The 119,722-nt window shown below is 32.3% G+C and overlaps 14 protein-coding genes and 1 long non-coding RNA gene across 28 annotated transcripts; 12 read left to right on the top strand and 3 right to left on the bottom strand.

The window, feature by feature from the left end:
* The first annotated feature begins 9,950 nt into the window (after nt 1–9,950).
* On the top strand, nt 9,951–16,142 carry LOC112747531 (probable polyamine transporter At1g31830). 3 transcript variants are annotated; one of them, XM_025795577.3, is made up of 3 exons: nt 9,951–10,138; nt 10,246–10,400; nt 14,592–16,142. In XM_025795577.3, the coding sequence occupies exon 3, from the start codon at nt 14,631–14,633 to the stop codon at nt 16,047–16,049; it is 1,419 nt and encodes a 472-aa protein (XP_025651362.1). In that variant the 5' UTR covers nt 9,951–10,138; nt 10,246–10,400; nt 14,592–14,630; the 3' UTR covers nt 16,050–16,142. The 3 variants fall into 3 exon arrangements, with proteins under 3 accessions (XP_025651362.1, XP_025651360.1, XP_025651361.1); XM_025795575.2 differs by having other exon boundaries at nt 10,086–10,400; XM_025795576.2 differs by lacking the exons at nt 9,951–10,138; nt 10,246–10,400 and adding an exon at nt 13,754–14,154.
* Nucleotides 16,143–17,588: 1,446 nt separating this feature from the next.
* Nucleotides 17,589–20,063, top strand: LOC112746840 (uncharacterized). Its single transcript, XM_025794975.3, has 5 exons — nt 17,589–17,965; nt 18,358–18,453; nt 18,533–18,581; nt 18,834–18,953; nt 19,763–20,063. The coding sequence occupies exons 1-4, from the start codon at nt 17,639–17,641 to the stop codon at nt 18,920–18,922; spliced, it is 561 nt and encodes a 186-aa protein (XP_025650760.1). The 5' UTR covers nt 17,589–17,638; the 3' UTR covers nt 18,923–18,953; nt 19,763–20,063.
* A 1,482-nt stretch (nt 20,064–21,545) lies between these two features.
* On the top strand, nt 21,546–23,357 carry LOC112747530 (uncharacterized). The gene is made up of 2 exons (XM_025795574.2): nt 21,546–21,915; nt 22,533–23,357. The coding sequence occupies exons 1-2, from the start codon at nt 21,773–21,775 to the stop codon at nt 23,185–23,187; spliced, it is 798 nt and encodes a 265-aa protein (XP_025651359.1). The 5' UTR covers nt 21,546–21,772; the 3' UTR covers nt 23,188–23,357.
* Nucleotides 23,358–26,207: 2,850 nt separating this feature from the next.
* On the top strand, nt 26,208–30,327 carry LOC112747528 (ATP-dependent Clp protease proteolytic subunit 4, chloroplastic-like). The gene is made up of 2 exons (XM_025795573.3): nt 26,208–26,806; nt 29,629–30,327. The coding sequence occupies exons 1-2, from the start codon at nt 26,358–26,360 to the stop codon at nt 30,110–30,112; spliced, it is 933 nt and encodes a 310-aa protein (XP_025651358.1). The 5' UTR covers nt 26,208–26,357; the 3' UTR covers nt 30,113–30,327.
* Nucleotides 30,328–36,647: 6,320 nt separating this feature from the next.
* LOC112747525 (protein CYCLOPS-like) lies at nt 36,648–41,448 on the top strand. Its single transcript, XM_025795570.3, has 10 exons — nt 36,648–37,589; nt 38,290–38,336; nt 38,522–38,662; nt 38,774–38,822; nt 38,911–39,646; nt 40,003–40,046; nt 40,152–40,197; nt 40,576–40,624; nt 40,728–40,856; nt 41,024–41,448. Exons 1-10 carry the CDS (start codon nt 37,398–37,400, stop codon nt 41,145–41,147), a joined length of 1,557 nt encoding a protein of 518 aa, XP_025651355.1. The 5' UTR covers nt 36,648–37,397; the 3' UTR covers nt 41,148–41,448.
* A 266-nt stretch (nt 41,449–41,714) lies between these two features.
* LOC112747526 (uncharacterized) lies at nt 41,715–44,698 on the bottom strand. Its single transcript, XM_025795571.3, has 5 exons — nt 44,259–44,698; nt 43,385–43,515; nt 43,022–43,147; nt 42,742–42,869; nt 41,715–42,368 (listed from the first exon to the last, which is right to left on the bottom strand). The coding sequence occupies exons 1-5, from the start codon at nt 44,464–44,466 to the stop codon at nt 42,056–42,058; spliced, it is 906 nt and encodes a 301-aa protein (XP_025651356.1). The 5' UTR covers nt 44,467–44,698; the 3' UTR covers nt 41,715–42,055.
* A 13-nt stretch (nt 44,699–44,711) lies between these two features.
* Nucleotides 44,712–48,096, top strand: LOC112747524 (replication protein A 70 kDa DNA-binding subunit E-like). Its single transcript, XM_025795569.3, has 4 exons — nt 44,712–46,191; nt 46,973–47,167; nt 47,266–47,391; nt 47,759–48,096. Exons 1-4 carry the CDS (start codon nt 45,923–45,925, stop codon nt 47,880–47,882), a joined length of 714 nt encoding a protein of 237 aa, XP_025651354.1. The 5' UTR covers nt 44,712–45,922; the 3' UTR covers nt 47,883–48,096.
* A 2,352-nt stretch (nt 48,097–50,448) lies between these two features.
* Nucleotides 50,449–54,147, top strand: LOC112747523 (replication protein A 70 kDa DNA-binding subunit A-like). Its single transcript, XM_025795567.3, has 2 exons — nt 50,449–51,123; nt 51,668–54,147. Exons 1-2 carry the CDS (start codon nt 50,846–50,848, stop codon nt 54,000–54,002), a joined length of 2,613 nt encoding a protein of 870 aa, XP_025651352.1. The 5' UTR covers nt 50,449–50,845; the 3' UTR covers nt 54,003–54,147.
* A 780-nt stretch (nt 54,148–54,927) lies between these two features.
* Nucleotides 54,928–60,549, top strand: LOC112747522 (uncharacterized). 3 transcript variants are annotated; one of them, XR_011872683.1, is made up of 6 exons: nt 55,016–55,220; nt 56,042–56,214; nt 56,335–56,622; nt 57,236–57,836; nt 58,306–58,410; nt 60,259–60,549. XR_011872683.1 is itself a non-coding variant. In XM_025795562.2 (4 exons), the coding sequence occupies exons 2-4, from the start codon at nt 56,068–56,070 to the stop codon at nt 57,878–57,880; spliced, it is 1,080 nt and encodes a 359-aa protein (XP_025651347.1). In that variant the 5' UTR covers nt 54,928–55,220; nt 56,042–56,067; the 3' UTR covers nt 57,881–58,097. The 3 variants fall into 3 exon arrangements, 1 of the variants encoding a protein (XP_025651347.1); XR_011872682.1 differs by having other exon boundaries at nt 58,306–58,465; XM_025795562.2 differs by lacking the exons at nt 58,306–58,410; nt 60,259–60,549 and having other exon boundaries at nt 54,928–55,220; nt 57,236–58,097.
* Nucleotides 60,550–69,418: 8,869 nt separating this feature from the next.
* Nucleotides 69,419–74,510, top strand: LOC112747520 (probable methyltransferase PMT20). 3 transcript variants are annotated; one of them, XM_025795559.2, is made up of 8 exons: nt 69,419–69,844; nt 71,248–71,531; nt 71,622–71,770; nt 71,889–72,084; nt 72,278–72,488; nt 72,880–73,552; nt 73,675–73,752; nt 73,839–74,510. In XM_025795559.2, the coding sequence occupies exons 2-8, from the start codon at nt 71,268–71,270 to the stop codon at nt 74,053–74,055; spliced, it is 1,788 nt and encodes a 595-aa protein (XP_025651344.1). In that variant the 5' UTR covers nt 69,419–69,844; nt 71,248–71,267; the 3' UTR covers nt 74,056–74,510. The 3 variants fall into 3 exon arrangements, with proteins under 3 accessions (XP_025651344.1, XP_025651345.1, XP_025651346.1); XM_025795560.3 differs by having other exon boundaries at nt 69,647–70,755; XM_025795561.2 differs by lacking the exon at nt 69,419–69,844 and adding an exon at nt 70,775–70,943.
* A 1,063-nt stretch (nt 74,511–75,573) lies between these two features.
* On the top strand, nt 75,574–76,807 carry LOC140179056 (uncharacterized). The gene is made up of 3 exons (XR_011872681.1): nt 75,574–75,827; nt 76,185–76,339; nt 76,567–76,807. It is a non-coding gene; the product is annotated as an uncharacterized lncRNA (long non-coding RNA).
* A 383-nt stretch (nt 76,808–77,190) lies between these two features.
* On the bottom strand, nt 77,191–81,240 carry LOC112747519 (disease resistance protein RGA2-like). The gene is made up of 2 exons (XM_025795558.3): nt 77,635–81,240; nt 77,191–77,536 (listed from the first exon to the last, which is right to left on the bottom strand). Exon 1 carries the CDS (start codon nt 80,954–80,956, stop codon nt 78,992–78,994), a length of 1,965 nt encoding a protein of 654 aa, XP_025651343.2. The 5' UTR covers nt 80,957–81,240; the 3' UTR covers nt 77,191–77,536; nt 77,635–78,991.
* A 2,328-nt stretch (nt 81,241–83,568) lies between these two features.
* Nucleotides 83,569–84,126, top strand: LOC140179043 (serine/threonine-protein phosphatase 7 long form homolog). Its single transcript, XM_072217372.1, has 2 exons — nt 83,569–84,008; nt 84,105–84,126. The coding sequence occupies exons 1-2, from the start codon at nt 83,569–83,571 to the stop codon at nt 84,124–84,126; spliced, it is 462 nt and encodes a 153-aa protein (XP_072073473.1).
* A 19,350-nt stretch (nt 84,127–103,476) lies between these two features.
* Nucleotides 103,477–108,361, bottom strand: LOC112747512 (disease resistance protein RGA2-like). 2 transcript variants are annotated; one of them, XM_025795553.3, is made up of 5 exons: nt 108,163–108,361; nt 104,637–107,877; nt 104,380–104,554; nt 104,168–104,293; nt 103,477–103,817 (listed from the first exon to the last, which is right to left on the bottom strand). In XM_025795553.3, the coding sequence occupies exons 2-3, from the start codon at nt 107,758–107,760 to the stop codon at nt 104,445–104,447; spliced, it is 3,234 nt and encodes a 1,077-aa protein (XP_025651338.1). In that variant the 5' UTR covers nt 107,761–107,877; nt 108,163–108,361; the 3' UTR covers nt 103,477–103,817; nt 104,168–104,293; nt 104,380–104,444. The 2 variants fall into 2 exon arrangements, with proteins under 2 accessions (XP_025651338.1, XP_025651337.1); XM_025795552.3 differs by lacking the exon at nt 108,163–108,361 and having other exon boundaries at nt 104,637–108,065.
* Nucleotides 108,362–109,738: 1,377 nt separating this feature from the next.
* On the top strand, nt 109,739–119,505 carry LOC112747516 (disease resistance protein RGA2-like). 7 transcript variants are annotated; one of them, XR_011872679.1, is made up of 7 exons: nt 113,215–116,710; nt 116,809–116,961; nt 117,174–117,270; nt 118,336–118,548; nt 118,651–118,830; nt 118,944–119,024; nt 119,159–119,505. XR_011872679.1 is itself a non-coding variant. In XM_072217456.1 (3 exons), exons 1-2 carry the CDS (start codon nt 113,431–113,433, stop codon nt 116,928–116,930), a joined length of 3,402 nt encoding a protein of 1,133 aa, XP_072073557.1. In that variant the 5' UTR covers nt 113,215–113,430; the 3' UTR covers nt 116,931–116,961; nt 117,174–117,545. The 7 variants fall into 7 exon arrangements, 1 of the variants encoding a protein (XP_072073557.1); XR_011872676.1 differs by having other exon boundaries at nt 113,216–116,710; nt 116,809–116,983; XR_011872680.1 differs by lacking the exons at nt 118,336–118,548; nt 118,651–118,830; nt 118,944–119,024; nt 119,159–119,505 and adding exons at nt 109,739–111,923; nt 112,024–112,202; nt 112,315–112,504 and having other exon boundaries at nt 113,485–116,710; nt 116,809–116,983; nt 117,174–117,545.
* Nucleotides 119,506–119,722: the final 217 nt, after the last annotated feature.

Here is a 119,722-nt window from a genome sequence, read left to right as displayed (position 1 = left end):
TTATTATTAGGAAAAACAACCATTTATACCCATGAAATTTATACCCATGAACTTTACAAACGCTGACGAAAGTATTCATTAAAGAAGGAAACTAACGTAGTATCTATCAAAGATGGATTCCGTACGACAAAAGTACCCAAATCCAAAATTTATGTTAATTTTTTAATAAAATTCCAAAATTACCTCCATCATTATCTTCAACCCCTCATCTCTTCTTTCCCAAAAACAACTGCCTATATGTTCTACATCCGCAATTGTGAAAAATATTAGAAGAGATAACTTGAAGGCAAAAACAGGTTGAGAGTACCAAAGCTTATGTTATCATGATTCATGACCATTACTCAAAGCAAATATAATAAAAACGCAACATGATAACAAAAGCTTGGATTTGACTAGTGCTGGCAATGGTTAGGGTTTGAACTTTACCCTAATTTTATCCGTCGGTTGAAATTTTTTTTAAAATTCTACCTTACTCTACTTGCGAGTTGAGAATCTCTCAATCCTAACTCTATCCACACCTTAAAGTTCTAAACTCTACCCGACCCTATCCGCAGAAAAATAAAAAATTTTCAAACAAACATAAAATTTAACCATTCCAAATTTCATACATATTAATAAAATATAACTCTACTCACACCTTAAAGTTCTAAACCCTACTCAGAAAAATAAAAAATTTTCAAGCAAACATAAATTTTAACCATTTCAAATTTCTTACATATTAATAAAATAAAAAAATTAAATTCAAATTAAAATTAAAAACAATAAAATCTTAAAAAAATCTAACATAAATTGCCAGCCCTAGATTTGAGTCCTATATCATGAGCATGTTGATAGTAAGAAAGTTATGGTAACAACCATTTGGATCATTTCTTGGATTCTAGTGTTCCCTTCCCCAAATAATGGAAATTATTCATCCAAGTGTGGTAATCTCTCACTTCTGACTCTACAATCATTCCCGATTTAGAAGAGTTATATTCCTTCACCAACAACTTCACAAAAGCCCAACAATATAGGTTGTAAGTTTGTAACTTGCATCAAATAATTTAGAATGTTAAATCCACAATAGTTTACAATTTAGTCTTTAGCCTCAATCACTATATAGTCAACTCTCGTTTTAACGACCTACAAATGGTACTATACTCATTAAATTGGAACTGTTTCCGTCTAACTTGCTATTCATATTTCAAAATTTTCAAAATTCAAGAAAGTGGAAACTCAGATGAAGTTGACTTCACGTGAAGTTGATACCTGAGAGCCGTTAGATGATTTGACTAAATTTTCATCCAACGGCTTTCAGATATCAACTTCACATAAAGTCAACTTCACTTGAGTTTTTACCATTCAAGAAGCAACTCCAAAAATGAAAAATGTGCAAACTCCTACTTAGCACATTCTAGATTTTAGTTTTACTTTATATAACAATAAGAAGCTCTTCAGTCGACTTCAGTAATCTTCTATTGACTACTGAATATTCTATTCTATATCTTCAATCAAAAGGGAACAGCAGATAACATACTAAACCAAACTAATATCATATAAAAATTATTTTCTTGGCAGAAACAATTCGAAGAAAGAATAGAAGAGAAAAATCACAGGAAACTTATAGTTTTTTCTAATAATACGAGCACAATACATCCCATGAATAGCACAATAATACCACCAAACTACCAGAGTGACAATTAAGGTAGCGTTTGGTGGAGAGACAGAAACAGAAAGATTGAGATTGAGAGATAGAGATTAAGAGATACAGATTAAAATAAATTTTAGTATTCTGTTTGGTGCAAAGTAAGAGATAGAAATTGAAACAAAAATGAAACTCTAATTTAATTTGCACAAAGGCTAAAATTTGAATTAATTAATTGAAATGAATATATTTTAGGTATAAAATGTTATTAAAGTTTTAGTCTTTATCTCTAAAAATTTTAGTCTCCTGTGTCCTTACTTTTTAAAAGTACTAAAATTTTTGAACAGAGACAGAAATTTTAGTACCAATCTCTGAACCAATAAACATAATACTGAATCTCAGTCTCTCAATCTCTGTCTTAGTACCTCAAAACAAACCCTACTTACTGACTCCTTTAGAAGGCAATTTTTGACAACATGATGAAGACCAAAACCAAAATAAAAACGTGTTGATAAAAACTAAAAAGCACATGGTGTGCTTGTCCTCTTTTTCAACAACTGCAAAAAAGCTACATATGTTAAGGGAAATAAACAGATCATCCTTATTTTCTACGCATCAAAATCACATGAATATATATTTATTCAGAAAAAAGGAGAAAGGTAGTATCATCGATAAAAGGGAAGAAAATTACAAAAATGCTTATTTAATATTTAATATATGTTTTGTATTTAATATTCACACCATATTTTTGGTCGGTAAATTCAAACTTTTTGAAATTTACATAATTGTATACTCATATGACTCTATTAACCAAAGATTATGTTAAAGATAAGGTCATCTAAAAATTCTATAAGTAAATTTTGTTAGTGTGTTCTTTTTTTAGAGTATTATTGGTCATCTTAAAGGAGGATTTAGGCTGGACAAGAGTACATCCTATAATGTTTTAGTTGTTAAAGAGTTGCTATATTTTATGAATAAGATAAAATCCAAAAAAAGAGTTATGACTTTCAAAATTAATTTAAAAAAAATCTATGATATGGTGGATAGGAATTTTTTTTAGAGCAAACATTAAGATTTTTTTGGGTTTTTTCTGGTTACAGTAACACTCATCATGTCATGTATTCAGTCTTTTTTTATTGTTTTTATTTTAGCAAAAAAATTTGTGTTGTGTAGGCAAATTATTTTTTATATTTGGATTGAAACGGTATTTTTTAAAATCATGGATTATAAAGGTGTTATTCTCAAAAATATAAATTTTTTTATTTAAAATTGTAAAAATCAAATCTTTTGATTGTTTTAAAATAAAAATTAGACCATTAGATTTGTTATGAAGAAAAATTGAACCCTAAATTTATGACTTTTTTTAATCACAATAAACAAATAAGATTCTCCGATTTGATATTAAAAAATTTTTAAAAATCATCTTGCAAATATAATCGGTAGGTCCGATTACTGATTCTCATATCAAAATAAAAATACATACACAACCAATAAAATTTAATTGTACACATTTCTTTTCCATAATGAAAAATTTTAGCTGTGTTGTGTATGGAACGACCAAGATATTTTATACATGTTTTAACATTTGTGACATGAAGAAATCAAATATTTTTTAAAAGTTATTAGTTTATTCTGATATATTTTTATTCTTGTTTATTTAGTTAATAGATTGAATTTTATGTTCGTGGGTTTTAGGATTTTCTTTGTTTTAATTTTTTGGTTTCGTGATAAAATCATGGTATGAAAAGTGAGATTGAGTGAGTCCATCTCTTATTGCATGAGAAATTGGGTAGAAAGTTGAAGAGTCATTTCGATTTAATTCTCAAACTATAGTGTGAATAAGTTAGGTTGAAAAGACTCTTTCTTGTTTGCATCAAAAAATTAGATAAAAAATAAAGTAATTCTCTATATATTCAATTTCAATCTATTCCTTTTATTTTTTATTTCAATTTTAACATCTTGAGAAGCTAGTTTAAACTTTTTTTCGGTAGCCAAACAAGTTATGAGTCCAATTGTTGGATGGCAAATATCAATCATCTCTATATGATTATTTTGGTTGTCCTGAGAACAAGGACTCTCCCATTTAGAGGAGTCTTTGCAAAGTTTAGGAAGTGTTGAAGGATGAATTTGCTTGGTGTATTAAAAATTTGAACCGGAATTTTTTGTTTCTAGCTAGAGGGGAGAATGGTAGTTATCTAATGAGATGAATTAAATTCACATTTCTGATTCTAACCTCCAGATACACGATATCTGGTTGGTTGGTAGGTGGTATTTGGATACTATTTATTCTCCTTTATCTCAAAATCTGATAGTATTCTTTCTTACAATCCAGATGTGCAAATAAGTTCGAAAGTGGGTTGGTATTGGTTTGGGTCTGCGGCCAAAGTCTATGACTCACGCAATGGTTACTTGTGGTTGTGTAAGTAGCTGTTTGGTTTGGAGGAGCGGGAGAATTGGCTTTGGTTTTGACGCTAGCTTGTTCCGAAAAACACAAATTTTTTGCTTGGTTGTGTCTTATGGAGGCTCTTCCTATTGCAAGTTTTCGCTTCAGAAGAGAGATGTCGTCATTGGATAAGTGCCCACCAATATGTCTTTCTAGCCAAGAATCGGTTTTACATTGTATTTGGGATTGTCCAAAAGCTCAACTTGTATGGTATAGATTGGATATTTCTTGTCATCCTCTGTACTTGACGAACTGCTTCTTGTATCCTAGCAGAGAGCATCTGTTTAGGTTCTTTTCAAAACTTTGGTGGATATGGCGAATAAGGAATAATGACATATTTAATCCTCATGCGACTTGGCCTCCGAAAAAAATGATTTGTCTGGCATTAACTTCAAAAACAGAGCTTAGCAATATTTTTGAATTACGACGTATGTCCATTCTCTCTATTCTAAATAATTTTTGGAATTTCCCATTCATTGGTGTTTTTAAGATTAATTGTGATGCTAGTTATCCTGATTCGGGTAATAGTGTTGATTTTACTTGCGTTATTAGATATTATAATGGGAGTTGACAAATGAGGTGTTTGGGAATTATTAGAAGTAATAGTATTCTTTAAGGGGAATTGTTTGCTATTTGGAGAGGATATCTCTTAATCTGAGATGTGGGTCAACGAGATATTATTTGTGAGACGAATTGTGTGGAAGTGTTTAATCTTGTTACTAATCACCAAGATAGTTTTAGATTGATTGATCCGTTCGCACTCAAAATAAGGGATATCATGCGTTAGAATTGTCATATTAATTTTTGTTTAATTATGAGAGATGCAAACACAATGGCAGACACCATAATAAAAATGACAATGAGATTACAATTTTATCATGTGGTGTTCCTTTCTTCTTAAAAAGAATTTAAGAATAATCTTAAAAAGACCGTCCTTCTATTTAAATAATTTTTTTATTTTTTATTTTACTTTTTTTTATTTAATTTATTTAAATAAAAAAAATTAATGTCATTTTGTTATTTTTGTATCAGCTAATGTGTGGTTTGATTGCAATCGGTTGTCCTTTGGTGGTAAATTGCTGGTTGGAGTCTGATCTTTGGCTGTTCGTGTTCGAATCTCCGCACCTGATTTTGGTGACTTTAACCTTTTTTTTGAACCCTGACTTGTCCAAAATACGATTTTATTATGCTAAATTGTGATGGTTGTGTCTTTAATAGTATTAGCAAGACTGACTTTGAGTGTTTCGGTGGATGGCTGTGGGAATGTTTCGATGTAGTGCTAAAAACTAACATGATTTAATCGATTATATATGTTAAATTTTAATTATTAAAAAATATCTTTAAAATAATACGTTTTAAAGATCTTTATTTAAGTACTTCTCTATCTGAATGCTTATTCTTTTATTATGCATGCGAAGTTGCCAAAATGTCGTGTTAAAATAGACATTTTTAGTAAAATCGTAAAAAGATTTGACAATCTCAATCACACTAATTTAACATGAATTTGTGTTTGTCGCCAGCTGTATGTTCTAATTCGATAAGTCAATGACCAATTTATTACGGATTAAAATTTATTTAAGAGTCTATCATTGGCTACTAGATTATTATATATATACAAGTGTAATTATTCGTGCCATGCACGTGATAAGATTGAAATTATAATTTTAAATTATTTTTTAAAATTAATTTAAATTATAATAATTTAACTAATAAAAAATTAATATGTTATGCATTATTTGTTTTTTTAATTTAGTATTAATTAGATTAATTCTAAAATAGTTATTAATCGATTTTAATAATCTACTTTTTTCAATAAATCAGACATATATAATGAATGTGATCATAAATAATATAATAATACATAAATCTACCCACAAACATATTGGCTATTATCACACTCTAAAACAAATTAAATATAAAGGCTATTAGCACGCACTTATAAATCTATAAAATCGCACTGTCTTTAATTCGTGTAAGAGTTTATTTATCAAATAAACTTAAAATATAAACAAAAAATATTTATAAAATAGACCTAGCATCACTTGAAAAAATCATGAAAAATAATCAACTTACCTTATCATCCATAAAAATCATTTCTATGTAAGTCGTGTTGTTCTTGTCAAATTTGGATAAGACTTTTCATAACCATATAATTCTTGCCTTTATTTTTCAAACTTTTTCATTACATAATCTATCATAGGTAATACTGTTGATAGAATCGTAGTTAGTATCCTTTAGGTATGAAAAATAATAAACAGAAAAAGTTCTATGTCTGAGGTACGAATTTTCTAGATGATAAATAATTGTAACAATTCACTATTAATCCTTATATATATATACACACACTAATTATACACGGTAATAGTTAACAATATTTTAAATGGAGATACTTACTCAATATATATGTTATCGACATTAATTATATGCCAATATTTTTAGGAAAGAGCTAAAAAAGGAGATATATAAATATATATAATATTATTGCTATATAGGAAGCATTCATAAATTGCTATATTTTTTATTATGTTATACAACTTAAAATTATACTATCATATTATTATTAATCTTAGATACTTGCTATAATTATATCAAATTTAATTATGAATCTAAATAAATAAAATAGATAACATTCAATATTATTTTTTCTTTTTTACATTCAATATTACTGTAAATATAAAAAGTAAAATAATTAATGAAAAAATATGAGCAGAAAATAAAACATATTAATTAAAATTCAATTTGTTATCTAATTAATTTTGTGTCCATACGATATAACTTTACAAAAATGTTATGAATCACAACCTTTTTTATTCTACAAAAAAAAAAACACTATATGTAGCCTTTAGTAGTACAAAAAATAATTATAAAAATTAATTATTGATATTGATATTAATCATAATTGATTATTAATACTCTAATTTTTTAAAATATATTTTACCTTTTTAAAATATAATACATGTACCGTGTAGACTTTATTATTATTATTATTATTGTTGTTGTTGTTGTTGTTGTTGTCAAATTAAATAGGTCACTATTAATGTGTGCATCAATTATCTCCTAATAAAATTATTGCACTTGAATTAGAATTAAAACTATATTAATTAATATAATTAGAATGATTAAAAATATCGATGATTTATAAATAGTTTAATAATGCATTAAATATTAATTTAATATAATTATAATAAAAATATTTTCTTAAATTAATATAATCATGTATTATTCATGAGCTAATTGTAATATAATTAAAATAAATTTATTTGAGAAAAAAATTTATGTATAATTTTCAGAAATTATAATAATTTTTTATTTATATATACGTATATATTAATTTTGTTAAATAATTATATATATATATAATTATATACATATACAAAAATAAAAAATATATGAATTATATTTTGTTAAACTCCATGTTACCAACTATTAAAAATATTTAAATCACATGTATTAATTTTTTTGTGATATATATGTGATTATTTTTTATTCTACAATTGTGCAATAATATTTTTTATAATATTATTGCTATATATGAAGCAGCTTTATATTACTATAATTATATCAAATTTAATTATGACTGTAAATAAATAAAATAGGAAACAATCAAAACTAATTTTTTATAGTCAAAATTTACTGTAAATATTAAAAATAAAATCACTAATAATTAAAAATTTGAGTAGAAAATAAAAATCTATAAACTAAATTCAATTTGTTAACTAATTAATTTTATATTCATATATTATTATTATTATTATTATTATATATTGATTAAAACTATGAATACATATTAATAAAATTATTACATACAAATAAGAATTAGAGCTATATCTGGCACCACTTCATTTTTGTCAAATATAATGAAAATACAAATAAAGAAATAAAGGATAAAAATAAACTTAAATAATATATCTGGCACCACTTCATTTTATTAATTATTAAATTATTTAAAAATAGTACATCCACAAAAAATACTCATAATATATAAATTGAGGCAATAATTTAAAATTTTCTAATTATAATTTAATCAAATACTAATATTAAAACCAAATTACTTAAACAATATTGAATCTATTCTAGTTCTTAGTCACGTATAATATAGAGTCATTCTCGTAACGATAACCAACTGAAATAACATCGTAAATATCAACATTTAGAATTCGTGCAAATTCAAACCATCCTCTTGTTAAATAAGCTTCATCATCCGCTATCCATACAATGCGACAAGGTATAGAATTGCCACACCGAGAAATTAAACTAACACTTATTTCTCTCAATGGCATTGCATGAATGCAAAAGAAAGCCGGTAATTTCTGAAAAAATCACCATATGCTATAAAATTATTCTAATAATGAACAACTTAAAATAAGAAAATTTAAATATATTACCAATCGTTGAAATTGCATATCCGAGTTTGTCACGAATTTAGCAAAACTGAACTTAAACCGAGAGAATTCAATCTCATTATGTGCTCCACTTTGAAGATTTTCGGACAGACGTAAAAAGTATGGAGGGGATGGAACTTGAACTTGCCCTATAAAATTTTGTGGATGTAATTCCTCAATCAAAAATCGAGCTCTTCCTAAGAAAGCTAACTTTAATCACATTCCATTAGGTTGGTCATAATAGGTGAGTAAATCCAACCATCATTCGATAAAGTAGAGATTATTGCCCATTTTTTTGAACGCTTACATCCATATAGTTGGAACCTGAATCAGTGAAGACAACTCGATGAGGTATTTCATGGATGTGATGCATTGTAAACGATTGTGGTAAAAGACAATCGAACTGGAACATTAGACGATAAGAATAACTTAGAGTAACAACAATTAATAAATTATTAAAAGCATAATATAATAGAATGAGTATATGAAAAATATTATAAAAAATTATAAATTGTACCTTAAAAGGATCAACTTCAATAAAAAACGAGGAATACATTCTTATTCTATGAAGTAGTAAAAAAATACTAAATATAAAATTATGAGCTGACTCTCAAATTTAGATTCATGTACCATAGAAAAATACTATTTATAGACCCTAGTAAAACAAAAATAAATATGTAAATTACTTATTATTAAGGTAATTTTTTATTATGTACAGTAATTACGCATTATAATTGATAAGTAGTTTAATAGTGCTTAAATATTGATTTGATATAATTATAATGAAGATAGGTTCCTAAATTAGTATAATTATATATTATTCATTAAATATTAATTATAATATAATTATAATAAAAGTATTTTTTATAAAATAATTTAGAATAGATAAAAAATTTTATTCGTTTTGGAGGAAAAATAGACTCACGAGATATCAACACGTCACTCTTATTAACTCACTCTTATTAACTGGGAAAAAATTCAATTTTAATATATTAAGTAGATAGATAAAATAAAATTCGAACCCTCAGTGAATGAGTGAATTTACCACCCCAACACTTATTAAATCAACGAGTGAATTTACCACTCAATGTGTCAATCAACACAAGTTGATTTAATTCAACATGAATCTAATTTAGTGGCTGATCTACTTAAACGAGAAGAAGCTTGGTCTCAATTTACTTATACGAGTTTCATTAAGAACCAACTAAAAATGTAACCAAATAAAACCAACTAATTGAAAAACAAATTCGTTACTAAAAATAATAAAAAATAACCCCGTTATTTTAATTTAGAATTTTAAAGTTAGAAATAAAATGAAATTCTTGAATTAAGTTATATTATAGTTAATTTCCTAGATTTTTTCCACTTATCTTGATTTATATTGATTGATTATCTGGTGGTAAAGATTTATTTCCCTTATGCAAAGGAATCTAGCTAGTTCCTTTTTATTTAAAAAAAATTGCTAGTGTTATAATCCGGTAAAAAGATTTTTGGGACTTTTTGGTAGAGACACTTAAGAAAGTAAGAAAGTAAGAATCACGTTTTATTTTGTTCCCCTTTATGGTCTTATATTATTCCGCGTAAATATTTTCCCCGAGCTTTAATTATTGAAGTTGAAGGTGAAGGTGCAGTAGTTGTACTCCACCCTCACATGTTATTTTCATTCCCCCAATATTCCCCATTCCACAGGTTTCACTCTATATAACTAAAACCCTTGCACAATAATATCTCTTCATATCTTTTATTGTCTTGTAAGTTATTATAATAACTCCACATGGTGATGATGACACAATCAGAGAAAGTGAAGAACGATGAGGGAGTAGCGGCAAAGCAAGAAAGAACCACCGTTGACTCTGTGGAAGAGACTACTGTTGCTGCCGACAGGTCTTCTCCACAGCCACAAGAAACTACCCATCAGGCGCCACACGATAATGATTCCCAGAACCAAGAGGTTAGGATATTGCAACTTGCTCCTTCATTATGTGCTTTTTTCTACCTACTAATTTTTATATTTTTATTTTCATTTCCACGATTGAAGAGGATTTAGGCTATTTTTTTATTTTTTTTAAAATTAAGAATAAAATTTTTATGCGAAGATAGAAAAATTATGTTATTTGAGTTATATCTAGTTGACATACTATTCTTTAGTTTACAGATAATATTTTTATTTTTTTTTTCTGAGATTTAAGTCGCAAGACTCCTTAGTCCTGCCAGAGTAGATTCGACTCATAATCTTGCAAACAAATCCACTTAAATTTAATTAATTTCTATTAAAAAGAACTCCTATTGAATTTCTCTGTTTAATTAGTTACTGCGTGTTTGTCAAGTTTATTGCGACTATTTAAGAGATTCTCAAGTTATAATATACCGGCTTTGTTTGGAGAGTGGGGATAGGATATGATGGTCCCCAACGTTTGGATCATATTATATATATATAATTTATATGATATAAAATTAATAAACAAGTATTGTATTGTGGAAGTTTCACAATATTATTAAAGTTAAATTTCTAAACTAACCATTTCAAAATTATTTACACTTAATACTTTTTTTTTGGGTTACATTACACTCAACTTAATTGATTTGACCCAGATTGATCTAATCATTATAGTATGTTAGATAGGAAAAATGTCAAGTGTATTAGAACACTGGTATTTTAGTTATTTTAATGGTTAATCTAAATTATAAAAAATATATATTAATTAAAATTAACAGTTAAAATAATTAGAATATCAGTATTTTTGATACATTTAAAATTTTTCCTATTAGATATATTGATTTATAGAATACACCAAAATATAAAAAAATAAATAAAAAATAACAGATACAAAATTCAACCCATATTATATATTCACGTATAAAAAATAAATTAAATGATTTACACGAAAATATTCTTAGTATGAATTTTAGGCTTTTAGCCTCCCTCGTCCCCTATATATATATATATATATATTGTTCAGCTCCACTTAACGAGAAAAGTACATTTGACCACCCAATTTTAATATTAAAAATGTTAGTTTTATATTAAAATCAGTTATTAAAATTAATTATTAATGTATTTATATTTAAATATATATAAAATTTATTTTATTTTTAATATATATTTATATTTTATATTAATAACTAATGTATAATTAGCATAACTTTTAAGATATACTTTTTTTTATTTGGTGTATGTAGGCAATCAGCGTTATTTCCTTTTTTTCCGTAGAAATTAGATAAAAAATAAAATATATTTTTATTTTAAATTTTTTTAAAATTTATTTTAATTTTATTTTAAAATTTGTTTATTTATATCAAATATATTTTTGAGAGTTAAATTTTTAAAAAATTTAAGATCAATCTAATAATAATACAAAAAAATTATATCTAATTTATTTGTGTTAAAAATTATTTTTGTAAAATTATTATTAAATTATTTTTAAATTTTAAAAATTAACTATAAATGGTATATTTGATGTAAATAAAAATGTATATGATAAAGTTAAAATAAAATAAAATTTTAAAATAATTTTAAAATTTTTAATAAAAAATATATTTTACTCTTAAATAAAAGTGTCTAAAGATATTTTTTGATACTTTAAAATGCCTAAATATAAAATATGAACTTTATATGAATGCACATAATTGTTTATTTTCTTAACATTCATTGTGGATTGAATTAGTAGAGTTTATGGAAGTTTTCTTTAATTTGTATTGGACAAGGTACAACCCATGGGACATGTCAAAAGGAAGAAAAAAATATATTAAAATAAAAAAGTTGATAAAACAATAAATAATATATTTATTTAAAAAATTATAATTTTTATTACCCGAAAAATTCACTATTTTATTTAAAAACAATTTAAATACTTTATTAATATTCTTTTTTAGAAGAATTTAATTAAAAAAATAATCTAATTCAGATAATGATATACACGATATTAATTATTTTAAATTATAGAATTTAGATAAATTTATTAATTAAAAAATTTATAAAAAATATTTTTTAATGTATTTATCATATATTAATTAAAATAAAATATTTAAACAGCTCCTATATTAACTAAATCCTAAATTGTATGTGGTCCAGAGTTCAAGTTTTTCCATACCAAATTAGATACTTGTGTCTATGTCAAAGTTGTTATTATAGATATGACAAAGCAGAAAAATATTTGACATTTTGATTTTGACGATGATGATCATTATTATTACTATTATTTAAAACCAAACGTTAAATTTGTTACAGAAAGATATAGTAAGTATCTTTTGTCATTAATAAAATGAACCACGTGGTAAAAATGACGTGGTGTGAATGCAGCCGATATTTGAGATGGTGATATTAATGAAAAAAATAAATATTAAGAGGACCAAATAGAAAAAAAGGAAATGAGAGGTAGGCATAGAAAGATAAATGATAAAGGTCATCTTCAGTGCAAAAGGAAAAAAAAAATTTAAATTTTATCCATTCTTGGAAAAATGATACCGTAAATAATAATAAGTAAAAGAATAATTATAGAATACTAATTTTTAATTAGTTAATATTGAGTAATTTATTATAAATCTATTTTTTAAAATGGTCACTTTTTAAAATTTTAAAATTAGAATTTAGAATATAAAATGTAAAACTAGAAATTAAAAAAATACAATATTAAAAAATTAACTAGTATTAATTAAAATAGGATTAATTTCTTAATTCAATTTAGATTTAATTACATAATGATACATTAGTACTTTTAATTTTTACTATTTATTATTAGTAAATACTAATGGTTTTGGAAAAAAAACTTTAAATTTTAAATTTTAAATTTAAATTATTGATATAAAATATAATAAATAAAGAGTTGTAATTTATTTAATTGACAAAGAATATAGTGTTTCTTCTTTATCTAAGGATGAGTATTTACAATTACGATAAAATTTAAGTTCAGTTTGAGTAAATAGTTTAATTAATTTTTTTAAAAGAAATAATTTAAATAATAAATGTTTATATTAAAAATAATTTATAAATGTATTATTTTATTTTTAGTTTTTTAATTTTAAAAGTATTTATTTAAAAAAATATGATAAAAAAATTTTCATTACGAGAAAAGTATTTTTTTATTTTTTATAAGTATTTAAATAATTTTTTAAAAAATTATAATTTAATTTTAAAAATTATACCAAATATTAATATTACTGGTTTCTATAAATCAAAAATTCAAAAAAAAATAACTTTTAAACTTTCCAAACATGCCCTTATTCATGTGAAGTTGATAAAATTTTTACTAAAAAATTATATATGTCACCAAAAAATAAAAGAAAACTTCTACTTGCACATGCATTCATTCATTGTTCAGAAATCCAAATCACACAAATAATACTCACATGAATAATTGTTGGCTTAGTTAATGAATAATTTAGTGGACAACAAAATCTCTCAGCATAATTTAGTTACCAAACCTGATGAGGAATTTTGGTTTCTTGGGAATTGGGAACACATGAAAAACCCTTGCTTGTTGCACGTGTTTGCATTAAAAAACCGAAGCTTTTGTGCACGTGCCACGGTGTTCTTCTTCAGGTTTTGTTCTTCACCTTTTATTCTCTTTCCGTTCTGCGCTCGGTGTGAAGAAGCAGCCATTTTTTTTAATTGAAATCACACCGCGCACACCGTAGTGTTCATCGCAATCCACAATGGATGATGCTGCTATCTTCTCAACCCTGAAACAATATGTGAATCATTCATGGTTCGTTTTTTCAATTCTGCCTCTCGATTTTCTTCTTTTTCAATGTCCTTGTTTTGTTATATCGGTGACTCTGTTTTCTTGAGTCACAGTTTCTGCTTAGTTTTTAAGTTGTTCTTCGTTGATTGTTTTGTTGCTGTAAGTGAATAGCTTGTTCTAATTATCCAGTGGTCAACTTAGATCTATGTCCGAGATCTCCTTTCTTTTGTGGGTTGATCGAACTTCCTTGAATTTTATTATCTGGTTGTTGTTTCTGTGAATGAATATGCGAAATTTTGCTGGTGAAATTTCCAAAGTTGCATTCTTTTTAATGAAACAAGTTGAAACCGTGTGATGTAAAATAAAAAAAAATATCTCTTTTCTTTTTTAGTTTAATTGCTTTTGCTTTTGATGTTTGTTAAATTGAGAAAAACAACCTTCTTGACTTTTTCTGAGTGCAGAAATTGAGGGCTGCAGCTACTACTAGACAAGCTTCAAGAATGGGAGAGTTCAACAGCAATGTTGAGTATGTCACCGTTGTAGATTTACCTTCCCCAAGGAGAACTCACACCATGAAGAAAGTTTCAATTCTCCCTCTTGTATTCCTAATCTTCTATGAGGTTTCAGGTGGTCCCTTTGGTGTTGAGGACACTGTTCATGCAGCAGGTCCACTCTTGGCCCTTCTTGGTTTTGTAGTTTTCCCATTCATATGGAGCATCCCTGAAGCTTTGATCACTGCTGAGATGGGCACAATGTTCCCGGAAAACAGCGGTTATGTCGTTTGGGTCTCGACTGCGCTGGGTCCCTTTTGGGGGTTTCAGCAGGGTTGGATGAAGTGGCTGAGTGGTGTGATAGACAATGCTTTATATCCTGTTCTGTTTCTTGATTATCTGAAATCTGGAGTCCCTGCATTAGGGGGTGGATTACCTAGAATCCTTGCAACTTGGGGTTTGACAATTGTTCTCACTTTCTTGAACTACAGGGGTTTAACAATTGTAGGATATGTTGCTGTTTTCTTAGGGGTTTTCTCGCTCCTCCCTTTTGTGGTTATGGGGTTTTTGGCAATTCCGGACTTGAAACCTTCGAGATGGACTGTGGTAAACACTAAAGATGTTGATTGGAATTTGTATTTGAATACTTTGTTCTGGAATCTCAATTATTGGGATTCTATAAGTACTCTTTCTGGGGAAGTGCAGAATCCGAAGAAAACTCTTCCAAAAGCTTTGTTTTTCGCCTTGATCCTAGTGGTTCTGGGGTATTTCTTCCCACTTCTGATTGGCACGGGCGCTGTTCCCCTTAATCGAGAGCTGTGGACTGATGGTTACTTCTCGGATATTGCTATGATTCTTGGAGGAGCGTGGTTGAGATGGTGGCTTCAGGCTGCTGCCGCGATGTCAAATATGGGAATGTTTGTTGCTGAAATGAGCAGCGACTCTTTCCAGCTTCTAGGGATGGCCGAGAGAGGAATGTTGCCCGAGTTCTTCAGCAAGAGATCTCGTCATGGAACCCCTCTTGTAGGTATACTTTTCTCTGCCTCTGGTGTAATTCTACTGTCATGGATGAGCTTTCAAGAGATCGTAGCGGCAGAAAACTTCCTGTACTGTTTCGGAATGATTTTGGAGTTTATTGCATTTATATTGTTGAAGATCAAGCACCCCAATGCGTCTCGGCCTTACAAGGTGCCAGGAGGAGCAGCCGGGGCGATCCTCATGTGCATCCCTCCGACCGCATTGATCTGTGTCGTGTTGTATTTTTCCACCCTGAAAGTAATGGTTGTAAGCCTCATTGCTGTGTCAATTGGCCTTGTCTTGCAGCCTTGTATCAAATATGTAGAGAAAAAGAGGTGGTTGAAGTTCTCCCATAGTGCTGATCTCCCAGATCTTGAACATGAGGAGAGCACTCACTCTTTGGTGAATTAATTAACTTATCATGTTTCTAGATTTTTTATTTTTTGACAGTGTTGAGGTTATTTTTTTGAGGTGTTAATGCATTATAGCTTATGCTTTTGGTTCTTTAGCTGTTTAATATGCCACTCCACTAAGAAACTTGTAATTTGATTTGGTTCCCCCCCCCCGCGGGTCATGTTTAGACAAACTGCATGATTGGGTTTGCTTTAGTGTTTGGGAAGAATTTTTTTAGAATAGATAAAAGAAAAATTGTAAGTTATTTTCTTTTACACAAAATAAGGTAATTTAAGTAATACATGTGAATGAGCAAGACAGAAAATTCAACTTATCAGTCCTGTCATTTTAGGGTTTGGTTGATTGGAGGTTGCAAAATTTGGGTGAAAATTCACATGTGATTTTTATGGATAATTTTATTCATCAAATTTATTTATTTATAAAAAATTAGTTCATTTTTATGCTTCAAGGCTCAAGCTAGGGCTGGAAGTGAGTCGAGCTGAGTCGAGCTAGACTAAACTCAAGCTCGGCTCACGAAAATTGAGCTTGGCTCACGGCTCGACTCATTAACAATCGAGCCTATTTCTTAAGCTCAAGCTCGGCTCACCGAAAGCTTACGAGCTGGTTCGAACTCACGAGCTGGCTCAAATAAAAAATAAATAAATACATAATCTATAATTCTATATCAGTAAATTATAACTTATATATTTTAAAAAATATTTGAAAAGATCAATTTTATATATTATTTATGTATTAATAAATTATAATTTTTTATTTATGTCCTATATTAAAATTATATGTAAAAAATAAATATAAATATTAAATAATTAAGATTGTTATAATATATATATATAAATAAAATCGAGCCAGCTCACGAGCTAATAAGCTGAGCTTATCTAAGCTCAAGCTCGACTCATTTAATTTATGAGTTCAATTTCAGGCTCAAGCTTGGCTCACCAACTCACGAACTTAGCTTATCGAGCTGCTAACGACTCGAGTTCGAGCTGGCTCATGAGCTGACTTGACGCCCTAGCTCAAGCAAACTATGCAGGGTTAGAGAATAAAATAGAATTGAAATGGTCATAAATATAATTGTGATGCGTATAAAATTTATCTATTTTTAAAAATAATTATGCTATATAAGTATATATACACTAAAATGAGCTATCAAAATAGAATATATATTAAATTGAGTTAAACTACGTATGTATTTTATACATAAATATATAATAATTCATTTTGATATATAATTAATATTTTTATTTTAAAAAATATAAGTGTTTATAATAATATAACATCTATTGGCTACCTTTCTTTTATAAAATAAATTAATATAACATCTATTTTTTTTTTTAGAATTAGGAGTAAAACTCGAACCGAGATATAACATTTATTTGATCTTTCTCCTTCACAGGTTCACATCAAAATTTAAAAAGAAAAAGAAAAATATTATTCCTATTTATTTTATATTTTTTAACAGTTCAGTAATAAAATAAAATTTCAAATTTTCGCGTGAAGATTTGAAAAGCCCGCCACATATATAGATACCGACAGCGAGCAGAGTTAAAACCTCACAATCTGAAATTCGAAAATTCAGTGAGAGAAATATGAAGAAGGGAAAGAAGACGAAGCTGAGGATGGCCGATTTTCTGAAAACGCCGTCGCCGGTGGCTTCTCCGACGAACGATTCTCCAAAATCGGCGATTTTCAGCAGGCCAACAGCTACTACTTCCAAGGCCGCAGCTAAGAGAGCTGCCGTCGATCTCACCGGCGCTTCTCCGCCTCTCAGCCACAGGCCTCTGAGCAGCATCGCCGACCTCAAGGCCATGGCGTCCGCAGGCGTGGACGATCTCCGGCGCCAAAGCGATCGTTCTCACTCCGAGATCCTCAAGGATCTTGAAGCTTCTCATTCGCGTCTGCACAAGCGCTTGAAGGTTTTACCGTTTTACTTATTTAATTTCGCGCGCTTTTCTCTAATGATCTCACTCTCTTTAATACTGTATAATCATGTTGATGAGATCAATTTATAACATAACAGCTGAAAATTGTTCGAGAACCTGACCATGTGAAATATGAACGAAATTGAAAATCTGTGATGTTATTCACATATTCTTAGAAGTTAAACAGATTAATATGGAATTAGAATGCTTACATTGGTGCCTAGCTAGAACATTCGGAACTAGTATAAGCAGAAATTGAGAGAACAGTTAGATACTCTGGTATATTTGATCAAAGAATGGTAAACCTGTGACAAATTTCTGTGAGTTTGTGATAGATCTTTAGACTAATTATTAATCACATTGCTGTTTTTATTTTGAAATTTTAGATGCAGACTCAAGCATGCCACCAAGTGATGGATGAAGCAGAAAAGGAGTACAAGAAGTTATCCGAACGGATCACTGAAAGCCGTGAGGCAATGAAGGTTTTCACCTCTTTGACTAACGTTATTTGATCTGTGATTTGGAAAAAACTGTTAGAATCGTAACGAGGTCTATGTCCAGGCATCTTATGATGAGTTCATGGCAGAGGCACAGGCCAGCGCATCTCGTGGTATGCGTAGTAAAATTCAATTGCATGTGCTTATATTCTGATTCATGAAAATCTTTTGTACTTTGGTTTATCTACTGCATCATTTTTTTTCTTGGAGCAATTGGTAATTGAATTTAAACTGCAGTTGGAGTTAATTACCTGCCTCATTGTCTATGGTTTAACATATTCGTATTCAGATGTCAATTATTCACACATACACATACATATACTGCTTACATATATCAGATAGTAATTCTCATTCGAAAATTGCAGCATGCAAAACTTCAATCACTGAGCTTTCGCAGTCGTTTGAGAAGGCTATTGACTCTCTTCGAAATCGTTATGGGATTTCGTCAAATTAACAGTCATTTTATAGATTCTGAGTTCTCTAAGGTGAGTATCAATTTCTGATCATGGTTTCTGAGACTATGCCTGGTTGCTATATATCCATTTCATTCTGCCTTCTGATTTGAAACATATAATTGCATTTTGCCTTGAATAATTGTGTGCATATTCAATTGATAGGCTAGCAAGCATCATAAGTATTTTTAACTTGATAATTTGCCTAGTTAATTAAGATCAATAGTGATAATCTTATTATCTGCTTTTTGTTTTTTTTGAGTTTAGTGATTAGCATTTAAAGGTAATGATAATAGAAGAAAAAGTAAAGATGAAGCTGCTAAAAAGGAAAAGGACAAATATATATAGTTACTTTTTTATATTAGAGAGCAAACAGGAAAAATAAAAACCCAACAAGGTTACAGCAAATAAGGGGAAAGGGAAGGATTCCGCAAACAGTCAAACTTATATTTTGCACTTGCAGTAAGAGAAAGATACTGGCGTGTTGCAATAGAATTAGCAACAAAACAACATGCATCCAATGCAGCAATAACACAGTTAAAACTTAGTAGAGTTTTCAATGTGAATGGGTTATTTTCTGACAAAAATATGTGTAATTGTCTCATTTTTGTGTTTTTGGTATAATATACTGTATATAACTATTTAAAGAATTTTACTTCAAGTTATCCTACTAATAATAATGGAGATGTCTCATTGGGAGCAAAAATGATGCACTCCCATGATTTTTAGATTATTGAACGTTCCCACTGTTCTTTCAAGTCTTTGTTCTGGGAGATATTTCTGCATAGCTGTCCGTCCGTTCATATCTAACTTGATCAAACTGCCTAAATTTTGATGCTTAGGAGAGGAACATAAAGCAGCAATCTGGATTATGGTGGCGGCTAGAAGGATACGCCTTGGTTTTCGTTTTGTCAGGCTCACTACTCCTTACTCCTTTGGGCTTAGTCTGTTTTTTTTTTTTTCGACGGGCATGACTCCTTAGTCCTTAGTCCTTATGTATGTGTTATATTTTTCTCTTTAAAAAAAAAAAGAAAATACTCCATTCTCTGTTGAAGCAAAAAATGAGTAAATAATACTGAGATATTTTTATCTGAATGAATTTTGTGAGTAAGTGGCTGCAATTTCTAAATAAGTCGCTTGAAGCGGAATCTTAATACTAAAATTAAGTGACTTCCATTTAGGGTTCCAATTGTCTAGATTGAGTAACCTTTTTCCTTCCACAATTTATTAAAATTTTTATTTGAATTAATATACCACTTACAAGTTAATAATGGACCTATATATGCATGCAGCCATGCAGGAGAGTTTTGGGTAAATGACATGAATAAAACAAATTCATAACAATATTACATAAATATTTTAAAACATAAATAATTATTTTTGTTCTAAATAAATTACATAAATCGTGATAGTTAACAACGAATTAGGTTTTTATATTAAATTGTGGGACGTCATCAAGATTTATCTTAGTGAAAAATACATTAGTAAATCATTTGAGACTTTAGCTATTTAACTTAATTCAAAAAGTTTACATAAATCGTTGAAAGTCATTATCATTTAACTTGACTAAAATGATGTATTTAAATTGTTGAGAAACACAATAATTTAACTTAGTTGAAGTGAGCAGAATGTTTTAATTATGTTTTAGAATGATAATGATGGTGCCAATTGTAAAAAGAAGAAGTAAAATTATTCTTTTTTATTTGAAATGAACAAAATAATTAGAGATTATAAGTGATACAAGTGAAGTAAGTTAAAGTTTAAAAAAAACTAAAGAACATTATAAAATTGACTAAAGTCTAAGTATAATGTTATCAATTACCACTTGATCAACTTAAAAATGATATATATATATATATATATATATATATATATATATATATATATATATATATATATATATAGCATATGAAAGTTTAGAATATCTACTGATAATCTTCGATTAAGGTCAAAATTGAATAAACTAGCTTACTTGTCATCTTTAACTTAGTCAAATAATGAATTGTTATTTAATCATGTGTTAAAAATAAGTTATACATGTTGATAAGATTAAGTTAATATCATATAACTTGATAAAGTTGTATAAGATGAGAGCTTGACAAAATTAAGTTAATCAACTTGGTATTATAATAACTTGAATAAGTGGTGATTTATTTGTTTCTCATATGATTACTTTTAGAAAACTATATATAGATAGTTAAGATATTTATTAATGTATGTCATATTTTGCATAAAATTAATAAGTAAAAATTAGAAAAAAAATTAGTATAATCTTTTATATGTATAATTTATTTGCATAAACTTTTATAATATATAAAAAATATTATAATTTTTTTATATATTTTAAAAGATTATAATTTTACCACTTAATTATATTATTTTTACTAATATCTAAATTTTCGTTCAATTTCATTCATTTTTTATTCACAAATTTTAATTACATTATTTTATTCCTATTAATTTTAGTACCTAACATCAATAAGAGTTAATTATTTCAGATAAGAGTCATACGACTAGATTAAAATGTGTGTATACATTGTTATCATCCTTTTAAGATTTGGTAGATACGACTTTAAAAATTTTGTTGCTTCCATATTTAGATTCTGTGTCAAATAAAAATTATTTGTTGTACATGTTTTTTTTAGTTAAACAATACCTTGTCACTAAGTATTTTTTTATTTGTGTAATTAAACAATTATATAATTACATATTTTTAATTAAATAAACGTATAACATAAATTATATAATTTAATTACACAATATAATCAATTACACAACTTTAAAAGAATACAAAACAAAACCAAAACGAAACAGTGTGTGTGAAGTGAAGCAGCAGAGAGGAACGCGTGGAGATGGGTAAAGGCAACCCACAGAGAGGAAGCACCGGCGACGAGCTTCATACGGCGGCAAGGTCCGGTGATCTCGTCGCTGTTCAGATGATTTTGACTTCAAACCCTTTGGCTGTTAATTCCAGAGACAAGCATTCCAGAACACCGTATCCTCCTCTCATTTATTATCACTACTACTAATAATTGCTAACGGAACCCTAACAATCTGTTCGGTTCCCATGGTAAATTCTCCATTCAATTCGCTTGCTTTGAAGTTTAACTTGTTCTTTCCTGATGATAATTGAATCCATTGCACCATGATTTTCATCCCTTTCCTTTTTGACCTATCTGCATCGAATCGTGGATTAGCTTCCCTAATACCATTGTATTGGAATCTCTGTGGACTTATTGTTTATGCTTTTTATCTTTTTGTTGCAAGAACAGAGTTGTGCTGCATGTTTTATCTGAAAATGATTTGGTACTTTGTTATGTGCTTAATGTGTAATGCCCTATGAACTTGTTATTATGAGGTTAGGGTTGTTTTATTGGCGAGTAAAAATGGGTTGAAATTTTTCATGGAGGTGTTTGATGACTAAAATTACACATGGACTCATGAAGCTCATCAAAGAAAACTTTCACCCAATTTTTTTTCTCTAATTAAAGATACCCTGGGAAGAATTGGAAATAAGTAAGGATGTTTTATATAGGGTAAAATGAATTTGGTTTGTCTTGGAAATCATAGCATTTCCACTTTGTTCCTTTGACAATTAGCTTTGGACCATAGACTTCATTTAGCAGCATTTGCTGGACATTCAGAGATAGTAAGTTATCTGTGCAAGAATAAGGCTGATGTTGGTGCTTCTGCTATGGATGACATGGCTGCAATACACTTTGCTGCTCAGAAGGGGCATTTGGAAGTTGTTAAGGCTCTAGTTGCAGCTGGTGCATCCATCAAGGCTTGTACTCGCAAAGGCATGAATTCATTACACTACGCAGCTCAAGGTTCCCATCTGGAGCTTGTTAGGTACTTGGCCAAGAAAGGGGCGAGTCTTACTGCCAAGACAAGGGCGGGAAAGACCCCTTTGGATCTTGCTAACAATGAAGAAGTCCGCTCGTTTCTGGAGGAATTCGAAAGATCAGCCAAGAACAGAGCATCTAGCAACAAAGATAAAGCTGAACAGTCTGATCCAAAAGCATCCACGTTGGAATCAGAAGATAATTCAAGTGCCAAACAGCCTGCAGTGGCTGTTGATGAAGAAAACAGTGACAGAGAGAAGACAGAGACTAATGAGGATGACGAAAATAGTGATAGAGAGAAGAGGAAGGCTAACGAAGAGGATGCAAGAGAAGACTCATCACAATCAAAGAGGGCAAAAGTTAAGTTGAGCCATCTCCAAAGTTCAGATGATATCCAAGAAGAAGAAGAAGAAGACATGTAGGTTGGCAGAGGCATAGTGTAGTAGAAAGGAAGTTTTATTATATTAGTCTGTAATAGTATCTGACATAGAATCTCTTTTTTTTTTTTTAAATTAGACAGACTTAGACCTTCTATTGACTGTTTATTAATATACTATTAATACAATTATATATCATCTTGAGAATTTTTTCACATTTTGAGTTGCTGCTTTTGCTTTCTACCATATGCTTCGGGTGTCTGTATCCTAGGAATCTCATGTCCATACACTATTGTAAGATATAAGTCTTAGAAAACATTCATAGGATCAACATACCGGAAATAAGAACAGATATTTTAGACATATTTCGTGAGTCTCTAATATAGCTGATCTCATCTAGTGGGATAAAACTTTGTTGTTCTTGATTATATTATGAGCCTATAATGAGTTCAAACCTTGAGGTTCAGAACGAAGGGTGAATTGAGTTAAGGCCAAAAGTTGAGAACTTAAGCGCCTTGATTATATTTCTATAAGCTTGTGCAGAGTTTATGAGGTGGAGAATGACCTCATATTTCAATTGTGTCTTGTGAGTCTCCATTGAATTCAGACTAAGAACTTTAGAATTTAGGATGAAAAAGTGATGTTTTAGAGATTTTAGAAGCTGCCTTCTCTAGTAGCTACACTCTGCACAGCTTTGGAGTGAAGATGAGACCTCACAAAGTCAGAGAAAGCAACAATAAAAGGTGCATGTTAACATTTCTTTATTAATCAGCTGTAGTTCAAGAAAACGAAGATTGCAATTCAAGACTTCCTTACTAATTATTATAATCCTTTCTTGTCTTGAGCATATTCATCTGAATAAAATAAAAGATTACTATTATGTAAAGTTGGTTTATTAATTATTATGACTGGATAAATCTAACGAATGACGAAGAATTTGCATAATTTGATACATACATACGTAGAACATTGCAATTTTGAATTTTCAAGTAAATAAAAGTTCACAAACTCAGCTTCACTATTATAGTATTATCTAATGCATGATTCATCAACACACAGGTAGACAACTCCTTTATTTGTAGATTCAAATCCAATTCATTCACACTTATATGGAATATATTTAGTTATTTACCCCCTAGTCGTTGAAGATGTTGAAAATGACAAATTGCTCCACAAAGTTTAGATAGAGAGTAAGGTTTTATTACAAATTAAATTACTTAATTTTTTTTAATAATAATCTTAGTCTTAATTTTTAATTAGTATATTTTGAGAAGTATATTTAAAGCTGGTGAAAATAAAAAAACCCCCTCCTATTTGTCACTGTTTTTTAAGTAAAATTATGGAAGTTTTTTTATAAGTAATATCTCAAATAAATTTCAAGGAATTTTTCGTAGTTCAACAAATTTTAGTTTTTACTTTTTACATCAAATTTTGATAAAAAAATTTTTTTTTTGATAAATTAGTCTCTATTATTTAATAAACACATATAACAGAGAATATAATTAATTGATCTTTTCTATGTATAATATTAATGTACGGATTTTGAGTATAATTAAAAGATATTTATACAATGTGTATAATTGACTGCTTATTTGGCCCAATATGAATTAAAAATAAAAATTATCCACGAAATAATAAATTTAAAAACTCTTCAATTATTTTACATCAAATTTCAAATTTTAAATTTTTAAAAAATTCAGTTAGTTATTTAAAAAAAATAACCATATGAAATTCTCCAATACTCTCTTCTTTTTCAACCGGCGGCCATCCCACCTTCATCAATAATCATCCCATTTCACCGTCACTACTTGGCTTGCCACACGCCACTGACCTTTAATAAAAATAACCATACACTTATGAATAAAAATAATCATCCGCATACTTAATGAATTGAACATCTAACATATTTTAATTATATATAACTAAACTCAATCTAATCAAAATATACCTACTAAAATGACTATCCTAAATTGACCATTAAAATAGAAGAAGATGAATAAAGAGAAGAAACTATTATTGTGGTGAAACATAATTTTGAATGACTAATCATGACAAAAGCGGCATTGTTGTGAAGCATATGGCTCAAATCATGAAAGAAGCTAACCATGCTTGAATCCAAAAAAGAAGAAGAGCATGGTGGTATCATCGGTGAGAAGAGGCTTGAAGGAATAAGAGAAAGCGAAGCCGGTTCGGAAAAGAGGCACGAAAACAGCGGCAGTAACTGAGCGTCGGAGGGCGAGGCGCATCGGGCTGATCGGCGGAGGTGAGGACGGTGTCGGTGGGAGGATAGGCGGCCTCGGTATGGCCGGCGAGAAATTCAGTGATGCGAGGTGAAAACGGAGAAGATGACGGTGAGTTTTGGACGTGTATCGGAAGTTACGGTAAGATTAGAAATAACCATACATAGTAGGGTGTTATCGGTTCGGTTTGGTTCGGTTTTGGACCAAAAACCAACCGAACCGATATGTTCGGTTCCTACAAACACACAATCGTTCGGTTTGTTATTTTTTCAATAATCGAACCGAACCGAACCAACAGCGGTTTGGTTCGGTCGGTTTTTTTGGTTTTTAATTTTAATGAGCAAAATATGAATCACAATAATTAGAGGTTCAAAATAGTTAATAAACTGAAATAATAAGAGTAAAACATTGAAATGGTTAGGGGTTGGAGATTTTTGTTGTTAGGTTAAAGGTTAAAATGGTTAAAATATTGAAATAGATGCATATCTTCGGTTCGGTTTGGTTCGGTTCGATTTCTATCGAGCCAACCGAACTGATCGGTTTTAAAAAAAACCAAAAAAAATCGATTTTTTTTCGGTTTTCAAATTAGTTGTTGTAATTTTCAGTTCGGTTTACGATAATTTTCGATCCGGTTCGGTAACTTACACTCTTAGTACATAGTGTGAAACCGTGAATGAATTTTTTTTGTAACTAACTGTGAATGAATTTAAATACTAATCTTAATTTTCAAATTTTAAAATTTAAAATTAAATAATTAATTAATGATCTAATTTTTAATTTTAATTTTATTTTTTTAATTCATTGTACACAATTAATATTGGTTCATTCCAATACTTTCCCTTAAAAAAAATAACAAAATTTAAAAATAAGCCAGAAAAACAAAAGTGCCTGACAGAATTATCCTTGAATATCAGGGCTTCAAAGCTTTCCCCCTTCACTTTCTTCTCGCACTCTCTCTCTCTCAGACACTTCACCATGGATTTGCTCTCACTTTCAGCTTCTAACCCTTCAACTTCTTCTCTCTCGCTCTCTCGTTCTCCCTTCCGTACCCTCTTTCCAAAGCCACCCATTTCTTCGTTTAACCCCAAAACCCATTTTCCCCAATCTTCAACCACCGTAACCCCACTCCGTTGCCACCTCACCGCCGCTTCCCCTGCACCGTCCAAAGCTGCAAACTTTGGGTCCCAAACGCGAAAACCTGGTATCACTTTTCAGCTCTCGTCGCCCCAAACGCCGGCCACGGCCTTGAGAGGTGCCGAGAGCGACGTGATGGGTCTGTTGTTGAGAGAGAGGATCGTGTTCTTGGGCAGCAGCATCGATGACTTCGTTGCTGACGCCGTTATGAGTCAGTTGTTGCTGTTGGATGCTCAGGACCCAACCAAAGATATTAGGCTCTTCATCAATTCCCCTGGTGGTTCTCTCAGGTGATTTTTTTAAACTTCTCTTACTTTCAAATTGCATAAAGAAGTTTTGCAATGAGTTTCAGTTCATGTGGTCACCGTTTATATGGTTTAGCTGAGTTGAGTTAAGAGTGTTTGATGGTGGTTTTGAATTTAGAATTATTGTTCTTATGATGTACATTAGAGTAATGCTGTTCCAACTTTGGGGTTGATTTATAGTTCCAATGAAATTCACAGTCATATAGTTTCATTGACTAGATTAGCTGTGTTCTGATGCTCAATGTTTGATGATTTCGAATCAAGGATTATACTTCATGAAGGTCTAGGTTATTGCAATTTGTTTGAAGTGAATTTGTCTTAAGTATTAACTATTTCAGTAATGTCAAGCTGCATTTAGGTTCATGGGTTGTAGTATGTAAAAGACTTGGACAGAGAGTTTTTGTTTTCGTGATTTATGCTGCGAAATGGCAATGTGCAAGTCATTTACAGGAATTACAATTTGTATGCATATTATTCTGATTATAGCATTGGAGGCATAATTGCAATGTTGCTAATTTAGAATTTGAAGATAGAACCCCCCACCTCCTTCTTTTTTCCTTGTCTACTGTTTTGCATTAATAGTTTAGAGCCTTTTGCAGTTTTGCTTCTGGTTCGACTGAAGCTTTCTGGGGTTTAGAATAACTCTATTACATCCGCTACTTGCATTTATCAGCCCTCTCACCCAGATGACACTTTCCCTAGGCATGTAACAACCCATCTTGCTATATCATTTTTTTAGGGTTGAGTGCTCCACAGTAGCTGGCATTAAAAGTTAAAACTATGACTTGGAAATAAACACAGGTATAAACAAATAACATGATAATCAATGGACGGCTTTGGTTTTTTTTCCCCTCAAAGGTTCCTTTGGCTTGCAAAATTTTTAAACTGTTTAAATAGGTGCATTTGGAGGTTCAAATGGAAATTGTACCAAACAATTGAGGAAAATAACAAGGGAAAGACAACTACAGCCACTTGAAGTTTGTATCTTTCTTATGTGGATTTGACATAGACATTGGAAAAGAGTTGTGTTCCATATGGATAAAGAGAGACAGGTTAGAGATTTTAGACAATTGAGCAGGCTTTAGCTATAAATTTGGCCTTGAACAATTTAGTTTCAAGAATCAATAGTGATTTGTTGATACTCCTTCATTAGTCCAAGTTTCCTCTCATTTCCATCATATTAATATCTATTATCTAGTTTGTGATTTTTAGTAACTTAGTATACAACTTTACATCAGGGCCTTCAAACTCGTTTTCTAGTTTTTGGTCAAAAAACTTGTTACCCATTTTTTGCATTGCCTCCTTGTGGTTTGAAGGAAAGGTGTAACTTTGAGCTCCTGCGTTAGTATATTCGTTAATCATTATGACTATATCACCATGCTTTCTAATGGAATTAGCTCACAATCAAATCAGCCCCTGATTGCACCTTGAATTCTCCATATGTTTTGTAAAAGATGCGAGTCCATTATTGCCCAAAATAGGCCAAATTCTCTGAGTACTTCCCCCTACAAGATATCTTTAACATCTCAAACTTCGGCTTTAGTCAATTTTAAGACTAGAGATTTGGATTCTTTGTTGCAGAGAGATAGGAGGCCTCCACTCAGATGAAGTGTTTCTTTTTCTTCCCTTCTTAGGTTTGGTTTGGTAAAGTTTTTACTTTTTGAAAGTAGCTCATGAAAGCTGTCTTTTAAAAGACAACTTTTTAAAAGCTGCAGCACTTACGTTTTGGTAAAATCAAATTAAAGATGACTTTTAATAAGTATAAGCACCACAATTGTGTTTGGTAAAACAGTTTTTAAAACTTAAAAAATTATAATAAACATGTTTATAATTATAACGAAGAATAATTTCTTTTTTCAAATTTTTTAAAATTTTATATAATATTTTAAAATAAAATAATTTTAAAATAAAAAATTATTTATATATTGGCTCACCTTTATAGATCACAAAAAATGGGACACATATCTCAAATAAATTACTCTTATAATTGTATATCTATATTTACATATGTATATACATGTTGTTATTATAATTTTGATTAATATTCATGCAAGGAAAATTTTATGATTGGTTTTCATAAACCAAGTCAACCTCTTCACAATTCAAAGAACAGATAAAAAACAAATAAACATCATAGATCTACTGAAAAAATATAAAAACAATGCACAAAAAAATAATATAAATAGATAGAAGTTCATACCTAATATGTGATCGAGATGTATTTGTGTTGAAATTTGTGAAGATTATGTTGAAAAATAAAAAATATATGAAGACTGTGTTAGAATTTGTGAAGGTTAGGATGAGAAGTTAGAAATAAGGATTTCAATGGCAATATAATAGCGGGAAATATGTGTAGAAAAATAAATAAAATTTGATAAGCACAAGCCAGCTTTAAAAAGCTCCCGCATAGGTGCTTTCAAAAGCACTCCTAACTTTTAAAAGCCGCAAGTATAAGCACTTGAACTTTTTAAGAGCACAAGCACCTCTTGAAAAAGTTTTACCAAACCAAGCCTTAGTTAACATGTCTTTTACTTTTTTGAAACACAATGATTTTTTTGATTTCAGAAGATCATGGCTGTCATTCTTTGACTTTCCCTTTTGTATTGTATAGTTTGACGCTGATTAAACCAAGATGTACATGTTCTCGCCCATGTTGTTTCTAAGTAGTGACAACATATTGGTTATGCGTGCTGTTGGGAAATTAGGAAATGAGGAATCAGTGTTTAATTGTTTTTCAATGCAATATTTTGTTGAGTTTGATGTCATTTTCCACCGCTAATTTGGTTTTCATGATATCATTTATTTAGTGCTACGATGGCTATCTATGATGCCGTACAGCTTGTGAGGGCTGATGTTTCCACAGTTGCACTCGGAATCGCAGCATCAACTGCGTCCATCATCCTCGGTGGCGGCACCAAAGGCAAGCGCCTTGCTATGCCAAACACACGAATTATGATTCATCAGCCTCTTGGAGGTGCCAGCGGACAAGCTATAGATGTAGAGATTCAGGCAAAAGAAGTTATGCACAACAAGAACAACGTCACAAGAATTATTTCAAGCTTCACCGGTCGCTCATTCGAACAAGTCCAGAAAGACATTGATAGGGATAGGTACATGTCTCCAATTGAAGCAGTTGAGTATGGAATCATTGATGGTGTAATAGATAGAGATAGAATTATTCCTCTGATGCCAGTTCCAGAAAGGGTGAAATCAACACTGAATTATGAAGAAATAAGTAAAGACCCTAAGAAATTCCTGAACCCAGACATCCCTGATGATGAGATATACTAAGGTTTATCATGTTACAATTACTGGTACATCATTACATCTTCAAAACTTAAAAAGTTTCTCTTTTGGTTATAGCAGTTTACAACATTTTGGCTTAACGATTAGGATTGTTATGATTGCCACTTTTTGGTTGTTAAGAATTGTAATCTAATTATTGGGAAATTTGTTATTTGATGTTTATTCATCTTGTTTATTGTTATAAAGCTCTTATTGTTCAATTCTCATTTTATTTTATTTACTTTTTACTCTCTTGGTTCTTATTTATTTGTTACCGTCAATTTTTATTGCATCATTGAATCAATATATCTAAGTATAATCATATTTAGATACATCGATTTAAGAATGTACTAAAGAGGACCAGTGAGAGATAGATAAGAACAAATAGAGGAATGAGCTTTCAATGTTGAGGATTGGATTTGTTGGTACCATTGCATAACTATGATTAGGAAGTTTGTTGTTTGTTTAAAACTAAGAATTTTGTAATGTGAACCTATTTCTATACTAATAAAATGAGAGACTTATTTTCAAAGTTGGTGTAGAATTTAATAAGAATAATGTTATATATCCAAGTCTTTTCGTTAATCAAGTCTAACTAAGTTGGTCTAAAACAAGTTATATTAAGGGGAAAAAACGATATTTGATTCTGCCTATAATTTAGGTGATTTGAATTAAGCAAAAACGTGAGATCAGCTAAGACCGGCTACCCCTTTGTCTTGTTTGGTAAGGTCTTGCTGCATAAATCTAGGCTTTTTTGGGTTTATTGTCAATATTAATATGAAATTCAAAATTATTATGTGTATATTATATATTTGTATATAAATAGATGTGTTATTTAATTTATTTTCAATGTGTATTTTATATTTTAATATATGTTATATTAGCGATTGATTTTGATATACACTTTACATAATTGTATTAAATTTAATTAGTTAAGGGGAAAGGGCTTGGAATATTTTAGTAATTTTACTTATTTAAATCTCCATTTCTATTTTAAACCAAATAAGATACTAGAACGTAACTCAGTTTTATACACTTTACACCAAATATAATAAAAAATTAATTTTCTATCTTTCAATTTTTATCTTTGAGTTATGTCTTTCAATCTTCCATCCAAACACTACATAAACATTCATGTGCCAAGGGATTTAGTAGTCTGCCAATAGTTGTGGGTACCCTGAAAGAAAAAAGAATTTAGAAAATACAATTTGGGTTATTAAAAAGATATTAGTATTATACTGATATCTGTAATAAAGGGTATAGCATAAGAAAATTGTTATAAATATAGAATATTCTATTAACTTATAGTACATGGTTAGATGAATTATGAATTTTATTTAAAACAAATTCATATGTTACCCAAAAATAAATAAAATATCACATCAATTGTCTATACTTAATATAGAAATATTTTACTGTAAATAAACTAATGATGAAGCATGAACTTTCTATGATAATGATAGACACTGTTTCATAAGTCACCAATCAAACAAAATATGCTGCCGACTAATTAGCAACACTATTGAATTTTGATTAGTGAACTAATAATTAAATAATTAAAACCGTGTTATTGACTCTCAGTGCTTCTAATTTTAAATGCTAAAAAGAGCAACATTGTCTTCTCTGCTGTTGAAAATAAATTGGCCAAGCATGAGGAATGTACCATAATATTCCCTCTAATTATGCCGTTTCATAATTTGACTCTTAATTTTCAAAGTTCAAAGTTCAAACCAACATTTTTAAAAAATAATATAAGTCAATTTGTTTCTTGCTCTATTTAATTTTATGTCTGAATGATGTGTAACATATTACATACTCCCTTATATGATTCATTCTATTTTCCTCGATCCTCTCTCATCAAAGTAAGTTTCATAAACAGTTGACTCATAACGAAGATTTCAAAGGTTAAGTTTGACAGGAATCCACAAGATTGAATATTGTCTTAAGATACAAAAATGTATTTGGAACTGAAAATATGTACAAAATATAATATAATTTTGCAACGTATACACACACAAAAAAATTATGAATTGGTAATCATATAGAAATATATAGTTATAATAATAACAATAATAATAATAATAATAAAGTCTTATCTCATTAGATAGAATTAATTAACTATATGAATCAAACAATATCATTGAATTCTATATATATATATATATATATATATTATGTTCTTCGTACATGATTTTTATAGATTTTCTTCTATCTTTCACCATATATATGTCTATTTTTTATCAACTATTCTAACCAGATGTTTTATTGATCTCCTGTTAAATTTCAAACCATCTCAGAAGAAATTCTATTTTTTTTTTCAATAATAAACGCAGCTCCAAGTTTTTCTCTTGTATCCTCCTTACTTATTTTGTCCAACATATTTGATATTTCCAAAAAAAATATTTTGTTCTTGTAAACAATTTTGATTATCCGTCTTGTACATTTGATTATTTTATTATGGTATATTTGATTATTCTTGTGACTGATTATGGACTTGTTTGAGTGAGCTTTTAAGAAAAGATTTTTTTTCGAGTTATCTTTTTTTAAAAGATTTTATAGAGAAGTAAAAGTAATTTTATATTTGGATATCTCATGTAAAAAGGTCTTTTTATCTATCAATTATGTTGGGTATAATAATATAGAAGTACTTTTTTGTTTATTTATTACATAAAAAATATATTTTTTTTAAGAAAAAAAGATCTTTTAAAAAAAGATGTAAATTACAGCTTCTCAAAAAAGATCTTTTTTTATTTTACTAGTGCTTTTACTTTTACTATTAAAAATTTGCCAAACACATTAAAAAATAAAAAAAAGATCTTTTTTCATTGAAAAAAGATCTTTTTTTTAAGAAAAATACGTGAATTAATATGTATAATCAATTATACTATGTGTATACTAAGACTCAGTCACCAAATTAATTATCTTAATAAAATATATATTAAAATATAAAATATATATTAAAAATAAGTTAAACAATACATATATTTATACACAAATATATGATGATTGATTTAAAAATTTATATATATTAATGTGCATATAATATTTTTTATGTAAAATTAAACTCAAAATAAAATAATTGATTTTATAACTAATTTTAGTGTATAAAAAGCATTTTTTTTATTCTTATATTGTATATCTTTCTTGTGTTTACTACACAAATTTTGTGCATTTTGTATACTTCCCTCAAGTGGTGATGATAGACGACAAAAGAAAAGCAATAATAAGAGAGTAAGATAGAAAGTTTTTTCTCTGTATTATTTTCATTTCTTTTATTATCTCTCTATATTTTGTGTCATTTTGTAAGACTACCAAATATTATTTTATGTTAGATTTCCTTTTCTTAAATTAATGTACTGGATCTATTTTTTTTTTAATTAAGAAATGTGCTAAAAACTAACAGTATCAGATTTGCCAATGGTAAAATATATACTAAAGGGGTATATAGATAGAAAATGTTGCAATTGCTATCAAGGTTGAAATAGTATATTGATTAGTTTGCCTGCAAAAATTGCATGATTAGGTGATGTGGTGTGCATAACCATGTCTTCTTCTTCTTGTTCCAACTAATTATAATTATATGTAACCAAATAGTTAGTTGTTTAGTTGTTTTAAACCTTTAATATGATTCCACAAGTGTTGATGCATTACACTACTATATATTTTAATTAATATTTTTAATAATAATGTTGATGCAGGAGGAACTGATCCCAGAAGAGGTAACTAGCTATAGCTTTACTAGGACTATTTGGAAGAGGTTGGTTCCGCCTAAAATGGAACTGTTTGTCTGGTTCGTTCTAATAGAAAGAGTGAATACAAAAGACAGGTTGAGCCGGTTTATAATCATAAGTCAGGACGATACTACTTGTATTCTTTGTAACAATGAGGTGGAAGATGTACATCGCTTGTTTCTAGGATGTGTATTTACTTGGCAGGTGTGGAGTGTGTGGATTTCAGCCTTTGGCCGACGATGGTCTTTTCCGGAATCGATGAAAGAACACTTTTTTAGTTGGACAGAAGAACCGAAGAGGTTGGAAGAACGTAATCACCGATTGAGGTGCTTCTGCGCGATCGAGTGGAGCGGTGGAGATCCCTTCAGTTGTTGATGGCTATGCCGGAGATGACATGGGACGGATTTGTTGTTTGTTTCTAGTTTGGATGACTTTGGTTGCTCCACTACTATTGTATTGAGCTGATTGTTTTCAAAAAAAAAATTTTTTATCAAAAATAAGAGATTCAAACTCGTAACCTCTTAAATGAGTATGAGAAGACTATGTCATTTGAGCTATTATTCATTGACTTAATAATCTAATAATAATCTAATAATAATCTTTCGACAGTAGTATTATGTATGTTTTAATTAACTACTCGTCAGTATCTAATATTCAATTATATTTCTATTATATGAAAAATTGAGAATGAAAAAAAAATCACTTCATAAGGATATGTATATAAATTTAATTCAAAATTTTAAGATAATAAATTAATAAATTTTTTATCTTATAAATTTTTTATTTTTTATTTTTTTTTAATGTAAGACCAATTTTATATATTCCTCGCACTTACACATTAACCAATTCAGTAATATATACTTAATCCGTTTAATTTCTATTGCAAAACCAATGCTGTTAGAAACATAGAATAGAATAGGAACTTTGATCCACATACAATATTAGTGCTTGTTTTCTCACTTTCCAATTTTGATTTAGGGAAATTGGATAGTAACGAAAAAAGGAATGATGTACAAATTATGGGTGTAATAATAAGTAATAATAACATACATGCCTCTTGAGTTAAATAAAAAATTTATTTTTTAACTAAAAGCTAATAACAAAAGAATGTAATTTGTTCAAGAATAATAATGTAGCCTGCACCGATGTCTTCGTATTGAATATTGGATAATAATAATGCTTGAGAAAAAAAAAATCAGTTAAAATAGTTTAAATTTCTCTTATTCAGTATTTATTAATTATTATAATTAATAAATATTAAATAAAATAAATTTATTTTTTTCTCTAATATTATTCTAAAAATGCATCTTGAGATACCCAAATAATTTTTCTAAGGTCTCTCTCCCTCTCTCTCTATCTAATCCTATCACCAAAGTAATGATAATTGCATTTCCATGGCACGTATATGCGTTGTTGTGGGCAACAAATCACCATTCATTACTTTATTATTGTTATGTAGTCAGCACTTGCGCTATAAATTAAGGAAACTACATAGTAATGTTTAACAAGTGTTTTATGCTTTTTTAAAGTATAAGTTCATTTTTCTTTAAAAGGCGTTTAAAAGTTAGGAGTATTTCTAAAAAAAATATTTATAAAGATGTTTTTCGAAGTTATAATTAAAAGTCTAATATGTGTTTATACGTAATGATTGCTTGAAATTCAAACTATGACTTCTTTAAGATTCACGTGATTACTCATTTTAGTTTCTAAAATTTAAAATTATCTATATTGGTCTTTTAGATTCAAGTTCGGACACCAATGTGATCTCTCGACTATTTTCGACGATGATAAGACAAACGAAGTACTAAGATAACACCCTTCCTATCACGCTGGATACTGCAACGGCTAACTGACGTGGCGAGAGTTGAATTTGTATCCAATTTAGTCCTTGAAACCCTAATTATCTTATTATTTATCTGAGTTATAATGACAAAGTTTTAACAAAGAGGGACTAAATTGGATACAAATACAACCCTCGCCATATCAACTAGCCGTTAGAGCGTCCAACGTGATAGGAAGAGGGTCATCTCAGCACTCTATTTGCTAATCATCACTGGAAAGAGTCGAAGAACCATATTGGTGCCCAAATTTAAATCTGGAGAACCAATATAGGTAATTTAAATTTCGGAGACCGAAATGAATAATCCCATGAATCTCAGGGACCAAAACGAGGATTTAGTCAAAGCATGCAATTAGAAAGTGTTGTGCACATAGTAATTTATGATAAAAACACAAGTGCAGTCGACTTCACGTGAAGTTGATAGCTGAAAGTCGTTAGATGATTTAACTGACTTGACTATATTTTTATTTAACAGCTCTCAACTATCAACTTCACGTAAAGTCGACTGCACCTGAGTTTTCACTGTAATTTATTAGTCAATAATAATTTTTAATAGAATTTCAATTCATAAAATTGAGTTTGTTTTTGAAAATAAAATAAGACAAGAAATTGAGAACAAGATTTAAAAAATAGAATATAATGAATATCTATTTCAATTTTCTATTCCTATAAATAAATAAATGTAGCCTAACAAATTAGTCCTTCATTTGTGGAGAATACACTAAAAAATTAAAAGAAAATTATGAAATTAAAGGAAGAAAAAAGCTTGATATTGAATAGAAGAGATTTGATGGAGATGAGATTAAGGAAAGTTGCTTGCAGTCCTAAGCCAACAATGAAAACGGCATCTCAACAGCTTCTTTATTATAAAATTTCAACCAATGAAGTTCTTCAATGTCACTCTCATTCTCCCATCACCCAATACCACCCACCTTAGTCACTAATTTTTGTTAATTAATTTGTTCAAATTGTCATTAAACTAATGCAACTATTCTCTTTGCTTCACCCAAAAGCTGAAATCTTTTCTCACTTTTAATCCTGCCCCTTAAAATCCCATTTTCAACGCGCCTTCTAAACCGTTGACGCACTCACATTAACCGCCGCAAGTTGTTTTATTTTTTATTTTTTATAATTTTCTGCTTTCATTGCATAGAAGAGACAAATGAATGAAACAGAATCTTATGGAGTCATTTTTTCATTGTTAGTGAAAGCATATTTATATACAGTAATGCCTGTCATTGACCAAAGTAAATACTAGATACCGAGTTCTAATGAAGTTTTTTTTTTATATAAAATATATTATTGTATTCCAAGTTGATTGAAGTTTCACTAAGACCTGTTCATGTGCTGTAACTTGTATGTTAGTTGTTATGCATGAAGGGTGTATGTAAAAATTCCTGAACTAAAACTGATCAACTCTTTTTCTTTTTTTCTCCCTTCTTTTTCTTAAAAGGGAAATTGCTAGTTTGACAAAGTTCAAAGATTGAGTTTGTGGGGTTCAATTTTATAGTGTGTGAAGTAATGTCACAAAGTTTTGAAACATACTATTCCTTCACTTGGTTTTTGGAGTTGTGTTAGTGTGATAACACAGAACTCATATAGGAATCTTTCTTTCTGAAACTTGTTAAGTGCTAATTAGACAAGCTTTGAGTTGGAAAAAAAAGTATTAAAGTAGTTACTTCAAGTGGTTGACCTTGAGGAAGAAGAAACTACCATCACCATGGAAATGGAAGGGAGGGGATTCTCTGGCTTGTACAAGAACACAAGTGATGAGTTGTTCCTCAAGACTGTGATTGAGAGCCCTATTGGAATGCCAGTTCCGACCATGGAGACGTTGGGATTCAAGAATGTTTCTCAAAGCTTTCGCGTCGACAGCGAGGAGCTCTTCAAACGCTGGCTAACTAATGGAGAGGCAAGATTGCTATATATCATCACATTTTGATCATGTTTCTTGTGTTGCTTCTGTTCTGTTTTGTCTCAGAGCAGAGCAGAAAATTTCCATGATGGCAGTTTTGTTTGACATACACATCTTTCAAAATGAATTCCTGAACTCTATATCTTTTACTTGAGTACACATGATCACACATACTACTTCATTGATCTTTGCCGCCAATACCCAAATTATTCCTACTTCCGAGTTCCGAGAGTCCGACTAATTTGGCTCGAGAGTTGTGCCTGCCGCTCCTAATACCATATTTCACACTTTTCTGGATTTCACCAGCATAGCTTAGATTTCCTGAGTTTCTACCAAGAACTCAGTTTTCTGCATTACTTAATGACATTTAGATATACAATTTGGTTCTATCTAGAACATTGTTATGTCAAGGTTGGATTAACAAGAAGCAGCAATTAAAATTAAACAACAAAGTTCCCTGTATCTCAAGAATATGTTCCTCTGAGTTGACTGCACTTTTTACTCTTTTTACTTATTATTACTGCAATATGGTCTGCAAATACACAATATTAAGGCTTGTAATTAGTTTTGTTGGCGATGATATCAATGCCATGTAGTGATCCTTTTGAGTGTGGAGTTTGTAATTGGATATTGCTTATACCTACACTTTGCTGCATTTATATTTTCTATTATTTAACACCTTTGTTTTTCTTATCAGGTTTATAATTCATCAAGCATGGGACTTAACAGGCGATTATCAAAGAGGTATGCTAATATGAAGATACACTTCCACAAAAGTATTAAGTGGTTTAGTTTCCAATAATCTCTGTATGCTGATAATTGTGACTTTCCTTCATAATATTTTCTTTTCTTTTCTTTTGTTTATTATATGAGGCATACGTCCTGATTTTATATATTGTTTTGACATTGCGACTCTCTTTTAACTGCAGGGTGTCCACAGAACTTGCCAATGTGTCTAATCAGCAGCATGTTGGTGTAATTTCAGAAGAAAGAAGCAATGACAAACCATATGTACAAACTAATAACCCTTTATCCAATGATGTTTCAGGTGACTTTAATTTTCCAGTCAGGTAATTACTTCTGTTTTCCTCAAACAACCTATACTCATTAAATCTATGCTGCAATTTGTCTTGTAACCTTTATATTAATCTGTTTGACTAAGAAATTTCAATTTTCTTCAGAGATCCTGCAGATAGAGAACTGCAACCTGGTAACTTGTTCCTGGCCAAGGTATGTTTACATCATGTATCAAAATCTCAGCTGAAGTCATTATTCAATTAATATTCTTAGCCATTTGAAGTCTCATTGTTAAATGCAGGCATGGTTTCTTAGTGATCAAAGAATGACTAGGAGCCGGTCATCCGAATTGAGGAGGAGGTATACTGAAATGCAAAATGCGCAGGCAGCACAAAGTATCGAATCTATGTGCATGATGCCTCAACATGTTGATGGTATTGACACTATGAAACAAGAAGCAGCAAATTTAAATGGTATTGATTATCACTCGATGTATGAGCTTCCAAACCAGCAGCGATCATTCATGACTCCATCCAACTCATCTTCATCTACCTTCAAGACACTTCAATTCGGTGACGCAGATAAAGTTTCATCTTCTGTCAGCATACTAAAAGACACTCTGCAACGCAAGAGAGCCGAGAAGGAAGCCGCAGATAAAAGCCTAAATGGAATCTTTTGTCCTCAAGAACCTGTTTTCCAAACTAGTTTTCTTGAAGGACAAGAAAATTGGAGTCATCAGAAGCCAGTGAATGTTCAAGCTATGTCCAATGGCCAAGTTGATCACGGAGTCCTGCAAACGCTCGAAGGATCGATGAACTTTGTTATGGATAGCTTTGCTAATCAGACAAACCAAATGTATATAGGGACAGCTTCACAAGAACCTTCTCAAAGTGAATCCTCTGCTGCTGCACCTGTTGTCTCCTCTGGTTTAGATGCTTGTGAAGGTCCCAGCAATTCAAATCAAACTCTTGGCGAAAGCTCATGGAAACAAGTGGGAGTGAGTAAAAGTTCAGAGAATACTCAAAATAAAGTCAAAGGTATAAGTTTTAACAAGGAGTATCCTAAATAATTTTTCATTCGACTTCCTTCATCATGTTCGTGTTGTTTGATATCAAAAATAAACTAAATCAGTTCATTGCGGAAGCTCTTTTATTTGAAAACTGATCCACCAAAAGAAGTGACTACAATGTACTAACTAGGAGTCCACACCATTATTATGTCCAATTTATAATTTGCATTCAAATGCTATTTTAGCTCAGAACTCGGAATATAATATTTTTTGATTATTTGGTTTTCAATCAGTATAGAATGTTTTTTACATTATTTGGTTTTTTTTTAACAAATGTCCATCTTTTTCCCCGTTAAACTACAATTGTGTTTTGTGGACGTGCAGGTTTCAGAGAACAGATAATGGATAATCTCAAAGATGATCGGAAGGTATAGCATACTCTTTCATATCGTAACTTACTTCGATAGAATTATGGTTTCAACAAGAGTTAATATTTATATCATTTTTCCTTTAAATCTTGTTAAATTGTGCAGAGGAGAAGTCTAGACAGATATGGATCTGTATCATCAGCAGTCTCAGGTAGCCATTTATTTTTAGATTACCATGTTAATGACTACTTCTTTAGATTCTACTTTCTACAATGTCATATGCATTTGGATAATTATAAATCCATGGATCTTAAATTCTTAATATAACAAAATATACTAGTTAGATGCTCGAGGTAATGTTAACGAATATTAAATATTGGAAATAAGATTTACCATGTGAAATTCTAACTTATGCTAAGACAGAGATTTTATGTCCAAACCACAACTCACACAATTGCTTAATCATTTTGACATGATTGTCTGGATCACATGATGGGAACTATAGAGAAAATGATGAAAAAATGATTGAGTTGAAATTATGGCTTTTTGTTTGACTCTCTCTTATATCTCAAACTAAATGGTTGTGCAGAGGAAAAAGTAGACACTACAAAAAAGCGCAGGGTGGAACGTTCAAGGAAGTATGTAGATCAATCCTTAGAAACACATATAATGGAGTTTCTTCCTATCTCATATTGTATTCGATACCTGTTTCATTTGTAAAGCCATGTTCTTGTGATGCAGAATGGCTGAGGCAAAGGAAAGAAACTTAACACCATCAGTTCCCTCGGACATGCAAGCTGTCTTGAAGCGGTGCGAGACCCTTGAAAAGGAAGTCCGGTCGCTAAAACTTAATCTGTCCTTCATGAATAGGTAATCAAAGAAAAACAAAGTTTAGCACCTACTAAGATAGTAAGATGAAACATACATTATAGAATCACTTGAATTTTCATTCTTTATTTTCCTACTACCTGTTAAACTTAGTAAGCAAATTGTATATACATGAATTGATATATTGATCATACGCTGCGAATTTTCAGGAAGGATTCTGAACAGACAAAACAGATAGAAGACCTTCAGAAGCAGAACGAAGAGTTGGCAGACGAAAAAGAGCGCCTCCTAGAAGAGATTGAAAGAATGTTATCAGAAAATGGAAAAATCTAATGCTTATGTATCTCATCATAGTTAAGTTATGGGGGACAGTTTAGGCCTACCCCTGATAAATAGTGAACCTCTGAAATCTATTTGCAAAATATTCCGTAAATCTCATATTGATTTTGTAACTTGTAAAATCTAACTGTTATTTGAGATTTGAGAAGTGCAGATTAGGATATCATATTGCTAATGAATTTGGTGAACTAGAACATGGATCTAATGTACTTATAAAGCTTAGCATGATTTAGGGTTGTAAGAAATGTGCAAATGCTAGTAGGCTATATATAACAAGTGTTTGGCCTTCGGATTCCATCTAGCATTGATTTTTGCTTCTTGAGTATTCTTTGCCTGAATCAGTTTTAGACTCAAAAAATACACGAATTCTTAATTGAATTGTGTTATGTTGTATATATAAAATATTAAGTATTTCATCAACTAACACCAAGCATAATTAAGAAAAACAAGGGAAATTGATCCTCACATTTAATTTTCACTTGAAAATGTTAAATATGATATTTAACTACACAATCACAAAACATGTGATACAAAGAGACTCTTATGAGAAATCACACTTAATTTTGTCGCATAAATTAAATTGAGAAGATTCATTTCTTAAAATATGGTAGCTCCATTCAGTTTTCATACAAAAATGATTCCTAACAACTTTTATCAATTCAAGCCATAAACTTGAGTGAACAAGAGTGTAATCTAATTCAACCACGAACTTAAATTTGTTATTTCCGAATACTATGGCGGAACAAGACCTTTCATTCAAATCAAACTATTACATCTTTAATTTTCACTCATACTATACATAACTATATGAAGCAGCCGCTTACTTTTCATGGGACAAGAATGTCACCTTCTACAATTATAATGTTACAATTAAAAGGCATCGCACTTGTCAAAATTAAGTGCTATGATCTATGGATGCTGAAAATATCCATTAGACCAAGCCTCTTCCCATATTCAACAGCTAACCAAGCTACAAAGGATAAGTATGCCAAAAGAAAACATGCCCGCTTGATGAAAACAGCATTGACTCGTCGAGACAATATCCATGATGTAAAACACCGATATGTTTTAGATAGTAGTAGTTGTAGGAACCTAAAAAAGGTTATAGAGATCAAAGAAGTTGAGAACCCAGCCACAAGACCGGCTATGGTTTCCCATTTCCAATACTTGTTCCTTATCCTACCGGAAAACCACGAGCGCACCATCTCCGTGGCCCTGATAGAAGATTCATGCATAACACAAATGATAACATCATAAAAATATATTTATAAATTATAGTTTTCAAAAGTACAGGTGGATACGGCTTGCTAACTCAACCATATGGTGATGCAAAAATATCTCTATGGACGGTAACTTTATCTTCAGAATTATAGACTTTACCATAAGAATTCATTTTATATGTCAAAAATTCCTATCTAAGGCAATGCCACACCTATTTATGTGATCATAAAACCTCTTGGCACAAAAATGACAACTATAATGTTATACACTCTCTACAAACACATTTTAATTATGTCTAACAATTTAGATCATAGCAAATAAGCAATAAAATATTTGGTTTGGCATAGAAATAATGTAAAGTACTCACATATTAGAATATAGTTTAATCTTCTCAAGAGCAGACTGCCCATCTGCCTGGCAACTGAAAAGGTTATCTTGATCAAAACGCACTTTAGATACACCAGATGTGTACCAACAATCATAAGTTTCGTTGACCTAAGAGGAGGAAGAGAAAATATAAATGATATTGTAATACTATAGAGCTAACCTAAATCGTGATAATTGTTAACTATTATTATTTATGACACTTCTAAGAAACGTTCACATAATCAAAAATGTTATCGAAGACCACAGGTTGGGATTCCAACCTTAAATTTGTATTGTGTCAACCATGCAGCACCAAAATTAGGCCTGCAATAAAGAGGAAGGGCCTCATTTGGAGCCTCTGCAAATGCAACTTGTATCTGACCTGAAAAGTGATCTTTATACTCCACCTGAAACAGTGTAAGGAAAATTATTTAAAACCCCCCAAAACAATTATCACTTGCTCTTTAATAATCACAATCATCAGACGATAAACCATGGATAAGCTATACATGCTGCATGTGCGCTCGAGCGTGTGCACACATGATATAAATATACTGATTATTACATCTCAAAAAACAATAATTTGTCACTGAGACGAAAATAAATAACCACCGAATGGACGATTGGCAGCAATTCATAATAACCTGGAATACTGAAGCCCAATAGTAATCAAATCTACAGCGATATTTGCTCCTTTCAAAATGATGAAATACATCTTTTGCTTTATAATTTAACAATCCAAGTTCGCAAATCTTGGATGACCTAAGATCAACACCTGTAGTAAAAAATGGTAACAGCAGACACAATGTGATGAGAACTAAAATATGCCATCAATATGACATTTCTTCACAAGGCTTCAAACTAAATCACTATTGTGAATCAAAATAATACCAGAACTGAAAAAACATAAACCAAAGCAATGATTAGCACAAAAAATATCTATAAGGTGCAACACTAGTTTAAAGCATTTAATTCACTTCCTTCGCAACCAAATTATTATATACTGAAAGAGACAACATACATGAGAACATCTTTTCCATGAAGAACACATAAATGAGTGATATTGTCTACCTAAACTGATAAGGACTATTATGCCCTGATATGCAGACCTCAAAAGTTAGAACGTCAACAGACTCAACATTTCCATGACCCAACACCAACAATAACAAATGCCTTAGTTCTTGCCTTTGCCACTAAGTAACCCAATTGTGATCAAAATGTCTACAATTCAAAACTAGCATTTCCCACAACAATTTCAGACTTTCACTTTCTTATAAAGATAAATAAATAACTAAAATGAACAAGTAGAGCAGCTAAGTGAATTCAATATTTTGTTAAATTAAGCATTCACTAAACTCCCTTTTACTTGAACAACTCCCACCTTTCAATACCTTAACCACACTACTGACTGAGCTAAATTCTACAATCCCAAAAAAGCAAGGAAATTTTTTTTTTGTTTTTCTAATTTGAGCAAATGAACGTGAGTTTGGGAAGTGATTGAATAAGAACGAAGCAAACCTCTGGAGACAATTTTGCACTGTGATGGGAGAGAAATGGGGCTAGGGATTGAGAAATCGTCGAAAACCACCAACAACAACCCTACCAGAAACGGAATCGAGAAGAGCGCCATCAAGGGGAGTGCAATTGCCAGAGCCAACCGCAGCACGGAAAGCCAAACGGGGATTTTATTGGGAACTTCATCGTGCGGCTCAGACGAAGGATCCATCAATAATTATGATGATAAAGAAATCTAAAAGAGAAGGGCTGTTAGGGGTTTAAGGCCTTAAGTGACGGATATGACGGCGGAGCCGGAGTCCGGAACCATTTATCTGGTCATCGGAGCAAAGGTGAGAAGAATAAGAAAGAGAAGATTTTTTTTTTTGGGGGTCAAGGTGTAAGAGAAGACAAAACCCCGTTGGATGAGTGTTACCACTGTTACGGTCATGGTCAAAAACTCCAACAAAGAACAGGTATTTTTTATTTTTATTTTTATTTTTAAATTTTGTAAGAATTTATTGAAAATAGAATATAAGAATATTTTTTATGGTCAACCATGAATTTTATTTGATTTTTTGTTCAATTATTAATAATAGATAAATTAATAATTTTTTAAGTTTATTTTATGATTTTAATTCAATAATTAAAAATGATTTTTAAATGTTTTAATATCTTAATTTTTAAACACTATTCTTATTCACAAATTAACAAAATGCATAATTTAAGCAAATGAGCATAAAATCTGAAGAAAAGTAACTCACTTTTAGTGCTAATTAAATTAATCATTAACATAATTATTAAGATTTAAGAATTGTATAACAGACTTTCAACTGTAAACTTGACTTTAATCTAATGAATTGCAAATGTGACGGCAGATTACATGACAAAAACTCAAAAACTGCCGTGTAAATGTAATATAATACTTCTTATACAGTGTGATTGTTACTCTAGCAAAATTTGATTGATTTTTAGCAGAAAATAATCAAAATATGTCCTTTTTTTAATTTTTTTCCTGTGTATTTCTTTTGTCTTTAATCACAAAAAAACAAAAAATTTATCATTAACATAATTGTTCGGTCTACTTTCTCATGAACCTTTGTTGCTTATCATCAGCAACGGAATTACGACGGCAAGTCTTTTGAGGGAATTTTTATTTTTAATATTAAAGTGATAGTGGTGTTTTTTTGAAAATGTGGATTGTTGGGTTGTTATATTCAAATGTGGAATTGTTTAATTAGAGGAGTAAAAATCGGACCATCTGATTTATTAGAGATACAGAAATCAGACCGCCTAATTTTTAGAGGTACATAAATCAAACCGTCCGATTTGTAGATGTACAGAAATCAGACCGTTCGATTTTTGAGAAGTACACAAATCAGACCGTCCAATTCGCGTTAAAAAAAATAAAAAAATTTAAAGTACAGACCCTCCAATTTGTGTACTTTTCACCGTTTTAAAAAACACACAAAATTATAATATTAAGCTATATCTACAGTTCTACCCTCCTACTTTGATAACAAAAAAAATTAGCCCCTTTTGAGGTTCTAATTTTTTTTTTTGTTATATATTATTTGTAACTGACTCATGGTGGCAGCACCTAGCTAGCAGCTACCTTGCCATTTTGGCGCTTCCCTTTAAATTCATGCTTCGACCCTCTCTTGTCTCCGATTTCTGACTCTGATCGAATGGCTGTTCAACTCACCCCATCGGCGATAACCACAATTTGCTCGAACCATTTCAGTTCGATTGAGAATCTGAAGCCGGTTTTGCAAGTAATCCACGTGAAGCTTTTCCCGTCGCAGGACAGGTACTGCTTGGTGCTCTCCGATGGCTCTCACTACCAGCAGTCTATACTCGCCACCAAGAAGAACCACTTGCTCACTTCCGGCACCTTGCAGACTGGTTCCATCATCGTCCTCACTTTGTTCACCACCTCCGTTATCCAGAACAGCACGTACGTACCTTTCGCTCTTCTCGCTTAATTTCCTTCCTTTTTTTTTCCTTTTCTTTATTCAGTTTTTAGGGTTTTGATTTTGTTGAACGTGCTGGTGACCTTAGCTGTGTTGCTTAATCAAATTTGAATAATTTAGGATTGCTGTATGTGTTATACTAAGGGATGAGCGGATGAATGTGATTATTTATATGATCAATTTATTTAAGCTAACATTCTTATTTGAAACGTATAAGTGAGAAAATCTCGCGGAAATTGAATCAAACAGAAGATAGACAAGTGGCGAGAGATAGGGAAAGACATGGAAAGACATACATGAGATGGTCAATTGAAGTATGAGTACAGTGTGAATGGTTTGGTATTCCTTATTTCGCTAAGGACTAATTCATCATGGATCCATGATTTAAAGCTATTTGGCTAATAGGTTGCTAGGGCGAGATCGAATTCTCGACAATTGCTTAAACTAACGAGTGAGGTGATTAGTTGTTGTCTTATTTGAAACACAAAATTGTAACATACTAACATGTTTGAAAATCAATATTTTTACCAAAAAATCAGAAGAATTAATTAAATACTTGAACGTGAAACTGTAACATATTTAAACAGTAAAATCACCAAATGCTATAAATGTTCAGAATAAACTGACTTATTCAACACTAGAAAGATTTTAAGATTTAAATCCACATTTTAGCTACCTTGAACACTAGACTGGACCTGATGGTAGCTTCTTTAGTGCTTTTGGATGTCAATATTTGTGATTGGCTGTGATTTTCACTGTAAACAGGATTATCATCATCGTTGATCTAGATGTGATACTTAAGAAATGTAATCCGATTGGAACTCCTGTGTCAGCAAATTTTGATGAATCTTATGCAAATCGAAACATGGGTTTCTGCAATCCTGAATCTCAGGCTTCAATAAGCCCCTTTCAAAATTCATATGTTCATCAACCTCAGCCCATGCATCAACAGCCAATGAAGTATGTCACTGGAAATCAATCCCTAAAAAGGAAACGTTCTACAATAGAGTTTCTTCCTATCTAGTATTCTATTGACTATTGGGTTGCTTCTGTTGCAGAATGCCCGAGGCAAAGGAAAATTTCACACCATCAGTTTGCTTGGATATTCAAGCTGTCTGGAAGCGGTGTGAAACCGTTGAAAAGGAAGTTCAATCATTAAAAGATAGTTTGTCCCTCATCAACAGGTAACAAACCATATCATAGTTTAGTTCTTGCTAACATAAATCACTTGATTTGCTAATTACTTTTGTCCACCAATAACTTATAATTTGACGACATTGAATAGTTGATGTATAAAAAATTTTAACTTATCCAAGTATATTTTATGTTTGGATACCTTAAAGTTTTAGATTTTCTGATTTTATGAACTTATGAACCAAATAATTTAGATTAAAAAGCAAACAATGGTATGTTTCATATGGCTGGTCCACAAGAACCATAACAGACGGATCTAGTAACTATTAATGCTATTTCCTACCAGCCTAATACCATATCACACGATGTATGCATGAATTGATTGATATAATAATCATTTATGTTATGAATTTTCAGGAAGGATTCAGAACAAAGAAAGCAGATAGAAGACCTTCGGAAGCAGAATGCAGAGTTGGCAGGCGAGAAACAGCGACTCCTACAAGCGATTCAAGGAATTTTGTCGGATAATCGAAGGATCTAATTTTCGGTATTACTGCATGTCAAACTCAGTATATCTGAAATCTATTGTTGGAGAAAAATAGACATATTTGTAGCATTTTTTGTTATTTTTTGTTATATTATGGTAGATGATTTAGTCATTAAATTTTGGTATGCATTTTTTTTTTAACCAAAGATAGAGAAACTATAACTCATTGGTTTGGTATACATCTATTTAATATAATTCTTTTGGTATATTTTCATAGATTTAAGATCGTCTAAAGGGAGAAAATTGGTAAAGTGGTAAAGTAAAAAATTAATTATTCTTAAATTAAGATAGTGGGGGCATACATTTCATAGAAGTTACAAAATCAATGGCGGTTATTAACCTTTCGGTTTATTACTTTACCAACTTCCTTACTTTAGAAGATTTAAATTCTTTAAGGCTGTGTTTGTTTATAGACACGGAACATTGAAATACAAAATTATATTTGGTAGATAAGACATGGATAAAAACATTATGTCCAGAGACATAAATTATTGTATTTTGTATTCAATTATGACAAGAACGATCAGAAATACGAACAAGAGACACAATATATTTTTTATATTTTCTTTCATTATTTTTATTAATTTTTCATAATTATAACTTTTATTATTTATATGTTTCTTTCTAAATTTTTGAATAAAAAAATGAGAATAAATTATAATTTTTTAATTTATTCTAGTTTATTACTTAACAAAATATAAATATTCTAATTTTTGTATTTGTATTTTTTATATCTTATTTTCAGCGTATTATTTTGTCCTGTTGCAAGGACCAAATGCAACCTAAATGTTGTGTGTCCTTTTCTTTTAGAAATAATATTTTTATTTAGTTATTTTTATCATATTCAATTATTCACTGTTATACTTAAAAATGAAAAATATACTAAAAAAGTAGTGTAAATAATGCAATTCATAAAAGTAACTCACAATAATATTATTTCATAATAAAATAATATAGTTCGACTATAAAATAGTGACATTTTGATTAATAATTAAATAAGTTTCATTAAATCCAAAATAAATATACTTGTCACTTTTTTACTGTTTTTTTTTTTTACAAAGTTTGATTAAGCCTAAAATAATTTGCATCTTTTTCTTTTTTTAATTTTAGATTAATATTACACGTCTAAGTTTTTTAATAAATCAAGTCTAACAGTTAAACAAATTTCATCTTTCACGTAGTCTTCTCTTTGGATTAATGAATAGGGTACATTTTTCTTCTATGTATAATAGAACGATAAAGAGTAAAGTATTATTTTTGTTCCTAATGTTTGAGATAAGTTCTAAAGTTGTCTCTAATATTTTAATCGTTCTATTTAAGTTTCTAACATTTTAAAACTGACTCAATGTTTGTCTTGCCGTTAGGAGTCTATTAACAGAATTGACGGCAGGACAAAATTGAGATGATTTTAAAACGTTAGGGACTTAAATAGAACGAAAACGTTGGGAACAAAAGTGATACATAGAAATAAATTTTAATTTTATCCTTCAATAATATCAATTTTTTACTATACAGAGTATTCAATTATTTTTTAATCATCTAAGTAAATTACACTTAATCATATTACTTTCATTTTAAATAAATTATTTTTTTTTATAATTTTACTCTTAAAGATTTTTAGTTATCATGAAATGTTTGTAGAATTATTAGTATATAAATTTGCAGAAAAGAAAAAATAATATATATACAATAAAATATAAATTATACTTTTTGTCTCTAATGTATTAAAATTCTTTAAAATTATAAAAAAATAAATTTATTTAAAATAAAAGTAATGTGATTAAATGTAATTTATTTAGATGTAATTAAAAAATAATTGAATACTATGTACAGTAAAAAATTAATATTATTGAAAGATAAAATTAAATTAAAATTTATTTTTATGCATCGTTTTTGTCCCTAATCTTTTCGTCCTATTTAAGTCTCTAATATTTTAAAATCGTCTCAATTTTGTCCCACCGTCAATTCTGTTAACGAATCCCTAACGGCAAGACAACATCGTTAGGAATAACTTTGGGACTTACCCAAACATTAGAGACAAAAACGATACCTTACTCGAACGATAAAAAAATAGTGCACAATCAATGTCAAAAAACGAGACAACTTATATTAAAAATAGAATAATAGATAGGAAGAGTTTCAAGTGTATCAAAAATACCGGTATTTCAGTTGTTTTAACTGTTGATTTAAATTATAAAAAATATATATAATATATATTAATTGAAATCAACTGTTAACATAATTGGAATACCGATGTTTTGATACACTTGAAATTTTTTTAATAGAAATTAAAACAAACTACAAGTCTTAACTGCCTTCATGATGAGCATGGTATTTTTTCATAAACAATAAACTCTTAAAAAATCGTTTATAATAATTTACTTTAATTATGTAACTCTACACTATACTAACATGTTTATTTTTTCCTTTTATTTTTTATCCAACTAAACCAAAAAAAAAAACTCTTACTTTCTTTTTCTTTTCCTCCTATTTTTTTATTTTATCCAACAAAAAAAAAAGCATTTTTCATTAACCTGGAACATCAAATCTAAGCACCCATGATTTCTCTTCAATCACCCCCACGTGTAAACTCCATGGCTTCTCCGAGAAGCCTTTTAGATTTCGTGATCCCAAACGTAGGGAGGACACGTTCGTAATTTCAGTAAAACCCCAATACTGTTTTTTTGCCCTTTTCAAATTAAATTCCACACACTCAATTTCGCGCTTCCTCCTCCAATTCCAAAACGTACCCCTAATTATGGCGCTTCTTTAAATTCTTCCCCCCCAACCTCTAGGGTTTCAAATTTCTCACTCTTCTTTTCTCAACTCACCACCACTCTCTCTGTCTCTCTCTCTCTCTCTCTCTCCAAAACGCTTCAACGCACCCTAACCAAACTTCGGCGTTTCGTTTTACATCACTAAACGCGGTTTCAATTTCTTGCTAGGGTTCCCAAAAAATGGAGGTGAAACTCACCGAATCGGCGATTACGAAGATGTGCGAGAATTCCAGTTCGGCTGAGGATCTGAAGCCGATTTTGCAAGTAATGGACTTCAAGCTTGTGCAGTCGCAACAGAACAATACCGAGAGGTTCCGTTTGGTTCTCTCTGATGGCTCCCATTACCAGCAAAGCATGCTCGCTACGCAGAAGAACGATTTGATCCATTCTGGCAAGTTGCAGAGAGGTTCTATCATCGTTCTCAATCAGTACACATGCAGCCTTGTCCAGGGCCGATCGTATGTGTTGTTTCTCCCTTTTTCTCTTTGTGTCTTAGCTATCAATTTTATCTTTTTAGCTTTGGAGTCAGCGGAAAGGGGATGTTGTTGCTTTGGATTGAGATGATTTTCTGGGGGTGGTGGTTTGTTAAAGGTGGTTCTTTATTGTGTTGTTCTCTTATCTTCTGGTGTGTTTGACAGCTTTAATATCTATTCTTGTTTATTCAAGTTTTGATTAAGTTCAATCTGTTTTGTGTTCTGTCCTCCGGGTTTCCAAGTTTGTGTTGTCTTTGAAATCTCATGAATTTTAATGCTTCGGAAAATGGGATCTTTGGAAGGAGGATGACTGGGTATTGTGTGATAGCTGAAGAATTAAATGAAAGGAAATTAATTTTATATTCATTTCCGAGGGCGCAGGAACAGTTTTACAGTTGAATGCTTTATTGCCCTGTTGTGTGTGTGTGTGACTGTGTCTGTAGGTTTTGGTATTGATTGCAGCTTTAGGTATTTTTGGCCTCAATACCAATAATTTGTGATGATCTGGCTTCATTTTCATTATAAACAGGATCATTATTATCATTGAACTAGATATTCTGTTGGACAAATGCGAGCTACTTGGAAAACCGGTCAGTGCAACAAAATTTGCTCCGTCACAATCTGCAACTGATCAATCAGGAATTACCTCTGGGAATAATGTGCCTGGTCCTTCTCCGGAACCCCCAAAAGTAAATCAACCTGCTAGTAGTGTTGGCTCTTCTAGTTTTGACATGGGGAGATTTGGTGCATCAAATGCCCCTCCTGCTTATCCAAAAGCAGAGCCTAGAGCTATGGGACCTAGTTCTGGCATTGCAGGTTATAGTTCAACAAATGTTCCTTTTACTTATCCTAAACCAGAGCCTGGAGCTACATTACCTAGATCAGGACAGTCTGGTGGGTCTTATGGTGATCAGAATGTGGGTTATCGCAATCCCCAATCTGAGGCATCAAGGCCCTTTCAAAATTCTTATGCTCGTCCACCTCAGCCCATGTATCGTCAGCCATCTCCGGTGTACAATAACAGAGGCCCTGCGGCAAGAAATGAAGCTCACCCTAGGATCATTCCAATAGCCGCATTGAATCCATACCAGAATAACTGGACAATTAAAGCTAGAGTAACAGCTAAGGGAGAACTCAGGCACTATAGTAGTGCCCGAGGTGATGGAAAAGTGTTTTCTTTTGATCTTCTTGATTCTGATGGTGGAGAAATCCGGGCAACTTGCTTTAATACTGTGGCTGATCAGTTTTACAATGTAATTGAAGCTGGAAATATCTATCTGCTTTCCAGGGGACATTTAAAGGCAGCAAATAAGGACTTCAATCACCTTCGTAATGATCAAGAACTGACCCTTGATATAGCCACCATTATACAACCGTGCCATGATGATGTGTCAATTCCACAGCAGACTTTTAACTTCCGTCCAATTATTGAAGTTGAAACTATTGAAAACAATACTATTTTGGATGTGATTGGTGTGGTGTCTTCTATTAGTCCTACTGCTTCAATTATGAGGAAAAATGGTACTGAAACTCAAAAGCGAACCCTCCAGTTAAAAGACATGTCTGGTCGAAGTGTTGAATTAACCATGTGGGGAAATTTTTGCAATGCAGAAGGACAAAGGCTACAAAGTCTCTGTGATGCTGGAAGATTTCCAGTTTTGGCTGCCAAAGCCGTCAGAGTAAGTGATTTCAACGGGAAGTCAGTTGGGACCATAGCCACTAGCCAGCTATTTGTAGAGCCTGATTTTGTGGATGCTTGTAGGCTGAGGGAATGGTTTGACAAGGAGGGGAGGAATGTTCCTACTATTTCTCTTTCCAGAGAAGCATCTAATTTTGGCAAGTCTGATGTGCGGAAGACCGTATCCCAGATTAAAGATGAGAAATTAGGGACATCTGAGAAGCCTGATTGGATATCTGTTTGTGCAAGTATTTCATACATGAAGGTTGATAACTTCTGCTACACAGCTTGCCCTGTCCTGATAGGTGACAGGCAATGCAACAAAAAAGTGACTAATAATGGAGATGGGAAATGGCGATGTGAAAGGTGTGATCAGACTGTTGATGCTTGTGATTATAGGTACATTCTGCAATTCCAGATTCAGGATCACACTGGCTTGACATGGGTTACTGCTTTCCAGGAGAGTGGCGAGGAGATCATGGGTATGTCTGCTAAAGAATTGTATAACCTTAAATTCGAACAAATGGATGATGAAAAATTTGCAGAAATCATGCGTAAGGTTCTCTTTGGTAAGTATATGTTCAAGTTGAAAGTAAAGGAGGAAACGTACAGTGATGAGCAGCGTGTCAAGTCGACGGTAGTAAAAGCAGAGAAAGTAAGCTTTCCATCTGAATCTAAATTTCTTCTGGATATGATTGATAAGCTTAAGTCTGAGAATGGAGAAGGTACCAATCCTAGCTCCATAGCTAATACTGCCGGACTAGTCAGCACTGGAACTGGACAATCTATGCCACCACCAGTTTACAATTCTGTGATGAGCAACAGTAGTGCCGGTATTGATTATAGAAACCAATATAGCAACTCTTTTGCTACTTCAACTGGTGCTCCTGCTCCTGCTTCATATATGTCATGTAGCATATGTGGTTGCTCTGGTCACAGCTCTGCACAATGCCCTAATAATATGATGAATATGCCTGCTCAGCCGGCAGCAAGAGGCGGTGGATTCACAAGCAGGGCATCTGCCGGATCAGGAGGAGCCTCCGGCGAATGCTTTAAATGCCATCAACCTGGCCATTGGGCAAAAGATTGCCCTGCTTACGGTGCAGCACCACCAGCTTATGGAAGCGCTAACGGAATGCAAGGTAGATATGGAATTGCCCCAAAGCAACAATATGGAGGATATTGAAATTTGGGAAAACCCCGCCGTGTTTTGTTACCTTATGATTATTACAGCAATAATTTGTTTAGGTTTAAGTCAGGTCTAGAATATGAGCAGTATCTGAACTGTGTAAATATAGTTCACGTAATTATGTGGCTTTTTGAATGCGTCATTTTTCTCGATGCCGTCATTTTGCTAAGTGCGAAAATTGTATTTTATTTTCAAGCATATCTTTTTTAATTTAATTTTATTACGTTGATAATATAAGAAGTTTTATATAGTTATCAATTTAATTTTATATATTGTTTTAATTATATAAAGTATTTTAAAATTTTTTATTTTAATAATTAATAATATAATTTTGTTAAGTAACTAAGAAGGTATTAATTAATAACAAGCAAACAAATATTTTTAAATTATATTTTATATTAATTAATTGTTATTAATTAATAATTATTTAATTCTTATTTTTTTAAAATATAAAATTAATGATTATTAATCGTAGATGTTTAAAGTTGGTTAATTAGAAGTTATTTATTTATATTTTTTCTTAATTAATAATATATATTATTTTTAAATTTATTTTAAAAATATATGTTAAGAATAAGATTAGCATATATAATAGTATTTAAGCGAATAAAATTGATATGTGTAATAATATTTAAGTGTATTTAAGTATGTTTGAAATTTTTTTTTTATTTTTTATTAAAATACGATTAAATATAAAAGATATGAATGTCAAACGAATATTAAAAAATGTGTTTAAAATATGTCTAATACGTAGATATGATAAATAAAAAAAAGTATCTGTATTTTTATAGTTAGAGAAAGACATGAAAAAAGTATAAAAAAAAGACTTAACACTAAAGAGAAATAATACGTTATTACATACTAATGCATTAGATTATTTTTTAAAATATATATTATAAGAAAAGGATTGTTGATCCAGAGAATGAAAGTATTATAAAAGAATACAACTAAAATTAAACGCATAAACATCTAAGTAAATATTAATATTAATTCTGGCAGAATCTAGCACCAGAATCAAGTATACCTGAACCGTATCAAACCAAAAGTGGGAACCGGTTAGGTGGATCAGGGAACTCCACAAAAACGAAACAGTACTTAGAAGTAAAGGCACGTGCCATTTACCGGCTAAGCAGGTTAGCTGTTGCCTCCTCTGTAAATCGTGGCCTCCGTACGCCCTTGCTTGTGGTCACCACACACCGCAGTTCTCTCCACAAGGTTTCTTCTTCCTCCTCTCTCTCCGCCAATCGCTTTCGCTTTTTCCATTCTTAGTTTCTCTGAAATTCAATCCTTTTTTCCCCTTCGATTCGGTGTTAGAAATGCATGATTTTTTTTTTTTTTTGAAATTTGTTGGTTTTCATATTGGTCCCCTTTTCATTTCTCGGTTTCTAGATTCTTTGATACTTTCATTTCGCTGCAATTTGTGCTTAATTGCATTTTTGGTTTCTTACTGTGAATTAATTGTATTTCGATTTATGGTTGAATTGTTATTATTAGTTGTTGTGTGTATGTCTTCTAGAAGCTTCTGATTGGTTCCTGATATTTTGAAATCATTGTCTAACACTGTATTTGTGGAAGGTGATAGTATGATTTCACTACAGGACTGTGCAATCTGTTATCCCCTTCTTCTTTCATGAGATGAATTGTATGTTTAATTTGTTGTGCTTATTTTGTGATTTGTCTGAATATGGGTATTTGGGGGTTGGTACTTGGTGGGGAGTGCTTTATTTTGATTATCAGACCAGGCGATTGAGAAGACAGTGATTGTGATGTGGATAGTGGATACTAGTGAATTGGGCTTTCTTCCTTTGGGGTTTTTATAAACACTTGTAATAGCTTCATTGTTTCTTTCATTTCTCACAGCATTCCTTTGATGCTTTGCAGCTTAGTTTCTTAAATTTCTATTGGACTGGTCATATACTTTATGGGTTCCTAGTTTGCATAAACCTAGTTCCTTGCAAAGTTGCAATAGAATTATCTATTTATGTTAGATGATTGGTTTCTTCTGATATGAAATGTATTTTTTTCCTTGTTTCTAGAGGAAGTTTTTTCAACAAAAGAAGCAATGGACTTTTTTCTAAACGGAATGAATGGGATTGGTGATGAATCTGAGTGCCCCTTTGATGCAATGGACATGCAAAGGTGCCCATTCTTGAGGAACATCAACAAACCTACAAACTTCTCCTTCTCTTCAGCTTATATGTCTGTTCCTGTAAGTTGTTCATCTAATGGTTGTTGTACCGTTTCCTCTGAGATTTTGTCTCAAGATGAAATTTCAAATTGGGATTAATAGTTAATTATTAGTTTGGCTAATTGTGTTCTTAATATTCAGGTCCATGGAAGAAAGGGTCCTATATTTGAAGATGGTCCTAGTTTTGACATGGCATTTAAGCTCTTCCATGGGAAAGATGGAGTTGTTCCCCTCTTTGAGAGATCTGACTTTAACAATGGCTGTAGGGAAGCCGATTCCATGCCTGTTTTTAACCCATTAGCAGGAAGAGCTGCTACCATAAGTCTGTCAGCATTTGGACCTGGTGGCCTATTTAATTTTGGGAATCTTTCTGATAAATGGAAGAAGCAGAAGTCGGAATCATCAAAGAAAAAGGAACACTCGTCGCTGGTAAAATTTTTCATTTGTGTTTCCTTTTACCATTTCTTTACCCTCTTACAAGTATGTTTACTAAACAGAACTTCCATTGTGGCATGATGTATGGGACTAAACAACTACCATTTTGATTTACAGCCTCATGATAATATGATTTACAGCTATGGTTTATGATACCTATATTATTGTATAGGACTACATGTTGGGCAGTAAAATCCAACAATAGAAGAAGCTGTGTTGTATAGATGAGGTTGGTGTGATGGATGAGTGGAAATAACACTAGACAGAATGGAGTTAAGAATGAATGTATTGAAGTTAGGGTAGCGCTTGTTGTAGAATAGATTTAAGATTCCTGAGTGGTTTGATCATGTGGGAGAAGACTTGTGAAAGTGGAAGGTAGCTTAAGAAGGAACATGGATCAAACCATTATGAAGGAATTAAACTTGGTGGCTTGTTTATAAAAATGGTTCATGATAGGATGCAACAATGGTGTTGTGTGATTCACATAACCTACTCCACCTTGTAGGATAAGGCTTTTGTTGTTGTTATTGTTGTTGTTGTTGAAGTTGCTAACTGTTTAAGAAACTTGACTTATGTTGCTTTTTCTTTCTCCTGCCAAACATTTTAGGAAGGAGATGCATCAAAGCATGAAGCACTTGGAAATGAATGGCTAGCAAATGGAAATTGCCCTATAGCCAAGTCTTATAGAGCTGTAAGCAATGTTCTCCCACTTGTTGCTACGGCTTTTCGGCCACCACCTGGAATAAAGATTAGATGCCCACCTGCTGTTGTTGCTGCAAGAGCTGCTCTTGCTCGTACAGCATTTGTGAAAAACCTGCGCCCGCAGCCCCTTCCTGCGAAAATGCTTTGTATTGCAGCAATGGGCATGGCACTTAATGTGCCCCTGGGCATGTGGAAGGAACACACCAAGAAATTCTCGCTGTCTTGGTTTGCAGCCGTGCATGCTGCTGTTCCCTTTATAGCCATGCTTCGGAAGTCGGTAGTGATGCCTAAATCAGCAATGGCATTGACCATTGCAGCTTCTATCCTCGGCCAGGTCATTGGCTCAAGAGCTGAGCGTATCCGGCTGAAAGCAGCAGCAGTAGCTGAGACCGGAAAAGTGGCAGCAGAGACGGCAAGCAGCGTGGCCAACTATAATCCCATGCAGATTGGTGATATTAGGGTTGGTTGCTGTGGTCCGGAGGGGATGGTCCTGAAGACACTTCCCGGTAAGGACACTGGTTCAACTTCAACTGCCAATGTGTGTTATTAAACCTCAAAAAAAAAAAAAAAAAAAAAAAAGAGGGGAAGTAATCGATTCAAGTTTGATTTGAACTATCTTGATGAACCAAATGTTAACAAGATGAATTACTATAAATAAAAGATTATTGTTCTGTATATGTATTATATGAACTTGAATTCAGCCATGCAATTACTATGCATGCAGAAATACTAGTATCTTGTCTAGCAATAGAACTTTCAGTTCTTTATCTTGGCCTGAAACTATCCAAATTTTCAGAGATGGCACTGAAGTAACAACATTCATTTTGGTTCCGATTGCATTTACATGTTTCATAGATTGAAAAATGGGAAAAATAAAGATAAACCCTTTTGCTATGTGAGCAGATAATTTTTTCTTTTAATCTTTTGGTCTTGAATCAAATGATGATTTGGTTGCCTCATTCTTCTTGGGCCTAGCATTCTGCTGCAACCGGTGAACGAATCCAAAGCCAAAAAATTAAATCAAATGATGCTGAGTTTTGTGTTCACACTTCACACTACAACATGATAGAAGAGGAACAGGTTTGAATTCCTATCGTTTTCACTTTGCAGCAATGCATCAAATCCATCACAACAGGTAATCGCAAATTTCGTAGTGGATAAAAAAAAATAAAATTGAAATTACCGAAAGAGAGAATAGTAACATTTTTTAATTTATAATATTTAAAAGTTGAGAAAGGAAATTAAAGATAATTCATTCTTGGAACTATTCTCGCTCTTTTATTATTTTTTGAAAGGATTGTCGCTCTTTTATTGAATGCCACTTTTTTAATTGAAGACAAGTCTATTTCTGTACTAGAAAGTGAATTTTTTTGCAATCAATAATTCAATAATGATACCGATATTACATATTGCAAAGGAAAAAGAAATTATTCTCACATGACTATTCGACAAAATCACATTTTACATTTTACATTCAATGCAAAATTTTCTCAGAAAATTAGTATTTTTTTAACTTCTCTTTAGAAGTTGTTCATTCAAGATTGAATGCATAGTTCTCTTCAAATAGTTTTCAAACATGTTTTAGTAATTACTTTGTCTATAAATTTACAAATTGTGAATCTTTATTTATCCTTAATTTAACTTTCATTAACACAATGTTGATATAAAATATTACGATACCAATATAGTATTTCTAATGGTAATTAGATAATGTAATTGAGACTTTAAAATGATCAAATAAGTATATCAAATTAGTTAATTATACTAATTTTAATCTTTACATTAATATAAAAACTAATTAACTAAAATAAGTCTAATTAATTAATTTATAGATTTTGCATTTTTCGAATAAGAAAGTTTAGAAAAGTAATTTTTAGTTAGTCAATACTAACTAATTTTAGGGTTTAAGATTTATAATTTAAAATTTAAAATTTTTAGTTTTCTCTTCAATTTAGGAATCTAAATCTATCGCTTTACCTTCAATTTCATTTTCTTTGGTACATGCTCCTTTTCTTCTTTTCTCTATTTTAACGCACGTGCGTCAAAACACACCGTTAAAAGTTAGGATTTTTGCTTTTGTCAACGACTTCAACATAACAGTTACGTTTTATTATGATAAGATTTTGATTTACTTTACTTCGTTGAGGATTGGTTCATTCCAAGGCACCAATGACAATGAAAGTGGTGATAGAAATGAAGGACGTGTTAGAAGTGATGATGATGAGAATGAGAATGGAGCGAGGAAAGATAGTGACTAAGAGTTTTGGTTTGATAAAAAAAATGAGAAGAAGAAAAATATTTGAAGAAAAAGAAGAAATTTGAATGACATTACTAACGGTGTTTTTTATAAACTAAAATTTGGTTAAAAATATCAAATGAATATAATTTTTATAGTTACAAAATTTGTTTAAATTAAGAGTAAAGTAGTGTTTTTGTCCCCAATGTTTGAGGTAAGTCCTATTTGTATTTTTAATATTTAAATTGTCATATTTGTATCCTTAACGTTTATAAAAGTAATTCAATGTTATTCTACTATCAATTATACTAACAAATCAGATTATATTTTTCAATTATTCTTACTTGGATGTGTTCGATTTTAATATTATACCACTATTTGTGTTTAGATTCAATTATGTCTCTAGAAAAGTGAATTATGTAAATGTTGTAGGAATTAGTTTCAACTTCTGATGAGCTATTTTTCGAAGTGTATCATCGATTTTATCCCAAACATTTGTATTCTAATTTTAAGAAGAGATTTTTAAAACTCAAACTAAAGTGTTCATGTGTAATTAATCATAGTCAATATTGTGAATACTTCACTTTTTTATTGGTAAAAATAACTATCTATTCTAAAAATAATTATCTAACATTACTCTTCTTTGGATAAAGTTTCTGTTGTTCTAATTTGTTTATTGTCTCTGATTTCAGCACATGAAGATTTTCTTGAGCACCGACATTTATCAACGTAGTAAATAAATAGGTATGAATTTCAATAGTTTAGAGATAGTTCTTACTCCTAGGTCCTATCTAGATAGCACCTTAGAATTTCAGCATCCATGACTAGCTAGACTGTACCAAACACATGGAATAAATTCTGAGGATGCAAATTCAGTTGGATGGGTTTTTCACATTGAATTGCGTATACAATTAATTAATATGTCTTCTATTATTTATTTCAATGCCCCCCAATAATATCTTACACATTTTTTTAATCTCAAATTGGAACATCATATTCGGTTTCTTTTAGTAAGAATTCAAAATATCAAGACTACTAATTAAAGAATCAAAGTACTCATCACTATAATATCTTTACTATTATTATTATTATTTTTTAAGAAATAAAATATATATATATATATATATATATATATATATATATATATATATATATATATATCTTACTTCTTTACGACCATATGTTATTATTTATGTATATCCGGATCAATTATATTAATATATACGAACATATAGTTGAATGTATCAGATCCAAAATAATGAGTTAAAAATTGAGACTATACGTGAAGAAAGTGCTACTTGTGATGAAGGGTCCATGGAAACTGGTCCTGAACAAGCTAAGCGACTTTAATTTCAGTGTATATCAATCAATGTCAACGTCTTCTGTTAAAAGATGTTTGATTATTTATAGATCGTAAATTTCGTAACATTATTCTGTTCGTTATACTTACAAAAAATCTTTTCAACATGAAGGATAAACGTAGTCATTAAGATTTATAAATGCATGCTATCTAGTAATAAATTTATCCATGTGATACCAAAAAAAAGCGCTCAAAACGTAAACTAATAAAACTAATCTTTAACCAATTTGAATTAGTCGAGTGATTAGATCACCCGTCAGCTTAAATAAGTATTGGATTTTGAATCCTATTTTATGCATACTATCATGTGTTACTTAGGTAGCGTTTGTTTTGAGGTATTAAGACAGAGACTGAGATTCAATATCATGTTTGTCGGCTCAGAATTTGATACTATAATTTCTGTGTCTATCCCCAAAATTTTAGTATTTCAGTATCTTTAAAAAGTGAGAATACAGGGGACTAAAATTTTTAAAAATGAAAACTGAAACTTTAATAACATTTTATACCTAAAACACCCTCATTTCAATTAATTAATTTCAATTTTATCTTTTATGCAAATTAAATTAGAATTTCATTCTTATTTCAATTACTGTCTCTCATCTTACACCAAATAAAATACTAAAATTTATTTCAATTTCTCTCTTAATCTCTGTCTTAGTCTCAGTCTTTTCTATCTATCTATCTCTTAATTACCTTAAATTGATATTCAAGGATCAAATTAAGACAAAACAATTTTTAGCATTAATCCTTTCTATTTCTCATTTATTACTTTTTTTTGTCAGAATATATATTAATTTGTTTGGTGTTGTTTTTCAACGCTTGCTATACTTTCATTTTCACACATGGATTTATTAAATAATGCACATGGAATTGCCCATAAGGATGCAATATTATTTGAAGGGAAAATGCAATTTGGAATGAAATGAAGAAAACCCAAAGAGAAGTAGTTAGTTGCTATGTCATTATTTAACAAACAGTATCTCTATCTCTAATTAAACCTTATACACGTTCCTCATGTTACGTTCTATGCCATGTTACTTTTTTTCATCACACTCTCTACTCACAAAAAAACACACTATTATCTGTTTTAATAATTAAAGATGAAATAGTGCCATTTTTGGTGCTTCTCCACCGTCATTGCATTTAGATCTTAATTTGTTTCATGGTCTCTCCTCCCCACCCATGTGACACCATTTATTTATATTCAATTTCTTTCTTTTTCCTTTTTCTTCCTTCAAAATCAATCAAAACTTTGAGAAGTGGAACCAATAATGCACAAAACAATATACACTACAGCTAGAGTGTTTCTTGTGTATTGCACCATAACAGACCTACAAATAAACAAAGATTTAGCTATCAATATATATAAATTATTCTGTTTCTCTCTGTAGTTTTATTAAATTTGTAATTAATTTTTTATATATTTTTTTAATTAGGTTTTTATATATACTATTTTTAATTTTATAATTAGATCATTTTTAGTGTAAAAAATATTAGAATTAACAAAATATTTTTTTATAAATTAAAAATATTTGTAATTAAAAATTTAGTTAAATTTTTTACCTCATATATTTTGAGAAAAATATTAAATTTAATTTAATAATTTTAACATAAAAATAAATTAATTATAAAATAAAAAATTAATTAAAAATTTAATAAAATTATAAAAATTAATAGAATAATTAAAAAAAAATAAGAAACACACGCGCGCACACACATATATTTTATATATATATATATATATATATATATATATATATATATAGGCCAGATAATGAACTTATCCATCCAAGCAGTTATGAATTGAATGTGTAATCAAAATATCTTTCTAGCTCAGGTCCTAATCATGCAGTAATAGATTGAGGACTATATATATATTCCGACATATTATTTGTATACTCTATTAATTTTGCTATTCTAATAATGAAGAAAAGTATTTTCCTACCATTATTAGCTTAAAGTTTAAATATCAAGAAATATATAATTGGTGGAGTTACAATATATATATATATATAGTTTAGCCTCTAATAAGACCTAATAAATTCAATGAGGTTGAAAAATGAACAAATTGTTGTTCATCCGAAAGATAATGTTGAATTTTGAAACACCCAATTTATCACTTCATGGCACTATTATGTAGAAAAACGTAGAGAAGAAAGTGGCAAACCAATGAAAGTTTGTTCGTTATGCACTTGATCTTAGAATTTGTTATTTTCATGGGAAGACTTGAATTTGGTGAAGTGTCATATAGTCAAATTTAAACGCGGATTATTATTCAAGATTTTATTAGGACACCCAATTTTAGATCTATAAATAAATCAACAAAAAAATATCAAACCATATAGCATATGCATTAGGGTCCTTGGTAATGGTATACTAACAAATTAAGGGTACCCCACCTTATAAGTTATAATGATATTTCCACAAAATTCCAGCTCATTTCCACTCGTTAGTCACTTCTAATTAATTATATTTTATAATTGCTTTTGTGATAGTTACACTATACTAATACCCGTGGCTAGTTTTTTTGTAATGGATTGGAGAGGTGTGTTATGGATAGTTATGGAGAGTTTGTATATTTTTTATGGATATAGAGATAATTATTTTTTTTAAAATTAAAAACTATAAATTGGAGGCTCAGATTTGGATAGGGGTAGAAAACTGAAGGTTAAATTTTAGGTAGAGTAAAAAACTGAGCCTAAGTTTTGGGTAGAGATAGAACATCGAGAGTAAATTTTGAGTAAAAATACAAAAAATAAAATAAAATTTTTTAAATTGGAGGGTCCGATTTACATGTTTCAAAAAATTTTTAACATTAAAATACAAATCTAAAGATCAGATTTGTAAATTTTAAAAAAAAATTAAGACCACATAGAGAGTCAGATTTATGAAAAAATACCAACTCTCTATATTATTTAAAAATACCACCACAATCTCAATAATAAAAATAAAAAATGAGTACCCATAGCTTTTTTTTTTGTCATTGTAACAATTATTATTATTTTTTAAGACATCAACCAAAAACAAGTTATACTGGAAATTAATGTAACATTATTAGGCAATTCTCCATTAGGCTAATTGGGGTGGTTCATTTTCAAGTGGTATATATAATCAACATCATGTGGCAAATTAGGTATATGATCATAGATTCATAGTCAAACTAAGGGAGTCAAAAGAAATTAGTATATAATTATATATACCATTTTGATTAATTAATGAAAGCAATCTCTACACAAAATACTTATCCATCATGGAAAAAGCTTATTGACCCACCCTATAATAAATAATTGACCTATATATTAGTCTATTACAAGGAAAAGGAAAATACTGATTTAGCGGATATTTTTAATTAGATGTGGCAAAATATTGATTTAGCGGCGATTATACAAGCAGTTGTTGAAAACTGTTGTAAAATCTAATTTTTGCGTCAATAATCACGGTATTTAATTTTGCGACAATTTAAAACTGTTGTTAATAATAATAAAAAAATCCTAGTAAGTAGCGTTTCTCTTGTGGTGTACCTTGGTCTTTGTACTAATTAGTCATAACATAATATTAAATACCTTCTTTTAAATTAAAAATGTTCTTTGTATCGAATATAGTAGTAATTTCATAGGATTCCAAACAACTCAGTTTTATTTGCATTTGGTTTTAGTATCTAGCATTCACACTCCGCTCTACTTTTTACCTTATTATCCTTCTCTCTAAAACTAACCTAGAATTATTGATAAGAAAAAGTGCATGTATTTTAATTTATTCATGGCAATAAAAATGACATTAACCAAAGCAAAAGGAATAAAGTAATTCCATAGTCATATGAATATGTCGGTGTGGTGGAATATTTTTTTTGCTAGACTTTGACGTTTTCCTTTTTGGTTTTGTTAGGGAAATGGCGAACCCCTTTTCCAGGTAATAGGAAATAGAAAATAATCAAGTTTACTTAATTAAGCTATATCTATTATGACTAATTAAAAATGAAAAAAAGTTATTAGTAGTGGTACTTACTTAAATAGTAATTAACAAATGTGTCGCGTGAAATTATTTGTTGTAAAAAATTATATTAATTTAATAAAAATAATTAAGTACATAAATAGTTATATATTTATTAAATTAAATAAAGCTTTTATGAAAATGGACAAAAATATGACAACTTTTGTTCATCGAGTTTACTAAGACTATGGGTTTTTTTATCTGCTTATTGAGATGAAATCATGCAAGTAGTTTTTTATTTCTTGTCAAGTAGCTTTCCATTTGGCAATGGATTAATTAATTAATTAATTAATTATATGTAGCTGTATCTTTCACGCGGTATTAGGATTTTCAAGGGAAAGAGAACATAGCATGGAGTAGTATATATATATATATAAACAAAAAAATATTTTATTTGTTAAAATAAATCATTTTTAAAAAAATTATAAAAATATGTAGCATATTTTATCTCATTTATAACATAAAAGAAATAAATTTATATATATTTCGTTTATATTGTAAATGAGATAAGACAGATAAAATAATACGTATATATAAATAAAATAAGTGATATATCTCGTTTACACGGTAAATAAAATAAGATATATTATATATTTTTGTAATTATTTTAAAAATTATTTATTTCAATAAATAAAATATTTTTTATTTATTTAAAAAATGCTTGCTTTATGTATGCTCCAATAAAAATTATTTACTAAATTACTTTTAAACTTTATACCAAGAGATAATAACAAACAAAGGAGCTAATAATTTCCTTGGGTTTTGTTTAGCCTTTCCTAAACGCGTTTAATTTCTTTACATAATTAATTAGCATGTGTCTTCCTAATTTGGACAACATACATGGCCTCACATCACATGCAATCTATTTCTTCTTTTTTCTTTTCTTATAAATTTTCTATCACGCGTTAATAGTTATTATATATTATGACAAACACTAATAATAATAAGCACTATGTAAAATTTTACATCAGTTAATTAGCACTAATTCACTGTATAATGTATATAGAGATATATCGTTATGGTGAAAATTCAGATGCAGTCAATTTTATATAAAGTTGATAGATGAAAAAAGTTAAATAATTTAACTAATTTAACTAAAATAAATATTTTTTTTTACATAAAATTGACTGCACTCGAGTTTCACCACCCTATATATATAGAATTTGAAAAACAACAAAATAAAATGTGAGTATGTTTTGAGGGACAAAACCCACAAATAAATTAAAGCGCACAAAACTAAAATAAGAAAAGAATGAAAAGAGTTGCCTAGTTTCAAGAATCCCAAGAAGAAATAATTATTAAAATAGAGTTATGTTCATGAATTTCAGTGCATTAATGATTAATTGATAGTAAAATTAAATCAAATTGAGAAAGGAGACATGATGAGGCAGCACCGTCAGGGACATGGAATATTAAAATTCATATGAGAACGTGGCTTAGGGTTCTCAATTTTTCATATTCATTAATACTTACTAGTACTTAATTAATTAGTAGTGCTGATATTGAATCTACCCACCATTGATCTTTGCGAATTCTTTTTTACTTTCCATTTATATATCATTTACTTTTATTAGTAATTACTGTGAACACATTTTAAAGTAAGTATATATTCTAATAATTAACATTTTTATTAATAATGCACAAATATTTTAATTATAATAATAATATACTATAACAAATAAAAACTATTTTACTAATAATTAATGATCAAAATTACATCTTTTGAATATCATTCAAATATATACACAATTCTATACATATATTATGTGCCACATGTAAAGAGAAAAATAAAATAAAATAATAATTTAATTTTAATACCTACCTTTATAACAGTATAAATAATTTTATATAATTATGTAATTAAATTTATATATTCATATATTTTTAAATAATAAATTTAAAAATTAATTACTACTTATATTTATGATGATGTAATAATAATAACTAATTATTTATCTAAAATTCTTTATATTGATAGTACTTGAAAATTAAATTCAAATAAAATCATATAGACGTTATATATCATATGAAATTTCTCTATATAGCAAATATATAAGTTTAGGTTTATTTCATCCAATATCCAATTTTCAATTTTGTGTCGGCAGTGAATTGAATTATTGAGACTTATCAATTTTGTCAACTTTTGTGGGCACACTACTTGCGTAGAATAGATCTAATGCAACTTTTCCTTTTGATGTATAATTATATATATATATTTTTATATATGGTTAATTTCAAATCCCCATTTTAATTTGATTTTCAAGCACCAGGTATATATACAGCAAAAGCATTGTATATATAGAAGAAATAAAGTATGAAATTTTTATTTTACTAACGGTATGTTGTAGTTTATATTTATTAAAAATTATTTTTATTTCAACTTATCAAAGTAACTATTATAATTTTTAAAATTTATATATATAATAAAACCAATTTTAATGAATTATTTTTAAAAATAATTGTTATTTATAAAAAATGTATACTAGATTACAGTGGTCGTCATCATGGCAAGCATGAAGTACGAATTAGGTTTCCTTAAGTTTATTAATATAATGAAATTAGGTCTACGAAATTAACATTAAATAAATAAAGTATATATGTAATATGTTTATTATATTACAAGTTTTATATCTTTCAAGAATAAGATTCTTAATTTAGATAATTTAGACCACATAGTAGTACTATATTATACCTAACTATATGTAGTTCTTGACCAATTTAGGATGAACATCCCGAAAATCTATATCTACTGGCTATTATACTTGCTATAAAAAAACATTTTCAAAGTTAAATTTACGAAATTTTTTTTGATACGTTTATTAGAGTAATTAGCTTTCTTATAAATATATTTTGTTATATTATTATATTAACTTATAGACGTATTTTCAGTGAAAAAAATGTGAGTATATAAAAGTGTATTTTAACTACTTACAGATGTATAATTAGATAATTATATAACTGCAATATAAGAAAATACTAAATATTAATTACACTTACAATCCAATATAAAAATCTGTATATTTATGTTTATTAAATATTTTGTTAATTTAAAAAATAATTAATTGATATAATAATAAGTAGTATATATATCTTGAAGTATGAAATAATCTAACGAAATTTGAACCAAGTGAGCAAATAATTAAACATTATTGTTAATAATGTCCTAACCTTTACAAAAGCAGTGATTGATTTAATTTGGAGCAAAATATCAACATCACTATAATTGTTTTCTTGAAGTAAAAGAAACTCATATGATATCAAATCGGAGAGAGTAGTGAAAAAAGGAAGACACATAAATAGTAAAATACATTCCTTTCAGTTTGATAAGTCGCATTCACATCATTATTGATGTTGAGAAGATAAAAGAAAGTAACTAACGATGGAAGAAGCAATAATGTTTTTAGCCAAGGAGAGAAAATTTTGTAGTCATAAAAATAAATAAAATGAACAAATCTTAAGTATTTTTGGCCAAAGTGCATGTCTTGAAAGCAGGGTACGGCCAACCAAGTTACTCAATCAGCTTCCTTCTATATAAGTACGTACTTTATAGATTGCACCCAATAGAAAAAATTGTCTAAAATAAAAATAACTAAAACCCCTTTTCTATTTTTAATTTAGACAACTCACAATTGGAAAATGACAATTCGGCTTTTATTCTTCTTTTCTATTAGACTCCTAAGTCTTTCTGTCAAAATTGTCAGTAAAAGATGACGAAAAATACTTTGTATGACCTAGCCTTCATCAATTCTATGCGAATAGTAACTATTTGATTGAGACTATTTAACACATACATAATCATTAAAATGATATTCCAATCAAATAGTTATCATCTAACTGCAACCTTGTTTTAATGACTGACGATAAACAATTCCAAATAAATGCCATATCATACAAACTAACGTCACATGTAATTATTTTTTGAGATTTTTTGTTAAATATTTTTATATAAGGGCTCATACGTCTAACAGAAAAAAAATATAATAATTAGAAGACAAATTGTCATTTTTCAATCGTTAAATTGTAAGTTATATAAATTGAAGAAGGACAAAAAAAAGAGTTTTACTTAATAAAAAAATAATGTTGTTTTATTAAATGCTAACATAGATTGTTAAATAAAGTAACAATAGGCCTAAAAAAAATTGTTTTGAACTTGTGATGAATGAATGTCACTAAAACAACGTCATATTATTCTGCTACAACTTAATTAAATATGTGATCATACTTAATATTTCAAATTGCTTGCATGTAGCTTGGACATAAAAAAAAGGATGCCAAGGATTAGGTAAATTTTAGAGAGCTAGAGTTTTATTTAAAGAATTTAATTAATTTGGAATCAATTTGAATAAAAAACTCATATAATATCATGGTTAGAAACTTCGATATTATGGAATATTCAAAATCCTGTATTATATTTAAAAAAACTAATCATAAATTCTAAATTATAAATGCTATATTTTATTAGCAATAACAAAATCAAAGTGCTAATAGGTCTACTATGATTCATGAAGAAGATTTCAACATAAAAAAATTTCAATAACCAATCTGATTTAAGCGTCAAATTTCAAGGAGTAAAATGAGCACTTAGTTGTTAGAAATAATTAATCTTTTTATTTTTAAAATATTACACGAACAATTAATCAAATTATTCTGTAATAATAATAATAATAATGGAGTACGTATATTTTGGTTATTTCAGTTAGGGAAAATATTTAGTTACCATTTATGTTAAGAATATTATTGGAGGCAAAGAGAATGAGATAAGAAGCTATGGAAGTTGAAACAGCGAAGCATATGGCGTCTTAATAGTTGTATAAATGGTTCTTCATTCTTCACTTCTTCCCTTCACACACATTCATTCTCCTTTTCTTTCCTTTTCCTTCTTCAACCTTCACGCAATTCCCACTTTCTTCAACATTAATTCTTTCAAGGTACGTGCGTGCCATTTCTTTTACTTGTTCTTCGTCTTTCACTTTCAGATCTATTTCGATTTCAAGCTTCATTCTTTAGTTTTTACTTCACAGATCTGGTTCCACCTTCGTTGCTCTTATCAATCAATGTTCTTGTTTGTTTTACTTCTATTGCTTTTCGCTGTTGCTATGTGTGTAGTGTGTTCTCCTTCAAGATTTTATCTTTTGCTCAATTTTCAACCAGACTCGTGATTGGGTCTCAGAATTGTTCAAAAAAATCATTCCTTTTTGTCTCTGAATCACAACCAGCTCCTAAAGCTGTGTGTGTTTCTTTGCTTTTGCTCAATTTGTGTAAAAACGTGCACTTGCATAGCCAATGGTTGCAATGGTTCAGAACAAGAACAGAGTTAGCTGATCAGAGATTCATCACTGACAAAAGAATGATGGGAGCTTTTCGTACATGTCAAGAAAATGATGTTCATTAATATAAGTGATTATACCATTTTTTTTCCATTTTCTTTTTTGGGTGAGATCCACCGCTTCTCCCTTTAGTATTTTGTTTTGTGTCAGTGAATGGGTTGGAAATTGGAACTCAGGAGGAAAGAGATCTAACTCACAAGGTTGGTTGTGTCTTTTGCTTCTAGTGGGACCTGTGTTCTTGGTGGGGTCCATTCCCATGTGAAAGTCATAAAGGCAAATGTGGCACTAACATGGAGTGGAAAGTGTTGTTTAGTGTCGGCAGAATCAGATTTCATGCATTTACTAACACCTTAACCTTGCCCATCTTGTTATTGAATATTGACCAGCTGGAATTAATCATTTAAAACCTTTTCTACTCTTATTTTTTTATCAAAGAATTTCTTTTTTTATTTTTCCACTTTGCCATTTTTTCTCTGTGCCAAAATTGGATCTACCTTGGGAATTTGTGTCAGGTACTAGATCTGGCTGGGGAACTGTACTACTTTGAAGTACTGTTATGTGTGTGTGTGTGTGCTTGTTCTGCTTTCAGTTAATCTAACCAGCATTGCTTCTTGTTGTCTTTTCTTGGTTATTTTCTACCTTTGCCACTGTAATTTGATCTAAAAGTGTGTTGTTGGCCCTTATCCTTCTTTGTGGGAGGGTGAGTAGTAGTAATTCTGATCAAATGGCTTTCTCAAGTTGAATAGCTTGGTTTGTAATTTGTTTCATCTGATGTTTCCACTTCTTTTCAGTGTTCAGGCATCTGCCAGATGCTGCTTCTTGTTTGGATTCTTGTTATAGGGGGTGGTTAGAGTAGCTATTGTTAGTTGCTGGTGTCCTTTTCTAGAATAATGGTTATCCATGATTACAAAATGATATCTATTTTTGTTGTTTGCTTGTATCTATCATTATATGATTTGATGGGAGGAATTGTTACTGAAGTTTTAATATGTGCACTTCTGCAGATAGTTAATTGAATATAACAATGAAGCATAAAGATGGAAAACCGATCAACCATCCAGACAAGAACAGGAATGTCAGCTTGGCAATCACAGTTATTGTTCTATGTGGAGCATCTTTCTACCTCGGTGGAGTCTTTTCTTCTGGAAAGGATCCGGTTGTCGCCATCACCGATCATAGGAACATGGATCCTTCTTCAGAAACAGCTGTTTCTCTAGTAACTAAAGCCATCAGTTTCCCAGAATGCAGCAAGGAGTATCAAGACTACACCCCATGCACAGATCCAAAGGTATTGATTATTGATAGCAGTTCATGTAGGTGCTTTTGGATTTCTACAAGAAAGTCTTGTTATTCATTAACCATGCATAATTTTTTACAGAGATGGAGAAAGTATGGGACTTATCGGCTCACCTTGTTGGAACGCCATTGCCCTCCGATATTCGAGAGGAAAGAATGCTTAGTTCCTCCTCCAAATGGATATAAGCCTCCAATTAGATGGCCAAAGAGTAGAGATGAATGTTGGTACAGGTATAATAATTATAATATACTATTTTTGAGTTGAATCACAATATTGATAATCCCTTTGTTAAGATTTTTCTTTAGTTACTTCTCTAATGTTCAAATTTTCTGTTATATCTAATGGCAGGAATGTGCCATATGACTGGATTAACAAGCAAAAATCTAATCAGCACTGGTTGAGAAAGGAAGGTGACAAATTCCAGTTTCCTGGTGGAGGTACTATGTTCCCCAATGGTGTTGGTGAGTATGTTGATTTAATGCAAGATCTGATCCCAGGAATGAAAGATGGAACTGTGAGAACTGCCATTGATACTGGTTGTGGGGTGAGTTTAGATGATTCTTTCATCTTTCATTTATTTATTTATTTTCTCTTTTCTTGGTATATGTTCTGCCAATAGCAATGGAAATTACACTTCTGAAGATTCCTTTTTTAAAATGAATTATTGTGTTGTGACCACAATGTGAATTTCACAGAGTGAAATTTCAATTAATCACCATAATTCTGATTTGCTTTAGGTTGCTAGCTGGGGAGGTGACTTGTTGGATCGAGGGATTCTAACAGTTTCTCTTGCTCCAAGAGATAACCATGAAGCTCAGGTTCAATTCGCTCTAGAGCGTGGTATCCCTGCAATTCTTGGTGTCATTTCTACACAGAGATTACCATTCCCAGCAAACTCCTTTGATATGGCTCACTGCTCCAGATGCCTTATCCCATGGACAGAATTCGGTAATTATTGAGAGGATTTTGGATTTTAGTTGTTAGACATGATTTATTTGTTTATGCAACATTGTTAAGAACTCAGCTTTACAACTAATCCCAATAAGCATCTAATTTTGTCAGATCTTACTAAGCATGTTTTTGTTTCATTGCTTTGTTCTTAAATCATGTAAATTCAGAGCTGCTTTCTTTTTTCAATTGGCCTGATAAGCATGTTCAAGTGTAGGATTGTTAACTATCCTTGATCATGTAACTAATGTAATAAAGTTTCCACATTTATTTCAGGCTGCAAAATCTCATTCTACTTTTTCTGCTTAGATGATTTGTTCACTGTTTAGAGTTTAGAAGTTTCATCTAAACTTTCATTGATTAATTGAAGTGATATTTTATCTGCTTTTAGGTGGACTTTATCTCCTCGAAATACACCGTATTCTTCGTCCCGGAGGATTCTGGGTCTTGTCCGGCCCACCAGTCAACTATGAGCGCAGGTGGCGAGGATGGAACACGACCGTGGAAGAGCAAAAATCAGACTACGATAAGTTGCAAGATTTGCTAACTTCATTGTGCTTCAAGTTGTACAACAAAAAGGATGATATTGCTGTGTGGCAGAAGGCAAAAGACAACAATTGCTATGATAAGCTTCCAAGAGAGACCTATCCTCCGAAATGTGATGACAGCCTTGATGCTAATGCAGGATGGTACACGCCACTCCGTCATTGTTTCATGGTTCCAGAACCAAAGTATAAGAAATCAGCTCTAACATACATGCCTAAGTGGCCTGAGCGATTGAACTACGCACCTGAACGGCTTATGCTCGTCCATGGTGCCAGTTCTAGTACTTTTAGTCATGATAACAGCAAGTGGAAGAAGCGCATTCAGCACTACAAGAAGTTGTTGCCTGATCTTGGAACTAGCAAGATCAGGAATGTGATGGACATGAACACAGTATATGGAGGTTTCGCTGCAGCCTTGATCAATGATCCCCTGTGGGTTATGAATGTGGTCTCATCTTATGGCAAGAATACGCTCCCTGTGGTCTATGATCGCGGCCTCATTGGAACCTTCCAGGACTGGTAACAATTTTTCTTCTTCATGAAGTCATAAATGTGAACCATAATGTTCTGTGTTTGATGCATATATGTATTTATCTCTTATCATTATATCTGGTGTTCATGTTAATCTTAATATTTGGCAGGTGTGAAGCTTTCTCCACATATCCTCGTACTTATGACCTCCTTCATCTTGATGGACTCTTCACTGCAGAAAGCCACAGGTAACTTTTAATAGTTATCTGGTTTGTGATAATCAAATGTATCAAGCACACTGTATTAACTTACTCTGAACTTTGTTACTTGGCAGATGTGAGATGAAGTATGTGTTGCTGGAGATGGACAGAATTTTGAGACCTACTGGGCACGCTATCATTAGGGAGTCTACTTATTTTGTGGATGCAATTGCAACCATTGCCAAGGGTATGAGATGGACATGCCGCATAGAGAACACAGAGTACAGCAGCGAGAAAGAGAAGGTATTGATATGCCAGAAGAAGCTATGGCAGTCATCCAGTTCAAGATGACAAGTTGGTGTGCTGAAGCAGTGATATGAGACAAGGGATGGCTAGAATCGTAATTCCTCAGAAGTAGAAGTGAAGGGAAACGAATTCAGAAGGCATTCTCAAACAAAGATTGATGATTGATGATTGATTCATTCTGTGACAAAGTTGAAAACCAAGAATCAGTCAAGTTCAAATTTATATCAAAATGAAGATTTGGTAACAATAATCTGATTTTTTTAAGTTATATAGAAAATTTTCATATACATATATTCTTTATTTGCCATCAAATGTATCGGAAACTCCTCTTTCTCCCTTTCTTCTTTTATCTTCATTTTGTTGTGTAATATTCAGGATAATTCACGTGAAGAAATCAAAGTTTTAAATCTCACAGGAACCATATGATATGCTATGTTTTACATGAATTCGAATACTTTACAAGAGAATAACACAATACTAATACTGAGTGTTACTTACTATACAGATTTTGTTCATGATAACTTGTAGATGAAGTGGATGATAGATGTATGGCATGAAATGTTATGTACTTGCAACAATATTTAGGCACATAATAATCACAAAGTATTGTCACTTTTCTTGGTCCTTAGAAACGTTGTTTGCATTCTTTCTCATAAACCCTTGTTTTCAGTCAATGCTGCATCATTGCAATTTTGGTTTTACATAAATTATAGATATCTGATTGCAGTTTTGGTTTTCAGTGCTGAATACATTGCTCAAGCATTAAAGTTCCTATATATTGAAGGCCGAATCTATTCACATGCAATTTAATTTGCCAAATAAGACATTGTTCAACTGAGCTCAGTCTGCTTAAAATCATTGTAACTTTTAATTATAGCAATAATGAAACTAACACATAAAAGATCTAAGCCGTGTTAAATAGTGTTGCAGCCATCATCACTGTCAGCATCCTAATACCCCAATTTGTAATTGAAAAATGGTTGGTTGGAGGTTTCCCTGCAATTCAGCTATGTGAAACTTTTCTTAACCACAAATCCACAATAACCCATCTGAAAATAGTATATATAGAAATAGAATCCAGTTTGAATCAATATACATATTACAGTGTTTTAGAAACCCTAGTCCTTTTTCCATCAAATAAAGTGAATAAAAATAACTGTCCAATACAGTTTCCATCACAAACTAATGTAGAACCACTCATAAATAATTAACAAATAGGTCAACATATTCAGAATATAAAATTCTAAAACACAATGTTAAGTCAAAAAGACATTGGCAAAAACACAGCAGAGCCAAGTTTTGTTGAGGGGGAGAATATGAGTTGGTTGGTGCTTCCGTGCAATTAACAGCAAAAGGTTTCTTCCAATATGTGTGATTGATGTATGCATGCATATACACACCAGATTTCATTTTACCCTTTTATTTTATCTCTATTTTAATATATCATCTATATTCAAAGTAAATTTTTATTTTTCACAACCCCAAATCAAGAAGCTCATACTAATGAGTGAAGGAAGCATTCAAATTTGAGTTCCAATTATTATTGAGACTTCAAGGTAACTCTTTGACTCAATAATTAGCCATATTCCCAATTTTTGTCATCTATATATTTATGGGCATGTATAAATCCGAATTAGGGTTATTAGGGTTAGAAAATTTGGGGCTTTTGTCAAGGTGAGTAAGATTATGTTAATTGACAATATTAGTAGCTCACAAATATCATTATTGTCATATTTCTAGAGTTGTAGAATTATTGGACATCATTTGGTAGCTCGTTGACGCGCTCAGAGTTGCTTCCGGTTCTTTTGAATCAAGTTGTGAGTGGATATTATATCTATAATTATTTTTAAATATATTATTATCAATATCTATGTTGAATCATTAATTTTGGAGTTTGAAAATATTTTATTATTGTGATTTCTGAATTTTTGAAAATAAATATTGATTTGTGAAACTTACAATTTTATAAAAATACACACGAGACGATATTTATATATTTTGTAAAGTATAAATGTTTTCTTATTTGACCTTATGTAAATTTTAATTAAATTTTAGTATGCAATCCTATATATATTGATTTGCTATGGAATTTAGTAGTATGTTATAAGCACTAGAGATTTTTATAAGTAATTTGGTTTGGATTGGTTTGGGAGACTCTGACTAGAAAACCGTAGTTAACGGCAGTTATGACGTTAACCTAGATGTATCTGGCTCAGACCTCAGCTAGTAGGGGCGTTGCTAGCCTAACGTGTAGGCCACATGTTGGATCTGTTATACCGTACGGGCACACTAGAGGAAAGGACTACCCTTGGAGGTGGAGCCGCCCTAGGTGTGTAATATTTGATTTGATTTGACTTCTGGAATGAGAACTCCCATTTCAGTTCATCCGCTTAACTATTTATCCACTGTTTATATAACTAATTAATATGAATTCCTCATCTCTGAAAAGAAATATAATTTTCAAGGTAAACTCTGTATTGTCTCGTGTGGGTTATAGATGTAATGTTTGCTCACTAAGTTGCAAAACTCACCCTATTATATTCCCATGTTTTTCAGATATAGGAGTCATTCCAAGTTCCATTCCACCTGCCCCTCAGTAGATCTTAGTCATTTTGGTGAGCCCTTCTTCTTTCCAATGGCTAAGTAATTATGTAATGGAACATTTGCTCAAAATCTAGATTATGTCAATGCTCCATATGTCACAGGCAGGATCCTCGTGTAGGTTATGTTATTTTGAATCTTGAACTGTTTAGGTAGTGATTATGATTTGGTTATGTAAGACTTATGGTTTTAACTATATACTCTAGTTATCAACTTGATATATATATATATATATATATATATATATATATATATATATATATATATATATATATATATATGATGCGTATTTTGGATATATTTGGTTGTGGATATAATTTGGAGTATGTTGTTATTATCTTGGAAATGGAGGTTTATTATTAATATAGGGAGTTAATATTTATGTTGGTAAGGTCCTAGAAACAGAAGAGATTCTGTCCATTTTTCTGAAAATTTGGTCGTTTGGCTTGCTGAGGAACTTGTCCCTTGAGCGCCAGTCATGGCTTGGTTCGGGTCATGACAGCAACCAAGCTAGGTATACTCCAAAATCAGCTATAAAAATCAGCAGCTAGTATAAAATACATTCTGAAATACAAAATATACCTTGAAAATGAGTTACACAACACATATATTTATACACAAATATATAATAGATGATTTTGGTATATACATAGCATTTTTGATTTGATATGTAAAGTGACATAATTATATCTGGCCCTTCTTATATTCCATATATTCCGTTTAGAACAAAATTCTCGACACAGGTGCAAGCTGGAGTTCTATTTACTTGTTCCTGACCTCAGGATCAGGGTTCAATCATCATCCACTTTCACTTTGTACCAATGAAAGAAGGAAACCAGATAGTCAAATGTATCAGGTTTAGCAAACTGATGACGACGTTGGTCTCTTTTTAGCTGCCACGATCTCCATTTAGATCTGATTTTATCTACGCACATTGATTAAGTTATAGTTATGAAAGGCGAGATACTGATTCATACAAGCATAAATTAATAGTAAAAACAGAATAAAGGGATGAATTGATACCAGAAAATGTTTCTTCATGAATGGGAACCAGTTTGAATTGTGGGATGTGAGCAATGGCTTGCCAATCCTGTCCTGTTACTCTGGTGCATCGCTTCTGCAGCTCCTTATGGCACCCATAAATAGATAGCTCACGCAAGTTTGTCAGGTTTCGGAAGCTACTGGGCAGTGACCTTAACCCCTTACAGTAGAGATCTAACTTTTGAAGAGAAGCTAAGTCCCCCAACCACTCAGGAATTGAACGTATGTTATACACATCCAAACTTTGGAGGGAAGGGACATGTTGTAAGCCTTCTGGCAATGTATCACAAGAACAGATATAAACTCGACGAAGCGAAACTAATTTATTCATGCTACTCGGTAGAGTCACCAGCTTTGGACAAATCATGATATCAAGGCTCTCCAGACGAGTTAGATGTCCCACACCTTCAGACAAGGATCTGAGCTTCTTACACGAATGAATTTTCAAACTTTGGAGAGAACACAGACCTTGCAACACATTCTCCGAAAACGATTCAAGTTCATTACAAAGAATAATTTCTAACTTTTGTAGCGAGCTGAGGCTGCTTAATTCATGGGGTAATGCCTTGAGTTTAGGGAAGTCTGAAATGCGGAGGGTCTTGACATGCTGCATATTCTGCCCAATAGCCTCTAGGATGGAAGCCATACCTTCACTATCACTATGATCAGAGTCTGACCCTGTTCCTTTAATCCAAATGTGCTCTAGAGATGGAAGGAGTGGCAACTTAATCTTAGGGACACACGAGACCTCTAATTTAAAAAGAAGTGGAAGCATTTCTACTCTTTCATCTCGTAACATCCCTTCCAAGTTTGGCAGCTTCGATAAGCTCAGGTACTTCAACGACTTAAAAGCCTTCTCATCCACGCCATCATAAGAGTCATCATCAATGTACTTCACATCTTTCATTCCAGATACATAAAGAACAGTTAAATGTGGTAATTTACCCAGCGGAGGAAGGTGCTTGCAGTTATTGCAATCATAGAGTATCACCATAACTAAGCTGGAAAGAATTGAAGTATTTTGCATCCAGCTAGGCAACTCTACTCCGCTGTAACCATTCATCCCAAAACTCTTGAGATTGGAGGGAGGCTCAAGGGCTTCAAGTATTCTCTCAGCATTGGCACCACACCTTGAATCAGAGGAGTCCCATGACAGGTATAAGTTTTCCAACTTCTTCTTAGCACTCAAATTAGCATCTCTAGCATCACCCTCATTTATGACCTTTTCAAGCCCCTTGATGTGTAGTTTGCCTCCAAGCTGTAAATCACGCAACTCTGATAACCCATACCCTTCCTTTTTATCCACAATAAAAAGATTCAATGTTCTCAAACATTTCAACTAGCCAATATTCGGAGGCATCTCTACTAATGATTGACATTCTTCAATTAGGAGATGTCTAAGATCCTTCAATTGTGTTAAGTGTTTGGGCAAACAAGAAAGATATAGACAGTCTTCTAACTTCAGAATCTGCAATTTTTGTAACCTCGAAACACATTCAGGCAGTGTTGTGATACCGCTGCTACGCAGATTCAGGTACCTCAAATGCGTTAAACTCTTAAGTGCTGAGAGTTGAGAAGCATTTGTACGTAGTGCACGGAGAGAATTGAATGGTGGCAACCCATTAAGATTGCGATAATCATCTAATGGAAGAAGATTAATCATACTCCTCAAGGATTCAGCTTTCTTGAAGGGATCCATGTTTACCTTCCTCTCTGGTTTTAAACAAGTGACATGGTGGACCCTTGTAGACAAATTGGTCAAGCTTGCAGGCTCATCATAAACTAGGCACTCTTCTCCCATTATGGATTGGGCAAGTTCATGAAATAAATCATGCATCTTGAATGTAGTTCTTCCCAATTCATCAATGTTAACTTCTTGGAAAAATGACCTCTGACATAATTCCTTCCAAGCCTCATTACCAACATGCTCAATCTCAAACTTCCCTTCGGATTCGATCAAACCATTGGCCATCCAAAGATGAATAAGTTGCTCCTTTTCCATTCGAAAATCTTCGGGGAAAATGGCACAAAAAGCAAAGCATTGTCTTAATGACAACTTCAAATTGAAGTAGCTGATTTTCAAAGCACGTACAATAATAGAATCATCCTCAAGTTTGTCCCAAAACTTACTTTCCAATACATTCACCCAATGTATTTCCTCCTTTTTATTGCACAAAAGGCTTCCAAGTGCTTTAGATGCAAGAGGGGAACCACCACATTTCTTCACAATCTTCTTGCCTATTGCCACAAGCTCTGTGTGCTCCTCTTTGTCTGATTCAAATGCATGGTATTTGAACAATAACCAATTGTCATCTTCGGATAATGGTGACAAGTGATGAGCAGGGCATGTTCCCATGGCAGATGCCACACTCGGATCTCGTGTGGTGACCAAAACTGAAGCTCCTTTGATTCCACTACCTCCACAATTCAACACGGTCTTCAAATCCTCCCATTTGACATTGTCCCACACATCATCTAGAACGAGCAAATACCGTTTTCCCAGCAGTACTTGTTGAACTTTGTTTTGCATTGCTTCTAAAGTGGAGAGGTTTGGGTTCACTCCGGTGGAGGATTCTACAATGGACTGTAGAATTCTCATCATATTGAAGTTTGTGGAAACACAAACCCAAATTCTCAAATCAAAATGCTGGATCACCCTCTCGTCATTGAAGACCCATCGAGCAAGTGTTGTTTTTCCAAGTCCTGCCATGCCAACAATGGGATACACAGAGAGGCCATCAATGCCACTGGCATGCTTGGTGAGAAACTCCACAATCTTGTGTTTATCTTGGTCTCTTCCATACATCTGGTGCTTAGGGATGGCAGAAATAGTTTGACGCTGTTGATCATCTTCCTGTTGCCTCCCTATGACACCTGTACGCAACTTAAACATCCTCCTTCTTTCATCAATCTCATGGAGCCTGTTAGTGATCTCTTTCATCCTCTTGGCGAGGTCACGGCGGAAATAAAGTGACTTGGGATGCAAAGAGGCCAACCATGTGCCGTGTGCCTTTCTTACAACCCCAGAGCTTGTTTGCTCAAGTTGTAGCAGGTTTGACTGTGTTGAACAATCTTCCAAGATATCATCTAAAACATATGCTGCATCTGAAAGATCCTGCAGCCAAAGCTTCACAGAATTACTCTTTATCTGCATCTCTTCAGCATCTTGGAGAACAGCTCGAATCATTTTGAGGCTCGAGGATAGCTTTTTAGCTTGTGAGTTAACACCCCAGAAAGCTGCAAGCTCACCCTGTATAAAAGTGTTCAATTTTCCAATGACAATTCCAAGTAAAGCGTCTGTCATTATAGAATGAATGAAGGAATGCTTAGAGAGTCTTGTTTGGTGGTGCACTAAGAGGAAGATAGATCTACCATATATATTATGAAATTATTAGTATTATTCTCCGAAGTTAAATGGGTCCTACACTACAGCATGTGAAGGCCTGACTCTAGTCTTCACTCTTGATCTTGACATGACAAGTTTGGGAGGGTTCAATTTTGCAGCATTAGAAATGAAAGATTTTTCTAATGTATCATGTATTCCTCTTTTTGTGTAATTGTACTCATAAGTTACGTAATGTCTTTGCCGTCTATATATCACTTCTTTTTCTTTTCAACAATTTACATTCTTTTAATATTATTGAAAATACATATTGTTATAAATCATAAAATTTTAATAGATATAAATTTAATTAAAATCTAGTTCCTTATTTCTTTTCATACTTATCACTTGTTCTTATACATATTTACTATATAAATCAACATTTGTTTCACACATTTTCTTTATCTCTTCTCACATTTGTTTCACACATTTGATACTAGCATTTGTATCTTATAATAAGATTAATTCAACTTGACCTGAGGTTCTAAAGGGACTTTAGATTTCTGGGGTTTTATCCATTCAAAGAGAGTAGTTGTCCAAGTCAAATTAACATAAATTAGTAATTTTGAATGTTAGGAAAATGTTTCATTATATGGTTTATTTTTCAAAAGACAATAAATGTTTCTCATGTAGTGATGTAGATTCCACAACTACTTTGTGGAATTTGCTTGGGTTACAATAAATTATATATTGTGCATAGTAAATGAATTTAATAAAACAGAGGGAGTATTTGTTTAATTGAAGTTTTTGTTCTAATAGCGTTTGTTTTGAGGTACTGAGATAGAGACTGAAAGACTGAGACTCGGTATCGTATTTGTTAGTTCAGAGACTGTACTAAAATTTTTGTCTTTGTCTCTAAAATTTCAGTATTTTAGTACCTCTAAAAAGTAAGGACACAGAGAACCGAAATTTTTAGAGATGGAGACTAAAACTTTAATAACATTTTATACCTAAAATACTTTCATTTCAATTAATTAATTCCAATTTTATCCTTTGTGCAAATTAAATTAGAATTTCATTCTTGTTTCAATTCCTGTCTCCCATTTTGCACCAAACAGAATACTGAGATTTATTTCAATTCCTGTCTCTTAGTCTTTGTCTCTCAGTCTCAGTATTTCCGTCTCTGTCTCTCCACCAAACGCTAGTGTTCTAGAGCCAAATATGAATGTTAATCAGAACAAGATGAACACAAGAGGTGGGCAATTACAAATTAATTAAGGGGGAACTTCTGTGTTTTCTGTGTTAATTTTGTGTGTTTGATAGTTGCATATGAAAGCATTGATAAGATAAGATGATAGATTGATAGTACACACTTTTTGCTTCACGATTGAACCGATCCAAAAAGGGTCTCAAGTGTACGAAAAAATTAAGCAATTATTGTTGCTTGCATGAAGCAGATTTTTTGCCCCACTTAGATTCCTTTGCAATGTAAAATTACTTCACATGAAATTATCACCATAGTATACAAGTGAAAGTCCATGACATTTTCAGGAGAAATGACTGACACAAAATTAAAATTTCCAAAGATTTTATTTGTTTTTAACCTTTCTAATTTTATTACATTTTTTTTTAATATGCAAGATCTAACCTGAAGATTCTAGATATAGAAATACCTATTGAATCGGCTGAACTAAAGGATTTTTTATTTAAATAAATAAAATAAATCTAATAATTACCAAAATAAATAATTTAAAAAATATTTACCAATTTAAATTCCTTAGTCTTATCTCGTTCACACTGTAAACGAGATAAGGCCATACCGTGCTTATAAGTATAAGTCGTTTACAGCGTGTCTCTGGCCCTATTTTGACTTAGTCAACCTCTTTCTCCCTTTTTTTATCCTTTACTACCATATTTGAGACTGATACGGTGATGGCACGGCAGGTGGAGAACGACAGGGACATCAACAGACTGAACGAGACATCGCATTACTCCGGGGCGGCTGACTTCGAAGTTAGTTGCGTTCTGTTCGGTTAATCTAAGTATGTGGATATTGTTAGGGTAGTCTCGTAGTGACAAACACTGAGTAAAATGCTTTAGGGATTGTACTGTATGATGAATTTAGATTTGTATTTATTTGTGTAAGATTGGTATGACTTAATTAGGATTTGTTTACCGACATATGTAATTTAGAGACATCTGTAGACTAGAGACATGGAAGTATGTTCTTAAGTAGAGTAGAAAAATTTATGATTATCTCTTTGTAAGTTAAAATTTTATTTTTTTTCCACAGAGGCATCGCCTTCTACTGCCCCGGCGAGTCAGCCATACTCTTCCTCCACTGGACGCCATCGTCCCGTATCTAGCTGAGGCCGGATTCGGCGACACGGTCCCCCTCAGGGACTTCACAATTTCCTGATTTCGGCACTCGTAGAGCGATGGCGTCCGGAGACGCACACGTTTCATCTCCCGTGGGGTGAGGTCACTATCACCCTGCAGGATGTGGCATACCACCTAGGCCTACGCGCACATGGGAGCCCCGTTGGGGATGCCTTCGTGACTTTGGTAGGTGGTACGACACGGAGACGTGGGCCATGGTGGAGCAGTTGCTCGGTGTCAGGCCTCCGATGGCGGCACAGCAGGCTGCGCAGAGGAAGGAGTCATTCACGCTGAAGCTGGTGTGGTTGCGTGATCATGTCTGCCAGATGCCCCCGACTGATGACCCTGAGACCCTCCGACAGTATGTCTGGTGCTATATTATGTTACTGATCGGAGGGTATCTGTTGACAGACAAGTCCAACAACCAAGTGCACGTACGTTGGCTACCACTTCTCTGGGACTTCGCGGAGTGTAGGGCGTTATCTTGTGGCTCTGTTATGCTGGCCTGGACTTACCAGTCACTCTATTTGGCGGCACAGCGGAGCGTCACGGACATCGTCGGTTGCACTCCGCTTTTGATGAGCTGGATTTATCAGAGATTTTCTCAGTGGTGTCCACCAGATAGAGGAATCTACCAGTATCCACTAGCTGCAAGGTAACCAAATATTATTTTTTCATTTCGCGTTAAATATTGTTGTTAATTCGTATGGTTTGTTACTTAATGAATTATGTATATCTCTGTTACTGTCAGGTTGGTTGGATCGCAGCAGTAGAGTAGGGATCAGCATCAGGCCAAGATCCTGTACTGGAGGATATCGATCGACCGGTTACAGTTCGATGAGGTTAGTCATGAAATTAAATATATTGTAATTTTAAATACTTGTTGTGTTGTAATACGGTATTTCTTCGATGGTTAGTTATGTAGCGTATGGTTACTAATGTTGGACATATTTTTTTATTCAGTTTGCATGGAGAGTATTCGATGACCTTGCGATGCAGGCCCTGTGCCCGCACTAGTTTCGTGAGGAGGAGGAGTGGGGTACCTGGTTGTCGGCCATCCCGCTGGTCTGTTTTATCATTATCTGATTTCACCACGTTGATCGGGTGAAACGACAGTTCAACAAGGAGCAATCGGTGCTAGGCATTCCAGTGAATCTTGACAAGTATAAATAGTGGTTAAGTTGTTCAAAATTATACGTTGGTAGTTATTTGTTATTCTGATAGTAATACTAGTTTATTTATTTACTGTGTTTAACAATAGGTAACTGACCATTATTAGTCGTAGTGAGAATGTCTGATAGCCAGAACGACTCTAACAATGGTACGATGGTTGGAGATAGAGGTTCGATCTCAGTTGCAGAATTACCGTGCACCATACTTGACACTAGACCTATCGATGAGTACTTGGTGAAGAATTCTGGCAAATTTATGACTGACTGGTCATGTGTGTAACACGTGCCAGTCCCCAGTATGCCTATCCTTTCCATATGATTCCTCTTTCATTAGACTTTACCATGTCCATGTGACATTAAATGTGCCATCAATGTATTTATTTTCATTTGGCAGTTCCCACCCACTTGTCACACCTCTTATGTGTAGTCTCCCCTTCTCAATTAATGCACCAATTAAAGGAGAAACTTACAAACTACTACCAACTTTACTGTTGAAATAATAATGTTTAGACTTTAGATAGATTGACTCAAAAAGTTATTTATTTATCGAAAATATTTGATAATAACAAAAAATTAGTAAAAAATAGTCATAACTTGTCCTATTTAATATTTATTAATTGTTACGACCTAGTATTACCATTTATTTATTTTGTTATAAATAAATTAAGAAAAACATGTTTTTGACGTGTTCCAAGTGTAAGCAGTAAATTTAGATTAAATAAAGTATATATTTTAACAATTAATGAACCCAACGCCTTAAGACTCATTTTTTTGTTATGGAAACTTTGTTTGTGTTGTGCATGGTTATGGGTTTTTGGGGTGTTATACTAATGTGTGAAACAACTTTTGTTCAGTTTCAGTGTGAAGAACTCGGACCATGCGAGTTTTTTGTACAGAAAAAGTGATGATCAAATCGGAGGGTCTGATTTGTATTTATAATTTTTTTTTATTTTTGAAAATAAAAATCGGAGGATCCGATTTTAACATTAAATTTTTTTTATTTTTTAAACCACAAATCGGACCGTCCGATTTGTGATCGTTTATTTAAAAAAAAAAAACAATACAAAAAAATCGGATGCACCGATTTGTGTAACCCATAACAACGTAAAACATTTCTTTTCTCACACCATCCTGTGATACACACGTCTCTCTCTCACACGAAAAAGAATAAGCGACGCCTTAAAGGGCACGGTGTAAAATTAATTCTATTATTTCTTATTTAATAAGATAATTTGAATTCTTTCAAAAACGAGTGCTAAGAGACCAATAAATTTTGTGATTGTAGTTATTAATTAGTCATCATTAGTGCTTTTAATGGTGTGAGGTTACATCTAATAGTGTAAAATTATTCACTTTTTCTTTATTGGTTAACTGCTGACCAAATTTTAATAAAAACTAGAATGTGACCCACGCGATGCGCGGGACGATAAATTAATAATAATATATAATAAATACTAAAAATTATTATGTTGTGTAGAATTAAATGAAATATGTATAAACTAAAAATAAATTTAAATGGTATTTTATTTAAAAGAAATGGTAGTACAAAGTATTTGGATGTTGGAATTGATATTTGTATTTGGTTTAATTGATGGAATTGGTTTTCTTATGTGGCACTCGTCCTCCTTTTTTTATTGGTTGTTGTTAGAGTTGTTGTTTTCTTTTTTCTGTCGTAGGTTGTTATGAAGGCATGTTCCTTATGAATTGGTGAGTTGTGTGCACTTTCTTTTGTGTTGTTTGCTCCCTCTTTGCATGTATGGTCTTCTTCCGAAAACGTGTCTTGAATTTGTATCGTTTTTTTTTTCTCCTCAACCTCTTGATAGGTATGTGATCTTCGTCTGATGATATTGGTGTTGGCGAAGTTGGTTCCTATAATCAATAAATAATATAAATTAGAAATAAATGAATTAATTTTTGAGAGATTTATTAGTTATGAAATATCCATAAGTCAGCTGTGTGAATTCTTCAATTTCTGGATTGATATAGATTTTTGTACTTGAAGTTGTACTAACCTAATAATCACCTAATATTATAATATAATAGGTTATATAAAATAAGATCGTATTGTATTGTGTCAATTAATGTATTATATAAAATATAATTCTTTGAACTAAAAAAAACAATAAATTAAAATTTTTTTTAAAAAATCATACCTTTATATTCACTAACCAATGTTGATGTGAGTGCAACAATTTTTTGGCCCTTGATTTGTGTTGTAATTTCTTTATTTATCTGATTTGAGAGATTTCTCCACAATGCGATGTTCCTAAAATTAATAGTATTTTGTTAACAACTATATATCTAAATGAAAAATGAATTGGTTGTATATTTTTTACACTTTGAGTATTAATTCCATTCTTCGTATTTTTGTGGGTTTTCTTTTAACATCTACTTGTTCTTCTTCTTCTATTGCATGCAGTTTTTCAATGACATCTACAATAAAAAGAACAAAAATGTGTTGATTTTTTTTAATAAATTATTTTTAATAAGAATAATTGAAATAATATAAAATAAAATTACCTGTTAAAATTTGTCTTTGACCCACTCTGTCAGATAATGTCTCAAGTGATGCAAATTCAAAATAGTGTTGGAGAATATTCAAAACTGGATCTTTGATTTCTTTCACAATAGTTGTTATTAAAAAATTTGATTTCATAGTACCTTTAATTGCTCTATACAAATCATTTGCATCTTCTATTTTCAAATTTTTGATAGTATAGACTTTTTCTTTTTCTAACAAATGTTTGAATTTATTTATCATATTTTTCTTTATCATATTTTTCTTCACAATTACATGAAGAGGTGTTCTCTCCAGTGTTAGTAAATCATTGTTAACAATTAGTTAAAAACATGATTGCGTTTATTTTTTTAAATTATTAGAAAAGGAACAATGATTATCAAATTGAGAGAAGTTTAACTTTAACGATATTAAAATACAATTATATATAAAGTATTATAAAATAATATTAAAAGTATAAAAAACAAAAATAATTAAAGCTTTTTTTTAAATTCAATTTAAAAACAGAATAAATTTGTTTATTTTGTACCTTTTCATCTAATATAATAATTTCTAAGAAAAGAGGCTCCTCTTTATTTTTGGGTGTTAATGTTTTTCATAGACGAACCACGCGAACTTTGATAAACCAATTGTCCGTATGTTTGGTTATATTGTCCAATGAATGATGCTCCATTGAGTAAGTTTGAGATGTTGTATAGTTTGAAAAGAAATTTCTTATGGTAAATTTGATGTTATTTTAAAGAATCGTGATTAGAGACTTATATAAGTAGTTCAAATAGTGTATAATTTAAATATTTGTAACGTAAAATTTATTATGATTAAATAATATTATTATGACATTTATTATATGGATATTTATTACATTTAATGATTGAGTTTATAGAAATTAATAAATTAATTATTGGTATTATAAAGTTATTATATTGTTTATAACGGTAAAATATAATAAATATAAGAATATAGATTTAATATCTTTATAGGTTACAAACTTAATTTCAAAATTTATAATTTAAAAAGACTTGGTTGAAGAATATTTGTATATTATATGAATTTAATAAAAAACTTCTAGATTTATATGGACTTAATAAAAAATTTTTAGGCTATTTGCAAATGTTTAAGTTTTAGGAAGTTTTAGAATACTTCACCTACATGAATAAAATACACCCGATGTTTGGTGTGACTATATGATACTCTTTTTGTATTGTAGAGATCCAAAGTTGAGACCTATGTTCGCTGAAATAATGGCAGTAGTAAAGTAATATGCAATAATAATGATATAAATTTTTAATGAGTTAATTTACATAAATTAATAAATTAATTATTAGTATAATAAATTTATTGTATTATTTATAACGGTAAGATATAATAAATATAGGAATATGATTTCAATGTCTTTATATGTTACAAATTTAATTTCAAAAATTTTAATTTAAAAAGACTTGATTAAAAAATATTTGTATATTATATGGACTTAATTGAAAATTTTTAGACTAATATTAATAAAAAATATTTGTCCTTAACGTTTCTCTTTGAACAATTAATATATACTAACGTACCGAAAATGGCGAAAAGTTTATTAGCAGTAATTCAAAATTAATATTCTAATTACTTAATTAAATGACTTCATAAAATTGTGCAGGTTTAATATTGGGCCGAAAACAATTTTCTGGTGCAAGCCCAAAATACATTCAGCCTTTGGTTTTGATAATATATGATGAATATAGCTGATTTGATGTTACTTGGGCCCAAACGATTTTGATTGCTCTAAGCCCAAGTGTGTTACATGCTTTCCAATTGCTTTGTGCAAGTTCCAAATTTCATCAGGAAAGCAAATGTTACTATTGGGCCAGAAATTTAAATAATGTCACAAGCCCAATTTGTTTAGCATGCATGGTCCGAAAGAAAAAATGGGATTGGGGCACATTGATGAAAAATCCAACTCTTTGAATTTGGTTGCTTGCCTCCAACAGATTCCATTTCTCACTTTGGATGGAATTCAAATTTAATTTAATGCATTGGAAACATAAGAAAGAGAGAAGAGATTGATTTGATGGCTATTATGATTATGCACGCCACTCTAAGGGAAGTAAAAGCAAGCTACTTTCAATTAATGTGTTTAACCACTCTACATTGCTTTTCTTCAGATTCTTTAATTCTCTCTCATCTCTTTCCTCTTCTTTCTTCGGTCCTTGTCCAGGAAACAATGGAAGAAATGTTCTTCAACCAAGAAAAGGAAGAGGTTGCATGCATCAAGACCATCAAGCTAATGATGGCAAGAAAACATACTAAAATAAAAATGAGTTGTGGCTGAGATTTTCATCAAATGTTGTTAGATTTGGTGAGGTAATCTTGAGCTCTTCATGCTCAGAAAAGGAAGTTGAAGATTCGGCCAAGAGAAGAGATTCTTGAAGCATGTCTTGTCTTTGATTCTGCTCAACCACCACAGGGAGTAGCTAGAGTGGCGAAGTGATGGTTGAAGGCAGAGATTGAAGCAGATGAAGTCATTATCATCATGAGGCATCAAGGGCCAGAAATCCATCTTAGAGAGCAAGCCAAGGATGGAGAGCCCGGATTGATGAAGGGTGATGATCAAGAAAGGACTAGAGGTAATTGCATGTTGGTTAATGCATGGTTATCTCTTCTCTCTCTGTGTGGCCGAACCGGTTCTGTGTTTGTTGAAGGAGGAAGAAGTTGGTTCGGTTTTGGCTTCAAGTGTGGAGGTTTTCCTCTTCTTTAAAAAGGGGAAACAACCACTGTTTGAAGTAAGGAGAAAATTTGAGAGTGCAAGGCACAGAGTTCTCAGAGCTACCTGAGCTAACAGATTTCTCTTCTCCTTCAATGTATTCTGTTTTGTAATTTTTTTTGTTTAATTTTGTCATGTCTTGAGTCTCATGGAAAAAGGCAAACAAGTGAGGTTTGTATGAAAAAGCCATAGAGCGGAAAAAGGCAGAGAGTGCAAAATTAAAAGAAAAAGCCATAGATGTCTTAGAGGTCCTTTGTTCATCTATGTTGTGTATCATGATTCTGTGGGAATCCCCTTGTAAGTTGGGTTAGCACTTTGCAAGTTGTAATCAGATTGATTATAGTGAAATTCCATCATGTTTGTGATGGAGACTGGATGTAGGTTGCACTGCACTTAGCAGCCGAACCAGGATATATCTGGGTGCAATCTTCTTCTCCTTTCTACTCCATTTTTATTTTCAAATACACAGGAGCAAAAACCAGAGTTATCTCATGCCAAGTGACGAGACAAAAAGAAAAGTCTCGTGGCAAGGGACGAGACAAAACAAAGTTGCTCGTGTCCAGTGACGAGCAAAAACAGAAAAGTCCTCTCTGAAGGTCAGCAAGTGTTTCAAGCAAAAAGGGGGCTAAGATTCAACCCCCCTTCTCTTAGCCACTGAAACCATCAATTGGTATCAGAGCTTGGTCTCAAAGAGATCAAGCTTTGCAGCTTGGAGTAAAGATCCTCATGGCAGAAAACAGTGGCGCAAGTGTGTTGTCATACAATCTGGCTGAAGGTCAATCAAGCAACAGACCTCCCCTCTTCAATGGAAAAAATTACACCTATTTGAAGGAGAGGATGAAGATATTTGTACAAGCCGTGGATTACAGACTTTGGAAGATCATCTTGGAAGGTCCTAAATTTCCAACTACCACAAATGCTCAAGGAGTAATCTCTCTTAAACCAGAAGCAAGCTGGACCGAGGAAGATAGGAAGAAGGTGGAGTTAAATGCCAAGGCAACCAATCTGCTCAACTGTGCTATCAGCTTTGAGGAGTACCGACGAGTATCACGATGCACAACGGCAAAGGAAATCTGGGACAAGTTGCAAATCACTCATGAAGGAACTACCATTGTAAAGAAAACTCAGACAGACATGTTAAACAGGGAATATGAAATGTTTGCAATGAAGGAAGGAGAGTCCATTGATGAACTGTTCGAACGGTTCAATACCATCACTGTTGGCTTAGATGCTCTTGGAATCACACATTCAGAATCTGTGCTAGTGAGAAGAGTGTTGAGATGTCTCACAAAAGAGTGGGAAACAAAAGCTTTAATTATTTCTGAGAGTAGTAACTTAGATTCCATGACACTTGATGATTTGAGAGGAAATCTTCTTGCTTTTGAAAACTCCTATTTAAAAAAAGATTCAAAAAAGAAAGGAATTGCTTTTTCTTCTGTGACTAACCCTCTGAATGATGAATCCAGTGATAACTCTTCTGAAAATGAGTTTGTGTTGTTGTTTGCAAAAAAATTCAGGAAAATGGCAAAGCTCAAAGGCAAAGGCAGTAGCTCAAAGAGGATGAAGAAAGACCTTAGCAAAGTAATCTGTTACAATTGCAAGGAAATGGAGCATTTCAAATCTGATTGTCCCAAGTTGAAGAAGGAAGAAAAGCCGAGAAAAGGAAAGAAGAAAGGACTAATGGCTTCATGGGAAGAGTTGGAAAATGACTCAGATGATGATGATGAAGAATCAGAGACCAAGTCTCAACAGTGCCTTATGGCAGATCATGTAAATCAGGTAGTCTTTCATAACCCCGACACTGAAGATCTTCATCTTATGAATTATGATAGACCACCTTTCTGAAAAAATAAGATGCTTTCTGCTAGAAAATCAAGAACTTGAACAACAAATTACCATTCTTCAAGCTGAAAACAGTTTTCTAAAAGAAAAAGTGAGAGAGGCCGAAACTGCTTGTAATCTTGTTGAAGAGAACAAGCAGTTAAGAGCCCAAGTTAGAAGTTGTGAAAGTGACCATTCTGTCCTTGCATATGTGGATTGTTTTAAGCAAAATGAAGAGTTGCTTAAAGAGGTTAAAAGACTTAAAGAAGACTTAGCCAAGTTCACCCAAAGTTCTGAAAATTTGAATCAAATCTTGGCTAGTCAAAAACCTCTTTATGATAAAGCTGGGTTGGGGTTTTATAAATCTGAAAAATCACATTTTGAAAACATTGCTTCATCTTCAAATGATACAAAGTATCAAGACCCAACTCACTTTAACAAAACAGCAACTCCAAGATTTTGTAGGCTATGCAATCGAAATGGACACTTTCCTATTCAATGTTTCTTTGGTGAAAGAATGATTGGTGATAAAGTTTGTAAAGTTGTTTTTGATTACATGGCTTAGGACATAGAAGATGGTTTAACGTAAAAGGATCCAAAAAGATTTGGATACCTAAGGTCTCTTAAGCATTGTTTTGTAGGTGTGCCTAGCATCCAAAAGAAAGGAGAACATGTGGTATATGGACAGCGGATGTTCTAGGCATATGACCGGAAAGACAACATTCTTCATAAAGCTAGATGAGTATGATGGAGGACTTGTCACTTTTGGTGATGATGCAAAAGGAAAAATAGTGGCTGTTGGAAAAGTTGGTAAAAACTTTTCTTCTTGTATAAATGATGTGCTTCTTGTAAATGGTTTGAAACATAACTTACTTAGTGTTAGTCAATTGTGTGATTTAGGTTTTGATGTTATCTTTAAAAAGTTTGTTTGTTTGGTTGTTTGTGAGAAAACTGGGGATATTTTATTTGAAGCCAAGAGATGCAACAATGTGTATGGATTAACTCTTGAGGATTTAAAGGAACAAAATGTAACATGTTTTACATCCATTGAATCTGAAAAATGGCTTTGGCATAGAAAGTTGGGACATGCTAGCATGTACCAAATTTCTAAGCTAATTAAAAAGAATTTGGTTAGAGGAATTCCAAACATCAAGTTTGATAAGGATCTTACTTGTGATGCTTGCCAATTGGGTAAACAAGTAAAATCTTCCTTTAAATCAAAAGATGGAATCTCAACCAAAAGGCCATTGGAGATGTTACATATTGATCTTTTTGGTCCTACTAGAACTCAAAGTTTAGGAGGAAAACACTATGGTCTTGTAGTGGTAGATGATTACTCTAGATTTGGTTGGGTACTTTTCCTTGCTCATAAGAATGATGCCTTTCATACCTTCTCCACTCTTTGCAAAAAAATTCAAAATGAAAAAGATTTAAAAATTGCTCATTTGAGAAGTGATCATGGAAGGGAATTTGAAAATCAAGATTTTGAAAAATTTTGTGATGATTTAGGAATTTCTCATAACTTTTCATGTCCTAGAACTCCCCAACAAAATGGGGTGGTTGAGAGAAGGAATAGAAGCCTTCAAGAGATGACTAGGGCTATGCTATGTGAGAATGAGATTCCTAAATTTTTGTGGGCTGAAGCTGTGAACACAGCATGTTATATTTTGAATAGAACAATCATTAGAAAAGGGTTAAAGAAAACCCCTTATGAGCTATGGAAAGGAACCCCTCCAAATCTTAAGTACTTTCATGTTTTTGGATGCAAATGCTTTGTGCTTAATAATAAAGAAAATCTTGGAAAATTTGATCCAAAATCCTATGAAGGAATGTTTGTTGGATATTCCACCACAAGCAAGGCCTATAGAGTTTATCTCAAGGAGCATAGGACAATAGAAGAATCCATACATGTTGCCTTTTGTGATTCTAAATTCCCAGTACTGTGATAGACAATGATTCAGATGGAGAAGGAGCTGGAACAAGCAAAGAAAATCCCAAATCTGTCCAAAATGAAGAATCTGCCAGTCCAGTTTTGTCTCGTCAGATTGAAGGAGATTTTTCCAATTTGTCTCCTGAGCAGGGACGAGAAACTGAAATAGTGAGTCCACCAGAAGTTCATCAAAGCTCAACACCTGTCCGAAAGCCTAGAGAATGGAAGTCCATAAGGGGCTATCCTCATGACTTTATCATTGGTGATCCCTCTCAAGGTATAACCACAAGATCCTCCACCAAAAGGCAAACCGAACCTAGCAACCTTGCTCTCTTGTCACAAATGGAGCCCAACAATATCAAACAAGCTCTTGAAGATCCATCATGGGTCAAGGCCATGCAAGAGGAGCTTGCTCAATTTGACAAGAATAAGGTTTGGACACTAGTACCTCATCCGGATCGTAAGAAGGTAACGGGTACTAAGTGGGTATTTAAAAATAAACTTGGTGAGGATGGACAAGTTGTTCGTAACAAGGCTAGATTAGTGGCCCAAGGTTACGATCAAGAAGAGGGTATTGATTTTGATGAGTCTTTTGCTCCGGTAGCTAGAATGGAAGCAATTAGGTTGCTTCTTGCCTATGCTGCCCATAAGGGTTTCAAAATGTTTCAAATGGATGTTAAGTGCGCTTTCCTTAATGGCTTTATTGATAGGGAAGTGTATGTGGCTCAACCCCCCGGTTTTGAACATAAAGAGTTTCCAAATTATGTTTTTAAACTAACTAAGGCTCTTTATGGCCTTAGACAAGCTCCAAGAGCTTGGTATGAAAGGCTTAGTGCCTTCTTGTTGGAAAATCATTTTCAAATGGGAACCATCGACACTACTCTATTCATTAAAGCATCTAATGATGATATCCTTCTTGTTCAAGTTTATGTTGATGACATTGTATTTGGATCGGCCAATGTTTCCTTGTGTGAAGAGTTTGGAAAACTCATGACTAGTGAGTTTGAGATGAGTTTAATGGGAGAGCTAACTTTCTTTCTTGGCCTCCAAATTAAGCAAACTCCTAGTGGTACTTTTATTCATCAAGGAAAGTATGCAAAAGAACTTATCAAAATGTTTGGCCTAGAAAACTCCAAATCAATGGGCACCCCTATGCATCCCAATACTAAACTTGAAAAGGATGATGATGGCCAAGATGTGGATGAAACAAGGTATAGAGGAATGATAGGTTCACTTATGTACCTTACCTCCTCTAGACCTGATATAGTCCAAAGTGTGGGTGTATGTTCAAGGTTTCAATCTCATCCAAAAGAATCCCACCTTACGGCTGTTAAGCGCATCATTAGATACATTAAGGAAACTTGTAATTATAGATTATGGTATCCTAAATCTGATGACTTTTGTGCAGTAGGGTTTTGTGATGCAGATTATGCGGGAGATCGAGTGGATAGGAGGAGCACTTCCGGCATGTGTTGCTTCCTTGAAAGCTCACTCAACATGTGGTCAAGCAAGAAACAAGCCACAGTGGCTCTATCCACTGCTGAAGCCGAATATGTTTCCGCATCTGCTTGTTGCTCACAATTAATTTGGTTAAAAACACAATTGGAAGATTACAAATTAAAAATCAATAGTATACCCTTATTTTGTGATAATATAAGTGCTATAAACATTTCAAAAAATCCTGTTCTGCACTCAAGAACTAAGCATATTGAGATAAAATATCATTTCATTAGGGAACATGTGCAAAAGGGTACTATTGATATTCAATTTGTAAAATCTGAAGACCAAATTGCTGATATTTTTACAAAACCTCTCTGTGAAGACAGATTATGTACATTAAGAAAAAGTTTGGGAATGTTTGATTTAAGTTTCATTGAAAATCTGTAAATATGTGACTCTGCTCTGTTTTGCTCGTAGGTTTGGACGAGATGAAAATAATGGCATAATGGAAGAGCTGTGGTCAAGGGGGAGGCAACGCAGAATTCAAATTTTATGGGCCCCACCAAAATTTCATGACCCCACCATAACAGTTTTGTTAGTTATCTCTCCATACAAATAAGAATCTTCTTCCTTGTGTCATCATATCTTCTTGGAAGTGGTTATTGTCAAATCAAATCCCTCTCTCCATCTAATCCCTTGATTTAAGGCAACAACTTTTCAGTTTTAGATTTCAAAAGTTAAAAGGGAAATCATCCTTTTGGGTAATAACCACCACATAATGGTCATTAACCACCCACTAATGATCATTATTTCCATCATATTCTCTCTCCAAGCCTCATTTAATGCGTCACCCACCTTGCTTCTCTCCCACTCAACTCGGTTATCAACCTCACCCTTTCATATTTCATTCCTCCATTACCATGAAAAAGAAAACCACGCCAAGAAAGAGTGAAAGAATTCTTCTTTCTCGAAAACCATCAACGCCTCAAACCCACACTCATATCCACATTCATTCAACATCATCATCTTCTCTTTCACCACCGTCCAAACAAACAACCACCATGAGAAAGAAGGTGATTGCCCACAAAAGTTCAGGCCGAGGCAAGAACAAGAAACCTGTAGTTGAAGAAGAAGAGCAAGAATCTCATACTTCCACTCCTTCACCTCCACCCTCATCACCGAAGAGAACTACCCCCGGAAAAAGCTCACAGAAAAATCAGGGGTTTGCACTCAATGACACGACTGAACCTCCAAACCTGGAATCCATGGAATTCAGAGACAAGTATGGCAAGACTCACTCTCACTTTGATCCAAGCAGATTTAACTCTTGCACCTCTTTTGAGTTTCACCAAGAGGTTGTGGAGAAGCGCCATTTGTGCACAACCTATCTTGTTAGCCTCGAAAATCTCGACAACAAGGGCATCAACATTTCCTCTCCGTTTGAACTTCTCAACTGGAAGCCTTTGCTCCTTATCAAGAAACCAGTCTACCCTGGTCTTGTTCGAGAGTTTTATGCCAATATGCGGCTCATTGACAGTACCCTACATTCCTATGTCAAAAGGGTTCAAATAGCCCTTGATGCTGAAATAATTGGAGCGGCCCTGGGCTTCAAGGATGAAGGACCACGAGCATATATGGTGGAGAAATGGGACACACAAGTTGGCGTTTCACACAAAACTGTTCTCCAGCACATTTGTGAGAATCTCTCTGGATTGCATGGCACTATCCCAACCCACAAAGCTCTTGGACCAGTCAATTCCCTGCTTCACCGAATCATCACTCATATTCTGACTCCCCAAAGTGGCTCACACAACCGAGTAACATTTTCTGACTGTCTCATATTGTTTGCTTTGGTTACCTCTACCCCTATCTCCTTTGGTTATATTATGATTAGGCACATGTGGGATTCTGTTAGAAGCACCAGAAAGGCCAACCTGCCTTATGGTATGTTTCTAACTAGAATTTTTGAGTACTTTAAAGTTGATTTGTTGAATGAGACTGTAGAAAACAAGGTGTCTTTAATCCGAGGAGGAGGAGCGACTAAGGAAACCAAAGGGCAAAAATCTGCTGCATCGGATAGTGACTATGAAGGCAGGCCAGAATCTTCCAAAACCATCAAATCCATCCAACAGATTTTGGGAGAATTTTCAAACATGGCGGACATGATGTTTCGATCTCACAAAGAGGCCCGCAAGCAAGCTTATGAAAGTGAGAAAGCTTGGAAAAATTGCAAAGAAAGGGTCAACTGATGCTGGAACATCTTAAAAAGGATTTGGGAGATGATAGTAAAGGAGGCGCTGAGGAAGAAGATATTCATTTTTCTGATGATTAGTAACTGTGTTTATTTTGTTTGATATTGGCTCCATTAGGCTCAATCTGTTTTTTTTTTTTTTTTTGTATGAGCATGACTTGATACTCACTGCTCTAGGATAATCTCTAGGATACTGTGATATACTTTTGCTACTTTATCTTGAATATTCTGCTATGATAATCATGTTTTGTGCAGGTGCCCCCGTGATGACAAAAGGGGGAAGAAATTTAGGTTCCAAAATTGAAATTGGAACGAAACAAGGGCTGGAAAACAGGGGAACAGGGGATGAAATTTTCAAATTGAAAATTCATGATCACCCTTGTTCAAAAAATGCATGTTGTTATTGCATTGGTTTTACTATGGTCATTGCTGTTTGAACTGCATTTAGTTTTTGGTTTATCATGATTAGTTTATTTGGCATTTGGTTTATAATGATGTTTGATTTATTTTGATGCCTGGCTATTGATTCATCATTGATAAACTTGTTGGATTGAAAATTTATCTTTGGCAGTTCCTTTAAATTGTGTAAAATATCAAAACTGCCTTGTTTTGTTCTTCAAATATTTTTCATCATGTTGTTTTGCTCTGATATCCTAAACAGGAAAATGCTTGAAAAATATTTGGATACTTTTTGAAGTTTGAGCAGTAAATCAGTTTATGATATCAAATGAGTTTTGATTATCAATTAAAACTGCTCATAAATCAAGCATTTAGCATTATAAAAGATGCTAAATAACATTGTTACCTGAAGTTTGATTTAAATGTTACAAATTAAGTGCTTCCCTAAGTAATATAAGCATACATCTAGGGGGAGCAATGTGACATTTTGAAAGGGGGAGAAATTCAAATATTTAAAGGGAGTACTCTATACTCAATCTCTAAATTTCTTTCCATTTCAATTTTAATAATGTTTGTCATCAAGGGGGAGATTGATGAGTTTGGAAAACTCTAAACTAAATTGATGATGATCAAACATTATTAACAGCAAAGTTATTAAGTTAATCTTGATTAATGTGTTAATTAAAATAATTTTGTTCAGGTTTAATATTGGGCCGAAAACAATTTTCTGGTGCAAGCCCAAAATACATTCAGCCTTTGGTTTTGATAATATATGATGAATATGGCTGATTTGATGTTACTTGGGCCCAAACGATTTTGATTGCTCTAAGCCCAAGTATGTTACATGCTTTCCAATTGCTTTGTGCAAGTTCCAAATTTCATCAGAAAAGCAAATGTTACTATTGGGCCAGAAATTTAAATAATGTCACAAGCCCAATTTGTTTAGCATGCATGGTCCGAAAGAAAAAATGGGATTGAGGCACATTGATGAAAAACCCAACTCTTTGAATTTGGTTGCTTGCCTCCAACGGATTCCATTTCTCACTTTGGATGGAATTCAAATTTAATTTAATGCATTGGAAACATAAGAAAGAGAGAGGAGATTGCTTTGATGGCTATTATGATTATGCACGCCACTCTAAGGGAAGTAAAAGCAAGCTACTTTCAATTAATGTGTTTAACCACTCTACATTGCTTTTCTTCAGATTCTTTAATTCTCTCTCATCTCTTTCCTCTTCTTTCTTCGGTCCTTATCCAGGAAACAATGGAAGAAATGTTCTTCAACCAAGAAAAGGAAGAGGTTGCATGCATCAAGACCATCAAGCTAATGATGGCAAGAAAACATACTAAAATAAAAATGAGATGTGGCTGAGATTTTCACCAAATGTGGTTAGATTTGGTGAGGTAATCTTGAGCTCTTCATGCTCAGAAAAGGAAGTTGAAGATTCGGCCAAGAGAAGAGATTCTTGAAGCATGGCTTGTCTTTGATTCTGCTCAACCACCACAGGGAGTAGCTAGAGTGGCGAAGTGATGGTTGAAGGCAGAGATTGAAGCAGATGAAGTCATTATCATCATGAGGCATCAAGGGCCAGAAATTCATCTTAGAGAGCAAGCCAAGGATGGAGAGCCCGGATTGATGAAGGGTGATGATCAAGAAAGGACTAGAGGTAATTGCATGTTGGTTAATGCATGGTTATCTCTTCTCTCTCTGTGTGGCCGAACCGGTTCTGTGTTTGTTGAAGGAGGAAGAAGTTGGTTCGGTTTTGGCTTCAAGTGTGGAGGTTTTCCTCTTCTTTAAAAAGGGGGAACAACCACTGTTTGAAGCAAGGAGAAAATTTGAGAGTGCAAGACACAGAGTTCTCAGAGCTACCTGAGCTAACAGATTTCTCTTCTCCTTCAATGTATTCTGTTTTGTAATTTTTTGTTTAATTTTGTCATGTCTTGAGTCTCATGAAAAAAGGCAAACAAGTGAGGTTTGTATGAAAAAGCCATAGAGCGGAAAAAGGCAGAGAGTGCAAAATTAAAAGAAAAAGCCATAGATGTCTTAGAGGTCCTTTGTTCATCTATGTTGTATATCATGATTCTGTGGGAATCCCCTTGTAAGTTGGGTTAGCACTTTACAAGTTGTAATTAGATTGATTATAGTGAAATTTCATCATGTTTGTGATGGAGACTGGATGTAGGCTACACTGCACTTAGCAGCCGAACCAAGATATATCTGGGTGCAATCTTCTTCTCCTTTCTACTCCATTTCTGTTTTCAAATACACAAGAGCAAAAACCAGAATTATCTCGTGCCAAGTGACGAGACAAAAAGAAAAGTCTCGTGGCAAGGGACGAGACAAAACAAAGTTGCTCGTGTCCAGTGACGAGCAAAAACAAAAAAGTCCTCTCTGAAGGTCAGCAAGTGTTTCAAGCAAAAAGGGGGCTAAGATTCAACCCCCCTTCTCTTAGCCACTGAAACCATCATAGTTAATAATTGGTTAAAATGGAACAATGAATAGCATATTGAAAGAAGTATAATTTTAACGATATTAAAATACAATTATATATAAAGTATTATAAAATAATATAAAAAGTTTAAAAAGCCAAAATAATTAAAGTTTTTTTTACGTAAATTTAATTTAAAAATATAATAAATATGTTTGTTTTGTACCTTTTCAACTAATATAATCTTTTCTAAGCAAAGTGACTCTTCTTCATTTGAGATGTGTAGTGCGAAAATAAATTTCTTGTGCTAAGTTTGATGTTATTTGAAGAAATGGGTAATGTTAGGGAAACAAAAAATACAGCCAAAACTTGCCTTATTTAGCATTCATTAATTGTCGCAACAATTAATAAATGCTAAATAAGGCAAGTTATGGCTGTTTTTGGCTAATTTTCTTTGGTTACCAAACATGTTCGTTATGATTAATAGATTATTATGACATTTGTAATATGGATGTTTATTAAGAATAGATTGTTTATAATTATAACGGTAAGATATAATAAATATAGGGATATCAATTCTTGTAGGTTACAAATTTGGTTAGACACTATTAATTTCTAATTATTGTCATTTGTAATTTTGCAGCCTAATTTGCATAGATTCTAAAGTTTTGCCAAGTAAGCGATTTTGCTGACATGAAATTAGTAGGAAGAGAAAAATCTTCTAAAAATAACGTGGATAAATTTATCCATCTACTTTTATATATTAAGAATAGATTGTGCTTTTCACTTGAAAAGAGGAAGCTATATAACCTTTTATTTAGTTTCTGGAACCTTTTTTCTGTCAAGTTCTTTAAGATATTAAAACACAATACTTGGGATGAGAAATTTTTAGCTGTAAAACAAAACTTCATACTTGTAAATAATAAGGCACACCACAATAAAGAGAAAATATTATCTAGAAAAAAAAAACATGAATCAAAACTATGATTGACTTTGAATTCATGGATGGTTCATTTGCTGTTTAAATTAGCTTCAATTATATTTTCTGTTTTCCACCCCATCTAAAGAAGGACATGCAAGAAATATGCAAATTGCTAAGTCCAATATTTATGTTGATATATTCTCTTTTTATGTACTGCAGAAAAAGGACAAGGAAGGAGAAGCCATTTATAAAAGTTTGTGTAATATGGCGGATAGCACAAGATTTTTGAGAAAGGAGTATCACTATTCCTATGTGCTTTTCAGTTTAACAAAGTGATATATAAAATCTGATCTCATGCGAATCTAGCTAGAACTTGCACTGATGTTGAAAAATTTACAAAATGATTGTTTTGAAGTTACAAATAGTATGGAATAAAATATGAAAGGGTATTATTGAAAATGCCAGAGTTAAAAAATTCCAGTAATCATTTATGTTGGAGCATTATGGAAAAGATGCATCAAACAAATACTACATGACATTGAAGAAATTTCTTCAGATTGGTGCAGAACAAATTATAACGAAAGTATTTTAAAACAAGTCATGTGAAATTGTCTAATGAACTTCTGAAGTCAATTTTTGTTTAGCTAGAAAATTCTTAGCTGTGCTAGATGATTCTGGAATAAAAATCCAGATAATTGGTGTGTTAAAAGAAGAAAGGAATGAGTGAGACTGTTGTGTTGGTAAAGAAAAGAAAAGAGAAGTGTGTTTAAAAAAATGTGAGCAAAAAATGTTTTTTTTTTTTTTTTTGGTTTCCACGGTATCCCTCACCCCGACCAGCCAAGGACTAATCCGTCACGGTACTGAGCTCCATTTAAGGGTTTACCGCTGGCCAATGGGTTGCTGCATGCATAAGGCGGGATTCGAACCCCCGACACTTGCTTAAGCGGACTAGTGAAGTCAATTTCTGTATTACTTGTGTTAATGTTATTTACAAGTCTCAATTATGTTTCGTATTTTTGGTCCAACAATTACAAATCATTATTATCTTATAACTAATTTTTTGTCTTGTATTCAAGCACGACTTCACCAAGTCAAGGACCATGGCCACCAGGCCCACCACAAAAGCTGTCACTGATTGATTGCAGTATGCATCAAAAGGTGGCATGTCAGGTTTACATAAATAAGCCATGTGAATTGGTCTCCAAGACCATAAACTCATCAAGTCAATTTCTCTATTATTTGAGGGTGGATGCTACGCCAAGGAAGATAAATTTTTTCTACATGTGAGGAATTTATGTGGAGACATAACATTTATTTAAGTGTCTTCCTGTAAATTGCAGTTTTATCATTAAGCAAATCAGTACAAAATAAAAAGAGTTTTATTCTTTGTTTAACTTAATAAAATGCTAACGACCAATTCTTCAATGTATATATTCTTACAAAATAATTAAGGCCACAAAGACCAAATAATAAATCATTTTAAAAAAGAAAAAACAAATCTGGGAGACGTCAGTAACATGCTTGAGTTTGTGTATTGAAGATTTCCCTGAATTACATGTTCATTATTCCATTAATCTGAGAGCACATTCTAATCTTAGTTTAGTTTCCCTCCTTCACTGTTAATTCTTAATTTGCAATGATGATAGCCTAAGCAATAGTCAAAAGTTCATAGGATATAGAGAACTTGGGTTATAGCAGGGCTTAGAGTTATATGTTAGTTAGTTTGTTGTTGTTATGATCAAAATAGTAGCAATGACTTCAAATTTGTAATAAGATGATGTTGTTCTTCTTTTGCCTTTTTAAGATGCATTGTTATTTCTTTGAACGAACAGTTTTAATACACCCTTTCTGCTAAGAGGAACATGAATGAGTTCAGCAATCAGATATTTATAGTGGCGTAAGAGATAAGACCATAAATTAGAAGTCTAGAAGCCAATTATTTTATGAACCACGAAGGATGACGAAGCTTTGATATTGTGTTTGAAAATGAGTGATATTTTAAATTGGTCTTTAAATTTGTTTTTGATTTAGAATATTAGACAAATTATTCTTTATTAAAATAAGTAGATAATTTAGTTCCACATATTTAAAATTTTCAAATAATGTATGCCTTAAATGTATTAGTTTGATGTCCAATTTGGGATATATAATGTTCCATTTATTTCAAGAATTATTGTTGTTGTGTTTCATACATTCTTCAAGCTTATGAATATCTATTTAGAAAATCATTATCAGAAATATTACTTTGGTAATGGCCACAAAGCTCTAGAAGAAATATATTCTGCCAGTGCTATGAACAACACCCTTTCTGCTATTTGGTACTAATCAAATGGGTTTTGAGTAGTTAATCCTTGGGAATACTCGCTTCCAATTCTTTCATTGATTTTAAACCAACGTATCTAACTTTTGCAGACATAATTTAGCTTTTTTAGTCTATCTTTCTTCTGTCTATTGTTTAGAATTTCAGTATTTGTATTTGAAAATTTTTATAATTAATATTAAATTCAACATTCTACTACTTTGATTCATTGTCATAAATCAATAACCAAGAAAATCAGTCTGGCTCAAATTTATCAAAAATGAATAGAAACGGAACACAGTCACATGCTTCAGTCATAACTCATAACCAATGTCCAATTGAAATGCACAATTAATCATCCGAGTGGTAATGTTGTTGCTTTCATTCTCAAATTACTTAACAGGATGTGAGGGATGTGAGCAATGTATGGCCAATCCTCTCAAATGCGTTAAACTCTTCGGTGCTGAGAGTTGAAAAGATCTTGTACGCAATGCATGGAAACGAATTCAGAAGGCATTCTCAAACAAAGATTGATTCATTCTGTGACAAAGTTGAAAACCAAGAATCAGTCAAGTTCAAATTTATATCAAAATGAAGATTTGGTAACAATAATCTGATTTTTTTAAGTTATATAGAAAATTTTCATATACATATATTCTTTATTTGGCATCAAATGTATCAGAAACTCCTCTTTCTCCCTTTCTTCTTTTATCTTAATTTTGTTGTGTAATATTCAGGATAAAGTATTGGCACATAATAATCACAAAGTATTGTCACTTTTCTTGGTCCTTACAAACTAATGTAGAACCACTCATGAATAATTAACAAATAGGTCAACAAATTCAGAATATAAAATTCTAAAATGCAATGTTAAGTCAAAAGGACATTACCAAAAACACAGCATAGCCAAGTTTTGTTGAGGGGGAGAATATGAGTTGGTTGGTGCTTGCGTGCAATTAACAGCAAAAGGTTTCTTCCAATATGTATGCATGCATATACTGCCACCTTATCCTGAACTGAAAAAAGAAGAGAAAAAGCCTCACTGTGGCTGAACAGAAAATATTCATGTTACAGAATGACGCAAAAGTAAGTTTATGCTTACACAAAGACTATGAAGGCATGAGTGTTCCTCCCAAATTAATGAGCTAAACATGTGATATCTGAGAGCTAATCTTGTTTCTGCTCATGGAGATCTTCAACCATTTTGTCAAATATATTAAAATCTGGAAATTCTGATATGTTTGACGTCCTCGTATTCCATTTGAATTTGGCAATTTCTGTCAAGTATTTCAAACATGAGTACAAGAAGGCAGGGTCATGGACAAAAGAAAAGAAAACAAGAGAAGGACTTGAATTTACCCCAACTTGTATGTTTCTGTTGCTGCGTGGGAATCAACTCAACGTGTGGAACGTGAGCAATGTTTGGCCAATCTTCCCCTGTCTCTCTCTGGCATCGCTGCTCCAGCCCATCACATTTCTCAATTGTGAGGGAACGCAAGTTTGTCAGGTTTCGAAAGCTACTTGGAAGTGACTTTATCCTTGGAGAGAGACGAATGACTAAGCGTTCCAGAGAAGTCATATCTCCCAACCACTCTGGCAACGAATCGACTTCATCTAGCATCAGATATTTGAGGGATGGGATACATTGAAGACCTTCTGGTACTCTACCATTGTCTTCCCCGGCGCAGATTACAACATCATGGAGGGCAGTTAGCTTATTCATGTTAGTTGGCAGAGTCGTCAATTCTGGGCAAAACAAGATACGAAGGGACTCGAGACAAGTTAGGTATTCCACAACACTAGACAAGGATTTTAGTCTTGGACAATCGTAAATGTCCAATCTTCGAAGAGAACTCAAGCCTTGAAAAACATTCTCTGCCAAGGACTCAAGCTCATCACAACCAACAATATCGAGTTCCTGGAGTGAGCTGAGGGTGCCCAGTTCTTGAGGTAACACCTTCAGTTTGGGAAAGATACTAATCCTGAGCTGTTTAACATAACGCATACTCAGAAAGATTTCTTCCGGAAAGGAAGCCACGACTTCATTGTCAGATTCCAATCCTTGAATTTGAAGTACCTCCACGGATTGAAGGAGTGGTAACTTCAAATTGGGGCTGCATGAAATGGTTAATTTGGAAACAAGTGGGAGCATCTCTACTCCTTCGTCCCTTATAATCCTCTCTAACTTTGGCAACTCTATCAAAGTTAGCTCCTTTAGGGACTTAAAGGCCACCTTCTCCTCCTCTCCATCATACGAGTCTTCATCAATGTACTTCACATCTTTCATACTATATACATAAAGACTTTCTAAATGTGGTAATTTACCAAGTGGAGGAATCTGCTCGCAGTTGTTGCACTCAAAGAGTATAACATTAACTAAGCTTGAAAAGATGTTAGTATTTCTCACCCAACCAGGGAATTGTGATCCCCTATAACCATTAATCCCTAAATTCTTGAGATTAGGGGGAGGCTCAAGGGCATCAAGTACTCTCTCCGGACTAATGCAATTAGAATCAGAATTCCAAGACAAATATAAATAACTCAGCTCCTTCTTATTCATCAAATTAGCCTCTCTAGCATCATCTTCGCTCTGGACATTCTCGAGACCTTTAATGTGTAGTCTACCACCAAGCTGTAAATCATGTAACTCTGCTAAGCCATGTTTGGCTTTTGAATCCACAATAAAAATATTCAGTGTTTTCAGTTGTTTCAACTCCCCCATTTTTGGAGGCATTTCTACTAATGACCGACATCCTTCAATTAAGAGATGCCTGAGATCCTTCAGCTTCAATATGTGTTTGGACAGACAAGTAAGAAAATAGCATTGTTCTAGCTTTAGAATTTGCAATTTCTGCAGCCTAAAAACACATTTTGGCAACTTTGTAATGTAACTATTGTAAATATTCAAGTACCTCAAATGTGTTAAACTTTTCAGTGCTGAGAGTTCAGAAGATCGTGTACGCAATGCTCGGAGAGAATTACATAACTGCACTTTATGCAAAACCAATACTGGATGTCCGAAGAAGGTATTGCTAATTGCTGGTTCAAGATCAATCAAAGTCCTCAAGGACTCAATATTCTTCAAGGTTTTCTGATTTAACTCGGGCAAGCCAGAGTAACTTACATGGTGGACCCTTCTTGAAAAATTGATCAAGCTTTCAGACTCACCATAAGCTTTATACTCTTCTCCCACTATGGAGCGGGCAAGATCAAGGAATAAGTCATGGATCTTGAAGGTGGTGTTTCCATACTTGTCAATTGATACTTCTTGAAAAAATGCTCTCTGGAGCAGCTCCTCCCATTGCTGGTTACCAACATCTTCAACCTCCAAATTCCCTCTGGATTTAATTAGTCCATTGGCCATCCAAAGATGAATTAGTTGTTCCTTTGAAATTCGAAAATCTTCAGGATAGAGAGCACAAAAACAAAAGCATTGCCGTGATGATGGGTTCAAATGAAAATAACTTAGTCTCAAAGCACCCATGACAGCATCAATGTCCCAAAACTTACTTTCCAACACATTGAGCCATTGTTTTTCCTCTTTTTTATTACGCAAAAGGCTTCCAACAACTTTGGATGCAAGGGGATTACCCGCACATCTTCTGACGATTTCCTTGCCAATCTCCACCAGCTTTGCAGGCTGCTCCTTGTTTGGGCCAAATGCATAATGTGTGAACAATGACCAATTGTCATCCTTAGGTAATGGCTGTAAGTGATGAGATTGAGTAGGGCATGTTTCCATGGCAGATGCAACAGTCTGATCACGTGTTGTGACCAAAATTGAAACACCTTTGGTTTCACTATCTCTAGAATTCAGCACAGACATCAAGTCCTCCCATTTGTCATTCTCCCACACATCATCTAGAACAAGCAAACACCGTTTGTCCAGCAACACTTGTTGAACTTTGTTTTGCATTGCTGCTAAACTGGAGAGGTTTGGGTTCACTCCGGTGGAGGATTCTATAATGGACTGTAGAATTTTCATCATATTGAAGTTTGTAGAAACACAAACCCAAATTCTCAAATCAAAATGTTGTATCACCCTGTCGTCATTGAAGACCCATCGAGCAAGTGTTGTTTTGCCAAGACCTCCCATACCAACAACAGGATACACAGAGAGGCCATGAATGCTACTAGCATGCTCTGTGAGAAAGTCTACAATCTTGTGTTTATCTTGGTCTCTTCCATACATCTGGTGCTCAGTGATGGCAGAAATAGTTAGCCTCAGATCATCATCTTCTTGTTGCCTCTGTCTGACTCCCAAAGGCAGCTGAAACCTTCTCCTATCATCATCAATACGCTGGAACCTCTTGACCATGTCTTCCATCCTCTTGCTGATAGCATGACGAAACAAAATAGTCTTGGGATGGAAGCGGGCTGACCACCCTTCACTTTGAAGACGGTTGGATTCCGTTGAACAATCTTCCAAGATATCTTCCAACACATGCGCAGCATCGGAAAGCTTATTCAGCCAGTCCTTCATGACATGGCTTGTAAATTGCTCCTCTGCAGCATCTTGGAATAACGCACGGATTGCACTGAGATTTTCAGACAGGTGTTGGATCTGCGAGTCAACACCAGAAAGTGCTGCAATCTCATTCTGGACAAAAGTGTACAAGTTTCCAATCAGAATTCCAAGCAAAGCATGAGTTGCCATTTTCAGTGGTAAATGAAGAAAGTAGTTTGTGGTATAATGGTGATTAATAATCTTACTTGCAGGTTGAAGACATTGACGAATCAAACCACTAATAATTTAGTTATTGGATTATTAAATTATTGGTTCAATTCGTGAATCAGAGTGATCCAATTTTATTTAAATAAAAAATAAAAAATAGTAAAAAATTTAACATTAAATTGTTATTCCCTCTTTCTCTAATACACGTACCAGTGCAAACTTTTTTGGGAGGGTTCAATTTTGCAGCATTAGAACCCTCTAAATTGGATGCTATTAGACTTGTGCATTTTAGCCATCAAATGTATCAAGTATTCCTCCTTTTGCTCTAACTAAGTTGTTGAGTAATATCCAAACTAGCTCGGACGAAGAAATGAAAGATTTTTTTTTTTTTTTGTATAATTGTACTTATAAGTTACATAATGTCATTGTCGTTTATATATCACCTCTTTTTCTTTTCAACAATTTACATTCTTTTAATATTATTAAAAATACATATTGTTATAATTCATGAAATTTTAATAGGTATAAATTTAATTAAAAGGGAGCTATTTCGATAAAGACGTCTAAACCATCTTTTTTTAAAGATATTTTTTAATAATTAAAAGTTAACACATATAATCTATTAAATTATATTATTTTTGTTAAAATTAGGCCAGAAAAATTAATTTGACCGAAAAAATGGTGAATCAAATTTTAAACCAGTCTAAATTAATTTTATTTTTTATAAAAAATGACTATAATACCCTTATTATAAAAAATAACTAAAATACTCCTATTATATATATATATATATATATATATATATATATATATAGAATAATACTACACATCCAAATTTTTCTATTAACCAAGTCCAACCAAGTTAGTTTAACATAACAAAAATTAGTTATGGCTAATATTATTCTAAATTTTATTGTTTAGTTTGGTTGGACTTAGTTCATAAAAAGATTTGGATATATAACATTACTTATATATATATATATATATATATATATATATATATATATATATATATTTGAAAATTATAAATTCTAACCCTACGATGGCAGAGAAGTAAAGAGTTAGAATTTTATATTCTCAAAATTAATATATAAAATAAGAGTATTTTAGTCATTTTCTATAATAAGAATATTGTAGTTATTTTTTATAAAAAAATAATATTAATTTAGATCCGTTCAAGATTTGATTTACCATTTTTTCGGTCAAATTAATTTGTCTGGTTTAATTTTAACAAATTCGAACCCCCGATCTTGCTTAAGCGGACTAGTGAGCTAACCACTATACCAACCCAATTTGGTTACATAACTTCATATAACTTCATACCTTTTTCCTTTTTTTTACCTCTTTACTTTTTTGCTTGTGCTAACACAACTAAAATTTGGTTGATGATCATAATTGTCACAGCCCAAAATGAACTATGACCGGTGCTCAGAAAAATAGTCCCTTAGCAAACCTAAACCGATTCAAATATAAGTTGAATAAGAAAGTTATAAATATTTTACAAATTCTAAAATAAATAGTTATATATATTTTTAACAAAAATAAAATAATTACGAATGGTTGAATCCTGCCTGTGACATATGAAGCATATACATCTAGGAACTCGACAAAGAATACGTACTCGCAGATTATTACTCTTGAATAAAAAGTCTCACATAGTCAAGTATTTATTCATGAACAATGTTTTTTAAAAAAAAGGGTTGAGTTTTACAACTCAGTGACTAGACAATACATCTATAATCGACATGAGACCATATAAACATTATTATCAAAGTAACTTTAATTAGAAAATAATAGTTGATAATAATAAGTGAATCAATAAGAAAGTTCTCATACAAAAATCAAATCAAAAGTCCACACATGGGCGGCTCCACCTCTATGGATAGCCTTTTCCTCTCGTGTGTCATAACAAAATAACAGATCTAACGTGTGGCCTACACGTTAGGCTAGCAACACCACTGCTAGCTGGAGTCTGAGTCAGATGCATCTAAGTTAACGTTATAATCACCGTTAACTACAGTTTTCTAATACGAGCCTCCCAAACCAATTCAAAACATATAGTTTCAGATACAATAAATCTTTAATCTCTCAAATATATAAGGTATCGAATCAAATCAATCAGATAATACTTTCTTATCAGAAATATTTTCAAATCATACTTTTTCAATCATAAAAACATATTTCATAATTTTTAAATGAGTGCCAACAAATACTTTAAAAAGTATATATTCGAATAAAATCAATATTCTAAAATAATATAAAGCTTTATCAAACATATATATAGTCTCATGTAAAAATTTTTAATATATGAATTTCATAAGAAGAATTATTCAACTATAATAAATCAATTATTATAATCAAATCAAAGTTTTTCAATAATAGTTTTATAAATATAATTAAAAACTCATAATAGTATAAACCAAAAGCTTAACGGTTATAAATGGAAAGCCTACTCACAACGTGATCCCAAGAGATCGAATGTACCAAATTCAGAATGCCATATTCAAAGTAAGGAGGATTGAAGTGAAATGAAATGAATGAATGCAGAATTTAGACCAAAATAGCGACAAGATGGAGCTAGTGATAGTTCTGAAAATCCAAAACAATGCAAAACTAAAATCGAATTAAAACAAAGCCAAGGCAGATTAAATAGTGATAGAATAGGACATAAAAACTAAAACAGAATCAGAAAAAAGGCTGGACCAGGTCAGTGACAGGAATGGTTCAACTCTAGCGGCACCAATAGCTCCGGCAACAAGGATGGGCTTGGTTCAGGTTCACCCGAACGGCAACAGCAAGCCCCAACCGTGGCGACGACGACGGTAACAGTGATGGCAGCGGACGGTTCCTCCTCCTTCGCGTTTCACTCTCTCTGCGAACTCCTTTTCTCTCTCTTCGAAGACCCTCTGTTTGCGTCACTCTCTCTAAGCTGTCTCGCTTCGAGCCTCCACGCCTGCAGCTGTGGTGGCGGCAACAAGGTCAGACTGGCTCAACGGCGGCAGAAGCGTCCCCTAGCTCCAACCGCGACAACGCCTTTCTCTCTGCTCGCGTTCTCATTTTCCCTCTCCTCAGCAGCAACGACAACGGCAGCAGCCCCTCGCCGGCGTCATCCTCCTCTCTTTCCTTTTCTTCATCCCATCTCTTTATTTCTCCTTTCGATCCTCTTTCTCTCTTCTGTTTTGTCTTCTCCATTCCCTGATCTTTCTGAAGCTGCAATTAATTTAGCATCTTTTGTACTTTCCTTACACCTTTCTGCTTATAAAAGCTTATCAGCTACAAACCCGGGGCTCCCGAAGTCTCCAAGATTTGCAAGACGAACTGGGTTCACGACAACCCCAATGTTGTTGCTCCCCATACTTGCATCTCGAAACAAAGCAGTTGCCCCAGCTTAGTCCAAGAAGAGGGTATAAGAAGGGTGAAACCTTCCTCGGAATCAATGTAAGATGGAGCTTCCTCTTAGTAAAAAATGTTGATAAATGTAGGATGTGGTTGTTGTGAGGTTCATTGTGAAGAATGCAGGTAGCAGAATTGAAAGAGGGGATTGAGAAGAAGGTTCTGGAAGAAGAGTGTTAGTGGGTTTAATTTAGGAAAATAGGGTTAGAGTTTAGTTTGGAAAAAAGAGGAGTAAAGGTATTTGAAGGATTTTATATTAATTAATTTTACTTATTTTTTGTGTAATTATATTTATTAGTTATATAGAGTCTTTATGACCTATATTTCACTTCTTTTTTCTTTCCATAAGATGTCGATTACCTAGTATATGTTTTCTAAAAATCTATATTACGAGAATACTATAAGCTGAAATATTTTATGACTTTTTCTATTATTATCTAAACTTGGTAGTACTGAAAACACGTTATTGTAAGTTGTAACCTCAAATTTGTACTGAGCATTGTAGGAGCACTTGGTGATGAAGAATTCTGGCAAATTTATGACTGAGTTGTCATGTGTGTAACACGTGCCAGTCCACAGTATGCCTGTCCTTTCCATATGATTCCTCTTTCATGAGACTTTACCATGTCCATGTTACATTAAATGTGCCATCATGAAATGATGTAGTAACTTTTTCAGAAACTCAGGCATTTCTCTGTGGGAGGACTTGAAATCTGTGTTGCATTGTAGCGGAACCAAAGGTGTCTCAATTTTGGTCACTACGCGAAATTTCAAAGGAACAACTAATTCATCTTTGGATAGCCAATGGACTAATTAAATCCAAAGGAAATTTGGAGGTTGAAGATGTTGGTAACAAGGTATGAGAGGAACTATTCCAGAGATCATTTTTTCAAGAAGTAAGGTTTGATGCGTATGGAAACATGACCTTCAAGGTCCATGACTTATTCCTTGAACTTGTTCAATCTGTAGTGGGAGAAGAGTGTAAAGTTTATGACAAGTCTGCAATCTTGATCGATTTATCAAGAAGGACTTTTATTAATCTTAACCAGGCAACACTCAAGCATTGATTTTAAATGATGTTCCAGCATGCGATTCTCTCCGAGCATTGCGTTCAAGATCTTATCAACTCTCTGACACTGAAGAGTTTAACGCATTTGAGGTATTTGAATATTTATGATAATTATATTGTAACATTGCCAAAATGTGTTTCTAGGCTGCAGAAACATTGTTGCTTTCTTGCCTGTCTGCCTAAACACTTGACAAAGTTGAAGGATCTTAGGCATCTCTTAATTGAAGGATGCTGGTCATTAGCAGCAATGCCTCCAAAAATGGCAGAGTTACTAGGAAGGAACGGAAATGCAGCATGTAAAGAATTAGGCTTAGGTGACAAAACAACAAGAGATAAAATGGCAAATAGCCTTGAGGGGCCACTTTGTTCTCTCTTTTAATTTATAAAAAATAATAAATAGATATGATCTGATAGCTCCAAAGAATTTGTCTCTTCTGTTCATTTGAGACTGATGAGAATGGTCATGGGGGCCGGCACTTATGGAGGTTTGGAGTTGGAAAGCAAGGAGGATGATATTGTAACTTAATTAATTTAAACATAATTTCATAATTACATGTGTTAATTTTAAAATAAAACATTCCGACCTTTGATTACAAGAATTAATGGCAAAGATGGAAGTTGCATGTAACACACAAACATGGTAGGAGCATGTAAGCATTCACCTCTAATCATAAATTTATATATCCATACTCACAGGGAAGACTTATGTTTGCCAAGGTCTGCTTAAAAATACTAAAAAATTGTCACAACCACCCACACCAAATGCCTCTTCTTGAAAGGTAGGCCTACCCCAATCATTTTTTTATTCTTCTAATTTGTTTTCTAATGGCTGGTTCTTTGGGAGTAATGAGCACGAGATTCCAAAACTATGTTAAAGTGATTCAAATTGCAATTTGTGAACTTGCATCTTCATCGCATTCACATTCTCACACAAAAACAGTTTCATAATATAGTCAACTTGCGTGTGCATAGCATTCAGTTCAATATCTGAGCTTTCATTCGTTCTAGCTTTTCAAATGGCTGAATCTCTACTTCGAATGGTGATTGAAAACTTGCAAGCTTTTGTTCAGGACGAGCTTGCAACTCTTTGGGGAGTCCACTCGCAGATTCAAGAGCTGTCAGGGAACCTTGCTGTAATCCATGCAGTGGTCCAAGATGCTGAAGAGAAGCAGATCAGAGAGCGTGCTGTGAAGCTTTGGCTGCAGAAGCTTTCAGATGCAGCACACGTGCTTGATGATATCTTAGATGAATGTTCAATAGAGTCCAACCGTCTACACAGTGACCAGTGCTTAACTCGTCTTGATCCTGTGACGATCATGTTTCGTCGGGACATTGGTAAGAGGATGAAAGAGATGGTTGACAGGTTTCGTCAAATTGATGAAGAAAGGAGAAGGTTTGAGTTGCGTGGAAGAGTTCCAGAGAGGCAACAAGAAGATGAAGCATGGCGCCAGACATGTTCTGGTATCACTGAGCACAATATCTATGGAAGGGAGCAAGACACAGAAAATATTGTGGAGTTTCTTTCAAGGAGTGCTGATAGCAGTAACGACCTCTCTGTTTATCCAATTGTTGGCATGGGGGGCCTTGGAAAAACAACACTTGTCCGATGGGTTTACAATGACAAGAAGGTAATTGAACATTTCGATCTGAGAATTTGGGTTTGTGTTTCCACTGAATTCAATACCATGAGAATTCTAGAGTCCATTGTGGAATCTACAAGTGGACATAACCCAAACCTCTCTACTTTAGAAGCACTGAAAAACAAAGTTCAAGAAATACTGCTAGGCAAAAGGTATTTACTTGTTCTAGACGATATGTGGAGCACGGACAAATGGGAGGACTTGAAGTCTGTTTTGCTTTGCGGTGGTGGAACAAAAGGTGCTGCAATTTTGGTCACTACCCGAGTTGAGAGTGTTGCATCTGTCATGGGAACATGCCCTGCTCATCACTTGTCACCATTATCCGAGGATGACAATTGGTTATTGTTCAAATACCATGCATTTGGATCAGACAAAGTGGAGCGCACAGAGCTTGTGGCAATAGGCAAGGAGATTGTAAAGAAATGTGGTGGTTCCCCTCTTGCATCTAAAGCACTTGGAAGCCTTTTGCGCAATAAAAAAGAGGAAATACAGTGGGTGAATGTATTGGAAAGTAAGTTTTGGGACATACTTGAGGATGATGCTATTATTGTACGTGCTTTGAAAATCAGCTACTTCCATTTGAAGTTGTCATTAAGACAATGCTTTGCTTTTTGTGCCATTTTCCCCCAAGATTTTGGAATGGAAAAGGAGCAACTTATTCATCTTTGGATGGCCAATGGTTTGATCAAATCCAAAGGGAAGTTGGAGATTGAGGATGTTGGTAATGAGGCTTGGGAGGAATTATGTCAGAGGTCATTTTTCCAAGAAGTTGAGATTGATGAATTGGGAAGAACTACATTCAAGATGCATGATTTATTTCATGAACTTGCCCAATCCATAATGGGAGAAGAGTGCAGAGTTTATGATGAGTCTGCAAGCTTGACCAATTTGTCTACAAGGGTCCACCATGTCACTTGTTTAAAACCAGAGAGGAAGGTAAACATGGATCCCTTCAAGAAAGCTGAATCCTTGAGGAGTATGATTAATCTTCTTCCATTTGATGATTATCACAATCTTAATGGGTTGCCACCATTCAATTCTCTCCGTGCACTACGTACAAATGCTTCTCAACTCTCAGCACTGAAGAGTTTAACGCATTTGAGGTACCTAAATCTGCGTAGGAGCGGTATCACAACACTGCCTGAATGTGTTTCGAGGTTACAAAAATTGCAGATTCTGAAGTTAGAAGACTGTCTAAATCTTTCTTGTTTGCCCAAACACTTAACACAATTGAAGGATCTTAGACATCTCCTAATTGAAGAGTGTCATTCATTAGTAGAGATGCCTCCGAATATCGGCGAGTTGAAATGTTTGAGAACATTGAATCTTTTTATTGTGGATAAAAAGGAAGGGCATGGGTTATCAGAGTTGCGTGATTTACAGCTTGGAGGCAAACTACGCATCAAGGGGCTTGAAAATGTCTTAAATGAGGGTGATGCTAGAGATGCTAATTTGAGTGCTAAGAAGAAGTTGGAAAACTTATACCTGTCATGGGACTCCTCTGATTCAAGGCGTGGTGCCAATGCTGAGAGAATACTTGAAGCCCTTGAGCCTCCCTCCAATCTCAAGAGTTTTGGGATGAATGGTTACAGCGGAGTAGAGTTGCCTAGCTGGATGCAAAATACTTCAATTCTTTCCAGCTTAGTTACGGTGATACTCTATGATTGCAAGAACTGCAAGCACCTTCCTCCGCTGGGTAAATTACCACATTTAACTGTTCTTTATGTATCTGGAATGAAAGATGTGAAGTACATCGATGAGGACTCATATGATGGCGTGGATGAGAAGGCATTCAAATCGTTGAAGTACCTGACATTATCGAAGCTGCCAAACTTGGAAGGGATGTTACGAGATGAAAGAGTAGAAATGCTTCCGCTTCTTTCTAAATTAGAGGTCTCGTGTGTCCCTAAGATTAAGTTGCCACTCCTTCCATCTCTAGAGTACATTTCGATTCAAGGAACATGGTCAGACTCTGATCATAGTGATAGTGAAGGTATGGCTTCCATCCTAGAGGCTATTGGGCAGAATATGCAGCATGTCAAGACCCTCTTCATTTCAGGCTTCCCTAAACTCAAGGCATTACCCCATGAATTAAGCAGCCTCAGCTCGCTACAAAAGTTAGAAATTTATGGTGGTGATGAACTTGAATCGTTTTCGGAGAATGTGATGCAAGGTCTGTGTTCTCTTCGGAGTTTGAAAATTGGTTCATGTAAGAAACTGAAATCCTTGTCTGAAGGTGTGGGACATCTGACTTGTTTGGAGAGTCTTGATATCGTGAATTGTCCAGAGCTGGTGTTACCAAGTAGCATGAATAAATTAGTTTCCCTTCAACGGGTTTACATCTATTCTTGTGGTACAATGCCAGAAGGCTTACAACATGTCCCTTCCCTCCAAAGTTTGGATGCGCGTAACTTACATTCAATTCCTGAGTGGTTGGGGGACTTAACTTCTCTTCAAAAGTTAGATCTCTACTGTAAGGGGTTAAGGTCACTGCCCAGTAGCTTCCGAAATCTGACAAACTTGCGTGAGCTATCTATTTATGGGTGCCATAAGGAGCTGCAGAAGCGATGCACCAGAGTAACAGGACAGGATTGGCAGGCCATTGCTCACATCCCACAATTCAAACTGGTTCCCATTCATGAAGAAACATTTTCTGGTATAAATTCATCCCTTTATTCTGTTTTTACCATTAATTTATGTTTGTGTGAATTAGTATCTCGCCTTTCATAACTATAACTTAATCAATGTGCGTAGATAAAATCAGATTCAAATGGAGATCATGGCAGCTAAGAAGAGATCGACGTCGTCATCATTTCGCTGAAGCTGATACATTTGACTATCTGGTTGATACGCTCTTTTATTGGTACTATATGTGAAAATGGATGATGATTGAACCCTGATCATGAGGTCAGAAACATTGGATGGAACGGTTAGCATTGAATTCCATCGCTCTCTCACACTCTGTAAAACTGCAAATAGAACTCCAGATAGATATTAGTACTCTTATCTGTTGCATTTTTATCATCCTGTTATTAATGTGATCAAATTCCATTTTGTTTTTGTTTTGTTTTAAATAAATCAACTCTTACGACGGATATATGATTTTTTGAAATCAACAGGATTACAGGATGATATCCTTTTTGCCATAAATATGTTGAATCAACAGCCGCTTCCATTTAGGCAAAGCTCAAGAGATGATTTATGGATGGTGTTTGGGTAAGAGATTTTTAAGTGATGTATGTGTAAGATATATTAGAGTCAATATTCAGTTACAGTAGCAATGACTTCAAATTTGTAGTACGATGATGTTGTTCTTCTTTGGCCTTTTTAAGATGCATTGTTATTTTTTTGAACGAACAGTTTTATCTTTTATCTTGATTACCAAAAGATCACATAAAATAAATGTCATAGACCACAAATTAGAAGTCTTGTATAATGAAGTTAGAAATTCATATGGTTTGAGAATCCAAAGCCATTGATATTTGCTAAGAGGAACATGAATGAGTTCAGCAATCAGATATTTATAGTGGCATGAGAGATATGATCATACATAAATTAGAAGTCTAGAAAGATGTATTAGAAGGGACCAACCAATCTATTTATCTCTTACTCTTTATCTTTATCTTTATCTTTATAGCAATAGTAATAGTAATAGTAATAGTAATAGTAATAGTAATAGTAATACAAATAGTAATACAAATACAAATGGGGAGCTTATATGCTGACGTGGCGCTCATACGTTGAGTCTGAGAGTTTATTTGCTTACGTGTCGTCACCAGAAATTTTAGATTTATATTTATAAATTATAAAATATTATTTGTTTAGGTTGTTATTTTCAAATTTTAAATTATTTATTTAGGTTGTTATTTTTTTAATTTTAAATTATTTTATTTAAGTTATTTTTTTTAAATCTTAGATGAGTGTAATTAGATTATTATTTTTTAAATTTTAAATTGTTTTACTTAGGTTATTATTTTTTAAATTTTTTTAGATTTTTTTTAAAAAATCGCAACTACATACGTAAATTTAAATATATTTCCATTAATTTAGAATTTTAAAAATTGTTAATATATTTATTTACCGTTATCTACAAATTTAATTCAAATTTAAATTAAAGTCAATCAAATTTAAAAAATTTTAGCTATGATTCAACTATAAAAGTGTAAGTTGTGAGATATGTGTAGCACCACAATTCAAATTACATCAAATCATTTCTTTACATACATCCAAAATCTAAAATTTCTCCACTTATTCCAACGGTTGGTATTCACAAAATCGCAGAAATCATTCCTACAATCGACAATTTGTGTGTACGTATACAAGTGATACGGTTATGGACACTACCCAGTTACGGAAATTCTTCATTGCCATACTCATCAATTGAGATGGTTTGGCTCGATGAAGACGAGAGTAGGTGTAATCGTAGTCTTTGACGAGGAGGCAAAACAAGTTTTGGAAAAGAGCTGTGTAGAGATACTTGATCCACTCTTACCAGTAAGTTCTAACCAATATTTATTTCTAAAAACATTAGCAAAGATATTTTTAATAGTAATTTTTATATTATTTATTATTAATATATTATGTAATATCCTGCAGAAAGGAGATCTATTGAATATACATACACTTTTGCTCAACCTAATTTATAAGACCTTCTTCTTCATTGTTGAAGTTCAAATATCTGAGAATCCACATTTTTCACATTCTTATAAAGTTAAGAAGATGACTGATAATGTGGACCTCATAAATAAATTCAAAAAAGCTCACCCTATTCAAATTGTGAGTACAATGATAAGTGTACTTTCTATTAAAAATCAGTTTATTTTTCTCTTTCTTGATCATTAGTAGTATCTAATTTATAAATAATAATTAGTAACTAATTATAATTTTAGGATGTTGACTACACTGATAGTTTGTTTCCAATTTCAAAGGCATCCTCAATCATTGAAGGGGAGAAAATAGAAGGTGCTAAGGTATTTGTTCAAAAAATGAATTTTTTGTTTGTTTGTTTTCTCAAAGTTAGATCTTTATTTTATTCAAAAAATATTATTGAGATAAAATCAGAGGTGAGAATGAAGTCTTTAATTTAACGTAGTATTTTGTACAGAATTTGTTGCCTGAATTCTCCAATGAAGTTGCGGACAATGATGAATCCGAAGTGTTGAAAAATGCTATTACACCAGCCAAGCGACTATCCTCGGAGTTGGAAGATTCGAAGGTGTAAGGAGATACCTCAACTTGCAAGAAGATCAAGATTGAGAATGAAACTTGAGAATTTGGATGCAGTGTTTTGGAATCCCTTTTAGAGTCTATCTAATAGAATAATGCCAAGCATATGTTTGTTTTGGTGGAAATATTGTCTTTTCTTGAGTTGTTATTTTTCTTTTGGTTCTTTTCGATTTTTATGTTTGGAATTTAGAATTATTTTAAATATAAATTGAAGTTATTTGGTTATTGCTTGTGGTTTTATTTTTAATTCTATTCACACCGTTGATATTCTGTTAATTTCAAATTTAGTATTTAATGTCATAAAGTTATAAATTTCTCATATGAATTATTGTTGATACAATTAAGTTAGTTATTGATTTTTAATGTGTACTTATTTAAAAAAAATCTAATTATAATTTTTAATTAAAGTATTATGTTTAAAATTTTAAATTTAAATACAAAT

The sequence above is a fragment of the Arachis hypogaea genome, chromosome 15, assembly GCF_003086295.3.
Source record: "Arachis hypogaea cultivar Tifrunner chromosome 15, arahy.Tifrunner.gnm2.J5K5, whole genome shotgun sequence".
NCBI lineage: Eukaryota > Viridiplantae > Streptophyta > Magnoliopsida > Fabales > Fabaceae > Arachis > Arachis hypogaea.
This window is presented reverse-complemented; position numbering and strand designations above follow the sequence as displayed.

What these genes read in the sequence shown, in the direction of transcription:
- LOC112747531 (XM_025795575.2), top strand. Translation starts at nt 10,224, where the DNA reads ATGGTGATGATGACACAATCAGAGAAAGTGAAGAACGATGAGGGAGTA. An exon ending in ATGATTCCCAGAACCAAGAG is followed by an intron (nt 10,401 to 14,591) that starts GTTAGGATATTG and finishes TTCTGAGTGCAG; the next exon opens with AAATTGAGGGCTGCAGCTAC.
- LOC112746840 (XM_025794975.3), top strand. Translation starts at nt 17,639, where the DNA reads ATGAAGAAGGGAAAGAAGACGAAGCTGAGGATGGCCGATTTTCTGAAA. An exon ending in GTCTGCACAAGCGCTTGAAG is followed by an intron (nt 17,966 to 18,357) that starts GTTTTACCGTTT and finishes TTGAAATTTTAG; the next exon opens with ATGCAGACTCAAGCATGCCA. An exon ending in ACAGGCCAGCGCATCTCGTG is followed by an intron (nt 18,582 to 18,833) that starts GTATGCGTAGTA and finishes CGAAAATTGCAG; the next exon opens with CATGCAAAACTTCAATCACT.
- LOC112747530 (XM_025795574.2), top strand. Translation starts at nt 21,773, where the DNA reads ATGGGTAAAGGCAACCCACAGAGAGGAAGCACCGGCGACGAGCTTCAT. An exon ending in GACAAGCATTCCAGAACACC is followed by an intron (nt 21,916 to 22,532) that starts GTATCCTCCTCT and finishes TTTGGACCATAG; the next exon opens with ACTTCATTTAGCAGCATTTG.
- LOC112747528 (XM_025795573.3), top strand. Translation starts at nt 26,358, where the DNA reads ATGGATTTGCTCTCACTTTCAGCTTCTAACCCTTCAACTTCTTCTCTC. An exon ending in TCCCCTGGTGGTTCTCTCAG is followed by an intron (nt 26,807 to 29,628) that starts GTGATTTTTTTA and finishes TCATTTATTTAG; the next exon opens with TGCTACGATGGCTATCTATG.
- LOC112747525 (XM_025795570.3), top strand. Translation starts at nt 37,398, where the DNA reads ATGGAAATGGAAGGGAGGGGATTCTCTGGCTTGTACAAGAACACAAGT. An exon ending in GACTTTAATTTTCCAGTCAG is followed by an intron (nt 38,663 to 38,773) that starts GTAATTACTTCT and finishes AATTTTCTTCAG; the next exon opens with AGATCCTGCAGATAGAGAAC. An exon ending in TGTATCATCAGCAGTCTCAG is followed by an intron (nt 40,198 to 40,575) that starts GTAGCCATTTAT and finishes ATGGTTGTGCAG; the next exon opens with AGGAAAAAGTAGACACTACA.
- LOC112747526 (XM_025795571.3), bottom strand. Translation starts at nt 44,466, where the DNA reads ATGGATCCTTCGTCTGAGCCGCACGATGAAGTTCCCAATAAAATCCCC. An exon ending in TGACACAATACAAATTTAAG is followed by an intron (nt 42,870 to 43,021) that starts GTTGGAATCCCA and finishes TCCTCCTCTTAG; the next exon opens with GTCAACGAAACTTATGATTG. An exon ending in ATTAAACTATATTCTAATAT is followed by an intron (nt 42,369 to 42,741) that starts GTGAGTACTTTA and finishes ATCTTCTATCAG; the next exon opens with GGCCACGGAGATGGTGCGCT.
- LOC112747524 (XM_025795569.3), top strand. Translation starts at nt 45,923, where the DNA reads ATGGCTGTTCAACTCACCCCATCGGCGATAACCACAATTTGCTCGAAC. An exon ending in TCCGTTATCCAGAACAGCAC is followed by an intron (nt 46,192 to 46,972) that starts GTACGTACCTTT and finishes CACTGTAAACAG; the next exon opens with GATTATCATCATCGTTGATC. An exon ending in AGTTTGTCCCTCATCAACAG is followed by an intron (nt 47,392 to 47,758) that starts GTAACAAACCAT and finishes ATGAATTTTCAG; the next exon opens with GAAGGATTCAGAACAAAGAA.
- LOC112747523 (XM_025795567.3), top strand. Translation starts at nt 50,846, where the DNA reads ATGGAGGTGAAACTCACCGAATCGGCGATTACGAAGATGTGCGAGAAT. An exon ending in AGCCTTGTCCAGGGCCGATC is followed by an intron (nt 51,124 to 51,667) that starts GTATGTGTTGTT and finishes CATTATAAACAG; the next exon opens with GATCATTATTATCATTGAAC.
- LOC112747522 (XM_025795562.2), top strand. Translation starts at nt 56,068, where the DNA reads ATGGACTTTTTTCTAAACGGAATGAATGGGATTGGTGATGAATCTGAG. An exon ending in CAGCTTATATGTCTGTTCCT is followed by an intron (nt 56,215 to 56,334) that starts GTAAGTTGTTCA and finishes CTTAATATTCAG; the next exon opens with GTCCATGGAAGAAAGGGTCC. An exon ending in AAAAGGAACACTCGTCGCTG is followed by an intron (nt 56,623 to 57,235) that starts GTAAAATTTTTC and finishes CAAACATTTTAG; the next exon opens with GAAGGAGATGCATCAAAGCA.
- LOC112747520 (XM_025795559.2), top strand. Translation starts at nt 71,268, where the DNA reads ATGAAGCATAAAGATGGAAAACCGATCAACCATCCAGACAAGAACAGG. An exon ending in AGAGATGAATGTTGGTACAG is followed by an intron (nt 71,771 to 71,888) that starts GTATAATAATTA and finishes ATCTAATGGCAG; the next exon opens with GAATGTGCCATATGACTGGA. An exon ending in ATTGGAACCTTCCAGGACTG is followed by an intron (nt 73,553 to 73,674) that starts GTAACAATTTTT and finishes AATATTTGGCAG; the next exon opens with GTGTGAAGCTTTCTCCACAT.
- LOC112747519 (XM_025795558.3), bottom strand. Translation starts at nt 80,956, where the DNA reads ATGACAGACGCTTTACTTGGAATTGTCATTGGAAAATTGAACACTTTT.
- LOC140179043 (XM_072217372.1), top strand. Translation starts at nt 83,569, where the DNA reads ATGGTGGAGCAGTTGCTCGGTGTCAGGCCTCCGATGGCGGCACAGCAG. An exon ending in CAGTATCCACTAGCTGCAAG is followed by an intron (nt 84,009 to 84,104) that starts GTAACCAAATAT and finishes TGTTACTGTCAG; the next exon opens with GTTGGTTGGATCGCAGCAGT.
- LOC112747512 (XM_025795552.3), bottom strand. Translation starts at nt 107,934, where the DNA reads ATGGCAACTCATGCTTTGCTTGGAATTCTGATTGGAAACTTGTACACT. An exon ending in ACAGAAACATACAAGTTGGG is followed by an intron (nt 104,555 to 104,636) that starts GTAAATTCAAGT and finishes AATACTTGACAG; the next exon opens with AAATTGCCAAATTCAAATGG.
- LOC112747516 (XM_072217456.1), top strand. Translation starts at nt 113,431, where the DNA reads ATGGCTGAATCTCTACTTCGAATGGTGATTGAAAACTTGCAAGCTTTT. An exon ending in TCATGAAGAAACATTTTCTG is followed by an intron (nt 116,711 to 116,808) that starts GTATAAATTCAT and finishes CAATGTGCGTAG; the next exon opens with ATAAAATCAGATTCAAATGG.